The following is a 144,179-nucleotide window of genomic DNA, read 5'->3' as shown; positions in this document are numbered from 1 at the left end:
TATGAGGTCCATTTAGGACAGGGACTGTGTCCAATCTTCAATATTGCACCTTCCTCAGTGCTTAATTCAGTGATTTTCACGTATTAAATACTTAACAAACACCACAATTTATCATTATTATTATTACTGTTACTATCAAAGAGATAGAGAAAGCAGGTATTTAATCCCCATTTTACAGATGAGGAAACTGAGGCCCAGTGAAGTGAAGTGATTGCCCAAGGTCACACAGCAGGCAAGTAGCCGATCTGGGATTAGAACTCAGGTCCTCTGACACCTAGGCCCTTGCTCTTTCCACTGTGCAATGCTGCTTCTCCTGGGGTTTCCCTGAGGTCTGGTGCCAATTTGTTTTTTCTGAAGTTCCAGCACCATTTTGACTATAACCCGCTCCTTTAGGAGATTATAAAGTCTGACCCCTCTTCTTCGGGAATAATTTTAAAGCATTTGACTTTGGCTTTGACCTTAGCTGAGCTGGATGAAGCCAGTAGGACAGGTGTACCCCATATTGTGGGTTTGGAAATGAATGCTGTTGTCAAGGCCCCTGAAATGCTTCCTCTCAGCAAGGTTAGGTACCGAGAAGACTTTCTAGACAACGGAACAGTCAGGCATTTCCCCCCAGGTTCCGAGGTGCTGCCGTTTCGGTGACACAGTGATGACGATGATGACGATGAAGGTATTTGTTAAACGCTAACTACGTGTCAAAAACTGTTCTAAATGTTGTGGTAGAGACAAGCCAAATGGGTTGGACACAGTCCCTGTGTCACACAGAGCTTACAGTCTTAATCTCCATTTTACAGATGAGATAACTGAGGCACAGGAAAGTGAAGTTACTTGGCCAGGGTCACGCAGCAGATATGGAGTGGGGTCAGCATTAGAACTCGGGTCCTTCTGATTTCCAGACCCACGCTCTTTCCATGAGGCAGTGCTGCTTCTCTGAGTCACAGTGTCACAAAATCACATGCTCTCTACTGCCTGGCTCCAGCTCGGCCGCTTCGGCCACAGGTGATACTGGCCTCAGCTGTAGTGGTATGTTAGCTCTTAGCAGTGGTATTGATTGAATACTTACTATATGCAGAGCCCCATGTCAATTGTTTGGGTGAAATCAAAATCACCCCATCAGAAATGGTCACCTGTCTCACAGGGGGCTCATAATCTTGATGAGGGAGAGCACACACAGAAGAAAGAATAAATTATAGAAAACAAATTTTAGACCAAGGCAGCATCAAAAAATTCACAGACATAACTCTGCGCTTTGGAAGATAGAGACTCCTGATGTTCTTCCCACTTGAGGTTGTAGTCCCTGTTTCCAAATGTGTCTAGCTTGCCAAAATTCTACATTTCTGTAGGCCAGTGTTGACCTCCAACTTCTCAGTTCAATGCAATCTCTTTTAGGCTAAGTGCTTGTCTTGGTTCCTTACCGCATCTGGATCCTTAAAGTTGGGCTAAAGGTGTTTTCTTTCTGCCAAAATATCAGCTCAAAAACACCCAGACATGGTTATGAACTGGATGGAAATAGATGAAGTTTTTTTTTTAATGTTATTTGTGCTTACTATGTGTCAAGGACCGTACTAAGCATTGGGGTAGATACAAACTAATCAGATTAGACAAGGTCAGTGTCCCACAGTGGGGCTCCCTGTTTTAATCCCCCCTCTTACAGATGAGATAACTGAGGCACAGAGAAGTTAAGTGACTTGCTCAAGGTCACACAACTTGTAGGTGGAGCTGGGATTAGAACTCAGGTCTTCTGAGCCTATCAGTCTTGTCTATATCACCACTGACCTCTTACCCACATCCTGCCTCTGGCCTGGATTGTCCTCCCTCTTCATAATTGACCAACAATTACTCTTCCCACCTTCAAAACCTCACTGAAGGCACATCTCCTCCAAGAGGCCTTCCCTGACAAAGTCCTCATTTCCTTTTCTTCCACTCTTTTCTATGTCTCCCTGATTTACTCCCTTTATTCACCCCCCTCACATCCCCACAACACGTCTGTAATTTATTCATATTAATACCTGTCTCCCCCTCTAGACTGTAAGCTCGTTGTGGGCAGGGAATGTGTCTGTTTTACTGTACTCTCCCAAGTGCTTAGTACAGTGCTCTGCACACTTTAAGTGCTCAACAAGTACAGTTGAGTAATTGATTCTACTTCTCCTGAGCACTGCATTTAACAGGCTTTGTTTTAATAACCTGTTTCTTAGTCTAGTGGAAGTTATTTTTCACCTCCCACAATAATTCTGGTTTGTAGGACAGAATATTTCTTTTGTACCATAATAAGTGATTTTAGGATGCTAGTACTTTGGGTTTCTAGTATTATATCCAAGACTCTTAGCAGAATCATAGGTAAATGCTCAGTGGCCTCTTTTTCAGCTAATGAATTTAGGGATTAAATACAAAATGAAAAAAATGACAGAGTTGGAAAAAAATACTGACTTGGGTCAAGGATACCATAGTTTTAAGAGAAAATCCTCTAGAATCTGTGGTGCATGATTCATCTAAAGTACTGAAGAGTCTTCCTTCCTCCCATTCGTCTATGTGATCTCAATCCAGTCGCCTTGATGAAGCCTGACATTTTAAAAGTTTAGACCTGTGTCAGATAAACTGTGCATTGATTTTTCTGTGTAAGGTCTTTTACCCGTATTAAGAGCTAGATTTCAGCACTTTGATTTACAATATTAATGAGATAATTTCTAGTAGACTGTACAGAAAAAAAAATAGTCTTCACTTTCCTCCTACTAGACAGTAGTTCATAATTTCTTCTTGTTTCTTTAAAAGACCTTCATGCTTTAGACAAAGCTGCATATTGAAAGCTCAGCTAATTGCCCGGATGTCTCAAGGTCAACTACACGCATTAGGTTTTGAGTATGAGGATTTGGAGTGGAAGCGTGAAAAGGAATATTTCATTCAGAGAAATAGGTTTGGAAATAGGCCTAAATAGTATTCCAGTAATTTAGATCACTTGACAGAATTACTTAGGTAAACGGAAAAGGTCAGGCGGCTTTGTGGATATCGGGGCTACAGAGTAAACCTTAATTACAATTTAAACATCCTCTAAAGAAATGGTGGATGAATCTTGACCTATCACCTCTCCCTGGTTGCACAAAATATGATTTTTTTAAACAAAAACTGTGGTTAGTCATGACCCTATGAGCTTGTGGAGAAGAATCCTGACTGAATTCTTGCTTGTGCATGCAATATGAAATGTAATCGGGCCTGTGATCATTTCCATTGATTGTTCGGTAGCTCTGAAATTGTTCCCTATTCTGCCTTATTTGAGAGGATGGGACATATTTTCTTGGAACAGAAACTACATCCCTTGGTTCTCCAGAGACAAATCAACCTTCGTACCTCATTTAGGAAAGGGAAAATTGAATGTTTTCAGGCTAATTTCTTTGAAATTTTATGGAAGTTCTAAGATAGTCAATATCCTCAAAATAAAGGTTGACTTCTCTGAAGATCAGTAGTTCTTTCATTCATTCAATCGTATTTACTGAGCACTTACTATGTGCAGAGCACTGTACTAAATGCTTGGAATGTACAATTCAGCAACAGATAGAGACAATCCTTACGTAATAACGGACTCACGGCCATTTGTATGTCTCTGGGAAACATTGTGTCAGTAATTTGGGAGGAAGATAGAAAGTTTCCAGAGACTGAACACACTATAAGCCTATCCACTGAAAAAAGAGTACTTCTAGGGTCAACTGTAAATTCTAGAAATAACATCAATTATAAATATGAAGGGATATTCGCAGAACTTCAGTTGATTTACAGACTTGTCTTTTCCGTGCAGAAAGCTGTTTTGAAAAGTACATCCCTCCCTGTGGCAAGAAGCTATTTAAGTCCGGAAAAGGCTGCTCATTTGACATACTTTTGCATTTCCATTGCTTAAAATGATGAAAATTTTCTCTAGCAATGCTGTAGTAGTAAAGTATTTATTGAACCCCTCCTAAGTGCAATGCCCCGTACTATGTGTTTGGGAAAGGAGAACAGAAGCCCAAGACACAATCCCTAGTTCCAAGGAGCTTATACACATAACCTAAGCTAGTACATCACTGAATGAAACCCATTCATACATTTTCACTTCTTGACATTGTTGCTAATAGGGTGCCCTCTTAATATTTAATAAATAGATTTCAAAATCAGAATTACTCTATTTCAGCATCCCTGCAGTGGCCCCGAGGAAAGACTTTCAGATTTCTTTTAATTTTATATTTCCTAAGTAGATTTTTTTCCCCTTAGAATGTTTATTCAGTTGATTAAGCCAGCGATGTAACCTGTCTGGATGCTTTAAAATCCACTCTGTAATGGAATTATGTTGAAAAAATTAAATTAGAGATAGACAAGTAAGCATTGAATAAATATTTAGATCGTTAAAATAATGAAGGCCCAACGGCAAAAAGACATACAAACATGCATTTAGAGAATTTCATTAATGCCACTTAGGAAGCTAATGGAGGATTGGGAATAATATGACCCACATGCCAATTGTGAAAATGAATAAAGGAACTGAACCAAGGGAAGTGGAATGTTTTCCATGGTTGCAGTTATTTTTGATTGACTAAAGCGAATTCAAGCTTATAAAAATAGTTGAGAGAGGATAAGTGGAAAACCAAAACACTCCTAACTGCCGGAAAATTTAAAACTCTCACTAGACTTTAGGATCGAGCTATTTGCTGACATAGTGCATCGAGAAGGAAAAGCATTATTTTTTTGACATTTAATTAAACCTAGATTCTGCCCTTTCTCTTTTGGACACTTTCCAGGGAAAAGTGGAAGATCCCACAGTGCTCCCTAACATGAAGAGGGGAAGACCATAGTGATCTGCTCATTATCCTCTTGAATGACAATGCAACTTAATGAGATGTGGGCTAACATTTCCTTCTAGCATCAGAACAGGATATAATATGAATGAGTCAAGCCATATTTGTTTACATCAATGTCTCTCTCTCCCTCTAGACTAAGCTCGTTGTGGGCAAGGAATGTGTCTATCAACCCCAATTTTATTGTACTCTCCCAAGTGCTTAGTAGAGTGCTCAGCACACAGTAAGCACTCAATAAACACCATTGATGATGATGATGAAGGTCTCTCAGAATCAGTGTTGTTCTCTCGTCTCCTCTCGCCTGTCTCTCAAATTTTTGTTAGCTTGGGCCTGCGGCAAAAACCCAGCTTAGCTCTAAAGGTTCCTCTCTGGCTGGTGTAGGCAAATAAGATGGGAGAAGCTGTTTTGACATTCAAGCTAAAACGCCCTGGGCCCTACCCAGGTAGTTTTGTTTAAAGCTGGAATGAATGTGCCGGTATGAATTTCAATATGCCAAAATGAGGAAATGGAGACACTCCACAGAGGTGTAGGTTCAATCACTTTGGCACAACCTGAGCATGGTTATCTAGGTGTTTACAGTAAAAGGAGAAACAAACAAACAAATTAAACCCAGAAAACAAAATTCACCTGCTCTCAGTAGAACAAGAAGCAGCGTGGCTCAGTGGAAAGAGCCCGGGCTTGGAAGTCAGAGGTCATGGGTCCGAATGCCAGCTCCTCCACTCATTCATTCATTCAATCGTATTTATTGAGTGCTTACTGTGTGCAGAGCACTGTACTAAGTACTTGGAAAGTACAATTCGACAACAGGGACAATTCCTCCCCAGCAACGGGCTCACAGTCTAGAAGGGGGGAGATAGGCAACAAAATAAAACAAAACAAGTAGAGAGGTACTAATAGCATCAATATATATAATAGAATTATAGATATATACACACCAATAAGAAAATAGAATAATAAAATGATAAATATGTACATATGTGCACAAGTGCTGTGGGGCAGGGAGGGGGTAGAGAAGTGGGAGGGAATAGGGGTGAGTGGGAGGGGAGGAGTAGCAAAGGGAAAGGGGGGCTCAGCCTGGGAAGGCCTCCTGGAGGAGGTGACCTCTCTGTAGGGCTTTGAAGGGGGGAAGAGAAGTAGTTTGGCAGACGTGAGGAGGGAAGGCATTCCAGGCCAGAGGTAGGCATGGACCAGGGGTCGACGGCAGGACAAGAGAGAATGCGGCACAGTGAGGAGGTTAGCGGCAAAGGAGTGGAGTGTGCGGGCTGGGCTCTAGAAGGAGAGAAGGGAGATGATGTAGGAGGGGGCAAGTTGATAGCTTTGAAGCCAGATGTGAGGAATTTTTGCTTGTTAAAGAGGTGGATAGGCAACCACTGGAGATTATTGAGGAGGGAGATGACATGCCCAGAGCATTTCTGTAGAAAGAAAATTTGGGCAGCAGAGTGAAGTATAGACTGAAGTGGAGAGAGACAGGAAGTTGGAAGATCAGAACGAAGGCTTATGCAGTAATCCAGTCAGGATATGATGAGTGCTTGTACTAACAAGGTAACGATTTGGATGGAGAGGAAAGGGCAGATCTTGTAATGTTGTGAAGGTGAGATCGGCAGGTTTTGGTGATGGATTGGATAAGTGGGGTCAATGAGAGAATGGAGTCAAGGATGACACCGAGGTTGTGAGACAAGAAGGATGATAGTGCTGCCTACAGTGATGGGGAAGTCAGGGAGAGGACAGGGTTTGGGAGAGAAGATAAGGAGCTAAGTCTTGGAACCAGTGAATTTTAGTTGGCGGCAGGACATCCAGTTGGAGATGCCCTGAAGGCAGGAGGAGATACGAGCCTGGAGGGAGGGAGAGAGAGCGGGGAGATTTGGGTGGATTTTCCTCACTTACCTCATCTGTAAGACCGTGACCCCCATGGGGGACATGGGCTGTATCCATTGATTATCTTGAACTTACCCCAGCACTTAGTACTGTGCCTGGAAGATAGAAAGCCCTTAACAATACCATTTAGAAAATGAAAAAAAATACTTTTTACCAGTGGCCATTTAAATGGTACTAAGGGCAGGAAAATGATAGCGTGTCCCCATAGGTGAATCTCAAGGGGACAGATTAGTGGAAACACATTCAAGAACACATTACAGGCCTGGACAATTTGTTCTATGTAAATATTACAGTTTTACTCCTAAAACGTAGTGACATATTCAGGACACATAGGCAGAGAAAACCTACGAAGTAGAAAGTGGTGTCTGACTTTTTCAGCTACTTCTTATTCGTTGAGGACTGGAACATAAATCATTCTTATACTCCCAATGGGAGATGTAATATATTTGATAAAAATGTTGAAATATTTTTCACATAGAATCCCTCTGGCATTAATTATTTGTTGAGAAGTAGAATTCAACCTATAGGTAGGTGTCGGAAAGTGGCGGGAGTATCAGAAATATAGTGAAAATTAGCACTATATTCATGAGGTTCTGTTGCATTAACACTGAGGGCTGGGAAACTCAACCTTCCTATCAGGCTAATTGGTAGTAAAAAAAGGAAGATGGAGAAACTGTCAATTACCATGAATTGAGCTGTGCATCGTACAGTAGCGTGATCTTACCAAACCCGACTCAGAAGTATTTTTAGTTTTAGCATAAGGCTTAATCCCTTTATTACATAAGTGTTCTCCTAAAGGAAGTTTTTTTTCAAAAATAAAGATTTAAGCAGATTCACTACAGGAAGCTCAACTCTGCAGTCAAGCCCAGTCTCATGGATAGACAGCTCTGGGTTTAAATTGCTTACGTTCCTCAAGGAGCTGACTCTATTGAACTGAATGTTGTCTTTCGTGACCTTTTCTGGGTTCCTGCCTACTGCCTGATTCTACTAAAATTCCTTGGATTTGGATCCAGGATTATCGGAGAACCAGGTTCTCTTAGAGTGGGTGGAACCTATCTCCAGAGTCTTGCAGAGTCAATCTGTTTCTTGTCTAACTGGACTCTGCAAGACTCTGGAGATAGTTCCCAGACAGGTGTCCTTCTTCCTCTCTCCTCTTCCATTTTCTTCTCCTTCCCCCTCTTTGTCCTCTTCCTCCCATATGAGTTTTCATCACTTCTTGGAAGTGGCTATTTTAGCCCCAAAGATCATTATCATTATTCACCCTGTGTGAGCACTGTATTAGGTGTTGGGGAGAGTAACACGAAAGTAGATGTGATCCCTTTTCTTGAAGGAACTTGCAGTGTAATGGCAAGGGACATACATATTTGGAATGGGACTACATAGGAAAAAAAGCTCATAGTGATAACAAAAGCAAGCAAAATTTGAATATACATAAGTGGAATGAATACCTCAGCATGCATGTAAATCAATAGTATTAATTGATTATCTACTGTGTGCAAAATACTGAGTTTGGGAGAGTACAGTGGAGGTTAAAAAAAATGAATCCTGCACTCAAGGAGCTTTCAATCTAAAAGGGAAAAGAGGAAGAGAAACTACAACTAGTTATAGAATTTAAGTGGGGAATGATGGTTATGAGAATAAATAGTAAATTGATACGTTCATAGGAGGCGTGGGTGGTTGTAAAGTAGAAAGGTTTAAGTGGCTGTTTAGAATGATATTGTGGAGAAGGAAATTAGTTTGGGTTCCCTCCTGGAAGTGGTGGAATTTCAGAAGGATTTTGAATTTCGGTAGAATTGCGTTTTGGTGAATTTAAAGACGGGGAGGGTTCTAGGCAGGGAGAAGTTGTTCTCTGCAGGAGGAGACTCAAGAGCAAGAGCCTGGATGTGAGAGAGGTAAGAGTAAGGGGCCAGAGGTTGAAGAGGGGAGATCAGGAATGAGTGAGAAGGTGATTTTGAAGAAGCAAAGAGCAGGATCAGGAGAGAAGCAGGTGAAGAAAGCAGACATGCAAGAAGAGAAGAGTGGCTTCTGAAGCTGGTGGTCGGAAGCTTTTGGTTGGTGCAGAAGCTCTTGGGTAGCTATTAGAAGTGCTTGCTATGCCTCACTCCCTCTTCTCAGCACTGGGATGGAAACAATTTAATCAGTTGGGACACATTGGCTGATGCTCAAGTTTGTACTTTATATCAACTGATAGAACCTAGTATCATCCTTCAGCCAACGGAGATTGGTTTTCAACACCACTTTATTATTTTTGGAATCGGCACAGTTGTTCTGGAGAATATATACAGCTGCTATAAAGAATAACTCTAAAATACTTAAAAATCCCCACACAAATAGACCCATAGTGTTTGGCTCCAGTTGCACCCTGGTGAATAATCTTTTCAAAATTTTAATAACCGATCTTCACAGGGTAAATTTGTCAGTTTACAGTCTTAATATCTGACCTATTTTTCTTTACTCACTTCTTTGGCTGTCAGACAATTCTCTAAAAACCAAAAACAGTGCAATTCTTTTTACCTGAAAATTGGAGAGGAAAAAAATTGAAAGTAGTAAAGTTCCACAGTATGCTCTCATTTTCCTAAGAAGATTGTTTGAAATATTTTACAGTTGAGCATATACTATGGCAGGATAATACTCAAGAAAATTTCAGGAGACATTGTGCTACTCTCACTATTTATAAAACATTTAAGAACTTAAAAGAGGCAAAATAGGTGTGTGTATGTGGCCGAAATGACCAATTTGTGACCCACAGTCCTGACCACATTGTGCACACAAAAAGGCCATCTTTTGTAGTGTTGTCATGGTTAATGTTTGCAGTGCCCACTGCTGTTTCTCTTTTGACTCCTTGTCGCTTATGGCTTGAAAAGTGACTCCTTTCTTGATAGCAGTATAGTCAGGCTAATGTCTGAGCTGGGATCTGGCTTTGTCCAAAGCTTTGCCCTAATCTATCCGGAAAATCTTTTCTCTGCCCTCCTGGCTTTCGAGTTCCTAATTTCAGCTCTCCAAACATCAGCTGTCTGGGTATCCGGCTGTTGCTCATTCTCTTCTTGGGTTCCACCCACTGCAGCTATATTGAGGAGGACATAGCTTTGAAGTTAGGAGACTCACTCTGTCCCAGAATTTTTTCTGGGACAAACTGCCATTATAACCATTTGACAGTCTCCCAAAGAGTATGATGGCCTTTCTTGATTTGATGTTTTATTTACGTGTATATGAGTGGGCACTGGTCCTTGTGCTGTCGATAACTGAATTCTAGGACAAGTTTTAGCTCAGTGTTACCTCTATGTATTTTGGGTATAGGGCTTCCCTGGTGCACACTGATTCATCACTTAATTTTTCTTTAGACTTATCACCACCAGCCCATAACATCTGGCTGATTCAGTGAAGTAGTTTACAACTATTTGCTTTTCTTCTTGGGTGTGGGCCTCTAGAGCATTTTCTCCTTCACAATAATTCTTGAATGACTGTCTCTAGGACTTTAGATTATGCTGAAAGTCTGAGTTGGAAGAATTTCCCAGAGGTTCAAAAATCTATTCTAACATCTGCATCCAGAACTCTTGTTTACATCCACCAGCATGCCTGCATAAAGAAATCATCGCAAAAGAATATGAAAAATATCACAGGTGTTGAGTGAGAAGCAAAGTAACTTAAAGCCTTTCAACCGGTAGTAAGGCATATTTGCTGGCTTAAAAAAAATCACATTTTATATAGAAACCATGGCACCTTTTATGCACCTTGATTGTCTCCTATTTTGGGTTCCCAAAGCATCACTGCCTTATAATATCTCAAATTCTGAGATATCTCTAACTCAAAGTCAAGTAGTATTTTCAACCTTCAGAATTGTTTTATTTAACTATGAATCCAGATTTAAGGATGAAAAGTGTCACCTGATACATTTCCTGGTGTGGATGACAGCATGCTTATAAGAATGATAATAATACCAAGCACTTACTAAACACTTAGTATTTACCATGGTAAAGCAGTTGCTAAAACCTTTCCCCCAAGAGACCACACTGAAAAACTGGCCAGACCTTATAACATATTCCAGTGACAAAGGAATCCTTGAAGAAATCTCTTTCTGGTTACTGTGGGATTCAGTTCTAAATCAAGGCTTCCAGGGTCTCACTGTGATACCTTAAATTTTCTCAGATCCCTTAAGAAAGACCTGGCAACACCTCTTCTTCACATGAGACATATGACTTAGCTATTCTCGTCAGTTCTTTATCAATTCCCAAATGCTGCCACATTCCTGAAAGGAGTTTACAAGTTGTGTGTCATTTCTGGCTAATCGCTGCAGTCTTTCAGCTGTGTTTTCCCATTAGGTTGGAAGCCTCTGGGGGGCAAGGCCCACACCATTTATTTCTAATAAATTTCTGTAAGGCCTGAGTAAAACCATTGATAGCATGATTAATGTCCTACTGAACAGAAGCAGGATATGATTATCTTCAATTCTCTTATTACATTTCGGGAGAGAGTTCTTTGGTCATCAAGGATTTGATTTCTGTCTTCTTCAAATTCCCTTCTCTGTCCCAGAGGGTCTCCTTTGATTTCCCTCACACATCAAAGCACTTCTTACATCTCTCACAACCTGTAGCCCAGAATTCTGTTCTGGGAATCGTACTGCCCAGGATCAATGAGCTGCTGGAAGATTAGCAGTCTGGACCTTTTCTGGTTTTCCCAAGTTTTCTACTCTTATGCCATTTCTTCCTGCCACAGTCTGAAAATGGATTTTTTAAATCACTGGTTTTTCTCAATATTCTCATTTATTGTAAGTAGCTGGAAAACAGTGAAACCTAATGGAAAAAGCATCATAATAATAATGTTGGTATTTGTTAAGCGCTTACTAGGTGCAGAGCTCTGTTCTAAGTGCTGGGGTAGATACAGGGTAATCAGGTTGTCCCACGTGAGGCTCACAGTCTTAATCCCCATTCTACAGATGAAGTAACTGAGGCACAGAGAAGTTAAGGGACTTGCTCACAGTCACACAGCTGACAAATTTGGATGAGAAGCAGCATGGCCTAGTGGCAGGAGCCTGGGCTTGGAAGTCAGAGGACGTGGGTTCTAATTCCGCTTCCGCCACTAGTCTGCTGTGTGACCTTGGGCAAGTCACTTCACTTCTCTGGGCCTGTTACCTCATCTGTAAATGGGGATTAAGACTGTGAGCCCTGTGTGGGACAATCTGATTACCTTGTATTTACCCCAGCACTTAGAACAGTGCTTGGCACATAGTAAGTGCTTAACAAATACTATAGTTATTATTCAAGTACTGACTCTTCCAGCTGTATAACCTTGCATGGGTCATTTCTGCCTCTTGGTCCTTTTATAGAAAATGGGGATAAAATACTTGTTCTCCTTCCCCCTTAAACTATGAGTCACTGGGGTTTTCTTGTATCTATTCCAGTGAGGAGCGGTGTTTGGTATCTTCTTGTTGTCTTATGCCGTTGAGTTGTGTCTGACCTATGGTGACGCCATAGACACATCTCTGCCAGAACGCCCCACCTCCATCTGCAGTCATTCTGGTAGTGGATCCATAGAGTTTTCTTGATAAAAATATGGCAGTGGTTTTCCATTGCCTCTTTCCACACAATAAACCTGAGTCTCCACCCTTGACTCTCTCCCATGCCGCTGCTGCCTAGCACAGGTGAGTTTTGACTTGTAGTAGATTACCTTCCCCTCATTAGCCACTGCCCAGGCTAAAAATGGAATGGATAGGCCTTTGCTTGACTCTCCCTCCCATCATCGAGACTGTTAGAGTATTGGAAACTCTCCAGGTGCAACCCTGAGAGGTGGTTTGGTATCTACTAAGTGCCTAATAAGCAGTTGTTTTTGTTGTTGTTCCTCTGCCTCCTCCTCCTCCTCCTCCTCCTTAATATCAATATGTCTTCATATTTACCAGGAAATATATCAGGTGATACTCTTCATCCTTTCAATCTGGATTCATATTTTAATAAAATTAGTCTTCAAGATTAAAAATACTAGTTGACTCAGAGTTAGAGAAATATCTCAGGATTTGAGAGATTTATAAGGGCAGTGATATTTTGGAATGTGGATCACGAGGAGAGAAAAGAGGTGCGTAACAAAATGAGGGATCGAAGCATAGCAAGTTACAGAAAAAAATCCATGAACACTAAAGCATGATTGTACCTTTGCCAGGGAAGGAAAAAATTAAGATTGCATTGAATAATGTTGGTGATATTTCTAGGCTGACCTAGAACAGTTCCCGTATTCTACAGAATGGCTGTAAATGTGTTACCTTTTTAATGCCGTAATTTCCCAAACGGTTATCAACCACATGCTGTATTCCAGCCCCTTATTTACCATTATGACTCTCTCTCCTGGAGAATAGATCTTTTTTGTAGAAATGTCTCGGTTCCTCTCCATGAGAGTTCAATAAATACTTGTTGACTGAGTGATAAGATGCAGTTTGGGGTAGTGTTGTTGGGCATTAATCATTGAGTACAGATGCCGAACAAAAGACTAATAACTATATAAGGAGCAATACAGAGGAATTCCTCATAGTGCTATATCAGAGCTACTATCCCATCATTCCTATTTTTCCCGAAGGGTCCCATCCTTTTGAAAATGCATTTTGAATGATCACCTCTGGAGTCTCTGCTCGACTGACATCAGCATATAAATAACAAATTCAAAGTGTTAGGCGGGGGAATGGGGTTCCTCTGCAGGGTTCAACATTCCACAGCAAGTGTGCCGTTGAACCAATTCGGCTTGACAGATCTAGAAACTTTTCCTCTGGTGAGTAAAGGGTAAAGCGAAAAAGGAAGATCTATTTTCATGCAGGAGATAAGAGAGTGAGCAATCGGTTGTTCTCCCCTACTGATCTGTATGCTCAGAAGAGCGGCTTTCTTTTGAGAGAGAGTCTCAGCGTGAGGTTGGAATGGGAAGACACAGCGATCATAGAGAGCAATTTCGGCAGGATGATTCCTCCCAAAGAAATCCCTGACAAGACTCCAAGAGGGGCCTCTAGGCTGAACGCAGTGATGAATGGGCCTTAGATCAGTGGTCACGTGGAGGATGATGAACTGATGATGACAATAATATTTAAACAGATACTGTGTGTACTGAGCATTTTACTAAGCGCTATCCCACAAGGGGCTCACGGTCTGAGGGGGAGGGAGACCGGGTATTGAATACCTATTTTTCAGAAGAGAAAACTGAGGCCCATCAACTTTAAGTGACTTGCCCAAGGTCATACAGCAATTGCCAATCACTGAGCATTTATTGTGCAGAGCACTGTACTGAGAGCCTGGGAGAGTATAATACAATAGAGAAGTAGTGTCACCTAGTGGATAGAGCAGGGGCCTGGGACTTAGACAGACCTGGGTTCTAATACCGCCTCCATCACATGTGTGATCTTGGGCAAGTCACTTAACTTATTTGTGTCTCGGTTCCCTCATCTGTAAAATGGGCTTAGGGAAAATAGACAGCGAGCTGTCGTGGGTGCCCCTTTGTGGGAATCTTATAATTGCCTTGAGCTTGACATCCTCTGCCCTCCTAATCGCCTTTGCCCATGAACTAGTCTAAACAGCTTGATCAACCCTGGGGTAGGCAGATTGGAAATTGATGAGGCCCAAGTGACATATTGATGCTTCTCCCCCACAACTGAATTTTGGGCCCTTTTGATAGTTTATGATGATGGTATTTGCTAAACGCTTAACTATGTGCCAGGCACTGTACTAAGCACTGGGGTTGATACAAGCCAATCGGGTTGGACCCAGTCCCTGTCCCACATGGGGTTCGCAGTCTCAATCCCCATTTTACAGATGAGGTAACTGTGGCCCAGAGAAGTGAAGTGACTTGCCCCAGGTCACACAGCAGACAGTGGCTGAGCTGGGATTAGAACCCATGACCTTCTGACTCCCAGGGTCATGCTCTATCCACTACGCCGTGCTGATAGTTGTCTTGCTGAATCTCCATGACACCACTGCGGTCTACCCCATAGAAAATCCTGGCTAAATTATAATGGCAGTCCTGATACCCTCGGCCTGGTGCAAACATCTCCTAAACTCCGCTGTAACTGATGAGAATAATGTACACATTTTTATACCAAACAAGAAGTAATTGGGCAAAAGATAGGCTGTTAGCTCATATTTATAATTTGGAAGGCATTTTTATTCATCAACAATTACATCGATGGCTATAGCTGTTCGCATTATATAGTGTCTCTGTAATTATGCAAAGAAGAGACACCAGCTAACAATTGAAGAGTCTCATGCAATTAAAATAATTGTCTCAAATTTCATCCATTTACAGCAGACACACTGGAAATTATTAATGGCAGCAGTAAAAGAATGATAGAAAACCAAATTGGATTTCACCTGCCCCACTAATTTGATTTGGGCCAAATTCCACTCTAGATTAAAGATAGATGAGAAGACATGGAAGAAGAGTCATTTGCATGAATTATGGAGCCAGTCAAGATTGAGTAAACTAATGGATGTTGCTAACTAGAGAAAATGAGGAGTGGAATCACTATTTCATGAAAGACCCATTATGAGGAGAAGATTCTGAGAAGGTTAAAAGAGGCTTGCCGACCACTAGTGCTTCACTCACAGCATCTCAGAAAATTGATTTTACGTGACAATTAAAATTTGTAGTGCGTCTCGGGCTCAGATCTGTTCTAATAAGACAGTGATGGCCGGGTTTGGATCACCTTCAAAGGCGAGATTATCCGTGACTAACTCAAAATGGGATATTTGCCTGACTGCGTCTTTTACTCCATCAGGGCGGTCTTACTTTAAAAGGTGACTCTTTGTGGCATTTACAATTTGTTCATAGATAGTTTCATGTATGAAGAGGACAGATATGAATATGATGAGGCTTTGAGCTCACTGTGGGCAGGGAATGGCTCTGTTGTTGTAGTGTACTCTCCCAAGTGCTTGCCTTCAGTAAATACTACTGAATGCATGAATGATGAACTTGCAGAATTGTAGGATCCATGTTTAGATTAAGGGCAAATAACAATCAGTGTGGAAGTTGGTGTCCGTGGGTATGCTCTTGATAAAGATGGAGATGGAGCCGTCTGAGAAAAATTTGCATGGGATTATTTTCAAATGCAGCAATCTTATCAGCAGGGAAAAATCACGATGTATCAGGTAAGCCTGGACTAGCATTTACCTTTATAATGGAGCAATCATCCTGGAGAGGTGATTTCTAGGCATTTTTCTTTAGTTGAAGGGGTGCAGCCCTCTGCCTGTGAGTACAGTCTGCTTTTCTCTCCCCCCCAGGAGAATTAAAAAAAAGGCATACTGTTTTGGTTTACAAAACATTCTGGCAAAATTTCCAAAGAAATTTAAATCAATTAGAAGTGCTAAGGAAACTGGTTTTGATGACTTAGATTTTATTCAAACATTAAATTGTAAGCATTCATGAAAACGAATCCCCTAGCCAAATCTGCACAGAGTGCTGTTTTTTTTATTTTATTTTATTTTGACCATGATTTTCCACAGGAATGACCCATTTCTGATCTAAAGTCTGTCAGGGTTAAAACAGTGGACCAGAGTAGGTCTTCCTCCTGCGTATGAGGATAGTGATTTTGAAGCTACGAACAACCGGTCTGGCTTCTGACACTGACCTAGGAACCCTGTTATTAGCTCTCCTACTCAAATGGACTGACTGCATTTTAGAGTTTTCTGTCCATCTTCAGTCCTGCCCCCTTATCCATTTGCCAGCCTGAGACACTCAAAATGAATTAGGGCACTGATGAATTGCTTTTGTTATATAAAGGAAAAAAGGAAGTCTCCTAGGACAGCTATTTGGTTTACATTCCTCTCAGAAGCACTACTTGCAATATTTGGATAACCTGGTGAAGTGGATGGATTTTGGGGAAAAGAATTATCCCCTAAGAACAAAATAAAACTGCTTTCCCCCCAGATCAATCAGTTATATTTATTGGGCATTTACTATTTGTAGGATATTCTGCTACGGCTTAGTACTGTATAAAAGAGTTCATTCGTTCAGTTGTATTTATTGAGTGATTACTGTGTTCAGAGCACTGTACTGTGGGCTTGGAAAGTACAATTCAGTGACAAATAGAAACAATCCCTGCCCACAATGGGCTCACAGTCTAGAAGGGGGAAGACAGACATCAGAACAAGTAAATGGGCATGAATAGCATCAATATGAATAGTATTAAAGGTTTATACACATCATTAATAAAATAAATAGAATTATATTTATGTACATATATATACACAAGTGCTGTGGGGCAGGGTGGGGGTAGAGCAGAGGGAGTGAGTAGGAACAATGGGGAGGCGAGGGATGGTGTAAATTGGTGATTTCGATCCCTACCCATAGGAGCTTGCCATCTAGTTGGGGAGACACACATTGAAATACATTATAAATAAGGGAAGCTACAGAGTAAAAGGACATATATATGTGTGTGTGTGTGTGTGTGTGTATTATATATATATATATGTATATTAGTGCTGTGGGAAGGGAGTCAGTGAGGCCAGGGGGACTATTAATGTGCAATTAAATGCATAGGTGACACAGAAGGAAGGGGGATTAAGGTGAGAAGATGCAAAGTAAACCACGGAAGACTGAGTTTGTGACCATGTGGGCAGCATAAGAAAAGTTGAGTTCTGCATTGCACATTTTCCTTGTTGCCAGATTTTGCAAGTAGACAACCCTCACATTATAGAAGTGGGTGAACTTTATCAGGTCCAGTGTTTCTTTCTCCAAAGCACTGTTGATCAATCTCGCCTCAGAGTTAATGTTTTCAAGGGCTAAAGAGGCCCATCAATACCCTACGGTCTGAGCCTGTCACTGGGCAGGAATTGTCTCTATCTGTTGACGAATTGTACATTCCGAGCGCTTAGTACAGTGCTCTACACATAGTAAGCGCTCAATAAATACTATTGAATGAATGAATGAATGAATGGTAACGCCCTGCTCTAACCCCAGCCAAACTCTCAATAGCTACTTCCTCCTAGAGGTATTCTCCGATTAATCCTCCCACAATCCCAATCATGCCTTTCCTTCAGCTGCCTCAGGACTCTCACGAACTTATTCATTCAATCGTATTTATTGAGTGCTTACTGCATGCAAAGCACTGTGCTAAGCGTTTGGGAGAGAGTACAATATAACAATAAACAGTCACATTCCCTGCTTATTGATTTATATATTGGTTGCTCTTTTATTTATTTGTGTTTACTAATCTCTATAGTCACATTCTTTTAATAATTGTACACCATATTTACTCACATACTTGACTCCACCACATAACTCCACTCCCGCAAATACGAGGAAATAAATCATTTGTTTTTGTTTGTTTGTGTGTGTGTATCTCACACTGGTAATTGTAAGCAGTGTAAGGGTGGGAAGGGGGAAAAGGTCAGAGCACAGAATGCCAAAGAGGAGTTTATTCTTTAAAGTATGTGCACTGTGGGATAGGGAGAGGGGAAAGGTCAGGTCACAGTAATGCTGAAGAGGCAGGTTCATGCTGGAGAAGGCCAATTTCTTTTTTATAAAGGGCACCAATGGCAAGTTTTTTTCTTTGTGAAGGATTTAGAAGGTGAGTGTCTTCTTTATAAAGGATGCATTTGATGAGTTTATTCTTCATAAAGGACACAGAAGGCAGGTTTCTTCTTTATAAAGGAGTCAGGCTGAGATAGGAAGTGAAAAAAGGAGGGGGAGGTCACAATCATTTATTGAGGGCCTATTATATGCAATAGGCAGGAGAGAGGCATTGAGGAAGAGGCACAGTGTTAAATGACCTCTTACCTTCCTCATCCTTCTCCCCACCTTTTTCTCATTTTTTCTTTCCTTGTCTTTTTTTCCCTTGTTCCCCTTATTACTATAAATCAATAGTATTTATTGAGTGCCTCCCATGTGCAGAGCACTGTACTAAGCATATGTATCCATGTAATATCCCTTTCCCTGTTTTGCAGTTAAAAAAAATTGGGCAAAAAGTCAGGAAATTATGCAAGTAAAAATGGAATTGATGATATAGTAGTCTTTAGAGTAGTCTATAGAGAAGCAGCGTGGCTCAGTGGAAAGGACCTGGGCTTGGGAGTCAGAGATCATGGGTTTGAATCCCGGCTCTGCCACTTGTCAGCTGTGTGACTTTGGGCAAGTCACTTGACTTCTCTGTACCTCATTTACCTCATCTGTAAAATGGGGATTAAGACTGTGAGCCCCACGTGGGACAACCTGATTACCCTGTATCTACCCCAGTGCTTAGAACAGTGCTCTGCACATAGTAAGCGCTTAACAAATACCAGTCTTCATTGAGTAGGAGACAAATACATCCTGTGATAATTCAACTGATTTGAAGTTCACTTGGCATTTGATGTAGTCTAGCTCCTCCATACATAAAGAGAACCACAGGGAACAGAGTGATGAGAGGGCCACAGGGAAGCCCGGATTGTTCAGGGGGAATTACGGAGTGACCCTCCCAAGTTCTCTGTGGTTTGTACAGTTATAGGCAAGTAAGGTATCCCTCGAGGCGCTTCCATGGTGCTCTTCCCAACAATACCACCCACCTGGGAGAGATCATCATTCCTATCTCTTGCTCTGTTTGATCTACATTATTGTGGAAGGCCTATATCCCTGAGGGAGGAGCTTTTGTCTGCCTTGAAACCACTGGCCTGAGAAAAATAGTATGGAAATAGGGAATGTGAAGCTACTGCTGGAGAACAGAACAGAGAAGCTGGATTTCCTCCCAGAAACACTTTCTTGCCAGAACTCAAAATTAGCTTTACTCTGAGTTCTGCAGTAATGTGCATACTGAATGAGAAACATTGTGATCCAGTGGATGCAGAAAGAATCTGGGAGTCGGAAGGACCTTGGTTCTAATCCCGGCTCCCCAACTTGTCTGTTGTGTGACCTTGGGCACATCACTTCACTTCTCTGTGCCTCAGTTATCTGTAAAACGGGGATTCAAACTGTGAGCCACATGTGGGACATGGACTGTGTTCAGCTTGATTACCTTGTGTCTACCCCAGAGCTTAGAACAGTGCCTGGCATATATTAAGCACTTAAGAAATACTATTAAAAAAAAATGCAATGGGCCCTATTCCCCAATATCAGTTCCAGAAGGATAACACAGCATTTATGGTTTCTCTCCCTTTACCTCCTCCCACACTAGAGAGAAGAGAGAATCTTTCTCTACTTCATTCCATAGCCTCTGCCTCCAGCTGGGGTTATAAGATTAAAAAACATAATAGCTTTTCACCTACATAAATTTATACAGTACGTAGGTTTTTTCCATTAACTTCCTTGCCACATGTATCCTCACTCACCACTCCATCCAGAGCGTGGCTTCAAAGTGCCATGGATTCAGGCCCCCTCCTTCGAAGTTATAAATCTTATATTTCCCTGCAGAGTAACTGGACGTGGGCTGAGGACGGATGGGGAGGTTGCGTTTGTATCCTATCAAGATATGGGCAGGGATTGTCTTTCTTTGTTGCTGAATTGTACTTTCCAAGCTCTTAGTACAGTGTTCTGCACATAGTAAGTGCTCAATACATATGATTGAATGAATCGAATGAATGAATTACAAGATCCATAGGTCTTCATTTAGCTATTTCAGGTATCAGTTACTCACATTAGCCTTTAAGCCCTTCAATGGGCAGGGATGGTCTCTATCTGTTGCCAAATTGTCCATTCCAAGCGCTTAGTCCAGTGCTCTGCACATAGTAAGCGCTCAATAAATACTTTTGAATGAATGAATAAAGTCAAGTGGTGAAAATTAGACATCAAACTGGAATAGACTAAATTGAGCTACATGCCATAGTATTCATGCACTAATTTATACCTGAACTGTGCCTTTTCCTATTTAGGCCGTTTGGCCTAATGGAAAGAGCCCGAGCCTGGGAGTTAGAGGACCTGGGTTCTAATCCCACCTCTGCCACTTGTCTGCTGTGTGACCTTGGGTAAGTCACTTAACTACTTTGTCCCTCAGTTCTCTCACCTGTAAAAGGGGCATTAAGACGGTGTTAGAGAGGGACTGTGTCCAACCTAATTATCTCGTATCTATCTCGACGCTTACCACATAGGAAGTGCTTAACAAATACCTTAAAAAAATTGATTTACTCTGATCACTATAATTGCAAATATCTTTAGGTGAGCTTTCAGATTGGGAGGCCCCTGAGGGACAAAGTCTGCTTCTAATTATAACTCGTGTATTCTTTCCCAGCTTTGCACAGAGAAAGCACTTAAATACTATTGCTGTCACTGCTAACCCATTAGAATATAAGTTACTTGTAGGCAGGGTAGTTTTTACTTTTTGGTTTTGTACTTTCCGTTTCTGAGGTAAAGTGTATTGCACCCAGGTTGTACTCAATAAATACTTCTATAGTTTCAGATTCACTGGACCATTAGAAGGAGAGGCGAGGAGGAGAGGGTGAGGAGAGGAGGAGAGGGAGATGGAGAGAAAGAAAGGAGATCCTTAAATCATAGGAAGAAATTTGTCTTCCTCTTTTGCATGGTTTTCAGCTAAAGTGGAGCTGTCATCAGGAGAGTAAAGACTTTAAAAATGCTTTTGTTTTAATGGTGTCCATCAATGTGGGGGAGAAAGTAGAAGAATGGTTAATGCAGTCCTCATATTAGTATGAGGCAGTTCAAAATCTAAATGTTTCCTGACATCACAAACTGGTTACTGGACTACTAATGTCACCATTTCATACTGAAATGGTGCAGTAGAGGAAGAAAGCAATAATAAAAGACTCCGAACAAGGATAAGTAAAGCCGCATTTAGCTAAATGCAAACACGAGGACGTCCTGCTGATAAAACATTGTCAAAGTCATGTTTAACAGAAATGTTTATTGGTTAAATTTATTGTAATGGTGGAGCCTCTCCCACTCATGATATGAGCTACACTAATATTTCCCATTTTGAAAGTCATGCCATTTTCCCCTATTATAATTTGAAACTTGTAAATAAATAGGGAATTTGTGGAACAACCTTATTTCTTAAAATGAGCTAGTTATTCTAAACACTGCTTCATGCTGGGTTCATTAAATTCACACACCTGCAGCTAAATAGGATAACTAAAGCAGAAATTCAAATAAGCCCTCTAGCACAGAGGAAAAAAAAAAGCTGGATATCAAAAGCATCTTACCAAAATAGAATCAGGCCTACCTACCTGTGCCAGTTTTATAACTCTTGCTTTCCCACTAAACTTAGGGGGATCACAGAAGGGAGAACAGTCTCTCTCCATCCCATCCTAACTATGCTGGATGGAGTGGAGAATGCCCCAATACAATTGCTATGCGTTCACTGACAGAAAGGAAGAATAGAAAATCCAGACTAGGGTACTAAAACTCATGGAGGGATGAGAGGGGAGAAGGTGTTAGTCGAGCAATACCAAGACTAGGATTTCAGGGGAAAAGCCATTTTCTTTGTTCTCAGTGCACTTTGTAGAGCCTGGGGAGTTGTAGTTGGCCCATCTTGTACCTTAGTGCCAGGAGAAGTGCTGGCAAGAAGCTGGAGGTGAGGAAAAGGATCAGCTTCTGGCTTGTCTTCTGGCAGTCCCTGGGTTCCCGAGTCACAGATCCGCCCCTGGGCGGTGGTGGGGTGACCATCTTGCCATGCCTTTTCACTCTGCAAGGAGTGGTAGGCCATCCTCGACCCTTGCCAGTCTGTGGCATGGCATCATTGGGCGCATGTAAAGCCATGGGCTTGGGTGGGGAGTGGGGAGGCTATGGAGGGAAAGGATGCTTCAGTGCTGTTTAGCTATGGCTAGCCCATCTCTCTAACCCATGGGGACAGCGAGCTATTCAATGGCCTGGACACGGCCCAGGCACTGACCAGGCAGCAGGCCCGGACACTGAGGCCATGGACTCATAAAGACAGTGTCTGAGAGCCATCTTGTACTTCTCCTGAGGTGGGTCAGCCGTATGTAGCTCCTGGAGAGGCTGGAATTCTGCACTACCCTTCCCAGGTGATGGACCCTGTGGAGAGGCCTCTGGGTGCCTTTTCCTCTCCACCTCCCACTGCTTCCCCTTGAATGCCCTTTGTCTCTATCTTTCCTCTCTGTGTCCCCAAGGCACTTGGAGCACTGCACACCACATCTTAAAAAAGGCTTAGTAGACGTTAGGTGGGACATAACAGGGACCTAACAGAACATAACCTCATCTCGCTTCTTTCCTTCTACAATCCAGCCCACATACTTTGCTCCTCTTGTGCTAACCTTCTCACTGACCCCCGAGCTCACCCTTGACCCCTGGCCCACATCCTGCCTCTGGCGTGGAACACCCTCCCTCCTCAAATCCGACAGACACTCTCTCCCCCCGATCCTTCAAAGTCTTATTGAAAGCACAACTCCTCCGTGAGATCTTCCCAAATTAAGCCTCACTTTTCCTCCCCTCCTACTCCCTTCTGTGTCACCCTTTGCTCTCCCCCCAGCCTCCCACCCCTACAGCACTTATTTATATATCTGTAATTTTATTTATTTGTATTGTTGTCTGTCTCCCCCTGCTTGTAGACTGTGAGCTCATTGTGGGAAGGGAATGCCACTGTTTATTGGTGTATTGCACTTTCCCAAGTGCTTGGAATAGTGCTCTGCACACAGTAAATGCTTAATAAATACAAGTCAATGAATGAATTAGTGAATCAATGATAGAGAAGGGACACCAAGATGATCAGGAGAATTGGAGCAACTTCGGCATGAGAAGACACTGGACACCTGGAAATATAAAGGTGAAAGGAGATATAATTGTTTTTAATGGCATTTGTTAAGTGATTGTGCCAGGAACTGTTCTAAACGCTGAGGTATATACAAAGTAATCAGGTTGGAAGCAGTCCCTGTCCCACATGGGGCTCACAGTCTTAATCCCCATTTTACAGATGAGGGAACTGAGGTGCAGAGAAGTTAAATGACTTGGAACTGAGGCGCAGAGAAGTTGTGACTTAGCCGAAGTCACACAGCAGACAAGTGTGGAGCCAGAATTAGAACCCAGATCCTTCTGACTCTCAGGCCCATGCATGAAGAGTAGAGGCAGGGCAAACACAAAACTGTTCTAAACATAATCTCACTGCAGTCAGACAAGGGGTGCCTACTGATACTTGAAGGTGATAGGCCCAGAAGAAATTAAATGAAACGCTTCTGCACAGAGAGAGTGGAGAGTATAGGGTATTTGAGTAGCTTTTCTGGGGCAGGTTGGTGGTTGGAGTTCTCTCCATTCTGGTGGGGATAGGATGGGGAAGTATGAACAGCAAGTTCCTGTGAGGGTTGGTGGAATAAGTGGGGAAGAGGGGATCCGGTGGATGAAGAAAATCATAGTTACTTGGCAAACTGCTCTTTACAACTGGGAGAGTCTCATTAGCGTTGCTAAAGGCATGAGGGAGTCCATCCAATAGACACTTAAGCTACTCTTGTGGGGACACCGGTCTTTAAAAATTTGGGGAAGGGACCGGCACGGTATTTGAAAATGAAAAGAGTCCATTGCAGAGTGCACACTGTTGAGTTAGAAACAAAATCCAAAAAAAATGAACAAAATAATTTTTAAGTAATGTATGGATAAGAATTGCAACAACCTGCCTACCAATCTGCCTTGTTAGACAGTGATTGATGGGAAAGATGTTCCTTAAATGGAAAAAAGAGGGAGAACAACTTGACTAATACGATCCATAAAACCCAGTGTGGAATCTATTAGGGCTTGAAGACTTTTTACTAGTTCACAAAATGAAACAGATGTTCCACTGAACAGGAGTCAATAAAGAGAATATTTAAGATATGCAATTGCACTGATGCATCTGTGCCAGTTTTTCTGACCCAACAACTGCTCTACAGAATTGGAGGCAAAATATATTTTCCAAGCGCTCTCCTTAATGCCTACTGCCATTATTCATGGATTTCAAAAGGAAAAGGTATGGATACATATATATATATATATATATATATATATATATTACCTGGGAATCTTTTTGCCAAATTATTTCCAAGCATTGAAATTTGTATTCATGGGTTTGACATATGTATCTATGCATTATTTGACCGGGCAAAATATAGTAGGGAACTGACCAATAACCCAATTTTTTTGCCCAATGGAGAAAATAAATTATTTCCTAAATCATCAATTTTGTAAACCCCAAGGATTTGGATAAGTAGGGAGGCATTATGGCCTAGAGGAAAGAGCAAGGGACTGGAAGTCAGGATATCTGTGTTTTCTTCTGGCTCTGCCACTGGCTTGCTGTGTATATCACCTTAGGCTTCTTTGTGCCATTTCTTCATCTGATCAAAGGGGGACAAGATACCAGCTCTCTCTACCTCTTATATTATGGAGCCCATGTGGAACAGATACTGTAGTCCCATCTGATTGTGTGACATCTATACCAGCACTTAGCACATTCGGTGGCACTCATTTAATCATATCTACTGAGCGCTTACTGTGTGCAGAGCACTGTACTAGTAAGCATTTAATAAATACCATATTAACCTCTCACTCTCCACTTCACTCTGCCTCCAGTGATGCAGGCTAAGCCAATGAACATTCTGCAAAATGCTCGCTAAACTTTCTAAATGTCTCCTTTTTCTCTCTGTTATTTACTACAGTTTTCTAATTCTGTGCTACCCAAGTATTGTCTCCGCTCTGCTCAACTTTGTCCCTTCCCTTCTTCGACCATTGTTTGTCTCACTTTCACTGTGCCTCCATTCTGTTCTAATTGGTTTTGTGTTTTTATATCCCTCTATAAAATAGCAGTTGAATGACTGACCTACTGACTCAGTTCTTCTCCAACTTGAGTAGCGTAGTAGTTAGCATCAGCATCTGGGATACTACTAATAATAATGTTGGTATTTATTAAGCGCTTACTATGTGTAGAGCACTGTTCTAAGCACTGGGGGAGATGCAGGGTAATCAGGTTGTCCCATGTGAGGCTCACAGTCTTAATCCCCATTTTACAGATGAGAGAACTGAGGCACAGAGAGGTGAAGTGACTTGCCCACAGTCACACAGCTGACAAGCGGCAGAGCTGGGATTCAAACCCATGACCTCTGACTCCCAAGCCCATGCTCGTTCCACTGAGCCATGCTGCTTCTCTGATTCTATTATGATTGGGCCAGGGAAATGTCAGCTTCCAACACTGGAAATGTGCATACACTATCTGCACAGATAAGTGGAACCACCTTCCCTGAAAATGAAGTATTTTCTTAAAACAACAATTACCCAACTATTAAGAGAGACAATCTCGAAGCACTAGTTATCTCCCATCCTTACAGTGTATAGATGCTTTGTTTCCTGCAAACAGAAATTTAACTACCAGGAACCTGCCTTATTGGACCTTTAAACAATGACAAGTTCTACACGAACTGAACCAGAGGAACTGTTAGACATTTGTGTTTTCTAACTATGGTTTGAGATTCTAAATGAACTGTATAGTAATTTGGGTGCAATTTATTTCATGGGAAAAGAGCAGGTGCAAAAATTGTGCTTATAAAAACAGAGGAAATGTATGATATCAACATGATGTTATTCTGCATCTTGTACAGTAGTTTGGAAGATAAACTTTAACAACTGAAAAACACAAGTAAACAAGAAATGCTAAGTTCACACGGGTGGCCAGTGGGAGAATCAGAACTAGAACCCAGGCCAGGTGAAGAGTAGAATTCTAAGGCCAATGTTTTTAACCAGTAGACCATACTGTCTATCAATAATCATATTTTCTCTTCAGAAGTCCTCTGTAGAAAGGTGGTCCAGACATTGGTCTTTATTATATTCTCCCAAGCACTTAGTACAATGTCTGCACAAGCTGAGAGTTCAATAACTGCAATGGGTTGATTGATTTTGGGTGACAAAAGGACAAATGAGACCAGATTTCCCCTTTCCAGCCCAGGAGGACACAACCGTGATTTGGACTGACCTTCTCTGCTGGTTCTCCCCTTTAAAGACCAGTTGCTGTAGGAGAAAAGTTGCCTCATTTAGCAAAACAGACTGTAGAGATGTTCACACCATATGTGGAGGTGGAAGTGAGGTCAGAGGAATTAGGAAGCTTGTTCTTGTAGGGCCTATTTCCCGGAAACTACATTTCACACCCAGAGGCTAAGTGCCCACATTTCTCAGACTCCTTTGGGATGAGACCAAAACTGAGAAGCAGTGTGGCTTAGTGGAAAGAGCACAGGCCTTGGAGTCAGAAGGACCTGGGTTCTAATCCCCGCTCTGCCACATGTCTGCTGTGTGACCTTGGGTAAGTCGGTTAACTTCTCTGGCCTCAGTTCCGTCATCTATAAAATGGGGATTAAGACTGGGAGCCCCATGTGGGACAGGGCCTGTGTTCAACCTGATTATGTTGTAGCTCCCCCAGAGCTTAGAACAGGGCTTGGTACATAGTAAGTGCTTAACAAGTACCATTAGTATTATTGTTGTAATTATTATTCATTCAATCATATTCATTGAGCACTCGCTTACTGTGTGCAGAGCAGAGTACTAAGCGCTTGGAAAGTACATTTATTTTATCGTTATTAGGTGGGCCCCTGCCGTTTTCTGGTACTATTTTCTGGTACTTGCTCTGAGGGCCATTTCCAACTCCCTCACAAGTTAAAGAGTGAATACACGTATACCCCTCGATACAGCCGGAATGTGTTCCTTGAAAGCATGGCTGTTTAGTGAGTGGCTGCACTATGAGGTATGCATTCCTCTAGATGTATATATTATAAACTGTGATCAATTCCATAATCTATAGAAAATAATGTTAAGTTCCTTAGTGTGCTGTAAACTCTTACATTAATAATCACTAAACTATTGTTTAAGCTTTGTTAGAGTAATTCAAAGCTTAACGTCCACAGCATTAAGTAAACGAGTTCCAGCATGATTATGAGTCTGTGCAACAGACAATAGAAGTAGAAGCTTATTTTGCTGACTGTTAGTGTCCTTTCAGCTTTAGAGAAAAATGGATGAAATTTAGGTTGACCAAATCCTTCTGGTCCTCAAAAAGTGGATTACCTGCATCTACCCCAAGGCTTAGGACATGTTAATGTTTAATTGATGCCCCTATTAATAGAGGGATAGAGCATAGAGGGATCTTTCTTGCACATAGAGAAGGAATTATATTGAGATGGAAAGATCATTACATGTAAAAGTGCCTTCCACCATTGAGAGTGAGGGTCTTGGAATTCTAGAAAAATAGTCAAATGTGAAGGCCTGACTATAGGTCTATCCTGTGAGAAAATTGAAGTAATGAAAAATAACAGAGCACCCAAATCTGAGGGGATTCCTGCAAGATTAAGCAAAGTGAAGCCTTAGTGCTTCCACTGCAAGGTATATTCCAGTGGAACACTGAAGAAATGCTGCTGGAATCACTCGAAGGTGAGAGACGGATGTGGAAACACCTGGGGTGTCTCAGCTTCCAAACATGAAGACCATGACACTCCAGACAGGACAAGGATGGAGTATGTCAGGCAGAGGAGCAAGATAGGTCTGCATTGGCATGGCCTAGTGGATTGTGCACAAGCCTGGCAGTCAGAGGATCTGGGTTCTAATCCCCATTCTGCCACTTGCTTCAGTGCCCCAGTTTCCTCATCTGTAAAATGGTGGGGTTCAATACCTGGTCTCCCCTTGAGACTGTGAGCCCTGTGTGGGTCAGGAACTGTATTCAGCCTGCTTATCTTGTATCTACCCCATTGCTTAATACAGGGCTTGGCACAGAGTTTTTTAAAGCACTTACTGTTAGAATCATTATTATTATTATCATTGGAGGTGAATCACTGGCTTCTGAAATCTAGCTCATGTCTATAGGGAAGAGATGCTGATTCTTGGTTAAAACGGCCTTTCTTAGCCAACATATCCAATAACCAACCACCTGGGCTGCTTTTTCCATGTGGCCATTCTCCCCTTGGAAGACTACATCTTGGTTAAAATGGAGACCCAGCAGAGAAGGTCAGTCCAAATCATGGTAGTGTCCTCTTGGGCTGGAAAGGGGAAATCTGGTCTTATATGTCCTTTTGTCACCCAAGATCAATCAATCCATCAATCAATCAATGGACGTTATTGAGCTATTAATCTGTGCAGACACTATACTTCGTGCTTGGGAGAGTACAGTAGAGTTCATTCATCCATTCAATCGTATTTATTAAGCACTTATTATGTGCAGAGCACTCTACTAAGCTCGTGGAATGTACAATTCAGCAACAGAGACAATCCCTGCCCAACAACGGGGTCAAAGTCTGAGACTAGAATAAGTCGAAACATCCATGTGGCAGTTCAGCATTAAAACAAATTTCCAGCAGTATAAAGATTTGTAAATAAGTGCTATGGGGTGGGAGGAGGGGTAATACTTATCGGGTAAAAATCCTCACTCGTCAAGCAAAAACTCCTCAATATTGGCTTGAGAGCTGTCCATCACATTATCCCCTCCTACCGCACCTCCCTTCTCTGCTTTTCCATCCCAGCCCTCACAATCCACTCCTCTGGTGCTAATCTTTTCACTGGGCCTCGTCCCACCCGTTCCGCTGTCGACCCCTGGCCCACGTCCTACCTCCGGCCTGGAATGCCCTCTCCCCTCAAATCCTCCAAACTAGCACACTTCCTCCCTTCAAAGCCCTACTGAAAGCTCACCTCCTCCAGGAGGCCTTCCCAGATTGAACCTCCCTTTCACTCTGCTCCTCCTCCCCTCCCCATCTTCCCAACTTCCCAACTTCCCTTTGCTCTACCCCCATCCGCCCCACAGCACTTGTGTATATAGGTACGTAGTTATAATTATACTTCTATTCATTTTTATTAATGATGTGAATATATCTATAATTCTATTTATCTATATTGATGCTACTGATGCCTGTTTACTCGTTTTGATGTCTGTCTCCCCCCTTCTAGACTGTGAGCCCGTTGTGGGCAGGGATTATCTCTGTTGCTGAATTGTACTTCCCAAGCGCTTAATAATAATAATAATGTTGGTATTTGTTAAGCGCTTACTATATGCAGAGCAGTGCTCTAAGCACTGGGGTAGATACAGGGCAATCCGGTTGTCCCACATGAGGCTCACAGTTAATCCCCATTTTACAGATGAGGTAACTGAGGCACAGAGAGGTGAAGTGACTTGCCCACAGTCACACAGCTGACAAGTGGCGGAACTGGGATTCGAACTCGTGACCTATGACTCCCAAGCCCAGGCTCTTTCCACCGAGTCACGCTGTGCTCTGCACACAGTAAGCCCTCAATAAATGCAATTTGATGAGTGAATGAACTCAGGTGCATATTCAGTGCTATAGGGAGATAGAATGGGGAGATGTGAGATTAGTCTCATCTGTCAAATGGGGATTAACTGTGAGCCTCACGTGGGGCAACCTAATTACCCTGTATCTACCCCAGCACTTAGAACAGTGCTCTGCACATAGTAAACGCTTAACAAATACCAACATTATTATTAGTCAGGGAAGCTTCGCTGGAGTAGATGAATGATGTCGATACAGCATCACATTTTGTCGTGATCTCTGGCTCTAATGTAGGGCAGAGGTTTATAATTACTTTTATTTGTTCATAAACAAAGTTTTTAAGGGAGGTAAAAAAAAATAAGCTACTCATTTGATATCTTTGTCTTTCACAGGTAGATCTTTGCCCTCAGAATATTATTAGTGAACTTAAATAGACTTCTTGCCACATCCAGCTGGGAAGAAAGTTCTTCTATAGGAGGGCAACCGATGTTGAGTTCATTTAAACCTTTATTTCCCTGCACTTATACAGCTCTTCCATTAGGAAGACAGTAGGTGTGAGCCAATTTATTTTAAGTTGTTTTTAATTTAGCCTTTTTGACATTGTCCTCCAGAAAAATTATAATTTCATAAAGTGTTTTTGCACTGGCTCAGCTACGGCTTCTAGAGGAAAAAGCAAGAAACAGAAACTTGGAATAGGAACTTACACTTCTGCTTGTAGTCAGTTACTCAATTTAAGAAACTTATGGAAACTGGAAAGGGATATTCACTGACTTCCTTAGGAGAAAATCAGAGTCAGTTTCGGGCAATTGTTATTCTATTTAAAATGTTTACAACATTTATAAGAAAATATAACTTGTGATGTCAGGTTTTCATCTCAAGTGAGCTCCCATATAGATTGTAAACTCCTTATGGGCAGGGAGAGAGTCTCCCAGGGCTATTACACTATACTTTCCCAAGGGTTTACTGCAGTGCTTTGCACACGACAGGTGCTCAATCAGTAGCTCTGATTGATTGATTGATTGATTGAGTGATTGCATCCCCTGCCATCATGAATCTTCCCTTTAAATTTCAACTCAGGCTTCTGACCACTCTTCTCCTTCTTTTAGATATTTCAACTGTGAGAATAGTGCCAGGTAATGATAATAATGATAATGTTGATATTTATTAAGCTCTTACTATGTGCAGAGCACTGTTCTAAGCGCTGGGGGAGATACAGAGTAATCAGGTTGTCCCACATGAGGCTCACAGTCTTCATCCTCATTTTACAGATGAGGAAACTGAGGCACAGAGAAGTTAAGTGACTTGCCCACAGTCACACAGCTGACAAGTGGCAGAGCTGGGATTCGAACCCATGACCTCTGACTCCAAAGCCCGGGCTCTTGCCACTGAGCCACGCTGCTCCTCTGACTTCAGGTAACTGCAGGACAATCTTATCTCAGTCTTGGACTGAATCCTATGATAACATTGCTCTTTCTTATTGTTGTCCCCAAAATGTGTTTTTAAAATATCCCTAGAGTGTCTGGGGTCCACTGCTTGTGACCTCTGCCTTAGAGTTTCAAATTAGTAGCCACTCCCAAGTATGATTTGGGGAAACCAGTAACCTTTGTAGATAACACATTTGTCAAGTCCTTTAAGTTCATTCTCTGTAGTGAATTTCACAAGATTCAAAAAGGTGAACGATGTAGTAATTAACGTCTTCCCTTTTGCGGCACGGGCACGTTAAGTTTGAAATGTTAGTGCACCTTCAAGTGATGCAACAAAAGAAATACTTCTTTCCCTTAGGGTGATTCAATTTTTTGTTTCTGCATCCACAGCAGGTCTTTATTTCAAACAAAAAACACAAAAGTCCTTCTAATTTCTCAGAAAATGTGGAATTGCCTCAGAGCGAAAACGGGAAGATGCTTTCCCTTATTCTATTTGTCACCACATTCAATCACTGAAGCAGAAATGCTTAGAAATAACTGACTGGAAATATGAAGGAAGCCAATAGCTGTAGAGTATTTTAATCAAAAGATTGCATAATGTCCTCATGCTTCATATTTTATTGAGTTTAGCCTGAGCAGACGCATGAAGATATCATAGATTATGTCAGAACGAATGTCCACATTTTCTGGGCCACAGTGGACATAAAATGAATATAGGTAATATATTTGGTATTTAAAGAATTTTGTGACTGGCTTAAGAAGGCAAGAAAGAGCTAAGTGAGAGAATTAAAACAACAATTGCTATGCAAGTCTGAAATAGAAGAGGTTACAATTACTGATTAGAAGAAATATTATCTCACCTTCTTTGAACTTTGCTATTTAATTAGAACAGAGACCGGAGAGTATAGTGACACTCTACCTCCCCAGTTGTGAAAGACTGTAGTAGATAAGATTATTGAAGCAAAAATAAGGCAGTTAAATGCTTAGGAAAGGAACTTTCCTGCCACATGGGAGTATAACTCTTCCCCATAATCAGTGAAATATAGGAAAGAAGACAGTATTGACTGACTAGACGGGAGACAACTAACCACTTGCCTGCTACCCTTCTGTGAGTAGTTTGTTTTATAAAATAACTCCCCCTCCAGCTCCCTATTTCCTGTCAGTTGGAGACCAGACAGGTTCTGAACCAGTAATCTCCAGGCTCACGGAGACTATATTTCCCACAATATAATGTAGGACAGGGGGCAGGGAGTCTGAGGGCAGGGGGAGTGGCAGGGGAAAGGAGATAGACACAGAGAGATGTGAAGAAAGGAAGAGAGAGGAAACCACACGGAGAAAAAAGGGTGGAGGCAAAAGCCACTCAGCAGTTTTAAGATAATTGATATTGATTCATTTTTCTGCTTGGGTTTATTATTATTTAGATCTACTCAACTATTTTATATTTCTCGATTCATGCCTCTTAATCTTTCCCATTAGATGGAAATCAACTTGAGGTCAGGGATCATTAATTTGTCTTTGCTATGCATCTGTCCCGGTATCAAATACAGTGAGCATACTGAGGACCCAATATATAATGAAAAGGTGATAACAAAGAGAAGGCTTAATGATGAAGCCTCACATCACCAATGATGGATGAATCTTGATCCATCAAATCCATCCAACCTACCTGTGGCCTCTCTGGCCCTGACCTCTCATTGACTCTACAGTCCTACATTGCCTTTTGCCTCCAAGCCATTTCTGCCTGGATGTCCTGCCTCCAGCTCAAATTTCATGGATCCACTCAACTTTCTCCCTAAACCAACTCCTCCTCTTACATTTTCCAACATTCTCTCCTCCTTCCCAGAAGCTTGCGACTTGGATCTCATCCTGGAGATCCTGCTTGGTTCTTCCATTATTATCATCGGTCAGTGGAAAGAGCCCGGGTTTGGGAGTCAGAGGTCATGGGTTCGAATCCAGGCTCTGCCACTTGTCAGCTGTGTGACTCTGGGCAAGTCACTTAACTTCTCTGTGCCTCAGTTTCCTCATCTGTAAAATGGGGATTAAGACTGTGAGCCTCACGTGGGACAACCTGATTACCCTGTATCTACCCCAGCGCTTAGAACAGTGCTCTGCACATAGTAAGTGCTTAACCAATACCAACATTATTATTATTAAGCACTTACTAGTTATTCTAAATGCTGGGTTAAATTCAAATTAATAAGGTCGGCTACAGTTCCTGTGCCGTGTGAGGCTCACAGTCAAAGAAGGAGGGAGAAGAGGCATTGAATCTCCATTTTACAGATGAGGAAACTGAGGCACAAAGTTAAGTTACTTGGCCAAGGTCTAGTAACTGTCAGGACTGGCATTATAACCCTTTGACTCCCGGGCCCGTGCTGTTTCCACTAGGTCATGCTGCTCTATAGGGAACAACAATGAAGAAGTGGGGGAAGAGTGGGCTGGAGTGCTTTGATGACCTCAGTCACCAAGCCCTAAAATCCAACCTCTCAGCTGTCTCTTCCCTCTGCAGTCCGACTTTCCCAGCATGTGGGGTACTCCTTGGGAGAAACCGTTCTCTCTGCAGGAGTGAGACTGAAATAGGAGAGAAAACACGTATAAGCAGTGGATGTGATCTGGTATTTCAGTGACTGGCCCCCGCCCTTTGCCTCACTTTCTGGAACTCACAACACAAGGTAGAAATCTTAGATCAAATCCCAAGCGAGAAGGATCCTGCACCCTAGCGAGAGGGGACCTTCCTTATATGAAGCCACCTTCTCCGCTCCACCCAAGCAACTGATGAAGTAATTATCTGATTATGCCATCTATTTCAGTGCCTACCATGTTGTAAACACTGTTCTAAGCACTGGGGGTAGATACAAGTTAATCAGGTCAGACACAGTCCCTGTCCATGGGCTAAATAGGATTGAGAACAGGTATTGACTCCCCATTTTATAGATCAGGAAAGTGAGGGATGAAGAAGTTAGTTGACTGACTCAAAATCACACAACAGGCAAGTGGCATAGGTGGGTTCTAATTAGGGATTAGAACCTAGGTCCCCTGACTCCCAGTCCCATGTTCTTTCCACTAGGCCACACCGCTTCTTGACAACTACCACCCAAAGGGCTCCTGGGTCTGAGAACAAGTGTAAAGGAATCGCAAAACGCCACTTGTCCTGTTTCATCCCAGCCGCTCACATTCCAGCTGGGGCAGTGGAGACAGCCAGCGAGTAGATTGTCAGGGATCCAGCACACTGTGAAGTAGATGCAAGATTTTAATATACACAATCTTTGTATGGCCACAGTGAGCACAACCTAGTGCCTGTAGACCAGTAGCACCTTAGACCAGTAGGCGACTGCTAGGAAATCTGCCATGGACTTTGCTGACCACGTGACTCAGCCATTTGTTGGATTTCTGCTGCGCCTTCCCATAAAGGGAGATGGCCTAGGTGGCTTTTCAATAAACTTCAGCACTAATGGCGTAGCCGCTGCTGGATCTTTCCTACTTCTGACTGTGTCACCTACCCCTACTGTGAGGCAGACCTCATAGGGAGATGGGAGTATAGGAGTGACAGACTCTTAGACTTCCTCAGATCTTTTAACACTGGTCTAATGTATATCAGCAGTCAGAAGGTCAGGCTAATACTGGGCACAATCAGGAAGGAGAAGCAAGCAAAACTTACCGTTGTCCCCATTTAAGATCTCTGTATGGCTTCATTTAAAGTACTGTAAATGGCAGTTCTGGTCATCAGATCCTAAGAAAACTACACTACATCTGGAGAAGGGTAACAAAGGTGATCAGAGAGGTGAAACATCTTTCCGATGATTAAAGATTAAAAGGGTTAGGAGCCTTCAGTTTAGAACGATGAGCTGAAAGGGGATATGATTTAAGCCTGCAAAACCATGAAGTGTGGTCACGGCATATGTAGAATTGTTGATCACTAAATCCTACGATTCCAGGATGAGGGCTCAGCCAGTGAAACCTGAAGTTGGCAGGTTTAAAACAGCCTAAAGGGAATATTCATTTGCACCTTGGATGGTGAGAATATGAAATTTGCTTGGGAAATTGTGAAAGTTGGAAATATCAATAGGTTGAAGAGGTGTTTGGCTAAATTCATGATTGAGTGGTCCATAGCTGTGCCCCAAAGGGAAAGCTTGAGAAAAACTGGGGAAAAGTTAGGTTATGTTAAAGGGTGTATACCTATTAGGATGGGTTTCAAGGAAGTTTCTCCAAACATACTTTTTCCATGGTTGGAGACAATATAGTAAGCTGCGTGGGCCTCAGGTCTGACCCAGTAATGATATGGGGTATGTTCTTCTGTACAGTAAATGTGTGCACATGTAAACAGTCCCTGCATCCTTCTCCCCCAACAGACACAGACACACACACACAGAGCATTCTTCCAGCCAAGATTATACAGCTACTCTCACCACCTCTGTTAGTTCCATGGTCTCTTTGGGCCATGTCTGCTGTGAGCAGAAGGAGCGAACTCTGGGTAAAGTACAAATAAGGGACAAGCCAGAAGGTCTTGCTTTTTTCTTTACAAATCCTCAAATGATTGGAGAATGCAAACATGGCTAGATCATGACAATCTATCCGGGGTCAGCTGACATGACTATCTGGGCCTAGAGGGTTTCCTCTTTGCCTTTCCCTTGCCATCTTTCTTACCACCTGCTACCCCTCTGACCCCTGCCTTTTCTTCCACCTTGTGCCAGCAAACTTGGATCCTGTTGAGAGCGTGACTGCTCTTTAAAAAAAATTGTTAGAGAGAAAAGGATGGGGCAAAAGAGCCAGCAGGAGTTCCATTCCCTATATGTGGATTTGCTCCACTCTGGTTGTGGGTAAGAAGGCACTCCAGGCAACTGGAAAGAAGCTAGATTTAGAGTAACTGCAAAAAGCAGTCGATGGATTAAAAATTATTTTGCAAGGTTTTTTTCTAAATGGCCACTTGTTACAATTCTGGGGTTTTCTAGAACTGAAGAACTCTACCTGAGAGTTTCTATTGAGGATGGCCATGAGTGCTCCCGGATTAATTATGCAGACACAGGGAAAGGACTTGGAGGCCTTCTTTCTTCTGAGGGGGTGAACTGGAAAAGGTGGGTTCACATACCTGAAGGGGTAGTTTTTCTGAGGGTGTAAAGAAAGCACACCAGTCTAATGAACTGGCTCAAGATCAGTAATTTTGCTATCAGTGAAATTTATAAAGGGCTAATCAATCAATCAGTGGTATTTACTTATTTTTAATTTTTAATGGCATTTGCTAATAATAATAGTGCTCTTTGTTAAGCGCTTACTATGTGCAAAGCACTGTTCTAAGCTCTGGGGGGGATACAAGGTGATCAGGTTGTCCCACATGAGGCTCACAGTTTTAATCCCCATTTTACAGATGATGTCACTGAGGCACTGAGAGTGAAGTGACCTGCCCAAAGTCACCCAGTTGACAAGTGGCGGAGCAGGGATTAGAACACACGACCCCTGACTCCCAAGCCCGGGCTCTTTCCATTGAGCCACACAGCTTCTCTAAGTGCATCCTTTGTGCCAGGCACTGTATTAACCACTGGGGTAGCTACAAGCTAATCAGATTGGACCCAGTCCACGTCCCACATGGGGTTTTACAGTCTTAATCCCCATTATACAGATGAGGTTACTGAGGCACAGGGAAGTTAAGTAATTGGCCCAAAGGTCAAACAGCAGACATGTTACAGAGTTAGGATTAGAACCCATGTCCCTCTGCCTCCCGGGGTCATGCTCTATCCACTACACCACACTGCTTCTCTTTGCGCTGCCTGTGAGCAGAGAATTGTACTAACAGTTGGAAAAATACAATATGACACAGGTGGTAAATGTGATCCCTTAATTTGGTCTTGCTGAATCCCTGCCTGGATTTTCTAAAAAAAATAACCAAATTGTATTTCTGGCTGCTTTACTTAAAGGCTATGTAGCTGCTGTGAAGTTGGGAATGATATATGAAATGATAAATATTTCCAGGCAGTACTTTGCTATCACTGCTTTTCACTCTAAAGATTCAAAATATCAACTCCACCAGAGGCTTGGGAACGGAAGAGAACTAAAAGCAACCCCCTACGGAGATGCATATCCCTGTTTCTGTACACCAAAATGGGTTTGTGTATGCATGCAGCTATTTTATTTCTTCTTGGGACTAAAGATTGCCTGTGTAGACAAGCCAGTAAGCGAGCTGGGTCTAGGTAATTATAACATTCTGATTATATACATTAAAGAGGTCAGTAGCTAATAAGAATAACTGGACCCAGCATAACTCTATCAACACCTGTTTTCATTTGAAAGATCAAACATAATGAAGATAATTAAATCAATATTTGAATCATGGACGGTATAGACATAATGAAATTAGGGAATGACAATTTAATGACTCATTGCCTGAGGTTCAATACAACTGACTAGGTGTGTCTATTTCCTAAGTGTTAAACCTCCACCTTTTTCTTAATATTCACTTTATGTGAGAAAAGGATGTCTTTGAATCACAATTAATTTTTTTGAGGAAATAAAATTTGGAGAATGAAAAAGATTATAGTTTGATTCTGTGTATACAAGATTTGAACTGACATTGAAATTGCTCTTTAAGACTAACCCTTGGCATTTCATTATAATGAATTTTGTTTTGTAATCTACATAAAAATTTAGCAGTATTAGTAATTTTTACAATAACTACTTTTTTCAATGAAAATGACTTGTGTGCTTGTATGAAATGTTCCATAATGTTAAAACAGCCAAGTAACTGAAATGAGTGAAAGTAGAGCAAGTCTTTTCATTTGAAAATATACCTTTTCTGCTGATTCAAATTTTCTTCTGAGTCAATTGAGCTGCTTTACAATGAATTACATATTGAACCATATTCTCCCAGTGTGTTAGCTACTCTCTGGGGGGAAGTTAAACCTGTTTGAAAGCTGCAATAACTCATTCTGACCATTGGGTCTCCATTTAAGATACTGACACTTTATCTGTGTTAAGTGTTTCAGGGCAGCAATGAGAGTGCGATGCATAAACAGGACTTCATGTCTACTGGGAATGGGATATATTCCAACAGGGAGGACAGTGCAGGCATTCCAAACGTGCAGTATGGCCTAGTGGATAGAGCAAGGGCCTGGGAGACAGAAGGAACTGGCTTCTAATCCCAGCTCCACCACCTGTCTGCTCTGTGACCTAGGCTGAATCGCTTCACTTCTCCGTGCCTCAGTTACCTCGTCTGCAAAATGGAGATTAAGACTGTCAGCTCCCTTTGGGACATGGACTTTGTCCAACTTGATTAGCTTGTATCTCTTCTAGGGCTTATGCAGTACAGTAGCACAAAGGAAGCACTTAACAAATACCATAAAAAAACCCACAAAAAAAATGCAGTTGAACACGGTTTTAAAAAAAGAGGGATAGTAGAAGATTGTCGGTGGCCACAGGCAGAACGGCCTAGTGTCCAGATTAAAGGAGTAGGAGGACAAGAATTGCTTTGAATGAGTTAGGGATTTGGAGAAGGTCAAGATGCTAAAATTCAGATTTGAAAGCAGTGGTAAGTGCATTGACAAGGCAAAGATCTATATTTCTATAGATGTGGAATTAAATGTCTTTGCATTAGTGTTTCCAGCTTCACCCACTCACAGTGATAAAGATTTCACCAACAGTAGTAAGATCGTCGACCACATTGGACAGGCTGTAGTCTGTCGTATGCTCTCAGTTCTTCCATAACACATTTTCCTTGGGCATTTGGAATAGGCTGCTCTTAGGGAGTTAGGAAGCGTTCTTCCATCAAAGATGGTTATGACCCTAGAAGAAATTGCTCTGCACATTTATATAATAACAGGCAAGATGTGCTTACTAAACTCTGAGTTTTCCTTAGTTCTGGGCACGGCAAGATGTAACGTAATGTATAGGAGAATTGATGGTATAGCAGTACTAAAGCATGATGAATCTGTGGTGTGGAAGTCATTTTTGAAGTGATTCTCAGAGTCTTTTCTTATTCATTCAATCGTATTTATTAAGCACATACTATGTGCAGAGCACTGTACTAAGCGCTTGGAATGTACAGATAGAGGCAATCTCTGCCCAACAATGGGCTCAGAGTCTAAAAGGGGGAGACAGACAACAAAACAAAACAAGTAGTCAGGCATCAGTACCATCAAGATAAATAGAATCATAGATCTATTAATAAAATCATTAATAAAATCAATAGAGTAATAAATGATATATACAAATATACACAAGTACTGTGGGGAAGGGAAGGAGGTAGAGCAGAGGGAGGGAGTAGAGGAAATGAGGAGGAGAGGAGGGGCGGAGGGAAAGGGAGGGCTCAGTCTGGAAAGGCTTCCTGGAGGGTCTTTTCTTATATAAGATTAACACTTTAGATAGTCACTCCATCAGCTCCCTGCTACAGAACTTAGGTACAGATCTTTAAACTTGGTTAAATTAATTGTATTTATTGAGCGCTTATTGTATTTATTGAATGCACTGTACTAGGCACTTGGGAAAGTGCAATATAACAGAGTTGGAAAACGTGTTCCCTGCCCACAGAGAGCTTACAGTCAGTGGGGAGATTGACATTTATATAAATAAATTACAGATATGTACAAAAGTGCCGAGAGGCTGAGGGAGCCTAAGTGAATCTGATCCTAAGTGAAGCGGTGTGATTATCCACACTCACCCCAAATCAAAAGATAGACCTACTAAAGGAGCTACATGAATGCCTGATTTCCTGGGGGTTAGTTATTTTTGGTAGTCACTCATCTGTTATCTTTATCTTACAATCTCAGGAGAAGAAAGGAGGTTTTTAAGATTTCCTTAAGTGCCTTATGCAAGAAAACCGAATGTCAAAGAGGGATCAGGAGGAAAAGTGGGCATCTTTGAAAATTTTGATTTGGGGATGATGGAAAAGGAAAGAGAAAGATTTAGGCAGGGAGATGCCAACATAAGATACTCAGTGGGGAGAGGAAAGGCTTTCATTTAAAAATGCAGAAGGTTTGATGTAGAAGTAGCCTGGTACAAACAAGCAATTTGGCTACTGCCTATGATCAATGCCATTTCTGAAGCTACAGGATAAATTGGGTGGACTTGAATATCCTGCTGCGATTCCAGTGCTCCTGCTGTTCAACATCTCCGGCAGTGAAGCTCCAGCAATTCTTCTTACATTCTCGTTTACATGTTTGCTGGTACGTTTGATCGGTGGCTCTCGGGCACGGAGTCAATTGATTGAAAATATTGCACAGACTAAGGTTGTGTCTCAGGACGGTTGCTCTCTGAGTCATTGGTTCTGCTTTCTGCCCCTTTAGACCCTTTGGAGCAAATTTGGTTATTTTCTATTACATATAAAGCATTTAACATTTAACGTTGATTTAAATGTTATTTTAAATGACGATAAAAAATACATTGGAACTGAATGTATTGAGTTTAGAACCAAAAGATGGAGGCGGTAAGTTTGCCTTTAACTCGAAAGGGGTCCATGTTTGGGGGTGCGATTTGCGTAAGAGGAGTTTGGTTGGAAGTTGGATTTGTGGAAACATCCTATCAAATCTACCAGTCCCTAGGAGAAGGGATTGAATTTTGCCCCAACATGACACTGCCTCCCTTTGCCAGTCCTAGTGGATAGAGCACGAGCCTGGGAGTTAGAACCTGGGTTCTTCCCCAGCTCTGCCACTTGTCGGCTGTGTGACCTTAGGCAAGTCACTTCACTTCGTCAGTGCCTCAGTTACTTCATCTGAAAAATGGAGATTAAGACTGTGAGCCCTATGTGGGATAGGGACGGTGTCCAACCTCATTAGCTTGTGTCTTATCCCAGTGCTTAGTACAGTGCCTGGCAATTATAATTATTAAGCAAGCAGCATGGCCTAATGGAGAGAGTAGGGGCCTGGGAGTCAGGACCTGAGTTCTAATTCCAGTTCTGCTCTGTATCTGCTGTGTGACCTTTGGCAAGGCGTGTAACTTCTCTGAGCCTCAGTTACCTCACCTGTAAAATGGGGATTAAAAGTGTTAGCCCCATGTGGGACAGGGACTGTGTCCAACCTTGTTAGCTTGTATCTACCCCAGTATTTAGTTCAGTGCCTGGTACATAGTAAGCACCTAAATGCCATTAAAAAGAAAAAAAAAACTGATGGCGGCCTGGTGCCCATCCCCAGACAGTGGCCACAGCGCTCCCCAGTTTGGGGTCGCCCCTGCCTTGGATCGCTTGGATTTTATTCTTTGTTGTTTTTTAAATAAAGAAAACAAGCAGGAGGCTTCTTGTTTTCTCTCCCCCGCCCACTCTGGGGCTGGGGCCAGAGGGAGCCTTCCTGCTTTGCCCACTCGGAGCTGGGTTGACAAATGAGAAGGTGGACCATGGTTTCCCGCCTGTGCCCGCCGCAGGGGTGGCGCAAACCCTCCTGAGGAGCAGGGACAGTGGAAGACCATACAAGTATGGCGGTCCCCCTGGCTACGTGCCCTCGGTCAGCAGGGAGTTCCTTCCCCCAAGCTTCACGGAGGGTCCCGCCTCCCTCTTTCCCTGCCCCGTTCCTAGTTGGAAGATCAGGGGACCTCGTAATTCCAACTAGGAAGATAGCTTGTTTATGACATCACTGTGCCGTAGGATAAAATCCACCAATCAGATCACCGAGGAACCCTTCCGCGATGTTCCTTGTAGACGGAGAAGGGATTTTGTTCATTTCTTCAGACCATGATTTGAATCACTCATGTTAATTGACTCGTCTGCTCTGGTTCCTTTTAGCACAGGTATTGTTTGAGGCTCACATTTTGGGGAATTCTGAAATAGAGGATGTATGCTGGCATATGTTGATTATTACCCCGTTTTGTCTCTCCTTAGAACAAATGTTTGAGAATCCTGTTGATCTTGTCCATTTGCAAGAATCCCTGAATAATAATAACAACTGTGGTTTTAAGTGCTTATCATGTGCCAAACATGGCATGGAGTGCTGAGGTAAAGACAATCAGACCAGACACAGTCCTTGAGCCCCATGGGGCTGAATTTCTAAGTAGGAGGGAGAACAGATATCGAATCTCCGTTTTGTGGAGGAGGAAACTGAGGCACAGAGAAGTTAAATTACTTGCTCACGTTCACACAGCAAGTGGCAGAGATGGGCTTAGAATCCAGGTCCTCTGACTCACAGCCCATGATCTGTCTACCGTGCCCCACTATTTCTCTGAATTTATCCATACCCACCAAGTAGGTGGTGGTGGTGCTAGTGATGATGATGTTTTGCCACTTGTGCAAGATTGAATCCTACCAAGTCATTTGTTTCAGCCATCAAACTTTAAAGAAGTTATGATTTGACAGTTGAGTAGATTCACATAGTTTTCTTCTCTGTCTCCAGCCAATAAAAAATAATGCAGGTGTTTCCTTTTCTTTTCCCCTAACAGACTTTGCGAAACATTTTATGGAGCTCAAAAATGTATTATGGGTTCTGTCTTCATTCTCTGATAAGAGTACAGCTCAATAGAGAGACTGAATTAGCGATTTAGATAAGGGCATTTTGAAAGGGCTGTTTTATAAGGATAAGTACTTGTTTTCCTGTTATATTGCAAATCAAATACACAACAAATTAAAGGCAAGAACATGGTAACTTGGCCTACATTTCTTATACTGTTGCTCCAACCATGTTCTACTTAATGCATTCAGCAATGTCCTAGATATCAATTTTAAAATTTCAGAAAAGATGCTCCTCAAATCTTTACATTCATCTTCTTAAAAGTATTTTAGTTTGAATTCTTTAAAAATGCCAAGTTTCCCCTTCTTTCTTTCTTTGGAACTTTTAACAAAATCTTGTCCAAACTAGGGGACAGAGCCTGTTGGTTTGAAGACAGTCCAAATTAGCCTTACCACTCAGTAGTGCTCTAGTGTTAATAAGACCCGGATTGGGAGCATTTGAAATGGCAACAAAAAAACAACTTAAGATAGAAAAACTGATTTTTTTAATTCCTTTCCTTAGTACAGATTGCTCAAGCTAAAACTTACATTTTTTTTATTAGTCCCAGGAGAATTTACATCACTTATTAACTTATTGAGCTGTTCTCTTTCTGAATTTTACTTGTTATTTTTAGAGCTTATTAAGGAATATTTTGACACTCTGGGATCACATTAGAGCAATTTATGTCATTTGCTGTACATTTGTGAAGTCAATTATCCTGAAGCAAAGAACTAGGAAATGCCCTTAAAATAAGCTAGAGTGGTTACTTAATAGAGGTTTCAATCTCTCAGTGGAATTTATTGAGCACTTTACTGTGTAATAATAATAATAATAATGTTGGTATTTGTTAAGCGCTTACTATGTGCAGAGCACTGTTCTAAGCGCTGGGGTAGACACAGGGGAATCAGATTGTCCCACATGGGGCTCACAGTCTCAATCCCCATTTTACAGATGAGGGAACTGAGGCACAGAGAAGTTAAGTGACTTGCCCACAGTCACACAGCTGACAAATGGCGGAGCTGGGATTCGAACTCATGAGCCCTGACTCCAAAGCCCGTGCTCTTTCCACTGTGCCACGCTGCTTCTCTACGTGTACAGAGCACTATGCACTATTTGGGAACATGCGGTACAATAGAGTTAGTAGCCATGATCCTTGCCCACAAGGAGCTTAGAGTCTAGAGTTAAAACATCAAAAGTATCAAATGCAGCGTGGCGCAGTGGAAAGAGCACGGGCTTTGGAGTCAGGGCTCATGAGTTCGAATCCCAGCTCTGCCACTTGTCAGCTGTGTGACTGTGGGCAAGTCACTTAACTTCTCTGTGCCTCAGTTCCCTCATCTGTAAAATGGGGATTAAGACTGTGAGCCCCACGTGGGACAACCTGATTCCCCTGTGTTTACCCCAGCGCTTAGAACAGTGCTCTGTACATAGTAAGCGCTTAACAAATACCAACATTATTAAATGCTTTGTTTCTTTAATGTTTTCACAGAAGCAGCATGGCCTGATGGATAGAACATGGGGCTTGGAGTCAGAAGAACCTGGTTCTAATCCTGGCTTTTCCCCTTGTCTTCTCTGTGGTCTTGAGCAACTCACTTCCTTTCTCTGTGCCTCAGTTACCCTATCTGTAAACAAGGATTAAGGCTGTGAGCCACATGTGGAGCAAGGACTGTATCCTACCCAATTTGCTTGTACTACCTCAGCACTTAGAATAGTGCTTGAGACATAGTAGGTGCTTAAAAAATACCACAACTATTCTTATTACAATAATAATATAGTATAGTAATAATATAATAGTATTGTGTATTAATAATAATAATGTAGGGACTAATCTGCTGCTCACCTCCATTATCTTTTTGCCTAGTGATCACCTTGGATTCTCAATAAAAATGCATTTTAAACCTCTTTGAACATTCTTTAAATATTCATAGATCAACAAAATCCCATTAATCAAAGGACAACAATAGGATATAATTCAGCATGGAGAGAAAGGAAAGTGTGTGGAAGCTACAGAGTCTTCATAGAGAACAGTGGTTTGCTATTTCCCAAGTTGCCAGGGTTAACAGGGTTTAAATATATGCCAAGTTGGAGCAGAAAATCACACTCCAGTGATGGCGGTTAGCACTGCTAATGGCAACCCAGGACCTATATGGATGATGTTTTTTGTTTTGTTTTTTTTTCTGTGTGTTGGAAGACATCTTATTGGGAATATAAAGGAAATGTATAAACTACTAAGAATGCATGTCTTCAGACTGTTGGGTCACAGCCCGTCCCCTGAGGAAGAGTGTGATTTAAAACCATCCCTTCAGGAGTATGGTTGAAAGCTGTTGCAAGTGAGGCAAGCAGAAAACTACATTTCCTAGGAAGCAAAGGGGCAGACTGCCTCCTTTTCCAGCAGCCATTGTGGCTTTCTGGAAATAGTAACAATAATAATAATAATAATGTTGGCATTTGTTAAGCGCTTATTATTTGCAGAGCACTGTTGTAATTGCTGGGGTAGATACAGGGTAATCAGTTTGTCCCACGTGAGGCTCACAGTCTTCATCCCCATTTGACAGATGAGGTAACTGAGGCTCAGAGAAATTAAGTGATTTGCCCACAGTCACACAGCTGACAAGCGGCAGAGCGGGGATTCGAACCCATGACCTCTGACTCCCAAGCCCGTGCTCTTTCCACGCTGCTTCACTGAGCATGAAGAGTTTATAGTGGAAAGTGAAGAGATAAACACTGGAAAGAGTTTAACTTCACTGTTAGGGTGGAGTCTACACCCCTTTTGGGAATAGAGCTAAATCCTGATTAGGAGTTGTGAAAACCTCAAAGTTTCTTTCTGGTTCTGCCTACTTCAGTGTTCTGATTCTGCTGGGAGTTCATTCTCGCTAGGCTTACCAGTCGACCTAAAATCACCAGGTGAGTGTTTCATTTATTACCTACTAACCAATACTTGTGGTAGGTTGGTTTAGGGACAGAAGGACTTACAAGCAAAAATTGTAAAGAAAAAGGTACCGTGTGTTTGCTCCGGGATCTACCTCAGGACATGAGCCTCTATATCTCCTTGTGTGCGTACCACCTTATGTGTGCAGTCTGAATGTGTTTGTGCAGTATCCTCTTGAATCTCCTCTTGCATCCTTTTCAATTGTATTTTTGATTAAACTTTAATTGTTGACCATCATTACATCAGGGAAAATATTTCACCCAGCTTCACCAAAATGTTGGTAGAGCTTCCCATCAGATTTGGGCCAGATTATTTACCCCACTTATGCATTCTGAATGTCCTAGGTGGAAGAAGTAGGCAGTCTGCCCCTTTGCTTCCTAGAAAATGTAGTTTTCTCCTTGTCTCTCTTGCAACAGCTTTCAACCTTACTCCTGAAGGGATGGTTTGAAATCACACTCTCCCTCAGGGACGGGCTGTGACCCAACAACCTGAAGACATGCATTCTTAGTAATCTCTCTTTATTCAGGATAAAGCAAAAAAGTACCCAGTCTCACAAATCATGGGCTCTAACACAGATCCACATTCTACTCCTGCCCCCACTTGGATGCCATGGACCATTATTTCCATAGCTACACAAGATTGCAGTGTAGTGTCCATTTTAAGAAGTGGCATGACCTAGTGAATAAAACATGGGCCTGGGAATCAGAAGGGCCTGGGTTCTAATCCTGGCTCTCCCACTTGTCTATTACTGACCTTGGGAAAGTCCTTAAACTAGGACAGGGAATGTGTCTGTTACACTGTTGTGTGGTACTCTCCCAAGTGCTTAGTACTGTGCTCTGCACACAATAAGCACTTAATAGATATGATTGAAGGATTGATTCCCTGGGCCTCAGTTACCTCATCAGTAAAACAGGGATTAAGACTGTGAATCCCATGTGTTGAATGGACTGTGTCCAATCTGATTAGCTTGTATCTTCCCCACTGCTTAGTGCAGTGTAAGAGCTTAACAAATACCATAAAAAATATATGTGGAGGGTGGGGAGAAAGAAGAGAGACTGTTTCAATTTCCCTATCCCCTGCCGCTATTAAAACAGTCACTTAAATCTTCTTATATCAATGGACCTAAGGTAAACTGTTCCCTCTCAGTGAAGGGTAAGAAGCTTACTATCTACAGTGCGAGACAGATATTTAAATTATGAAGAGGGGAAATAGACTCTCTCACACTGAAGAAACCCCAAAATATGACAGAACCAAGATATAAAAAAGGCCAAGCGATTGTCTCTATAATAACCTTTAGCATCTATCAAAGACTTCTCTGAAATCACAGTAGAATGCTGAAAGAAACAGCAAAATGGATTGAAAAAGCAGAGAAAGAGGAGAGACAAAGACATGAAATGAGACTGCAGGTTCTTTGAGGGTTGGGAAGTTGCATGTTATTTCCAATGTACTGTCCCGAGCACAGTAAGCTTACTGTGGGCAGGGAACGTGTCAACCAGCTGTTATATCGTACTCTTCCAAGCACTTAGTACACTGCTCTGCACACAGTAAGAGCTTGATGAATATGATTTATCAATTGATTAGCATTCAAGGAGGTAAACAGTGCATACTGCTGATTGATTTAGAGGAAAAAACAGGAGGGATGCCCAAGGTAGGTGAGGATCCTGAAATGAAGCACTCAAAGAGCAAAGATTGAGGGAGCATGCCAAACAAGGAGGACAGGAAATGAAATCTGAGGGAGAAAGCAGAGCATCTCAAACATATGGGTAGAGCCAAGGGGAGAAACCTCAACTGAAAAGTGCAGAGAAATCCACCAAGTTAAGACAGAAGCAGAGGGAGAAAGGAACAAGATGAGAGCGTGCCACCAACGTATGGGAAAGAAGCTGTGCCTGAGAAAGGACTTGGAATTGAAATCAATCAATGGTATTCATCGAGTGCTCTCTGTTGAGTACGTACAGAGTTTCTACAGAGTTAATAGACACATTCCTGAAAGGTGACAGTCTACATAGGAAGAATAAAGCCCAAGACCCAGACAGGGAGGAGGAGAGAGGAAAAACAAAGCCAGAAAACTTACTGGATGAACAAACATAATTTAGAATCCCAACAAAAGGTAAACATGACCACCTAAGGAGGGAGAGAGAGGAACAGATAAATTTTAGCTTCCTTAGGAATTCTTTGAAAGTGTCAGCTAGTAAAATTTACATTTTTATCACTGAAGCGTAATGTTTGTATACTTTGGGCTGTGTACAAAACAGAATATTTTATCTCATTATAAAGTCATTCTTCTAGTCATTTGGGGGTCACTAAGCAACCCTGCACGGGAGGGTCAAATTAAAATAAATTACACTGAACCGAGTAGAAGGCAGGTAAGAACATGCTTTTGGGATTAGCTTAATTGTCGCATCCATATCCCTGTTTCCATCTGTGCAGATCTTCAACTTCCCTGCCCTATTTATAAAGCCGGTTAATTAAGGCAATTCATTGGGAAAGCCAGTACTGTCACATTATTAGGAAGAAGTCATCTTCAAAGATTTCTCAGTAGCAAAGTGTAAACATTAGCAAGCTCCAAATCCCTAAAGACCATCATCATATTCCATATGTGATGATTAGATCCTAAAGTCTTCCCAAAAGAATTGCCCACATTAGGAAGGACAACACAGTTTTATTTCAGTGACTTAGCCCAGGAGCAGCTTTGAAAAGAACATTTACGTCACAGAAAAGGTAGCATTAACTTCATAGAAAAATTCACACAGGATGATGTTTTCTTCTGTGCTTTAGGAGGGAAGACATTCCTGCTCATATTTGAGTAGCTTCTTAATTATTAATATCAAATAGTCTTTCAAGAGGAAGGAAAGAAAATAATAGACCTAGACAGTGGGTCTAGGGCATTAACTCTGCTGCTTTACTTTCAGGTAGAGCAAAATGAAAAATATTGATCTTTCAAAGCCGTAGTAGTGGAGTAAAGGTCAAGTATTGACCCTCTAGGTTTTGAACCAGCCTCTGTCCATAGATAGTTCTTTCCTGTAAACAGCTGTTGCTAGGAAATAATCCATTCAAAAACTACCCTTTATAATAAACCACCCATTCTGGAGGCAATAACTGTTCAGTGTTCAGTACAGTCTGCCTATATTATTGAAAGATCGCCTCTTGTTCTTTAGCGCTTCTGAATAATAAAAGGTATGAACACAGGCAAATATAAATATAATCAAATGAGAATAGCAAGAGTATTGCTTAGACTCTGAAATATCACAATAATAGTTTAAATGTCAGCAGGAGCATTTTCCATGTATTTCTGTATATTTCCATCTTTCTGCTGCTTGAGATTTTTTGTTTTGTTTTTTTGTTTTTCTTACTGTATTCATTAAGCACATATTATGTGCCAGGTACTGTACTAAGCGCTGGAGTAGGTACAAGGTAATCAGGTTGGACACAGTCCATGTTCCACATGGGGCTCACATTCTTAATCCCTATTTTATAGATGAGGTAACTGAGGGCTGGAGAAGTTTAGTGACCTGCCCCTGGTCACACATAAGCCAGAATTAGAACCCCGGTCCTTCTGACTCCCAGGCCTGTGGTCTATACGCTAGGCATGCTGCTTCTTCCACAGTTTACAGCCATGGCAAACCAACAAAAGTCACAAATCTTTAGACAACCAAAGTGCTGATTTTGCACATTAGTCCTATATTGGATATCAAAGTTGTGTCCTACAGGTCCAGTCTATGTAGTCGGACTTACTTCCAACTTCTTCTTTGAGGCAGTAAATTGCGATAATATGGGAATGGGAACACAATTTCATTTTACCTGAAAAATGAAACATAAAAGCGTGTTGTTTTGTATCTGTTGAGCTGAATTCTTTCAGGGGGTGAGATAGGCATTCTGAAAGCCCCTTTAGGCTACAGGGCACCGTTTAGTATATTACAACTAAATTGCGTCCTATTGAGGATAAAGAACCCCAAAGACTCCTACAAGTGTTCTCCTATTTGGTGGCGAGTAAGCATTTAGAAAAGATACCCTGCTGAGGAGTGATGGCACCTTAAAAGAACTAATTTCCCTTCCTTAGCCTCAATTCACGTCCCCTAAATTGGACATATAAAACACTGAAAACATCAGTTTGGGTTCTACTGGGATACCTATTCTAAACTGGCAAATAAAACAAAAAATTTAATGAGCCTAAAATGAATTATTGTCTCAGGGTCAATAAACAAGGAAATATCATGAATGCTTGTGTCCTGACACCTGGCTTTGAAAGTACTTCACTAATCTGCTTTTACCTTAAAATAGCTATTTAAAAATATCAATGCAAACCCTGACCTTAAAAAAAAAAAGTCTCCCCTATTTTTCGTACATTTCCTTTCAGACATTTCACTGAGCTATTACTGCAATTGAAACTCAAAACATAAATCCTCAATTTTACATATCCTTGGGGTTGTGAGCCAGATTTTACTTGAATCATTTTAGATGGCTCTAGAGGTGATGGGAAATGGGATATCATGGGTTCAATCAAAGGCCATATTACATCAATCACTAGCTTAGTTCCCCTTCCTCCTGCCTCACTTCTGTGGCCACTTTTATTATAAAGACCATCATTTATTGTTTGCTAAGCCCTAACTGTGGGCCCAGCTTCAAGACATAACTCAGGCTTTCTATCTTGAGAAATTGGTGTCTCTACTATCAAGTTCAATATATTTGTGCTAATATTTAACAAGGTGATCATCTATAATGCATAAAATTAATCAATACAAGTAATTGCACAGTCCTCTGCAAATTTGAAGTACTGCCTAATGCCTAATTGAATAATGAGGACAATCTGAAAGGGAGTGGATATGGTAAGCAATAGTCGTGTGAACGGTGCTAATTTCTACGTAACTATTATTTGGTAGTACTGTAGTTTGAAACGCTTGAGGTACTGAAAGAATTATATCTGAGACCAGATAGACAGCCTGACTTGGGCATATCATAAAACTACCAAGGAAACCTTCCTTCTCCCCAAAGAATTTTCAGTGGTATACTGAAAATTTAGTCACAAATAAAATGCACATTCATCATAGGTCATATTGATAGGTTGATAGTGAATTTGAATTGACTGTCCAATCAGCCATATTAATTGCACAACTTACTATGCACATGGGAGAGTATGATAATGATAATAATAATAACTGTGGTATTTTTTAAGTGCTTACTGTGTCTCGAGAACTGCGGTGTACCAAACATTGTTCTAAGTGCTAGGGTAGATACAAGATAATCAGATTGATGACCATCCCTGTAGCAGACAGGGCTAAAAGACTGAGTAGGAAAGAGAACAAGTATTGAATTCTCATCTTACAAATGAGAAAACTGAGGCACTGAGAAGCTAATTGTCCTGCCCAGGGCACATAACAGGCAAGTGGCAGAGTCAGGATTAGAACCCAGGTTCTCTGACTCCCAGCCCTGTGTTCTTTCCAATAGACCACACTGCTTCTCCATAAAGGTAATTAATTAATTAATGATGGCATTTATTAAGCATTTACTATGTGCAAAGCACTGTTCTTAGCGCTGCAGGGTGATCAGGTTGTCCCAAATGGGGCTCACGGTCTTAATCCCCATTTTCCAGATGAGGTAACTGAGATACAGAGAAGTGAAGTGACTTGCCCAAAGTCACACAGCTGACAAGTGATGGAGCTGGGATTTGAACCCATGACCTCTCACTCCCAAGCCCAGGCTCTTTCCACTGAGCCACACTGCTTCTCTAGTTAGCCAACATCATCCTGGCCTTTGAGGTTCTTAAAATCTAGGTGGGGGAGACAGAGACTAAAATAAATTACAAATAGAAGAAGTTATAATAGTACAGAGAGATATGTATATGAGGACTCTGATGGGGAGGGAAATGTAAGTACCTAAGTGCTTGCTTCGTGCTGAGGTGGCATTACAGGAATGTGAAGTGGGTGATTTGAAATTAATTACAGAAGGCCATCTGAAAGAGATATAATTGCCAACGAACCTTGCCATTAACTATGCTTGTTTGAATGCAACCTTCTCAGGAAGGATTTTGAAATGTGGATATTTATGCTGTATTCTTACTACAATTTGTTTTGCCAAAGTATTGTTTTTCTAACCTCATGTATGATTAACCTTACATGGCTAAACTGCGTTTTTTCTGAGACCAAAACCATTTTGAGTATCAGTCGAGAACCTTGTTAGAACTGATATCTTCTTTTATTTAACAAGAAAAATAGAGAATAAAATTTTCAGTTTCAACCTCTATTGAATTAGGAAATGGAGTTAAGGGTCCTGATAACAGCTGCAGATTGTAACCCCATCTCTAGACTATAAGCTCGTGGTGGACAGGGAACATGTTTACCAACTCTGTGGTTTTGTGCTCTCCCAAGGGCTTAGTACAGTGCTCTGCGCACAGTAAGCACTCGATAAATACCACTGATTGGTAGATTGCAGGGCATATAGGTAGAAGTCATCGCATGCACATAATTTTACCTTGTTCACCAAAATCCTCAAGTTAAACCCATTTCTCTCCATAATAAGGCAGTTTTATAAGATAGGGTTGAACATATCTATGAGAAATCTACTTGCTGTAATTGGTAATTTACTTAATGGGAACTGGTTAGAATTGCAGACAACTAAAATTCAGACATTGCTTTTATTCTCTTCAGTGACTGTAAGTCTCCTTGTTTTGATTTCTGCACAATTTTTAGACATATTGAGCCCCTTATGAAAGGAAACTAGGCAATTAAGGAAGAGGATTTGGTTTTTATTTAACAAGAGCAAGGGATGTGCAGTCGGAGCAACTAAAAGAAGATTTCGATCTTAGTAACTAAATTAAAGGTGCTGAATTTCATCCATAGCATCTGTGCTCCCCGCACTTTCTATTCCCCATCTTCAAAGTCTAATGGAAGAAAAGTGGGAACAGGAAGCTAGTGGATTTAAAAAAAATCAGATTTTAGTGTAAAGATCAAATATGGAATGTACAGTTACCACACTGGTAACTTTAGGGGTTCATATGTGTATGTACATTTTTTCTATAGGTCTATCTATGCCTCACCTGCTGGGATGATTACTCTACACTTCTTTAAATCCTTGTGAAGCATCAGTGGAGAAGTAATCCAGACAAAGTGAGCTGGGAAGAATTGTCAGGGAGCATTTCTTTTGGCAGTCATTCAGTCATTAATTCATTAAGTCGTATTCATTGAGCACTTACTGTGTGCCGAGCATTTCATTAAGTGGTTGGAAAGTACAATTCAGCAATAAAGAGAGACAATCCCTGCCCCCACCAAGCTTACAGTTTAGAAATGGGGAAGACAGCCAGTCTTGTTTGTTGTCTGCATAGTGATTGTTGTTTTCCCAAAGGACAGTAATTTTGAAAACAACATCAGTTGTTTATAGAGGCTCTTACTGGGTGGACCTGAAGTACAAGCGATCTCTTTTAGCTGCAGTTGGAAAGTTGGTTTTAAAAAAAAAAAAAGAAATCAGGCAAAGAAAGCTCTTATGGCAAATGGTGTTTTAGGGTTAACACTGAACTTTTGGAGGCCTTGTGTTTAGCCTCTTCTCTGTTATTAACATCAGATACACACTTCAGGAGAAAGCTGAAAGGAACCAGAGTGCATTAATCAAGCCAACATGAATACATTAATCAAGCAGATATTGTATTAAATCACCGAGATGGTCATAGAATGGAAATGAATTTCTCAGACATGATTATGTCAGTAAAAATATTGGCAGTGATAATTTTTTACAGGTCCAAATCCAGATTTTGCCCATGTGTGAGATACCTTTCTTCTATTGCCAATTTCTCCCCTCAGCGAAAGACTGAGAGGTACAAATGAGGAAAACGTGGCCATTTTAGCCTAATGATTATTCTAATAATAAACCCCTTACCACACACCAGAAATAAGGAGATGCAGTCTCAAATTAAACAAAGGTTTCATTACCAGATTTTCTTCTGGGCACCCAGTAAAACTCTCATGATCCCCATTAAAGAGAATTTTTTAAAAGAATGTATTGGAATCATGACGACAGGAGTGTAAGACCCAACCTCTGCCCTCGAGGAACTTACTAGAGAAGGGAAGGGACATAAAATTACCAAATGTAGGCATAAGAGCATAAAGAAGCAACTTATTCCTTACAAGTCTGCACAAGCTCTTCCTCAACAAATGGAAAAATTGCACGGAACTTCCAGGGTGCCTCATTCATTCATTCAATAGTATTTATTGAGCGCTTACTATACGAGCACTGTACTAAGCGCTTGGAATGTACAAATCCTCCACCATCTCCATCTTTGAGAAGGAGACCTGAGATGACTGTGAAAAATCTCACGGCTTTTCATTGCTGAAAAGATTTCAGCCAGAGTCCCTGAACAGGCTCCACGAGAACATAGGCAACTATGAATCGTATTGCCCCTTCAAATCCAAATTAAGTCCAATGAGATACGATCTTTGTAGTAGGAGATATACAGGGAAGATACGTAAGTGTGTATGAATCTCTTTAGACTGACCACCAGGATTGTCAAGCAGGCAAAAGGGACCATCAGAAGCCAATTCCTCTCAGCTCATGCCAGTACCATCCGAGAGCATCCAGCCAGTCTGTTCATCGGACCCTGGGTTAACCACTGGCTTAGCCACCGCTGTAGCTTGGCTGGTTTTTCAGATGTTCACTGAAATGGTGCTTAGGTGCACTTTGATGGGTTTCAGGAACTCTTCATTAATCAAGCAGATATTGTATTAAATCACTGAGATCATCGTAGAATGGAAATGAATTTCTCAGACAGGATTATGTCAGTGAAAATATTGGTAGTGATTATTCTGAAGCAGCCTGGCTCAGTGGAAAGAGCACGGGCTTGGGAGTCAGACGTCATGGATTCTAATCCTGGCTCCGCTGTGTGACTTTGGGCAAGTGACTTAACTTCTCTGGGCCTCAGTTACCTCATCTGTAAAATGGGGATGAAGACTGTGAGCCCCATGAGGGACAGCCTGATCACCTTGTATCCCCCCAGCGCTTAGAACAGTGCTTTGTACATAGTAAGCGCTTAACAAATACCAACATTATTATTATTTTGCCCACATATGAGATACCTTGTTTCTATTGCCAATTTCTCCCACTTTATCATGTAACCTTGAATGACTTAACTTCCTTGAGCCTCAGTTTCTTCATCTGTTAGGTGGGGATTAAACTACACATTCTCTTGTACTGTCCCAAACACTTAGTACAGCATGTGGCACATAATGCTTACCAAAAAATCACAGTCATCATTATTATTTTCAAAATAATGATATTTGTTAAGTACTTCTCAGGTGGCAAGTACTGTTCTAAACCCTAGAGTAGATACAAGGTTGGACACAGTCCCTGTGTCACGTGGGGCTCACAGTCTTAATCCCCACTTTGCAGATGAGGTAACTGAGGCACAGAGAAGTTAAGTGATTTGCCCAAGGTCACATAGCCGACAAGTGGCGGAGCTGGGATTTGAACTAAGGTCCTTCTGACTTCCAGGCCCATGGTCTCTCCAGTAGGCCATGGTTCTTCCCTAGGGTGAATCCCGATTGCTTCCTATAAGCACACCCACCCCATTCCTCCGAGAGGTATAGAAAATACAGTAGACAAAATGGGGTCAAAGATCCACCAGAACACCCTACTTTTTGAAAAGGTGAAATGGACATTTTAGAGAGGTACTACAAATCCATCTATTCATGCACCGAGGTGGGAGCGTGGTCCCAACAGAATAAACCACCCTCCAATTGTGCGGCATAGATAGGGTCCCTGTAATTTGTGGCACTGTTCTTGTTTGACTGATCTTTAAAGGAGGAAGAGGTTCTTAATCAGAAGTCGTGTGTTGAACCCAAGCTATTAACGTCGTCCATTATTTAGGCCCGGCAACGGTAATGATACCCGTGATCTTTCGCTGCTCGTTATTTTTCTGCTTGCTTAAACATAGCATGCATCTACACTGTCTTGTTGTCATCTTGTCACATCTATCTAGCTCCGCACAGCTGGTCTGAGTAAGTAGTTGGTGGGGGGAATCGTCAGTGAACTCCTCAGTCGTGGTAGCGACTCAGTAAGTGGCAATCTTGCCTCCGATTCCGAGTTGAACATCTCCCTGGACTCCGTCTAGTCAGGCAACTTACTGCCAGGGGGGCTAACGCTTTGAGAAACTCGTCGATGTCTGAACAGGTTGTTTGGACCGATCAGGCATTTGTGACATCCAGAGGAGTCTTATAATGGGCAAAAGTCTGAACCTGCTCTTTTTTCTGAATGGTATTTGTTAAGAATTAAGTGCTTACTAGGGGTCGAAGACTGTTCTAAGCGCTGGGGTAGTTACAAGTCAATCAGGTTGGACAAAGTCCCTGTCCCACCTGGGATTCACAGTCTCTTTTAGGAAGATGGAGTCCAGCTACGAATCAGAAGGACTTGAGTTCTAATCCCAGCTCCGCCGCTGGTCTGCTGTGTGACCTTGGACAAGTCACTTCACTTCTCTGTGTCAGTTACCTCATCTGTAAAATGGGAATTAAGGCTGGGAGCGTCATATGGGACATGGACTGAGCCCAGCCTGATCGGCTTGTAGCTGCCCCAGCACTTAGTACAGGGCCTGGCACTTAGCAAGTGCTTAACAAATACCGTGGCAAAAGATTAATGTGAATGCATCTGGAGGAATCAATCAACTATTCGTACTTATTGAACCATACCTTGTACAGAACACTCTCCTAAGCAGCCTTCGGAAGAACGGCCTTTCCTCTGAAGACAACGTGACCCTTACAGTAGTGGCTATACCTGTGTTGCTGTCCAGATGGACACCTCTCTGGACTAAAATTCATAGGTAGAGCATAAGGAGAGCCCTTTCCCACCCTCCAATCTATCATACTAACACTTCTCCTGGGAAAAAAAGCCCACCATTCTGCTTCACCATTCTGCTTGGGAATTACAATCAAGACCACAACAGCTCAAGTGCAAGGAGGGTCAGGGAACGTAAAATTAGATATAATTTAATTTTAAATTTGAAGCAGCATGGCCTAGTAGAAAGAGCCCAAGCCAGGGAGTCAGAGGACCTGGGTTCTAATCCTGCACCTGTTACTTGCTTGCTGTGTGATCTTGGGCCCGACACAACTTCTCTGTGCTTTAATGTAAAATGGGACTGCTGTTCTCCCTCCTATTTAGATAGCGGCCTCTGTGGGACAGGGGCTGTCTCTGAACCTGATAAACTTGTATCTACTCCAGTGCTTACTACGGTACTTGATATATAGTAAATGCTTAAGAAAAATGACAATTTGTTTCAAGGTTTGTTTCTGAAATTTGTTTCTGAAAATTTGAAAACCAGCATGATATATTTTGTAGTTGGGTTTTCGAATGCCAAAGCATCATCCCGGACAGAAGCAGTTGCAGATTGAAACAAGGTTATGTGTGGTAACCTTCTCTTTTTGGGAAATAAGGGGTGATTCATTGGCAACAATTCCAATACAAAAACTTCCATTGTTTGTTGTTTCTATCTCCTTCCAAAATATCTTAAGCTTTGGGCTGCCAAGCAACATTGACTGGATTCTTTATTTCACTGAAGTGTGAACTCTGTCCATGTTGCTGGGTGTTTTACTTCACTTTAAAGGGACAGAAACAGAATGGTCACTGCTCTTCCCTCTTCCCTTTCTCTCCTAGGCCTAAGGAAGTGTTCAGCGGTTAATCTAGAGTTCCCACACACTCCTTGCTTTCCCTTTACTGTCTTAAAAAGGGAGCAAATGTGACAGATGTGGCATTCAGACTGTCCTGTCCAAAAACAGGATTGAGATAATATCTGTCTCAAAGGTTATAGTTGAAGGGGCCTACCTACTCCCATCTTAGAGAAGCAGTGTGGCTCAGTGGAAAGAACACAGACTTGGGAGTGAGAGGTCATGGGTTCGAATCCCTGCTCTGCCACTTGTCAGCTATGTGACTGTGGGCAAGTCACTTCACTGTGCCTCAGTTCCCTCATCTGCAAAATGGGGATTAACTGTGAGCCTCACGTGGGACCCACCTGATTACTCTGTATTTCCCCCAGCACTTAGAAAAGTGCTCTGCACCTAGTAAGCGCTTAACAAATACCAACATTATTATTATTACTGTTATTATTATTTTCTCCTGAACCCAGGCAAAAAGACAAATTCATATCGAAACACCTGAAAGATTACTGATGCCTGATTAAACCCCATAACACTGGAACCCAAGAGCACACATTGAAGCTTGAAAGCAGGTTTGGACAAAGAAAATGCTTCTCCAAGAGGGAGGGAAGTGTTTAGGACCTGCTCTCCTAGGAGGCTGCTTCTCTATCCTAGAGAAGCAGTGTGGTCTAGTGGACAGAAACTGGGAGTCAGCTAACCTGGGTTTGAATCTCGGGATGACCATTTTCCTTCTGTGTGACCTTGGGCAAGTCACTTCGTGTCTCCAGGCCTCAAGTTAGCTCATCGGTGAAATGGGGATTAAGATTCTGAGCCCCACATGAGACCTGATTATCTTAGTACAATTCTTGGAGCATAGTAAGCACTTAACAAATACCACAATTATTAGGTGGCTTGTGCTGGATGAAATATCGGTTAACAAAGAGAAGCAGAATAGCCGAGTACAGAGATCATGGGCCTGGGAGTCAGAGAACCTGTATTCTTATCTTCACTCTGCATTTTCCTGCTGGGTGGCCTTGGGCAAGTCACTTCTCTCTGCCTTGGTCATCTGATCTGTAAAATGGGCATAAAATACCCATTCTTCCTCCCTTTTAGATTGTGATACTCATATGGGAGAGGGAATATGTTTGATCTGATTGTACTATTTTAACCCCAGCACTTAATCTATACTTGGCATACAGTAAGCGCTTATCAAACACCACAAATAATAAAAAAAGGTTTTGGATAAATTAATGAACAGAGATCCATAATGAATTACTAGAAAAAAAGTTAGGATGTAGAGGGACGTAATCAGGATATTAATAAGAAAAAACAGTTTAGGTGATTTAAGATTAGGATACCCAGAAAGCATGATTCATAATTTGTTTTAGGGTAATTAATGATCCCAGTGATATAAAACATACATTGGCATATTTTTGCCAATTGAGAATTAGGTTTTCTCCATTTTGAATAACAGTTGTGATACAGTCTATTCTTCACTCCACTGCCCGGCTCATCTTCCTGCAGAAACGACCTGGGCATGTCACTCCCCTTCTTAAACAACTCCAGTGGTTGCCTATCAACCTCCGCTCCAAACAAAAGCTCCTCAGTCTAGGCTACGAGGCTCTCCATCACCTTGCTCCTTCCTACCTCTCCTCCCTTCTCTCTTTCTACCGCCCACCCCGCACGCTCCGCTCCTCTGCCGCCCACCTCCTCACCGTCCCTCGGTCTCGCCTATCCCGCCGTCGACCCCTGGGCCACGTCCTCCCGCGGTCCTGGAACGCCCTCCCTCCTCACCTCCGCCAAACTGATTCTCTTCCCCTCTTCAAAACCCTATTTAAAACTCACCTCCTCCAAGAGGCCTTCCCAGACTGAACTCCTCTTCTCCCTCTACTCCCTCTACCACCCCCCTTTCACCTCTCCACAGCTAAACCCTCTTTTCCCCCTTTCCCTCTGCTCCTCCCCCTCTCCCTTCCCATCCCCTCAGCACTGTACTCGTCCGCTCAACTGTATATATTTCCATTACCCTATTTATTTTGTTAATGAAATGTACATCGCCTTGATTCTATTTAGTTGCCATTGTTTTTACGAGATGTTCTTCCCCTTGACTCTATTTATTGCCATTGTTCTTGTCTGTCCGTCTCCCCCGATTAGACTGTAAGCCATCAAACGGCAAGGACTGTCTCTATCTGTTGCCGACTTGTTCATTCCAAGCACATAGTAAGCGCTCAATAAATACTATTGAATGAATGAATACAGGAATCCCAATAACTTTCTGAATGTTTTACAGGTTAATCTTCGTACACCTTGAAGTAGAAAACCTGAGTAGTTCATTTTTGAAAAATGTTATTAAGTTATCAAAGTGCAATGCAAAAACTGTGCTATTTAGGGAAAGGCCAGATAAACCTGAAGCATGAGTTTCTGAATCTTGAAATGTCAAGATTCCAGAAAGCACACTAGTCAATAAAATGTTTTTTTAAAATGCTTACTGCTTGACTGATGGCTTTTGAAAGCATCTTCTACAAACTATCCCGGAAATGCAGTATAGTGGTCACTGATATACCTGTTGCTGAAAATACGTGCAAAAGGTTTTGTTAGAATTTCTGGAAATATTTGTCATGAGAGCGATAGTAACACCCTTCCGTCTCTGCATCTTTTCTAGAGTTGTGTAGAGGCAAAACTACCTGGCCTTTAAAGCCTCTACTATATTCAATTTTAACCTTATTCTGTGAAGATGAGTCACTGTGAGTCAGCTTTTCCTTCTGTTCTCCTTCCTTCTCATTTCGTATTTCTGCAAGGGTAAAAGAAGCATCCCGGGAGTGCAATTTGGCAACCCCTTTCATACCCCGCATAATGCCCGGGTTCCAATTCGTGAATCGAAATGATTCTACGGAGAAAGGAGGGTCACATAAGGAGTCATTGATCATGGGCGGCTGAAAAGTGAAAAACATTTCAGCAGTGATAAGAATCATCAACTATCTTAGATCTCCAATTAGGAAATAGCAAATAACAGGTAACAACATATAATTCTTAATCAAAAGCAGGGAAGAACGAGGACAGGGTGTATATACTCCACTTTGCAGGAGTTTAGCTATGGAGAATAGAAGAGAGATAGGGCAAGAGCTGGAGAGACAGATTTTTTTTTTTTAATAGGGAAACGAGAATGGGGAAAAAGATGAAGGGAACTAAATGATTACTCTCTGCCAAGCATTGTGCGACGAGCTGGGGTAGATTGAAGCTAATCAGCTCTGATACAATATTGGTTACTAAAGGGCTCACAATAGAAGAGAGAGAGAGAACAGATATTTTATCCACCATTTTACAGATAAAGAAACTGAGGCTAGGAGAAGCTACGAAATTGGCCCAGGGTTACACAACTGGCAGAGGGTCTAAGTTGGGACTAGAACCTGGTGTTCCCTTCCTCTTTCCATTACACCATTCATTCATTCATTCATTCATTCATTCATTCAATAGTATTTATTGAGCACTTACTGTGTGCAGAGCACTGTACTAAGCACTTGGAATGTACAATTCGGCAACAGATAGAGACAATCCCTGTCCATTGACGGGCTTACAGTTTAATCGGGGGAGACAGACGGACAAAAGCAAGACAAATTAATCTCAATAAATGGAATTAAGGGGATGGACACCTCATTAACAAAATAAATAAGGTAATAAAAATATATACAAATGAGCACAGTGCTGGAAATGTGAAGCCATATTAGTGCTATATCTGCTTTAGGTGTCCCCTCCCCCAAAGATCTGTTGACTTCCGTGACTCGGTTTTCCATTTTATTAAACATCTGTGATGGAGTGCTACTTTGCAAATTGAGTGACACCTTTAATTATTCTGCCAGTGAAATCATTTAGTTATATAAGGGGATTTCCAGGTGCAGGTAGGAGTGCAATCTTTATATTCAAAAGCTTATTATTTAATAGTTTATCAGTTATTGCTGATTCAGCAAAGCGGTTCTTCATTAGCAGGAATTCCGGTGATGTGTCATTTTCTTATGGTGAATATTTTTTAGGTGCATTTAGAAAGTCATCAAAGGACTTCCTTGTCTCTGAGGAGCCATCTACGCTTTCAGTGGTGGTCAGTTGTTTGCTGGTGAATTGTGAGACTGTCTAAGTTTCTTCTGCTGTTCATTTTAAGGATCTGGTATACCCGGGATCTCAGGATGTCTGCGTAGTTTGGGATAGTTTGGTCTTGACAACTCATCTCTTGCTGCACCTGTCTCTTACCTTGAACAACATGCCTAAACATGCCTCCAACAGATACCTCTTTTATCGGGATCTTAAAGAGCTCTATTCTGTCAGCAATTAATTCATTCATTCAATTGTATTTATGGAGCGCTTACTGGGTGCACAGCACTGTACTAAGCGCTTGGAAAGTGCAATTCAGCAACAGATAGAGACAACCCCTACCCAACAGCAGGCTCACAGTATAGGAGGGGGGAGACGGACAACAAAACAAAATAAATAATGCAATGTGCACTTTGCAGCGCGTATCTATAGTTGTCCTTCGTACTCAGAGAAGACACCGCTGAAGGTGAAATCAAGTGTTTGACTGCAAATACCAATATGGAACTCACAATCTCAGCCAAATTGTGCACACACATACCGGAGTCCCTTATTGCATTATCGTGTGTGATATTTGCAGGGCCCAGCGTAACCCGAAGCTCTCCACTGGGTTACTTTCATCGAACCAGCCTTGCGGTTGTTGGCTAATGATGTTCCCAGTCTGCCTCTGGAAGAGACGGTGTTTCTAGCCCACCTAATAATTTAGGCTTCTGTTAATTCCCTGTTTCACCCAGGAACCACCATCAACATCATATAGCCGAGCATGCTTAGCAACAATGAGGTCCTGGAACGGCAGTTAGCTTATCAGCATTAAAGCAATGCTCACAGCAGCCCGGCTCCGTTGGGTGGAAGTTGTGAGAAAAATGCTTGACAGCAGGATATCCAAGCAGTTACCGTATGATGAACTGAAATGAACACTTGCAGGCCAGGAGGGCAGAACAGACATTTAAAGACTGCTGCTTTTGATTGTATTGTTTCTGAATTGTTGTTTTGGCTGAGTTCACTCCATCAATTATTCCTCTGTGTCCGCTGTCAGTTTTCTTCCTTTAGAGTCTGAATTTCCTAGGGCCAGGCACTGTGGATAATAATGTTGGTATTTGTTAAGCGCTTACTATGTGCCGAGCACTGTTCTAAGCGGTGGGGTAGACAGAAGGGAATCAGGTTGTCCCACGTGGGCCTCACAGTCTTAATCCCCATTTTACAGATGAGGGAACTGAGGCACAGAGAAGTTAAGTGACTTGCCCACAGTCACACAGCCGACAAGTGGCAGAGCTGGGATTCGAACTCATGAGCCCTGACTCCAAAGCCCGTGCTCTTTCCACTGAGCCACGCTGCACATGCTAGGCACCAATGGCTGTAATAAATAATAATAATTCTCAGTGCTACAGATTTAAATTAAAATCAAGTGATTGAGTTATGGGTGGGATTATTGGGAGAAACTGCAGCAGGCAGGTAAATTTGGCGGGAAGCCATCTGAACAGAAATTCCCTCTAGAGTGTAAACTCATGGGAAGGGACCGTGTCTGCCAAGTCTGTGGTACGCTATTCTCCCAAGTGCTTAGTGAAGTGCTCTGCACACAGTAGAGTCTCAATCAGTATAATAATGTTGGTATTTGTTAAGCGCTTACTATGTGCAGAGCACTGTTCTAAGGGCTGGGGTAGATACAGGGTCATCAGGTTGCCCCACGTGAGGCTCACAGTCTTCATCCCCATTTTACAGATGAGGTAACTGAGGCCCAGAGAAGTTAAGTCACACAGCTGACAAGTGGCAGAGCCGGGATTCGAACCCATGACCTCTGACTATCAAGCCCGGGCTCTTGCCACTGAGCCACACTGCTTCTGAATATAATAGTATAATCAGTTGATTGAATTGCCCTCTTGAGCTATCCCTTCACGAAGCTTGGGTTTCCCAGAGTCAGGCTTCGCATACATCAAACCATCACTCGTTCATTCGATCATATTTATCACTTACTGTGTACAAAGGACTATATCAGGCAGTTGGGTGAGTACAATATAAAGATAAACAGAAACATTCCCTGCCCACAACTAGCTTACAGTCTAGAGGGGGAGAAAGACATTAATATGGATAAATTACAGATATGTACATAAGTGCTTTGGGGCTGAGGTGGGATTAGAGAAGCAGTGTGGCTCCGTGTCAAGAGCCGGGGTTTGAGAGTCAGAAGTCATGGGTTCTAATCCCGGCCCTGCCACTTGCCAGCTGTGTGACTTTGGGCAAGTCACTTCACTACTCTGTGCCTCAGTTACCTCATTTGGAAAATGGGGATTAAAAACTGTGAGCTCCACGTGGGACAACCTGATCATCTTGTATCCCCCCCAGTGCTTAAAACAGTGCTTTGCACATAGTAAGCACTTGGCAAATACCACCATTATTATTATGAATAAAGGGAGCAAGTCAGGGTGACACATACGGGAGTATCTGAGCAAATCACCTGAGCAAAGATTTATTTTGATGAGCATCCTATGTCAAATTAAGTGGCAGTCGGGCCCTTCCGTCTATTTCACATGTGCTCATGTAAATAAGACTTCAGCAGCAGTAGTGTCATGTTCAGAAACGCTGCTACAGATAGTGCGAGCTATCCATGTTTGAGATTTGATGTGGAGCGGTCTTCCCTTTGGCATTCTATTTATTTCTTTTGATGCTACTGATGCCTGTTTACTTTTTGTGATGATTATCTCCCCCCTTCTAGACTGTGAACCCATTGTGGGCAGGGATAGTCTCTATTTGTTGCTGAATTTTACTTTTCAAGCACTTAGTAGAGTGCTCTGCACACAATAAGCACTCAATGAATACAACTGAATGAATGGATAAATGAATTATGGGCCTACTGACAGGTTCTTTGGTGTGCTTGTGAACCTGTCTCTGTTTTCAGGTCCACTTTTAGTTTCCTGATCTCTATGAGACCTTCACTCAAGGAGCCTTTTCTGATCACTTGTCCGCCAGGCTGGTCTGCTGCAGTAGCCTCCCGATAGTTTGCCGCCATAGCGCTGCTTAAAACTGTGCTTCACTAGGTCTTTAAATTGCTTACCCTGCCCCCTGATTTGTGCGTGCTTCCGATCTATACACCAAATAACAGCAGTTTGGAATCTATCATTCTGTAAAATGTAACTCCTTGTGGGCAGAGATAAAGTCGACCAAATCTTAGTGCTTAGTGAAGTGCTTTGCACCCAGTAAATGCTCATTACTGAATGGTTGATCCATTTTCCTTAAATGTACTGCTAAGCAAAGCTTTGTTGCTGGGAGCATTACTACAATACTAATTAATCAACTAATTATATTTACTGAGCACTTGCTGTGTGCAGAGCACTGTAATAAGCACTTGGGAGTCAACACTGTCCAGGAGCGCATCAGTGAGGAACATGGCAACTCAGGTGCCTCTTCAGTTCTTTTCCATTGAAACTTCTTTACAGACAGTGAATAAATTGTTTATAACCCCTGCTTTTGTCCTGGGAACTTTGTGTGACCTGCAGTGGCATCCAAAGAATGTCAGGATGGGAGACGAGATCCTTTTAGACAGCAGTAAAAACCAGACCATCTGCTATGTCACAGACTGATGTATGTATAGAGTAGTGTTCCACCATGTGGAAATACTTTAAATCAGCTGATGTCAAGACAAATTGTGCTGGGCTCTTTACTTCACTTTAGGTGAGATGCGACACACACCTTTGAAATCAAAATTTCAAAGACATATGGCGGCGGAACATTTTACTCTACCTATGTGGAATCTCTATTCCTGGCATAGTTTTATGATTTATAAATGTATTGATGTGCATCAAAAAAAAAAAAAGGATGACAAATTCAAAACAGGAATAATATTTTGGCTATTTCATCTCATTCACTAAATGTTCTATAAGAGTGAGCTTCTCATCTTTTAACTAGAGTCACGGTCAGCATTTGCACCGTGCAAAAACCAACTTCTAGTCTCACTTCCATTTCCAATGACTATATCACTAAATGGATTCAAAGGGGAATGTCCTTTTGCATTTTCTCCATTTTCTCCTGGAAAGGACAATCTGGAACAGTAGGGGCCCACGCAATATTTTTCTTTTAAATATGTTTTCATCCAAAGAAAAACAAAAAACCTAGCTTTTTCAATGCATGGACAAAGAAAGCCCTTCTTTTGTTTTGGAAGCTTGGAAAAATGTTAGTTGTCACTAGACATATTTCTTCTTTGAATCTCCAGATCTATGGGTCAAATGCTTTCTCCACCTCTGGGGTCACATCATGCTTGTTTTCACTTGAATTCTGTAAACTGGACCTTCTGCCCCAAAACGGGTTCATAGACAAGGGGTTCAGACATCATCGTACCTGGCCTGTAGCAGAATTACCAACCTATACTCTGAAATGCTGCAAGTTCCTATTTTACATATAAAACAATTAGAGATCTCTTTGAAACATTCCTGGAGGATCAGATAAAGAAATTGTAATTAAAAAAGAAGCTCTGGCTGAACATTTAAATACATTTTCAAACATTATATTATGTAGGATCCCACCCTTTTTTTATCCAAACACAAACCCAACTACTTTTAAGGTCTGACACATTCTATCTTTTGGTTCTCAATTTATAGATTCTTGTGGGTGCATCCAATCTGTTTCAAATCTCACTCCTATTTTCTACCGGCTCATGAATATTTATGCTTAGATGACTCCGATTTTTGCTATTCTAATTCTTTTTCCCGGTGGTTTTCTGTGGTTATTCACCTGTGCAGGTTCCTCACCATTTCCCATTTATCTGGCTAGATGAGGTCTTGCCTAGAGTAGGGCTCCATGGGACACGTGGAACATAACTGAGTCAAAATGCTCTGATGTTTCCCTTATTTTCCAAGAGGACTAAGGATTCTATAGCAGACTCCCTTTTTATCTGAGTCTTTCCGGGGTCCCCGATGGAGTTGTCACAATGGTTAGGTTTTACTGTCATATCTTTTCCGCTCAGGCTCCCAAATGACCCATTCCTCTTTGAGATAAAAGTTTATTATAAGTGAAGTTCACCCACGGTTCTGCTCGATATAGAAAATGCCCAAAATTGCACAGATGCTATTCTAAAACCACTCCTTTTTTTCCCCTAAAGTAAGAGGATCTTTTGGACTCACATCTCAAGTGGCTGAGAAGAATCAGGGAACATTTTATAGGATTTCTTTTCTTCTTTTGGTAAGTTCTTCAGAAGTACAAATGCCAGTTATAAAAAAGAGTCAAAACAAAATTTCTCGGGAAAATAGAAAAGGTTTCACTAAAACCCACCCTTTCCTCTCCATCCAAACCACTATCACGTTAATACAAGCATTTATCCTATCCCGGTTTGCTTACCGTATCAACCTCCATGCTGACTTCCCTGCCTCCTGTCTCTCCCCACTCCAGTCCCTACTTCACTCAGCTGCCGGGATCATTTTTCTATAAAAACGTTCAGTCCATGTTTCCCTACTCCTCGAGAACCGCCAGTGGTTGCTCATCCACCTCCACGTCAAATAGAAACTCTGTATCATTGGCTTTAAAACACTCAACCTTGCCCCCTTCCAACTTTACCGTTCTCCCACTGAAACCCAGACCACACACTGCGTTATTCTGTTGTCAAACTGTTCACAGTACCTCAGTTTCATCTATCTCACTTCTCACCTCTCACCCCTGTCCTGCCTCAGGCCTGGAACACCCTCCCTTTTCATACCAACAGACAATTAATCTCCCACCTTTAAATCCTTCTTGAAGGCACATCTCTTCTAAGAGGCCTTCCCTGACTAAGCCTCCCCTTTCCCCTTCTTCCATCCCTTCTGTGTTGCACTTGGATTGCTTCCTTTATTCACCCCTCCATCAATACTTATATACATATCCATAAATTATTTACATTACTGTGTCTCCCCTTCTGCATTATAAGCTTATTGTGGATAGAGAACATGTCTACTAACTCTGTTATATTGTACTCTGCCCAGGGCTTAGTACAGTGCTTTGTACAAGGTAAGTGCTCAATAAATACGATGGATCGATTGATAAAAGACAGAGTGGTCCTGAGGATTACCTTTAACATTGGAAAAATCCTACCTGATTTTTTTTTCTGGCCATTGTGCTCTTCTTCCATCTCCCTTTTTTGGTGTCCTTCCCTTTTCTAAAACATAATAGCATTTCTAGGGCACAAGAGAAACTGCCCCTTTTGGGGTTTAAGATGTAGAACTGGATGCTTGAATGGGGAATATAAAGCACATATAAAGTGGGAATACTTCTCACATTTCACAGACGATAGAAAAGCAGCATGGCTTAGTAGAAAGAGCATGGGTTTGGGAGTCAGAGGACATGGGTTCTAATCCCTGCTCTGCCACTTGTCTGCTGTGTGACCTTGGGCAAGCCACTTAACTTCTCTGTGCCTCAGTTCCCTCATCTGTAAAATGGGGATTAAGACTGTGAGTCCCATGTGGGACAATCTGATTACCTTGTATCTACCCCAGCGCTTAGAACAGTGCTTGGCACATAGGAAGCACTTAACAAATACCATCATTATTATTGTTATTTTTATAAAAGGGAAAGTAATTGGCTCATTTACAGGTTAAAGAACGCTTCAAAAGGCTTCCAAACATCAGGACCAATATTTTCTCTGTTTCTTGATGTCCGCCTACCTGGACAGTTTGGAATCATGTGCTCATGGCTAGATTATGAGACAAAAGAAGCACATTTTAGATAAAGAACTTATTACTTCCGTATCAGTGATTGCCATTAATGAGGACTGTGGATAGAGACCTAAATTCCATTATCATAGGAACAGTACTCCTTTTGAGGACTAAGAATGGAATAATCAGTTATGGACTTGATCCAATGCAATCCAAATCAGTCTTTGCAGAAGCAAAATGAAATGCCATAAAATTTTTCTGACGGGAATTGAAAGTATGTCAGGATGTCATGGGCTGACAGACAAAAATACAGATCTGCCGAAATTTCAGTTTTTGTAATAGCAAATGGAGTAGGTTCCTCCTGTTTGTGTCCTCCTGCTTCTTTGCGATTCACCCAGAAATGTACCTATTATATTAACAATGAATAAATTATTCATTAATAATTTATATTATTAATAACAGTGATAATAATGGTTCTTGTTAAGCACTTACTATAAACCAAGCACAGTTCTAAGTGCTGGAGCAAGTACAAATTAATCAGGTTGGATACAGTTCCTGTCCCACATGGAGCCCACACTCTTAATCCCCATTTTATAGATGAGATAACTGAGACCTAGCTAAATTAAGTGACCTTCCCAAGGTCACAGAGCTGACTTGTGGTGGAGTTGGGATTAGAACCCAGGACCTTCTAACTCTCAGGCCCATGTTTTTTTCCCCTAAACCCTGCCACAGACATCTGCTGTTCAAGAGTCTGCTGTTCTGAGGCTCCTGAGAGCATCAGCTGAGTTGGAGGACTGTATTCCTGTCTGAATCATATCTCACTGTGGTGTTGGGTGAAATAGTAAGAAGTAACAACTAAGTGCATAGGTGACACAGAAGGGAGAGGAAGTGAGGGAAATGAGGGCTTAAGTGGGGAAGAGGCTGACGGCCATCTTGAAGTACTTGGGATTATCTGCCAGCCTAAATGCAACAAAAGAATGATCCTGTTGGTCAGGGGTGAAAATCGGAATGTTTCTAGCTCAAATAATTATGGTCTCTAGCAGCGCTTCCCAATTACCCTACACTTAAAGTCAGATGACCTCCACATGAGCAAGTCTTGTGGGTGATGCACTTTGGACCAAATTATCCAGCTATTTGCCGGCAAAGCAAATTATTTGGCCTAATTATTCAGGTTATTTGCAATTATCCACAGCCCTGGAAGCCCTGCCCCATCAACATGAGCAGTTTCTTTAAGTCCAGGAGATATTTTTCCTGACCATTCCAAAAGCAAATTGACTTCATAGTTAATTTATGGAGGTAGCAATGTATGTGTCCTTCACTTTCAAGTAATCCAATTGGACTTCTTATTAGGGATACCCAATGTATGTGCTAAACCCACACCTATTTGTCTTCCTACCAGTGGCAGGAGTAAAATGGAATAATGGACGCCCTTGTGTCAATAGAGTACAGTCCTCAAGGCTGTGGCTCAGTTAAGGTACGGGTTTAGTTAGTATAGGTGTAGTTACGTCATTGAGTCCACTGTGAAAGTACAAACCGGTGGATATTGAAAGCATTTTCTTTCAAGTGGTTGAGTCCGTAAGTTGCTTAATAAAGGATGACTCCCTGCTATTACTTACTAATTTTAATGCATTAACTGAATCCTACTAATGCCATCCTTTGAACTGTGAAACTGCTGTCTATTTCCCACGATCGAGAATGGCCTGTTTTAAATCCATTAAATGAAATTATGTATTATGGGGGCTAATTAATCATGCATACCCAGCAGTGGAAAATCAGGCATAGAAATGGGATATTGATCTTCAAGAGGGTTGATACTTGCGGTCATAATGGGATTAGGTATGTTTTGCGAGCAATGGTGACATAATTAACAGTAATAAACTCAGAGCTTGTAGTCAATTAAATCAGTTTCAAAGGAGGCTCCCACAAATAATTCCAGGAGCTCAAATGCATCTCTAAGAGCAAGATACAAGCCCCTTCATTCACCTGCATGGGCCAGTGGAGTGGATATATCAGTATCTCGTAAGATAGTTTTCTAAATGACTTCCAACTTGTTTTTATATCATTGTAGTATTGCTGTAACCATGATAATACCAGGAATTGTTTTAGGTGATCTTTCCTTGCGGTTACCCAGCTACTGCTTTTTGTACCACTGTTCTTTCCCTTCCCCTGTTAAAATGAATGGTGTCGTGAGCTTAAAAGAGTCCTTAGCTTTCCTATTCCCTAATACGTATTTCGGCGCGTCACTATATATGTATCACAATTATAATGGTGATAGCCCAGGTTTTATCATTTCCAAATAGCTGGACTTGAAAAAATGGTTATAAAATAGGAAGTGGTGCCTTATTCAATTTCTATTTTCCTAAAAAGAATTAGAGGCCACCTTGAAATCTTTAAAATCTAAGAAAATGAAACATATTTAATTGCTTAATTTATTTAATCTCTTAGCTTGGTTTATGTATTATAAACCTTGTGATTTCCAGTGCTGAACCACAGTTGTCTCAGTTCATTAATATCTACTCTGGCGGGACTAATCGTCGTTTAATGGCTTTTTAAAAATTAAAAATTGAAGAAGGGCTATTCAGTGATATAATGCTTCATTTTTCAAAGCACTTTACTGCTATTAGTACTTTGCTCCATGAATTGCCTGGGTGTTCCTTTAAAATTTCCGCTTAGCTGACATTAGCTGGAGTTGACTACACCCATGTCTCCTATTCAATCGTATTTATTGAGCACTTTCTGTGTGCAGAGCACTGTACGAAGTGCTTGGGAGAGTACAGTATAAGAGTAAACTGACACATTCCCTGCCCACAATGATCTTACAGTCTAGAGAGTTGCAGTATCGTGAAGAATTGAGAAACTAGTCCTAGTATTTAGTAAAAATCTGGATAAGATCATGGAAAGAACCATGTAATCTGAGTAATTCTGTTGGGCAATCTACATTGCCTGGGTTCATCAGGCAATTTTCATCTCTCTTGTCACTTAGGGCTGTGTTTAACGGCCTTCTGGGTAGAGATGGTAGGTGACACTGTTTCCACATCTGTCCAGTTTTCGACTAGAGAAAGAATGTAGAACCAGAGATTCAGTCAGGATACTTATCATTAACCAGGATGGAGATAAAGGGCCCATTTGACCTTGAATGTTGTCACCCTGGCAGAGACAGAAAGTTACTGAGCCACATGTTTCTGCTGGAATTTTATCAAAGTAGGAATCCATTTCTACCAACCCCCGCCCCCTCCCCCCCAACCAAAACCCTAATAATCGTCTGTGCCAGTGTTTTACTTCCTCGTAAAATTTCTGACTCCTATATACTTGCATAGAGCTCAGTTTTCATGATTCTGTTCTTTATAATTATAACTTTAAATGATCCCTGAATGGCTTAGTTCACGATAGAGCTGATAAAATTATTTTTAATGTTTGGGCACTTCTGAGCTAAGATGCCTGACTATAAAAAACAATCAACATGCGATATTTTTCTTTAATAGATTTTCAAGGTAGAATTAATGACCTGGGTTTCACCACTGATATCAATCCTCACAGGTGTTAGAAAGAAAATCAAAGGAAGACCACAAACACCACATTGAGTTCTACCTGGCTCTGTTTTCTGTGGTATTCAGTCTTCCATCTGTATGCATCGATTGTCTCTCTCTCACTCTCTCTTTGCTTCTCTCCCTCACTCTCCCACAGACTTGCGAACATCTGGAAAACGGCTATGCAGATATAGCAACAGGACTTTTGTTTCCACGTCCGATACCAGATCTTTGACGACTGCAGTTCTGTTCCTGCTTTGTAAGCTTAACTTCAATTGGAAAGTTTTGCCATTTAGTAGATACTATGCTTTTGTGGAAACAACTGATTGTAGAAGCTTCAGTAGAGAAATCAGACTTAACTCTTCTCCACTAAGTCCCAAACCAGTGAGAGGTTTAACACACTCTCGCCGGCCTCTGAGGCCGCTTAGCGTTTGTTCGGCTCCTGCTGACTATGGCTGACCAAGGGGCTTATCTTGCTCCCAAAAATTATAATAATAATTAACATGCTCTGAGACTGAGCTGATGGAGAAATTAGATCCTACTGGGCTAAGGGCCTATGACATGTGCTTGTCGGGCTCCCAGTGGGGGCACAGGCAGGATGCTCCATCATCTCTTCTGAGGCTTTGAGCTTGGTTGGGAAATTAACTCCCCGCGACTGGGCTCCAAGGCAGGGATCCATGGCAGGGTTTGACTTGTCTTGCTGGGTTGTCTCTGGGGCAAAGCATGGCTTAGTGGAAAGAGCAGGGGCTTGGGAGTCAGAGGTCTTGGGTTCTAATCCTAGCTCTGCCACTTGTCAGCTGTGTGGCTTTGGACAAGTCACTTAATTTTTCTGTGCCTCAGTTACCTCATCTGTAAAATCGGGATGATGATTGTGAGCCCCACGTGGGGCAACGTGATTACCTTTCATCTACCCCAGCACTAAGAACAGTGCTTGGCACCTAGTAAGGGCTTAACAAATACTATCATTATCATTATTATTATTAGAGTTGTGCTTTGACAGTGGTTAAAGTTGTAGCATATATCATATCTCCTGAACACTCCTAGGATTGAGCAGAGCATTTTGAGAAGTGACTGAGGTGCAAGATGAGGACTTCCCACTTTAGGAGCTATGGTTCTGGAATCTCTGCCACATCTGATCCCTGCCCGATAAAGCACAGGGCAGCTCAGATTTTGCTCAAAATGAAAGGGCCCCTTGAATCTTGTGCTTCTGAGATGGCTTCCAAGTGCTTAGCACCGTGCATTGCAATCAATAGGTACTCAGTGCATTCCATTCTTTCCTGCTGAATTTGCGGGTCAGGGACCACGTCTGTTGCATTTCCATAATTTCGGTGGGCTGTATTCTTCTGTGAATTAACATATCTTTCAGAACACGGTTTCCAGGAGCAATTATAAGCCTTGATCAGACTTGTGAGACTATTTTGGACGGTTTCTGGAAATACTGATTCACCATTGAAGAGGAATGCCTCAGGGAGCAAAGGAACCCTACTCAATCACAAAATTACTTCTGGTATGTGGAGGAAACCTTTGGGAGCGATTGCTCTTTTACCTCATTTTCTTTTAAATTTTACTTCTTGATTTCATTTGGGTCACATGTAAAAGCAATGAAAGCCCCTGAGAGAGAGTGCCCCGTGGTTTTGATGACCCAGCAAGATCAGGGGAAAGTATTTGGTTAGACATTTCAGAGTTTCAAAATCGCTTTAAAAGAAAAGTTTGTAGACCATCTTTCCTCTTTTTGAATGCCTCAGTGATCACAAACTGAATGGAAGGAGGCAACCAGCAAATTAAAGAAAATGAATGGTAAGACAATTCTTTTCAATAGCCACAGGGAAATTAGAAAAAGGAGTTTTGAGGGAAGAACACCTCAGCAATAAAAGAGGTCACGATTGCTGGAAGTTCTCCAAAGATAGAAGAATAAGGCCCAAGAATACAATCTTTATATCAAAGAGAACTATGAGGAAATGTCTGAATATCCTGCAACAAAACCAAATGGAAAAGCTACATGAAGGTGGGAAGAGGCCTAGGTCAACCTACCCTAGGAGAGATCTCTAGTGAATATTTGAGGGATAAAGTTTGAAAAGCAAATACAAGAAATGGGATGTAGTTTGTAGAAAAAGATTGTTTTACCTATATTGAATGTAAGAAGCAAGCAGATAGAATGCTTTTAATATTCTTGCTACTTTCACCTTCGTACCCCCACAAAAAAAAATCACAAGTAGCTATTCACTGGACCGAACAACCCCATGATGGTAGGACAGAGAGGCACACTAAAATGGTGAAGACTCTGCTAAATTGCATGTTCAAATGGGCAGCTCCCAGTTGTTGCATACTTAGCCGATAGGTTGAACTCATTGCTGGGCAAATGCAAATCAATTTTGTTTCTAAATAGCTGAGAAGGGGAAACGTAGGCCCAACTGCCGGGCATGCTTGGATAGGTCAACGCTGACAGTGTACATCCATTATCATGGCATGTTGCTGAAACATGTCATCTTGTAATCAGCTTTCAATTCAGCAGGTCCAAGATAAAAATGAACAAACTTGACTTGATCCCTTGAAGGAGTTTGAGGAGGTACCTGAACTATCTCTTCTTGCTTATGGGAATTGAGCAGTACAGGTCTGTTCTGCTTAGGCACTGGCTCGAGGAAGTGAAGTCGTAGTCTCAAGTTCATAAAGGGGTCATGGCCGAGGGTTGTTGGGGGAAAAACTGTCCATTCTCCTTGGTGGAATCACTGTTTCCCCACTCCAGAAACACCACTAGAATGTATGTTCCCTGGAGGCAGGATCACATCTTCTACCTTTACTGTATTCTCCCGAGAGCTTAGTAGAGTGCTCTGCACACAGAGGTGCTCAGTAAATACTAAGGATTGACTACTTTGTGGTTATATGAACTTCCAAGCCTTTAGAGATGAGTGTTCTGTCTACCCAGATGTTAGCAAAAATAAAGGAGTGAAAACTAGTGTTAGAAAGAAGATATTCTTAAAATAAAATTCTACCCAAACCATTCTGGGCAGTGTTACATATCGTATTTTTAAAATCTCCTTGATAGTCTAATCAGCATTCTTATCTGAAACGTTTCCATTCGGGTGTCAAAATACCACCCTCTCCATCCTTATCCCTTATTTGCTTCTGAACCCCTTTGCTCTTTTGAATCTCCAATTAGAATGAACTACAGATTTTGTGTTCGAGGCACCCATCACTGGTTTTGCTGCTTCATTTGTGAGAAACCCAATCCATGAATCCATCAAACCAACTGAGAACTTCAAATCTATAAATAACATTCTATAAATATAGTTAGGTAAATATGCTAATCAGGCAATTACTTTGAGCTGAAACAGTTTATGGAGAAAATTTCACAGACACCCTACTTTTCATATCATCAATCATTAGACTATAGTCTTTTATTTTCTTTTAATTCTGCAGGAATTTAGGAACAGATTTTACTTGGAAATTATGTTCATGTATTTCCTAAGAAATAGGGAAACTTTCTCAGAATTAAAAAATTACCTGTTGTACAGTAATGAATGGTTTATGGGGACAGTAGTGATCTTTTTATTATTTAGATGGGAGAGAATTAGTTTTCAAGGGCTTGAGGAAAGTGTTTCAAATTGTAAGATAAAACTGTCTGGAAGTTTTAGCCCTGAGCAGGGAAAACTTCCCCTAAAACAAACTCTCTTCAGTTCCCCGGCTACATGGCCAACATTTGCTTTTACACCTGTACCTCTAAAATTGGCATGTTGTTCCACACTGTGATCTTTCCAGAGCTCTGCACATAGTAAGTGTTCAATAAATAGGATTAAATGAATGAATGTGGCCGCCAATTAAGCTCACCCTCATCCCAACTCATCTCTCTCATTCCACCCATCTATTCAGTCTGTCTCTATATCCTGTCTGTTCTTCCTTGACAGTATTTCTGGAATCCATCTCTTCCCCTCCATCCAAACTGCTACCAGACTGATCCAAGCACTTATCATACCCTACTTGTTTTTAATGATATTGGGTAAGCGCTTACTGTGTGCCAGACACTGTACTACGTCCTGAGGTAGATACAAGCTAATCAAGTTGGACACAGTCCTCGTCCCACATAGGATTCACCGTACTAATCCCTATTTTGCAGATAAGGTAACCTAGGCCCAGAGAAGTTAAGTGACTTGCCCAGATTCACACAGCAGACCTTGACTGAATCTCTACTTCTACATCAGCCTTCTCACTGACCTCCCTGCTTCCTGTTTTTCCCCTCCCCAGTCCATAATTCACTTGGTTGTTCAGATCATTTTTCTAAAGAAACATTCAGTCATCATGTCCTCTCGCATCATTCATCATCATCAGTGGTATTTACTGAGCTCCTCCTGTGTGCAGAGCACTTACTAAGGACTCAAAAACCTCCCTTCAAAAACCTTCAATGGTTGCCAGTCCATCTCCGTAACAACCAGAAAGTTTTTGGCATCGGCTTAAGGACATTAAAGCAGCTCTCCCCCACCTACCTTCCCTCGCTGATCTCCTACTACAAGCCGACGTGCACACTTTGCTCCTCTAGCACCAACCTACATTCCATGCCTCCATCTTGTCTCCCCTGCCACTGACCTTTGCTGACCTCCTCATTCTCATTCCTTCTCTGCCCCTAGTTCTGAAAGGAGTCCCGGAAGGGAAACTGCTTCCTACAGACTTCTGCTTTCTTTCCCAGCGAAGATTATTTTTCCAAGATCTAGCGTTTGCCACGAAGTACTGCGATTCCTCGTAATGCAGATTCATTTTTCTGTCAATTGCAGTGTGGTACGTAATGGAATATCTGGAATGACATTCACTTAAGTACACATTCCTGAAAACAGTATTGAGAGATGGCATAGATCACCCACGTTACCTAAATTCCTTGAGGCTTGGAGAGATGGGCATTTCTCTAACTCGTGATGATGCAAGAAAAAATGGAGGTGGAATATTTAAATTAATTCAGAATAATGAAGCTCTCATCCTTATACACATTTTCAGTGCTTTGCCATTGGCCTGATGCATGACCTTAGGTAAGTCACTTGTGTATGCTTTAGTTTCTTCATCTGGAAAGTGGGGATTAAAAACCTGTTTTCCTTCTCATTTAGACTGTGAGCCCCATGTTGGACAGGGACTGTGTTTAATCTGATGAACTTATATCTACCCTAGCGCTTAGTATAATGACTAGTAGTAGGTCTTTAACAAGCACTGTTGTTATTATTATCATCATTGTTCTTTTTTTAAAGATTTTAGAGAAGCAGCATAGCTCAGTGGAAAGAGCTCGGGCTGGGGAGTCAGAGATCATGGGTTCAAATCCTGGCTCTTCCACTTGTCAGCTGTGTGACTTTGGACAAGTCACTTGACTTCTCTGAGCCTCAGTTCCCTCATCTGTAAAATGGGGATTAAGACTGTGAGCCCCACGTGGGACAACCCAATCACCAGCGCTTAGAACAGTGCTTTGCACATAGTAAGTGCTTAAATACCAACATTATTATTATTATATTTTGTGACATTGTTTTGAATTTCTATTGTCTTTATTAGTAATGTTTCATTGTTTATCCCAGTTCTGAGTATTAAGATCTCGATTCCTGGACTGATAATGCAATAACTGTAGCTTGCTGAGTATTTTAGGGAGAATTAAACTATCTCACTGTGAACATGTCCAGCAGGGCAATCTCAGAACAGCTTCATCTGCAAGACATAACAAATACTGTATTTCCAAATGTCTCTAACAAGTCTCTAGTAGTGTTCTAAGACATTCATTCACTAAAAATAAGTTGTCTGGATCGCCTCACTGCTATCATACACAGTAATTTATGTTTACCAGTAAGGAACAATCATCCCACTGAATTTACTGGGTATTTTAGCTATCAAGATGGCATCACTGTCAGCAGTCTGAAAGTTCAAACTGTGTATACAGCCCTATATCCAATTTGTAATTCAGTAGAAGGGGAGAAAGAAAATTCAGAATGACAGTAAATAGCCTGGACAGTTTTATCTCCTTGTGACATTGTGTGTTGTGGTAAAGCTTTGGAAATGGTAACAGCAGCTTTTCACTTTTGATTTGTATTTCGGTTTTACAGTAATAAAACTGAAAAGACATCCTAGAAAATGGGAATTAGAAGAAAGTGCAAAGTGTGATAAAAGCTCTCTCGGATTTCTCTGGCAGTGAGAGATAGAGTTTAAAGCATTCTAATTTCTAACAAGAAAAATAAAAAGGAAAAGCCAAAAAAAGGTAAATGGGTTTTATTCCTAATGCAATTAATTAGCAGTAACTAAAGCTCAGTTCCTCTTTGGAAAAATAAATCAGAAGCCCAACCTGAAAGATTAGATTAGATTTTACTCAGTGCATCTAAACTTAATCAATAATTGCCCATTTTTATATCTGGAAGGGATGAGAAAAGAAAAATAGAAATCAATAAAAGTGTTGAGCAGAGAAATTGTCAAATCATACTTTCTTTTCCACAGAGATGAGTACAGTTCCAGCCCTAGAAATACTAACATGGAGAGAAGGTTGTTGCTGGCTTATTTGGGACAATCCAGGACTTTTGAAAGCTTTCATGGCTGTTTTAGAAGAAAAAAAGATGCAGTTTCTAAGTCTCTCTCAGCTAACTTAATCAGTCTACTTTGCAACAAGCCAGCTGCTCTTGCTCACATAAAATAGTCAGACTTCTATATTGTACTGGAGCTTGCGCTGTCTATAATCCGTTTAGGTCCCACAACATTCTGGGATTTATAGCCCTGCTGTTCCAGAATTCTGGAGATTAATCCAACACTGCTTATCCCTATTTGCTCTCGTAGTTACCAGGAAAGAAGGGCGAGGAACACACGCATGAGAAAGTATATCAATATCCTAAATTTCAATAGAAATAAGTTGGTTGGCCTACATAGAAAGAATATCAATTCACTTCATTACCTATTAGATCTATCAGAGCAGCAGCGTGACCTCGTGAAAGAAGCCTGGGTCTGGGAGTCGGAAGGTGTGGGTTCTAACCCTGGCTTTGCCACTTGCCTGCTGTGTGGCTTTGGGCACGTCACTTCACTTCTCTGCACCTCAGTTTCCTCATCTGGAAAATGAGGATTCAATCCTACTCCATGAGCCCATGTGGGTCAGGGACTGTGCCCGACCTGATGGTCTTGTGTCTACCCCAACACTTAGAACTGTGCTTGGTACATAGGAAGTGGTTAATACATATCATTGTTATTATTTGTCCTGGGAAAGGCCCTCCTAGAATTGATCACGGATTGTGGCTAAGGCAGGTTGGATCCCAAACTGCTAAGTTACGGAAGGCTCTGGGGAACCCAGAAACGACATACTTCAGAGTAATCCGCTCTGTGATTACGGTATGAGAGGTAAAAAATTTAGGATGAAAAACAGAATAAAGATAATAATAGCATTAATTAAATCTTTACTGTACTGTACTATTATTATTATTATTAATCATATTTATTGGGCACATACTGTGTGTAAAGCACTGTACTGAGCGCTTGACTAAACACTGGGATAGATAAAAGATAATCAGGTTGGACACAGTCCCTTTCCTACATGGACCTCATAATCTAAGGGGGAAGGCAAGAAAATAATTTATTCCCCATTTTACAGGCGAGGAAACGGAGGCAGAGATAAATTAAATGACTTGCCTATGGTCACAGAGGAGGTAAGTGGTGGAGCAGAGAATAGAAGTAAGCTCCTCTGACTCCCAGGCACGTGGCTCTTTCCACTAGGCCATGATGCATTTTGCTCATTTTAATTCTGAGCACCTCAACAGGACTTCTGAGAAGATTTATAAACTATGGAGATCACTTTTTCTCCAACCAGATTTAGGCCATTGGAGTTCCCTGAAGTCTTTACCAGATCAGTGGAGACAGCTTTAAGATTATGAAATAGTTCTTTAAAAAGTTTATCAAATAAAAATAATTGACTACATTCCATGGTACCTATATTTTATTCCGGGTACAGAATGGGCAACTGTTACCCCGGCACTTTGGATTTACACCCTATATTCACACCACCCTCAGCTCCACAGCACTTATGTACATATATGTATTCATTTATTGATATTAATATCTGTCTCCCCCTCTAGACTGTAATCTTTGTGGGAAAGAAACATGTCTTCCAACTCTGTTAAATTGTACTCTCCCAAGTCTTAGCACAGAGCACAGTGCTCTGTGTACAGTAAGTGCTCAGTGGATATGATTAATTGCTTGAGTTCTCAAAGGAAGACTTTACCTGAGAAGACTGCACCGTAATTCAAAAGAGATATCAGTGGGAAGGGAACAGTTAAAAATCCATCAGCAGGAAACGCCAAGATATCTTCATCATGTGAAAGCAGAAGCTATCCTCAAGTATAATTTTCTCTATCATTTTTTAGAATGTGAAGGCATATAGATTTTTTTTCTGTTGGAATAGAAGACTCAATCAGGGGGAAATATCATTTTTCTAAATACCGTTCCTCAAATTTACCAAAGTTATATAATTGTTACTGCTATCTGTTACTGTGAACTCTACCCTTTGAAACCACAGCTTTTCTGTTCAGGCTCAACTGCAAAAGTCATAGGGGTCAGGAATAGAGAGGCTGTGAGGGTGTCTGAAATTCTTAATTTTCAGGATTTTAGAATTTGATGGTGGTGGGAGGAGCCGGGGTACCTCTCTCATCAACTACAGCGTGAGAGCCAGAGTGGCTATGTGGTTGCTAGTGTTTTCTAGGATAGCTTGTGATTTGGCAAAACAAGGCCTTCCCAGACTGAGCTCCTCTTCTCCCTCTACTCCCTCTACCACCCCCCCTTCACCTCTCCGCAGCTAAACCCTCTTTTCCCCCTTTCCCTCTGCTCCTCCCCCTCTCCCTACCCATCCCCTCAGCACTATACTCGTCCGCTCAACTGTATATATTTCCATTACCCTATTTGTTTTGTTAATGAATTGTACATTGCCTTGATTCTATTTAGTTGCCACTGTTTTTATGAGATGTTCTTCCCCTTATCTGTCCGTCTCCCCCGATTAGACTGTAAGCCCGTCAAACGGCAGGGACTGTCTCTGTTGCCGACTTGTTCATTCCAAGCGCTTAGTACAGTGCTCTGCACATAGTAAGCGCTCAATAAATACTATTGAATGAATGAATGAATGAACAAGCCCAAAAACTAATTATGAGAAAGTGAGATGAGTGCCAAGGATACTTACAGTCCATTTTGTACCCTTTCTTCAGAACAAACTGGGGGGGACGTGGTGGCTGGCAAGAATTTATTGTTCAGGGAGAAAATCTGAGAAAATGGCCACCTCCTGGATGGAATGAGAAAAAAATCATTTGCCCCTCTCCGCTCTCCTAAGATATCAGCACTTAGAACAGTGCATGGTACATAGTAAGCGCTTAACAAATCCCATCATTATTATTATATGCCTTTTTATGTGCCCAGTGGAGCTGACCCTGTGTGTCCCATAATCAATCAGTGATATTTATTGAGCACTTCCTATGTGCAGAGCACTGGACTAAGCACTTTGGAGAGTACAGTACAACAGAATTAGCAGAAACGTTCCCCATATTTTCCTTTTCAGCAAGCCATGAACTTATAGGTGACCTTCACTATCAGTGGTGTTTTCTTCGAATGCAAAGGACAACCATACGTATAAATTATGCCCCAAGATTTCACATTAATACACTCTGGAGATTAAAACCCAGGCTAAAATTGGAAAAAAAAAATAGTTTGGTCCAAAGAGGCATATTGGTGGAGGTTTAGACTTAGTATTTAAGATTTGATTTTAAAATTGGAATTAGGGTAGTCACACTGTTGTGTGTTGTGCTGTGGAAGAGATGATGGTGGGTGGTAGCTATGGATAAGGTGGTCTACCTATGGGTAAGGATGTTCCTGAAAAACTGGAGATCTGTTTCTCCTCGGCGGTGCTTAAAAGATGTTATGGGGTCCATAGTGTTTTGGGAATGACCTCTTGGATTCGAATCTGCCTGAAGCCTCTGCTGAAGCCCCTTCCTTCCGCCCCTTTCCTTCCCTTCTGTCTGCTGCTGTAGCCCCTCAACTCTTCTCTGCTCTATCACCTATATTTGAGTCTGTGCTTCCCTTCGACTTGCAAGGGGTTGCTCTGATTTTCCTGCTTGCCTCTGCCTCCTTTCAGGACACCAATCAGCAGCCGAGCGGAATCCCGTTGTCATCATTTCCTCTGATGTGTCCTTCCAGAAGTGCTCGGTGGCCGTGAGCGTGGCATGAAGGCTGGTGAGTTGACTGCATTGGCAATCTCGTCCGTCATCTGATGGTCTGAGAAGGTCTCATAAAATGACAATGGGAAAATGATTCTCGAAGCTGTATACAACATCACTGGTAGGTTGAGATTCCCAGGCACTAGACTGTAAGGTCCTTAAGGGCGAGAATCCCGGCTCTGCCGCTTGCCGGCTGTGTGACTTTGGGCAAGTCGCTTAACTTCTCTGTGCCTCAGTTCCCTCATCATGGATTGAAACAATGAGCCCACCGTTGGGCAACTTGATCCCTTGTATCCCTCCCAGCACTTAGAACAGTGCGTTGCACATAGTAAGTGCTTAATAAATACCACCAATAAGAATCATGTCTACCAATTGTAGTGTCCTCTCTCAAGCATTTAGTACAGTGTTCTGCACAAAGTAAGCTCTAAATGAATACCATTGATTAATCAGTTGAAGGTGAGATCGAGCATCACGGCAGAGTGGGTAGAGTAGGGGCCTGGGAGTCAGAAGGTCACAGGTCCCGGTTCTGCCACTTGTCTGCTATGTGGCCTTGGGCAAGTCACTTCACTTCTCTGTACCTCAGTTACCTCATGTGTAAAATGGAGATAGAGACTGGGAACCCCATGTGGGCCAGGGGCTGGGTCCAAACCAGTGTGCTTGTATCCACTTAGTACAGTGTTGTCTGGCACATAGTAAGCACTTTACATATACCATGTTATTAATTATTATTGTAATTAGTATTAATAACCACAGCTTTATAGGTCTCCAGTTGGGTATGTCTCACTGAGGCCAGACTATGCCTAAAGTTCTCTTTGTCAACGGTGTTTGCTTTAGCAGTAGGACTCACTGACAAACATTAAGTTCTGTGTCATGGATGAGAATCTGCTATTTATTTTTAGGACTGCTTGATAGCAGGCTAGTAAATAGCCTCTCAGTTCTCTTCATATTTACTGTCAATCCTGTCTCCGTGCTGAGCCCCAATCCTAACCTTGTTCAAAACGTTTCCGTAACTTTTCTCCTAACTCTCACATGTTTTTCAGGGATTGATTTTTGTCAGAGGTTGAAGCCAATTTTTGCAATTGCCCATGAAATATATTTGTCGATGCCTGACCATAAGTCGTTTGATGTTTGACTGAGCAAACACCTTAAATATCATCCCAAAAGACAGTCTCCCATAAGACAGTCTCCCATTGCACCGTTAACCCATTCCCAAGTCTAACTCGAGGCAACAATCTTAAGTCATTTCCTTAAGGTAATTTATCAGATCATGAATGGACTTGACTACAGAGCCCCCCTCAAGGAAATCCCAGAATAACAGCAAGAGAGGAGAGTGCACTCTATTCAATCTCAGCCCAGGATGCCTTACAACACTGGGCTCTCGAGGAATAAAAATAGTGGTTCTTACAAATCAGAATGCAAGAGCATTAAACAAAAGTGCAGTAATTAAGAAGTTTATTGACTGTCATCATCACTGGGAGAAAGCAACCATCTTAGACTGAGAGGAAATGTCGGTTTATCCTGAGCAAGTCTGTTAACCCAAATCCAACAGATTACTGTTCTCCAACAAAAAGAGACTGGAGAAAGCCACAAGTTATCAATATGATTTCAGAAGGCACCCCTGACTGTTGGAAGGGTAAAGGAAATTTGTGTTGAAAATGGAAGAATATGGAATGATTCGGTAATACTGTCCAGAAAAAAGATAAATAATTGTGTTATTTAAATGCTTACTTAACAAAAACAGAAGTACCATTAGCAAAATTATGGTTTAGAGTCGCCATGAATCAGAAATGACTTGACGGCATTTTGTAATAAGTTCTTAATAGAGAAGCAGCGTGGCCTAGTGAAAAGAGCACAGGCCTGGTGAATCAGAGAATCTGGAACCTAAACCTGGCTCTGCCACGTTGTCTCCTGTATGACTAGCCTAGACTAATATGGGCTAGTCATTTAACCTCTGTGGGCCTCAGTTATTTCGTTGTTAAAATGGGGATTAAATCCTACTCCCTCCTTCTTAGGCTGTGAACTCCAAGTGGGACAGGGACTGTGTCCAACCCGTCACAGACTTATATCTACCCCGAACTGTAGAGATTGACTCTATTCATTACCAAATTGTACTTTCCAAGTGTTTAGTACAGTGCTCTGCACACAGTAAGCGCTCAATAAATAAGATGAATGAATGAATGAATGTGAGCTGAGCAGCAGCATGGCTCAGTGGAACGAGCACGGACTTGGAAGTCAGAGGTCATGGGTTCTAATCCCGGCTCCGGCGCTTGTCAGCTGTGAACTTCTCTGTGCCTCAGTTCCCTCATCTGTAAAATGGGGATTAAGACTGGGAGCCCCACGTGGGACAACCTGATTACCTTGTATCTCCCCTAGTGCTTAGAACAGTGCTGGGCACACAGTAAGTGCTTAACAAATGCCAGCATCATCATCATCATCATCTACCCCAGAGCTTAGAACCGTGCTTGGCACTTAGTAAGTGCTTAACAAGAACCATAATTTCTATTATTATTGTCATCACTTTGCATCAAGCATTGAACTAAGCTCTGTGGTAGATTCAAGATAATCAAGTCCCACATGGGCCTCACAGTAGAGATAGGAGGACTGTGTACTGTGTGCAGAGCACTGTACTAAGTATTTAGGAGCATACAGTATAACGGAGTCGGTAGACACATTCCCTTTCCACAGTTGAGCTTACAGTCTAGAAAGGAGCCTACAGTTCAGAAACTATTGTAAGCAGTGTGGCCTAGGGGAAAAAGCTTGGGCCTGGGAGTCAGAGGACCCGGGTTCTAATTCTGACTCTGCTACATGCCTGCTGTGTGACCTTGGGCAAGTCTCTTTATTTCTCTGTGTCTCAGTCACCTCAGTCACCAAAAGGAGATTGCTCCTTTACCCTCCTATTTAGACCGTGAGCCCCATGGGGGACAGGGACTGTATCTAACCTGATTAACTTGTATTGGCCCCAGTGTTTAGAACAGTTCTTGGCACCTGGTAAATGCTTAACAAGTACTTGTCATTGTTATTATTACTATTATAATTATAACTATAGAATTGTATTTGAGGTATATATTTAGACCTGAACTGTACCGCAATCTTATCTGTCTCATCAGTGACCCCTTTCCCATGTCCTTCCTATGGACTGGAACTCCCTCCCCCTTTATATATGAAAGACCACCACTCTCTCCACCTTCAGACCTTCTTAAAATCACATCTCCTCCCAAAGACCTTCCCAAACTAAACTCTTACCTCCACTAGAGAAGCAGCGTGACTCAATGGAAAGAGCCCGGGCTTGGGAGTCAGGGGTTGTGGGTTCTAATCCCGGCTCTGCCACTTGACAGTTGTGTGACCTTGGGCAAATCACTTAACTTCTCTGTGCCTCTGTTCCCTCATCTGTACAATGGGAATGAAGACTGTGAGCTCCACGTGGGACAACCTCATTCCCTTGTATCTACCCCAGTGCTTAGAACAGTGCTCGGCACATAGTAAGCACTTAAAAAATACCAACATTATTATTATTATCTCTCTTCTGCATTGCTTATGTACTTGAGTTTGTACCCTTTAAGCTCTGGATATTCCCCTCACCCCCTGCTCCTCAGGGCTTATGGATATATCTGTAATTTATCATCATCAGCGATATTTATGGAGTGCTTATTGTATGCAGAGCACGGTACTTCCTGCTTGGGAGAGTACAGTGCAACAGAGTTGGTAGGCATGGTAAAGTCGGTAGAGTTTACATGGTAAAGTTGGTAGAGTTGGTAAATTTGCCCAGAGCACATTTATGTGACTGTCTGCCTTCCCCTCTAGATTGTAAGGTCCTTATGTTGTATTCTCCCAAGCACTTAATACAGTATAAGTGCCACAGTAAGTACCAGTAAATATTGATGGAATAATTGGCGATTGGTGCATTTTAGAAAATTACTCTTCTGGACTATGTAGATGAGAGAAGAATTTCCATCCGGATGTAGAATAGCACTGAAAAGTTTCACCGACGAATAAAGAGCACTACTGCTGGAATGGAGTTTTTGCTACCAAAGTATATGATGGGAGAATACTGATTATGAAGGTGCTGTAGTTAAAATTCATGACGAATTGAATATGAGCAGATAATATAACACTACGATCGTTAAGGGGAAATGCCGTATTCAGTGATATGAATAGGAGGATCACATGTAAAACAAGATAATAATTATTCTGCTCTATTTGACACTGATTAATCCTCAACAGAGATTGAAGAAAGTACAGAGGAGATCAGCCTGAAATGCTAAGAGGTTTGGAAAATAAACTGTGATGAAAACTTTAGAAAACTAGAGACAGCCTGAGGAAAAAGTTTACAGAAAAAAGCAGAGGGATGGTTATTTCATTAAAAAGGACTGACCAAACCAGAAGAGCAAATCATGCCGTAGGAAAATTGATTAAAGTGAACTTGTATCCGGAGAGGAGTAAGTAAGCAAGCACAAGAGCCAGAATTATTCACCCCTCCACACCCTTCCACATACACATTTAGGCATCATCTAACCACTTAGGCAATCAATCAATTATTCAATCTATCTGTAGTAATAATTAAGCCCTTACTGTGTACAGAGCACTGTATTAATTGCTTGGGAGACATAATGGAGTTGGTAAACATGATCTCTCCCCACAAGGATCTTAAACTCACCCTGCCCCTCCTCACCACCTCCCATTGCATTTATGTACCTAAATTGATATTCTACTATTGCTTCCCCAGACCGTACATCATTTTAGTGTCCATCTACCCAAGTAAACTATAAAACCCTCAATGTCAGAGATTGGCAGATTATTATCTCTATTATAATCTCCCAAACTGTATTTGTCAAGTGCTCACTATGTGCCAAGCACTTTACTAAGCACTAGAGTGGATAGAAGATAAGTCCCACTTGTGGATCACAATCTAAGGAGGAGGGAGAACAGGTATTGAATCCCCGTTTTGCAGATGAGGGTACTGAAGGATAGAAAAGTTAAGTGACTTGTCCAAGGTCACACAGCAGGTGAGTGGTGGAGCCACGACTGGGACCTAGGTCTTCCGCCTCACAGGCCCTTGCTCTTTCCACTAGGCCATGCTGTTTCCCAAGTGCTTAAAAAAGCGACTCAGTTACCTCATCTGTTAAATTGGGGTAAAGGCTGTCGGCCCTCTATGGGAACAGGGACTGTGTTCAACGCAATTATCTTTTAAGCACTTAACAAATATAAGAAAACCACCAGCAACAAGAACAAAAAAATATTGTTTTGCACAGAAAATCACTCAAATACTGTTGATTGATTGATAATGGCAGGTCAGTGGCATTTGACCTTCCGATGATAATAGCATTCCATCCTTTAAATCTTTTCCCTTCCAGAGCCTAATGGGCTAGGCCTCTCAGTCCATATCAGAAATGGACCAGATTTAGGGATTCTGCAGTTTGTAAATTGATTCATTGATGATGGTATTTTTTAAGCGCTTACTATGTTCCAAGCACTGTTCTAAGCGCTAGGGTAGATACGAGGTAATCAGGTTGTCCCACGTGGGGCTCACAGTCTTAATCCCCATTTTACAGATGAGGTAACTGAGGCACAGAGAAGTTAGGTGGCTTGACCCAGGTCACACAGCAGACAAGTGGTGGAGCCGAATTAGAATCCACGTCCTCTGACTCCTAAGCCCGTGCTCTTTCCACCAAGCCAAGCTGCTTGTAAAGAACCCAAGGGGTAATGGTTGGGCCTGTGGTTTAGGTGTGACTCAGAGCAATTAGTCCAAGACCTTCTAAATCCAGCCTTAGCCTCGTAGGCGTGGATCTAGATTGTCAAGATAGCCCATGTCCTGAATTCTCCCATCTGTGGATCATTCGGACCAGGAATAAACAAGGCCTTAAGCTGAACGAGGCTCCCTATTGAAGGGGGAAAATTCCTTCTCTCCTTGATTAGGGTGGGTTGTCTTGGCAGGAAGGTTAACAGAACCTGCAAGGAAAAACTGGCCGGGCTCTGGAGACCACGACCACCCCTGTCAAGGGGAGCAATAATTCCATCCATTCCTCATGGCTTTGCAAGCCTCAAATGCCCAGGGCAGAGACACCTATTTATAGGCTGTGTGACAGCTTCAGGCAGCCTAGGATTTATTTATAGCATGGAAATTCTCCCGGTGAAGGCTGGTCTGGGCCTCCCTCCCTGACCCTCTCAGAGTGTCTGAGTAGTGCTCATAACTGATACTCTCCATATATCCCAGAGAGACTCACACTTTTGAAAAGAGGAAAGGCAGATGATGATGAGAACATAATTAGAATCGATAATCCTTGTCATGCATTCTGTAGATATTTTCAAGGTGAAGATTGGTCTCATCTCTCAAGAACGAGTTAACAATAATGAAATAAATCCTGCAACTAAGTCGATGGGTATACTAAATGACCCACATGAGGTCTTTTCTAGCCAGATAGTCCTGTGATTCATTAGAATATGTTAAGAAGTTTTCACCAGCCCATAATTCTCCCCTATTAATCCCCATATATTGTTAAATCTATTCTTAAGGTCAGACTTTCTTATCCCCGTTACCTTCTCAGCCTCTCTTGTTAAAGATCAGAATTATGTTGCCTCACCTCACTTCATTAATTTCTTCTCTCTCGACGGAGCTCTTAAACCCTCTGTGCCCAGGCATGGATTCTCTTCAGACTTTTATGTGCATCGGCCCTAGACCGGTGAAAATCTCCAAGGGCTTAAGTTAAAAGCCCGTTGACAACATTCCAGGATTTGACGATATTCACCAATAAATCTTGAAAGGCCTGAGAAGGAATATTTTTGCATTGAGCATTTTTAATTCCCAGGATCTCTCTTTTACAGGGTGAGGTTGCTTCTTCCAAAGCAGTTTAAATGCCTTTTTTTCTTAGATGTCACAATGGATAGTATGTCATATTTGTCATTGACTAATTCTAATAGGGACCAGGATAAGTAAATACCACAAAAGAGTAAAGCTGATTCATCTATAATATTGGCACAAATTATTAGCAAATGAGTTTCGAAGAATTGATAGGATCCAAAGGAATTATGAAAATCATGGGGATTACTCATAAGAATAATAATAGTGATAATAATAATGGTGGTATTTGTTAAGTGCTTACTATGTGCAAAGCACTGTTCTAAGCTCTGGGGGGGGGGGATACAAGGTGATCAGGTTGTCCCACGTGGGGCTCACAGTCTTAATCCCCATTTTAAAGATGAGGTTACTGAGGCACAGAGAAGTTAAGTGACTTGCCCAAAGTCACACAGCTGCCAAGCGGTGGAGCCGGGATCAGAACCCATGACCTCTGACTCCCAAGCACGGGCTCTTTCCACTGAGCCACGCTGCTTGTAGTGTTTTTTAAATACTTATTTTGGGACACACCCTATACTAAGTGCAGAGGTAGATTCAAAATAATTAGGGCAGACACAGTTCCTGTCCCACCTGGGGCTCCTTACCCTAAGAGGGGAAGGGGAACAAGTATGTAATCCCCATTTTACTTGTCTTTATTTATATAACAATGATATTAAATACATAATGGGAGAAATGGCTATAAAATCTGCATTAAACTAGATCAGTTATAATATTTATTCTTCTCTCCTCCAGTGATTTTCATAAGTAGTCAACTCAGCTCAGCAATTTGCATGTTACTGACTTTTAACATCCTGAGTGGCAAATTCTTGGAAGCTCATATCTGTTTAAGGACATGGTACCAGATTTTCTTGGGTAGAGATTTTAAGAAGTGTTTCTCCAAAAACCGGCCTGTAACAGGATAGGTCCTTCTTTCGGAGCAGAATTTTTTACAGTAGAAAAATCCAGTTTTGAGTTCTGGTCATAAACTTCATGGGAAACATGGAATGATCAGCAAAAAAAATAAGGTCGTTTTCTTTGGAAAAAGGAACTGGTTTTGTGGTCACAAAGCATTGGTCCTCTGAGATTGACCGGGGAACTTTAACAAAGGGATTTTTAACTTTTCCACTCTCTCCTCCCCAGGCCCTGATCCCTTCTTCAGCTGCTACACTGGGGCTCCAGGGCAGTCCCTGAAATGAAATTCCACATGAAATGCCATTTTTTTCAAATGAAAGGTTGTTGTCAAATCCTAAATATATTTTACATCTGGATGAATTGTCTCTTTTTCCCATCCTGCTAATGAGCAACTATTCATAAAGCTGCTATTCTTAAGGCAGGCATTTGATTTGAGTAGGTATGGATAATAAATTACTTTTATAACCATCCTCTGAAACCCTACAGGGTACTGAAGGCAGATTTTTTTTCTAGAACACTTGAGAAGTAAAAGACACGGGAACATATATTTTTCATTTGAAATTATAAATCAGTTGTGATTTTTTTCTAAAAGAAAATATCAGAAGTGGTTTTCATTTTTATTTTCTATTATTCACTTCTTTCATTACAATTACTAATTTTCTTGTATTGATATTTTGCATGGTGTTTATAAGTCCTCCCGTGGATGACTCAAATGTTAAGTGAGCTGGATGCTTAGGTAGTAGATTATTTTAGTTTTCATCATCATTTTTAATTCATTCCCCTCTCATCACACAGAGTGCTTTTCTTAGGTTGCTGTTTTATATGAAGTTTAGAAAGGTTCTAATATGGATAACAAGCCCAGAATTTTCTAAATTCACACTGTAAGTTAAGTTGAACAAATTTAAGCTACTTAGACATTTTGAACGCACTGCAGTTTCTCAACAATCTCAGTCCCTAATTTACAGATGGTGTCAATTTAATCGATGAAATAGACGGCAAGAAATGGGGAAAGTGGGATTTTTAAGGAGGGAGTTAAAAGTCTGAAACAGCCGGTGTGGGCAATGAGCTTGGGAACTTATTACATGGTGATACCCATGCTGCATCTAAAAAGGCCTTCTGAGCACAGAAGCATTTTAACATACTGAAAATATTAATTTTCATTTTTTCCAATGGAGAAAGCCTGCAAGTAGATTAAACCCAAGCATGCAGCGTATTGCAGAGGAAATTCAGAGTGAATCAAATCCGTACTGAAGCTCAACGACTTCCTAATTGCAGATTTGATCATAGAAAGGAGACCAAACTATCCACTCCAAGAAAAGATACTAGCCAGGTAAGCAATAATTAAACCAAAAATCAGAAGAAAACACGCAACCTTTGGCATTGTAGGGAATGTACTATGATTTTGATGCTACTGATGAGTATTTACTTGTTCTGTTGTCTGTCTCTCCCTTCTAGACTGTGAGCCCGTTGTTGGGCAAGGATTGTCTCTATCTGTTGCCCAACTGTACATTCCAAGCGCTTAGTACAGTGCTCTGCACACAGTGAGCACTCAATAAATATGACTGGATGAATGAAACCAAACTGTAGGGTATAGTAGTAATATTCCACTTGCATTTTCATGAACTTTTCCAATATTTTCTTGTAAGACTTCAGAATTAGTAGATTTTAAAATGTATCCTTCATCAGCCCATTTTGACGATTATTTTAAAGGGTTTTAATAAGTTTATGGTTCTTATAAGAAGGGAGATAATAGTTAATTACTTTTCTCTGTTGCAACTGTTTCATGGTCTTCATGAAAATAAATTAGTTCTTCTTTCTGTGGGTGTGTTATCAATAAGCACGGGGGATTCCTGATTACAGGGAGGGTGGCTAGGAGCAGAGAAATGAAGATCATAGAACCGAGATTATAAACTTGAAACCTCCCTAGTGTATTGACAGGTAAAATATTTACATTTTTCCACTCTTTTAACCCTTGGAGGGGGTGCTTTTTCTAATATTTAGTTAGCCCTGGCTGCTACTAGTAAAGTTTCAATTATTTCGTTTTTCCACACTACCTCCGGTAGAAAATGCTGGAAAAATTTTTACTGCACAGATATTGACCTAGAAAGAAAACGCATTGCTTATTTCCCCTGAAACCCTTTTTTTCTTTCTCCCTTGGCATTTCTTTCTTTTTGCTGGGTTGGTGATTAGGTTACTTTGCAAATCATTAATTTAAGATTCATAAGAAACAGGAAGGAATGGTTGAGTGGAGGACAGCTTTGAATTGTCCCCAAATGCTTACCTTCAGTGAGGTCACCGGTGACAGGCCTCTGATCTGAAAACAGGTTGCCATATTCCCACCGAGGCTGAGTGCCATAGTGTCCATTTGAAAATACAATTAGGAATCTGGCTGATGTCTGAACAGGCAGATGGTTCAAAGGCAAGGCAGCCAAAAGAATCCGACCAGAGAAAAAGCAGTGGTGAAATTATAAAACTGTTTTGAAGTACATTTTGAAGAAAACGTCAACCTCGTCTAATATTTACACACACAAAACACACTGTGAAATCCCTAGGAATCACCCGTATTATAATCTAGCAGTCAATCCGTAGCATCTATTGAGTGCTTACTCTGTGCAGAGCACTCTTCTGTACTGAGCACTTGTGAAAACTCAACAGAATCTCAACAAGGCTCTTCCACATCAGAAAGTTGTTCTGAGGTGGGAGAAGACATTTTTCTCTTTTCTGTTTCGAGGTCACCGGAACGAACTTACACTTAAGACTAGACCCATGTTGAAGGGATTTGATTTACTCTAAAACGGTAAAAGCAGTAAACAGTAATGAAAAGAATGCCCTTTGAAGGATGATAGTGAGGTATTGAGCCCTTGTGGAATACTCTTTCTGTCAAGTAAACCTATAGAAGATGGCTTGGATCTGTTGCATTTTACTCAAGAGATGATGGTAGTGGTGGGTTGTTTTGTTTTGTTTGCCCATAATCAGTCCTTGAAATCCATCAGGTCAGGCAGCATCGATAGCATCTATTTGTTCTATATATCAAGACCGACCATGGCCAAGAGAGCAATCTTGCTTATAGTTTTTCAGTTCAATCTTGGTCCCTCTAGATGAATCAGTCAATGCTTGCTGTGTCGGGAGCACTGTGTTAAATGCTGGAGAGAGCACAATACAGCTGATAGGCGATAATAATTATGGTGGTATTTGTTAAGCCCTGACTGTGTGCCAGGCACTGTTCTAAGTACTGGGATGGATACAAGCAAATTAGGGTAGGCCTAGTCTCTGTCCCACCTGGGGCTCAGAGTCTCAATTCCCGTTTTACAAGTGAGGTAACTGAGGCACGGAGAACTGAACTTGCCCAAGGTCACAGAGCAGGCTTGTGGTGGAGCTAAAATTAGAACCCATGACCTTCTGACTGCCAGGCCAGGGCTCTCTCCACTATGCCATGCTGCTTCTGATCACTGCTCTCAAGGGGCTTTCAATCTAGTGGGAGAGACAGACAGCAAAAGAAATTGGAGTTAGGGGAAGCAGCAGAAAATAAGAATATGGACATATGTACAGTGGAGACGGGGTGAAGAGCGAAGTGCTAGTGGATGTGAACGGAGGTATATGGGTGACACAGGGAGGAGAACAACATCTAGGCATCTTGGAATCCAGTGGTGCTATAGTGTTGGGGTGAGAACATAGGGAAGGAGGGTTCCACTTGCGTGATTGGGCATTTTAACTGGGCAAGAACATTGCAAACGTTCCTCTTCCTCACCTCCCACCCTCAACAAAACAGCAAGCATTGTGGTCATCTCTCCTGATCCAACAGCGCTCGTAACCACCACTCCGGCAACATGCTACCCTTGGCTAGGAGAAGGGAAAGCAGAAGGAAAGCCAGGGCTCATGAATGAATTGAGCAGGAGAGAAACAATCAAAACAGCAATAGGAGGCCGGAGTGAATGGAGGTGAATGAGCGAACATACACAGGAAAAGAAAGGAGTAGCCTGTTATTGTGAATAAATTGCTGAGGCACTGGCTCCCTCATTCACCTCCAGAGAATGTTTATGCAGCTTAACGCAGGCCCACAAACCGATTTTCCCCAGTCTATCCATAAGAGCCAGGAAGATGACTAAATCTAGCCTTCAACAACATTCATTTCCTTTTCTGAGTTTTCGTCCCCTTAAACCGGTCATAAAAAAACTTGTGTGCCAATGGGCCTGCAGTATTCAGTCACCTTTTCACATTTGGCTAGCATTTCAGCATTTTATGCAATCTTATAACGGCAGTAATGAGCGTGTTTCCAAAGGGTTTGTCTTCCCAAGCATTCGAATGGCTCTTTGACACTGCCAAAGTTATTCAGAAAAAATTGCCCTTTGACAGTTGTTGAAAAATAAGTAACAATGCACTTTTAAAATTATTGGCTAGAGCACGAGCCTGGGGGTCAGAAGGTTGTGGGTGCTAATCCCGGCTCTGCCACTTGTCTGCTGTGTGACCTTGGGCAAGTCACTTCACTTCTCTGAGCCTCAGTTTCCTCATCTGTAAAATGAGGATGAAGACTCTGAGCCCCATGTGGGACAAAGATTATGTCCAACCCGATTTGCTTGTATCAACCCTAGCGCTTAATACAGTGCCTGGCACAAAGTAAGCGCTTAACAAATACCACAATTATTATTACTAGTATTATTACATGGTGTTTTTTTTTAAATTTTACAATTTTTGTGTGTGTGTGTGTTGCTTCCATCTCTTAAAACTGAAGTCCCTTGCATCCCATCCTCAGCAATGATTATTATTGCTCTTATTATTATTAACACTAATAATGATGATAGCATTTAAGTGCTTACTATGTGTCAAGCACTCTTCTAACTCCTGGGTAAATACAAACTAATAAGGTTGGACACAGTCCCTGTTCCACATGAGACTCACAGTCTTAATCCCCATTTTACAGATGAGGTAACTGAGGCACAGAGAGATTAAGTGACTTGCCCGAGGTCACAGAGCAGACAAGTGGCAGAGCCGGGATTAGAACAGTAATAATAGCAATAGTAGTCATTTTTTAAGTGCTTACTATATGTCAACTATTATTCCAGGTGCTGAGGTAAATACAGATGAATCAGGTCAGAAACAGTCCCTGTTCTACATGGGGCTCCCAGTCTAGGGAAGGGAGAACAGGTATTTCATCCCCATTTTCCAGTTGAGGAACTTGAGGCACCGAGAAGTTAAGTGACTTGCCCAGGGTCTCATCTATCAGGAATATGTTGCCTCATTGGCTTGTGTGAGTGAAATCTGGCAGAGAAAATCGCCTCCACTCTTTCCCAGTACTCACTGCAGTGTTCTGCACCACAGCGAAAAGTGTAATGATGGTCAACAGGGATGAGTTGGCATCAGGAAAGCTTTCTCTAATCTACTTCCTGGCAGTTTTACTCAAAAAAACCCATGGCTACCTTGGGTATTGTTGTGTTAACTCATCCATAAAAGGACATCAGAATCAACAACTACTTTCAAATTCCTAAAGCATATTTTTTGATTCTTATCCACTAGAAGCCTTTGGATTTTGTTGTCTCAGGTTAAATGGAGAAATAACAAGGCAGAAAGGCATATGTTTAAAATTTGTAAATACTTTGTAGCCACGTTCGAAGTTTGGGTTCTCCAGCACTTATGTTTTCAATAGTTCCACTATCTCTTAGAAAACCTGAATGATTTGATTTTGCTCTTCACACGACAGACAACACAACACTTAAAAATTAAGATTCCAACAGGTCTTGATGAGCTTCCTGAAGAAAACCCTGTTCAGTGTAATTGTACTTATTCTACCATTCATATAGTGGGTTACAGCAATGATTTTTTTGTTCCACCATCCATATAGAAATCTACAAATCATTGTCTCTGTAGAGGATTGGGCTCAGTGAGAGAAGAGAAACATTACACTGAAAAGTCGTTGACTCTGAAGTTTGGTGATTATTGTTTATCAGTGTCAACCAAATGACTAAGGTACATATGTATTCAGTATGAAATGATTTACTTATAAATTTCATTACGCCCCTACTGAGGACCAAGGATTGGGCAGATCCATCATAATCTAGCCAAGCACAGGCCCTATTCCAGACAGGACTTACATTCTGAAGTAAGAACAGATATACTCCTTTTATAGATGAGGAAACTGAGGCACTGGGAACTTAGATTGCTTGCTCACAACAGTCTAATGGCAGAGTGCCTGTCCTCTCCCTGACTTTTCCATCACTGTGGACGGCGCTACCATCCTTCCCGTCTCACAAGTCCGCAACCTTGGTGTCATCCATGACTTGGCTCTCTCATTCACCCCACACATCCAATCCGTCACCAAAACCTGCCGGTCTCACCTTCACAACATTGCCAAGATCCCCCCATTTCCTCTCCTTCCAAACCGTTATCTCGTTAGTACAATCATTCATCCTATCCCGACTGGATGACTGCATCAGCCTTCTTTCTGACCTTCCATCCTCCTCCCTCTCCCCACTTCAGTCTATACTTCACTCTACTGTCCAGTTTACCTTTCTACAGAAATGCTCCGGGCATGTCACCCCCCTCCTCAAAAATTGTCAGTGCTTCCCTATCAACTTTCGTATCTAACAAAAACTCCTCACTCTTGGCTTCAATGCTCTCCATAATAATATAATTATAATGATAGTATTTGTTAAGTGCTTACTATGTGCCAAGCACTGTTCTAAGCGCTGGGGGGGATACAAGGTAATCAGGTTGTCCCACGTGGGGCTCACAGTCTTAATCCCAACTTTACAGATGAGGGAACTGAGGCACAGAGAAGTGAAGCAACTTGCCCAAAGTCACACAGCTGACAAGTGGTGGGGCTGGAATTAGAACCCATGACCTCTGACTCCCAAGCCCGGGCTCTTTCCACTGAGCCATGCTGCTTCTCTATCACCTTGTCCCCTCTTACCTCACCTCCCTTCTCTCCTTCTACAGCCCAGCCCACACACTCTGCTCCTCTGCCGCTCACCTCCTCACTGGGCCTCGTTCTCGCCTGTCCCACTTTCAACTCCTGGTCCACATCCTACTTTTGGCCTGGAATGCCCTCCTTCCTCACATCTGCCAAACTAGCTCTCTTCCCTTCTTTAAAGCCCTACTGAGCGCTCACTTCCTCCAGGAGGCCTTCCCAGACTGAGCCCTCCCTTTCCCTCTTCCCCTCCTCCCCTCCCCGCTGCCCCGACTCCCTCCGTCTGCTCTACCCACCTCTCCACCCCACAGCACTTGTGTATATATGTACACATTTATTATACCATTTATTTTATTACTGCTGTGTATATATCTATAATTCTATTTATTTATATTGTTGCTATTGATGCCTGTCTACTTGTTTTGTTTCATTTTGTTGTCTGTCTCCCACCTTCTAGACTGCAAGCCCGTTGTTTGGTAGGGATTGTCTCGATCTGTTGCCGAACTATACTTTTCAAGCGCTTAGTACAGAGCTCTGCACACAGTAAGCGCTCAATAAATATGATTGAATGATTGAATGAATGAATGAATGAAATCAGGTTTTCTGGGTTTGTCCCAGAGTCTTTTCAGTAGGCCATGATGCCTTCCTGGGTAGTTAAGTAATAACTGTGGTACGGGTTAAGCACTTACTATGTGCCAAGCGCTGTTCTAAGTCTTGATTACAAATTCTTACAGATTGTTCTATTGGACAAATTTCAGTTGAGGTAATGATAGGAATCATAAATCAATTAAATCTATTTTATTGAGCACCTACCATATGCAGATCTCTCTATAAATCTCATGGGGGAATTAGTAGACATAATCCCTGCTCTGTGAATAGAATAGAATTACTTTTATTGTTCTGAATCTGAATCTTTTATGTTCTTTAAGCACAACGGAGCTTAATTTGAAAGTGGAGGAAAGTTGACTTGGGAGAATCGAACTAAATGGAAAAGGCAGGTCTGCCCTTAGGTGACAAATGAATGACATAGCTATTTGAGATTCCTTTCACTCTTGTGAGTGTAGGAAAAAGCATTTGTAAGTCATTTATTATAGTCTCTGCTTCACCCTCTAAAATCCTTGAGAGCAGAATTAAGGGTTACTTATCAATCAATAAATGGTATTTATTAGAAAATAGAACATAACAGATGTGCCCCCAAATGCTTTCTACAGTGCCTTGCACAATGTAGGTTCTTTACAAAAACTATTGATTGATTGGAAATATATGTGTAATTGTAGTCAGTGGTGGTACTTATAGAACTGGCTGTTGTCTGGTGAATTTATGATGTGGGTAAACAAGATTAAATATTTCACTGAATTTATAGAGTATTTGCTCCCTCTTTGTTTCATTTGGTGCTGGGAAAACCCAGTCAGAGCAGCAGGGCATGACTAAAGTTTTTTCTTTTGAAATGGAACTATAAAGTCTTTCCACAGGTGTTATCCAAAGATTTAAAATGCTTTAAAGCATTTCCAAAGCTTCCATGGATTTATCCTTCTATTCATCTTTGAGATATTGAATCATAAGCAGCAATTTTCACTGTGCCCATGTTGCCATCTACAATGGCAAGGTGTCTAAATGCAAATTTGAAACAATTTTGATATCGTACACTGCGGTGGGTTCTCACCTCTCAAATTTACCTTTCAAACTGTGATTTTCTAGTTGATATAACTTTGCGGTGGCAAATAGTATTGTACCCTGTTTAGAGAGAATTTAAGCAGTGCACAGTTAAGGGAGTAATTGTACAGATTTCTGTCTTTTTTCAGTTATTGGATATTTTGATAATTTAGAAGAGAGGCTGTCCAAAAGACAAGAGGAGGAGGAGGGTTAGCAAATCCTTTAGGGGTAATAATAATAATTAATAATTATGGTATTTGTTAAGCACTTACTATGCGCAAGGTACTGTTTTAAGTGTGGGGGTAGATACAAGTTAATCACTGTATCTACCCTGTCCCTGTCCCACACGGGGCTCACAGTCTTAATCCCCATTTTACCGATGAGGTAACTGAGGCCCAGAGAAGTTGAGTGATTTACCCAAGGTCACACTACAGACATGTGGTGGAGCCAGGATTAGAACCCAGTCCTTCTGACTCCCAGTCCCGGGCTCTATCCACAAAGCCACACTGCTTCTCTTGGGGTAGTTTGGAGGAGATGCAGCCCCGAAAACAGCAATAGGGGCCCAAAATGTAAACTCTACATTTTTGCCAGGAACTGGTGGTGAGAGATTAATGGGGATCTGCTAAGAGATCTGCGAATCTGCTATTCATCTCTGTATCATTTGTTGGCCAGCTCAGCTCTGGGAAGATGTTCCATTTATGTGTAATATTTGTGGTATTTATGGGGTAGATACAATCTAAGTAGATCAGACACAGTCTCTGTCTCACATGAGGCTCACAGTTTGAGGGAGGGAGAACAGGAAGCAACATGGCTTAGAGGAAAGAGCCCGGGCTTGAGAGTCAGAGGTCATGGGTTCTAATTCTGGCTCCTCCCCTTTTCAGCTGTGTGGCTTCCGGCAAGTCATTTAACTTCTCTGGGCCTCAGTTACCTCATCTATAAAATGGGGATTAAGACTGTGATCCTCACGAGGGACAATCTGATTACTCTGTATCTACCCCAGCGCTTAGAACAGTGCTCTGCCCATAGTAAGCGCTTAACAAAGACCAACATCATTATTATTATTATTATCCCACTCTTGCTCAGAGACCACGTGGCCCACCATGCAAAATACTACTAGTTGGTACTTGTGATTAGTTGTGAAGGAAAAAATGATCCACGGAATATTCCAGAGCCTAAGAACCTGAGCTAGCCTATCCGCTTCTTTGGGGCAGGGATCTAGTTTACAACCTCCACTGCCTTCTCCAAAGGGCTTAATGAACTGCACTTCATGGAGTAGAGGCTCAATATGTGCAATCAATCAATCAATCAATGGTATTTTATAGCGCGCTCAATGTGAGTAGAGAACCGTACTAAGAGCTGGGGAGAATATAGGATTATAGAGTCAGTAGACACATTCCCTGTCTACATCGAGCTAACTGAGGGCATTCTCACCACCCAGGAGAAAAATGAATCATGCTACTTTGTTCAATTAATCAATCAATTGCATTTATTAAGTGCTTACCGTGTAGAGCACTGAACTAAATGCTTGGGAGAGTACAGTAAAACAGAGGTTTTAGACCTTTTCCCTTCCCACCATGAGGTCACCGTCTAGATAAATATCTTAAAAACGATCTACTAAAATTTAAGTTCAGAAGTAACATAGGCCAAGGAGGGACGTCACTGCTGTGGATAGGGAACATGTCTACCAACTCTCCTTTATTGTACTCGCCCAAGAACTTAATACAGTACTCTGAATATAGTAAGTGCTCAGTAAATACCACTGATTGATTGATGGCTCATCTACGGCCAGAATACTGGGCACGATCATACATTGGGCTGAACTAATAGTGACATTTACTCATTTACTACGTTTTCATTTTCTATAACTGAAATCAGACTTCTCATTTGAAGTAGACAGTGGTAGTGTGAGCCCCATGTGAGAGCGGGACTATGTCCAACCTGATTTGTTTGTTTCCACCCCAGCGCTTAGTACAGTACCTGGCACATAGCAAGCACTTAATAAATATTGTGATTATTATTATTACTACTTTCAACGGTAACTCCATAATGTGTCAAGGGTGTATTTTTTTTAATCTCATTTAGAATGGTGCACTGTTATTTAATTATGTGTTCATCTTCCTAGACTTCCTTCATAATAATAATAAAAATGTTGCTATTTGTTAAGCACTTACTATGTGCAGAGCACTGTTCTAAGTGTTGGTATACAGGGTAATCAGGTTGTCCCACATGAGGCTCACAGTCTTCATCCCCATTTTCTAGATGAGGTAACTGAGGCACAGAGAAGTGAAGTGACCTGCCCACAGTCACACAGCTGCCAAGTGGCAGAGCCGGGATTCAAACCCATGACCTGTGACTCCCAAGCCTGGGCTCTTTCCACTGAGCCACGCTGCTTCCCAGCTCCGCAAATATTACCCACACATCAATTTAGGGGTGAAACAGCCTGACAGAACTATGTGACCCAGCAATTCAGAGCATCTCTCACCTTCTGTGGACAGCGCAAGATACGAGTACAATGGAATTTGTTGCCACAGTTCCGCACTCGAGGAGTTTACAATCTAATAGGAGCTGATCAGTGGTAAAGGCCCGTGAGGAGCACCTTCCAGGGTGGACAGAAGTGAGGCTTCTCCACACAGTAAGCGCTCATTCAATACCTCTGACTGATCGATTGGCAGGCTTGGCAGGAATGTGCCGGCTACTCTGGGCAGCGATATCTGGAAGCAGTGTGGCTCAGTGGCAAGAGCCCGGGTTTGGGAGTCAGAGGACGTGGGTTCTCATCCCGGCTCTGCCACTTGTCTGCTGTGTGACTTTAGGCAAGTCATTTCATTTCTCTGTGCCTCAGTTATCTCATCTGTAAAATGGGGATTAAGACTCTGAGCCCCACATGGGACAACCTGATCGCTTTATATTCCCCCTAGCGCTTAGAACAGTGCTTTGCACATAGTAAGCGCTTAACAAATACCATTATTTTAGAGAAGCAGCGTGGCACAGTGGAAAGGGCACGGGCTTTGGAGTCAGAGGTCATGGGTTCGAATCCCAGCTCTGCCACTTGTCAGCTGTGTGACTGTGGGCAAGTCACTTCACTTCTCTGTGCCCCAGTTACCTCATCTGTAAAATGGGGATTAAGACTGTGAGCCCCACGTGGGACAACCTGATTCCCTTGTGTCTACCCCAGCGCTTAGAACAGTGCTCTGCACATAGTAAGCGCTGAACAAATACCAACATTATTATTATTATCTCAACTTCACCACTATAGTGTGGGCACTTTGTTCATAAATGAATTTGGTATGTTAATCCTTGCATCCCATCAATCAATGATATATAGCGAGCATTTACTATGTGCAGAGCACTCTACTAAGTGGGAGAATACGATGATCTTTGCTCTCATTCATTCAATATTCATTCAATAGTATTTATTGAGCACTTACTATGTGCAGAGCACTGTATTAAGCGCTTGGAGTGTACAAATTGGTAACTATCCCTGCCCTTTGACGGGCTTACACTCTAATCGGGGGAGACAGACAGACAAGAACAATGGCAATGAATAGAATCAAGGGGAAGAACATATCATTAAAACAATAGCAAATGAATAGAATCAGGGTGATGTACATCTCATTAACAAAATAAAATTTCATCTCTCAGTGAGATGAAAGTCCTGCACCCCTACCTAATAGCTCATTGAGCTCCTGAAATCTCTGTGACTGATCGGAGGCTCAGTCATGGTTTATGATGGGAAACTCACCAGCACCGGCCTCGTGAGCAGGGACCTGGTCTCGTCGGCAGATCAGGGGTCCAATACCAACCGTGCTTTTTGCGCAATCGAATAAGGTAGATTGACTAATGTAAGGACCATCTCTAACTCTGACTCTGGAACTCCCTCATTAAATTTAAAATGTTTTCTCACCCTAAGGAGGTCTTCCCCCTGACTAAATATGTCCTTTGACAGCACAGTCTTAAATACATGATTCAACTAACCTTATTTTTGGACCACAGTGTTGTCTGGCATGGTGAAAATAGTACATTGCTTAGGTAATAAAATCTTTGAGTTTGACACTTTTGTCCCCAAACTGTAACTTTTTCTTCTTTACAGTGAATAAAGAATGTGTCTGTTTCTGCAAGGTATTATTTAAAAAAGGGAATGCTGAATAGTATGCATCTGTTTCTTTGAAAAATGATCCCTCTTTGCCGTCGTTATACTTTCTGATTAGATTGAACATGACATGAATATTCATAACATTCATTTAACAAAGTACACCTTAACACATGTTGCTCTACCAAGTGATATATTATCTGTATTAATTGTTTAGATAGCTAATTAGAATTGATATATGTTGAAATAAGCTGATACATGTTATGGCTCGTACTGTTCAAGAAACTTATCTAATTTTGAAGCATAATTGAGTAGGAGTAAAATGAAATAGACACTTAATCACTTTGGTATCTTTGGTATTCTTCCCAGGATTGCTTGTTGCTATGCATCCGCAAGATCTGAAGTATCTGGAAATGAATCTGCCAGTTTCCTTCGTAGAGCTCAGAGTTCTCCCCTTGAGTGCACTGCTCGGCTCCTTGCGCTACGACGATTTCATTCCGATTGACTGTAGCTGCGGTGTTTCGTCCCTTCTCCTCTGAATTATTGAAACATTAAGTAGCAAATTTCCCAAGTGCACTATGGGCAGGTTGGATATCCTTTGAGTTCAATTCTCATTTTTGGCAATTAAATTAACATTGTATTGTGTGTGAGCATATCTCTAGTGTTCATACCAACTTTCTTCGCCACACAATTAGCCTTTTGATTGAATCAGGTCATTACACTATCCATAAGTAGAAGTCAATTTGCTCTTTATGAATTAGAAAATGTCGATTAACTTCAAAAGAAGGAATTCTGAGTCGATTTCTTAACTGGAAACATGCTTACTGAGGTGTTTGTCAAGAACATGTATCTTAGTCCAGGTATGATAATGAGAAGCCCAGACCAATTTGTTTTGGAAACAGATTCAATTCTCAGTCTCCCTTTTAACTGGAATCTGAGGGATGGAATAAATTCTCATGTTTGAATGCATTCTGACCTAAAATGTATTTTGAGTTTGTGAAGGGACCTTGCTGGCCAAATATAGAATTAAACCAGAATGCGGAGTTAAAAATAGGAGCATACTGCATCGGAGCTGAACCCAGAACAGTGAAGAAACCCTGAGATAAGGACAAAAGAAAATCTGATCTTCCCTGATGTCATATACTTTTCCCCATTAGACTGCAAGATTGCAGGGCACATGGTGCTGGGATCACCTTCTTGACTCATCTTCTAAATAGTGCATTCCAGGAAAAGTTCAACATGAAAAATCAGAGTTTATTTTTATTGTTAAAAGTTTCTTCTAAGTGGCTTTTAAAAGTTGCTTTCATGTGAAGTTTTTCAAAAGCCAGACATTTATTCAACGTTAGGGAACTCCCTAAATGTGTCTCTTCTGTACATAAGACATTTCAAAGTTGGTAGGTAAATGGATAGTGTTGTGTTTTCTGTATTGCTAGATTGTCTCAATGTTGTGTTTAGATTTTGGATGCCTTTAGGTCCGTTGTCCTGCCTTATGCTATCAAGTCATGGCCGATCCACAGCGACATCACGGACACATCTCTCCCAGAACGCTCCACCTCCGTCTGCAATTGTTCTGGTAGAGTATCCATAGAGTTTTCTTGTTAAAAATCCTGAAATGCTCTACCCTTGCCTCCTTCCGCACAGTAAACTTCATTCTCTGCCCTCGACGCTCTCCCGTGCTGCCGCTGCCCAGCACAGGGGAGACATGATTTGTAGTGGATGGCCATCCACTGGCTAGCCACTGTCCAAGCTAAGAATGGAATGGGTATTCCACTGCTTGACCCTCCCTCCCATAGCCGAGACTGATAGAGTACTGGAAACTCTCCAGGTGTGACCCTGAGAGGGTTTTGGGTCCTTTAATCTCTGGCTATTGTATTCCTTTATGACAGAGGACTCATTTAAATATAAGATGCTAATTATGAAACATAATATTACAGCCTGGACCACAGTTGAGGTGTTCCATGTCAGAGATACTTTGAGGATCATGGTGGATGAGGAAACAATCCACACTCGAATTGGGATCGGATGAGAATAATGGTGGAAAGTCCACTCATCAAGAGATACCTCTAAAGTGAGTGGTTTCTTTTTTTCCCCATCTTTTTTTCATGCTGGTTTTCCATTTCCTCATTATTTCCCCTCCTGCCTCTTTCCCTGCACACTTCATCTTCTCCCCCCAATCTTTTCTCTCCTTTTGGAACAAACCCCCAACATGCCCTTTCCTTCCTGAAAGGAGAACCCCTCTGCCCCCACCCTACCCACACCCTAACACCCCACCCCCCCAGCTCTTTCTGTCCTCTATCAATCCATCGATGAATGATATTTCTTGAGCATTTACTGTATGCAGAGCCCTGTACTAAGCACTTGGGAGGGATGGAGTCCCCCATGGACATGTCCACGACACGTATCCCCGTCCTTTCCCTCCAGCGTGGACAAACCTCTCAATGCCTATTGTCATTTCCCTCATATGCACACCTCTGCTCCAACAAGGTGATGATTTGGTTTCCAGAGGCTATGCCGCTGTATACCAAAGTAGATGGAATTCAGCTGGTATCCTCTCCATATTCCTAACAGCCTTTGGAAATGCAGTAGGTTTCTAAGTCTATGAGAATAATAAGCTTGAAGCTAATTCTCTATATGATTAAGATGGCTAGTTTAATGATGTTGTTAGATTATGAGCCCATCAAGGGACAGAGACTGTGTCTAATTCCTGACTTTGTATTCTCTCCAAGGGCTTAGTACAGTGCTCTTCACCCAGGAATCACTTCATAAAAACTACTACTACTGTTTAGGCACACCATCATTTAACTTGTTGATTAAGCTCACATCTCAGTCATACTTATTGAGTGCTTACTGTGTGCAAAGCACTACATGACGAGTAGTGCTTTCTTTGTCCATTCTTTTTTTTTTTGTCCACTGTTAGGCCACCAGAAAAAAATAATCATGCAGTTTTCCTTGTATTCAAGATGTTCATACTCTTGAATATAAAATGAAAGGCATGTGAAAAAATCAACTCTGCTACTTCAGGTTCTTCCATTTCAGATAGGATTTGACCCTTATAGAACCCAAAAGCCTTTTGACATTGTCTCATACCTGCATACAGTAAAAGGACCAATTAATTCTCATTTTTCAGAGTAGAAGTCTGTTTCTGACTGAAAATTAAAAGAGTGAATTTTGTTTGTGTGTCCCAAGGACCTATTTATAAACAGAATTAAAAAAAAATTAGAGGAAATGATTCCAACTTATCTGACTTTTCTCCAACCTTCAGTGTTTACATTATCTTGGGTTTTAAAGGGAAAAACTTGTTTGCTTTCTTTTTTGCACTAAGAAATGCATGAACAACTGTTTAAAAACTAGGCCTCCAAACCACAAAATATGTTTGGTTTTTCTGCAGCTTTTTCCTAACCCACTTATGTCAAAACAATCCAGATCAGCCTGGTTCCAAAGGCTGGTAATTTATGATAGATCAGCTTACGAAGTAAATATAATTAACTAAACATTTTAAGTACGTACAACTTGAGAATCTGTCCAAATTGAGCAGGTCTTGTTTTTTTTTTCCTATCTTTTTGATGTTTCTTGGTCATTTTCCATCTCTCATTAGTATTTCTTATGTGAGTTCAATAAGTCAATCATTTTAGTGAATGGGCATGAATTTTTCACTGCCATGATCTAAAATTAGAAGTCCAGAGTTTCATTTTGTTTTATTTCATTTACAGAGGAAAGGGTGGCAAAATTCCAAGTCATGGAAACTGGGAAGATGTGAAATGCTTTTTAACTGAAGGAATCATATATACTCTGATAGAAAGCGGTAAGTTGTGTATTATCGCCACGAAGTAGTTTCAGGATGGTGTAGAGAGGTGAAGTGCATTATTCAACCCAAGCAGTAACTAGAGTAGCTTTTTTCACTTTTTAATCAGACTGCAGTCCACAGAGAATGGTAATACATTTCCCCCCATATTCTCCACATTTGGGAGCCACAGTATACGGTTTTTCTAGATTGAAGGCCAAAGGATCCTGAAGTGGTAAATAATTTACTACAGGCATCAGAAAATGTGCTTTGGGCTTTTAAGGCAATGCCAAAATGGATAGCAACATTTTTGCTGCCAATGACAAATGTGTTTGATTTTGCCAAGGGCATGGGGCAGCCTCTGTCACTGAAGATTGCCATCAAATTGGGAAATATCAACTATTTCAGGCCTTTTCCACAGGAAGCATTGATCAATCAGTGGCAGTTACTGAGTGTTTACTTGGTGCAGAGTATGGTGCTAAGCTCTTGGAGAGAACAGTACAGATGTAGACACAATCCTTTGCCCTCAAGGAGCTTACATATAGAGTTTCCGCCCTGTCCACAATGAGTTTATAGTCTAGAGAGGGAGATGGACATTAATATACATTTATACATAAATTTCACATATGTGTAATTTTATTATATTTTATACATAAGTACTATTAGGCTGCAGGTGAAATGAGCATCAGGTACTTAAAGGGTACAGGTATTGTTTTCTGCTTAAGTGGAAAAAAGCAAGCATTACAGTTGATTTTTTTTTTTTTAAGGCCACAAAAGTTCCATTTTGGTAAATTGCTGTTTGTGGGTCTAATAGAGCATTCTTAAGCCCAGACACCATGACTTCTAGGTGAGTGCATAAAATTGACTCATGTCTAATTGATAGTCAATGATTAAAAGCTCCTTGAGACCAGAAATTGTACTTTTTCCACCTCTCTTTTAACCTACCATATGCTGTGCAGTCGGTAGATGCACAATAAATATTGTTGGTTTTGGATTCATTCTAAAGGAGTTTTAAAGAAAGGAAAAGCAAAGTTTGAGTCAAGTGGACAGTTGACAGTTTCCTAGTTGACAGTACCTGGAAACCTAAGAGGTATGTGGACACCTATTTGAATAAGGTAGGACACACAAAAAGGCACAACATGTTCTCCATTATTTGGACACTTCAGGCAAAAAGGGAGTTGTGAAAATAACTTATCAGTAAATGGCAGCTGGGTACCTGGCCTCAATATACCACAGCTATCTTTCCAGAAAATATCATCTTTTAATGGTCAAATAAAAAAGTCAGAGCAGAATCATTCACATATTCCTAACAATTTGTGCTTCGTTCTATGAAAATGAGAGTCCATTAACCTATACGGAAGCATTAATGTACTGTTATTTTTTTCCTAGGAGATGATTTGAAATAGTATTTAGCCACAGTTTGACCTTTAGAAAAGATTTATTCAGTGACTGTATTCATTTGCTCTTTTTACCGATGTGTGTACATGCATTGTTCTTCATTGATCTGAAAAGAAACAGAGGGACTAAAGCGAAATGCACAGGAGGCTTTTGAACCAATATATGGTTCCCGTCATGACTGGATGGGGAAAGTCCAAAAGACGATCTGAATGTTTCAAAGTTTTTTTTTCACTTTGGAAATTTCAGGTTTTGCTGTATTTTACCTGAGGTTTGATAACTGATATTTCATTTGTACTTCCTTTCAGTTTCCAATCAATTAATGTTTTTGTTTTGCTGTAGAATTTTCCTCCTAATAGACAGGTAAGTGTTTGTGATCTTGGATTTAGATTTTCTCTGACGATGATTAGAGACGAACACACATATATGTCCAGGAGTAGCTACATAAAGATTCACTTTTTGACTTCAACACTATATTAAGCAACACACAACAGTGTGTGTTATGCAGCAGTGTATTAAAAGTGACAGGAACAGTTTTGTGAGATAGAAACATGTAAGTTTCCAAAGTATCAGAAAATTAGGTTTGATATTAGCTTTTTGACAGTCCAACAACTGCTTTAACATGCAACTCTATTCTGTAATACAATCCATGGCATTAATTTATCTGTAACCTCCAAAGTCCACTCTTACTGTAGGAAAAAAAAAAGATTATTTATTTTGTTGAAACTCTCAAAAAAGGGTAGGAAGATGCAAAAACATGAATGGGATAGAAACAGTTTTGGTTTTTTTTCCTTTCTACTTTGCAAGTTTTCCTAGGTAAAAATAATAATGGTAATTGTGGTATTTAAGTGCTCATTAGTACTGAATAAAGTTCTGGGGAATATAGAGAAGCAACGTGGCTCACTGGAAAGAGCCCAGGCTTGGGAGTCAGAGGTCATGGGTTCGAATCCCTGCTCTGCCACTTCTCAGCTGTGTGACTTTGGGCAGGTCACTTCTCTTCTCGGTGCCTCAGTTAACTCATCTGTAAAATGGGGATTAACTGTGAGCCTCATGTCGGACAACCCGGTTACCCTGTATCTACTCCAGTGCTTAGAACAGTGCTCTGAACTTAGTAAGCGCTTAACAAATACCATTATTATTATTATAAAAAATTGGGATTAAGACTATGAGCCCCATGTGGGACAGAGACCGTGTCCAACCCAATTTGCTTGTACCTACCCCAGGGATTGGAACAGTGCTTGGCACAAAGTAAGTGCTTAACAAATACCACAATTATTAAGCACTTGTGTGTCAAGAACTGTTCTAAGTCCTGGGCTAGATTCAAGTAATCAGGGGCACCACATGAGACTCACAGTTTAAGTAGGAAGGAGAACAGGCATCAAGAATAATGCGAGCTCTTAAATTAAGCTCATTGTGGGCAGGGAATGTGTCTACCAACTGTTGTGTTGTATGCTCTCAAGTGCTCAGTACAGTGCTCTGCACACAGCAAATAATAAATACCATTGATTGATTAAAAACAATACTATAGATAACAGCAATAAGAAAATGTGTAAGCATGTGACAATGGTTCTTAAAGATTTTTATCTAACTGGAGGATAATGTGACACTGCAAAGCAATAAATCTAGACAAACATTCAGTATAAGATTTGTTTTTGTCCAAATGCTGCTGACTTTTTACTTACGGATGCATGTATTTCGAGGGTCGGGAGGAAGGAGTTGATTCTCCTCTTGGCTCATTCTTGGATTCTAGCTATAAGGGAGGTCTTATTTGCTGTAACATTGGGCTCCATATTAAAGGCTTGGCAACATACAACACAAGCATGTGCCACATTCCCAAGGTTCTTATTATAATAGAGGAAACAGATATGAAAACATTTACTAATGGGATAAGTAATCAGAACAAATAATTTGCACATATGAGCATAGAGATACTGAGAGAGGGTGGGCATAAATACACTCTACAAGTGCTATGGATGGCTAACTGTTCTGAAAACCAAATATAAATTTGAAAAAAAGAAAATATTCTGTAGTCGAGCAAATCCAACCTTAATGCTAAAGAAACATACAAATGTCCTGTGCAGTTAAAGCTCCTCGTGGTACTTATTCTATAATTTAACTAAGAGGAGTCCTGGTAAGTTTACAAAACTTCAGGGAGAGAATGGTAAAAAGGGATGGTTCTCGTACTGAATGTAATAGGTATAAAGGCCCTATAATTCATTTATAAAGGATTAGAAGGTATCTTGATTTAACCTTGTTGCTTTTAAAGTGTTTTGGTCATTTTCATACAAAATAATTGATCCTCTGGTTTCTCTGTCCTTGTCCCAATCATCCCAAAGTCACAGGAATATCCAGGAGGCTGCTCATTACTTGCAGGAAGCTTTAGAATGTAACTTAGAGTGACTTGATTCTGAAAATTTCTCTAGTCTAATGCAGCAGGCCTACTCATCCAGCTACTCAGAAGGGGTGGAGAGAAGCCAGCTCCCTATGGATAAAACATCATCATGGTCCAAACTTGAGGAAGTCACTGCCGTAGGTGAAATGAGTTGGGGAAAGGAGGAGGGAACGGGGGAGAATTCATTGCTCACAATCTGAACGGATTTTTTTCCTCGAGATTTTGCGCACTGATCAAAATGCCACAGTTACCACCAGGTTCTCAAGAAAAACAGAAAAGTTGTCTGAGACATCCTCTTGCTGGTAAGAGTCTATGCCAGGGTTCTTCTGAATGCATTCTACTGTCTTCTTTCCCCCTATCTCTCCTGTCCTTACATCATTTTTCACCCCCAGCATCTCTTTCACTTCCTATAACGTTTAACCCAAATGTGTTTACGTGAGGTGTGTCTGGATTGCTTTGGGAGCATATAAGCTTTTTCTCAGAAAGATTTGCAGTGTACAATTGTTACATTCAACCAAGAGTGAATAGTTTTCTAAATTACTATCAAGGAGGGATTTATGGACTTCTGAACTGTGTATATTTCTAAATCTATCTGCAGGACAGACCTCGTTACATTTTTCATATTTCCTCTTATGAGAATCAATATTTATGGTCCTAAAAGGCAAAGCAAATTTAGGTTTAACACATACAATGTACATAGATTCAGTTCTCCTATAATGTGAGGATTACATTTCCTGCAAAACCCTCCATTAAAGAGAACACAAAGTCTTAGTATCATCATGGCAGATACTGCCTGTATCACACTGTTTCCCAACAGGCTTGTGTTGTCAGAAGAACATTTCCTAATTCCCTAACAGCATTCCAGCCAAAACACGCAGTGAAAACACCACGGGAGGACAGTGCATTTAGTCAGGATTTTTCCAAGTTGGTAGAAGCAACTGAACACCTGGGGACAGAAGGTAAAGCAAATTTTTCACAGACAGGCACCTTCAAAGAAACCTTTGCATCGGTGCATAATTGCAGGGGAAGACTCCTGCATGGCCGTAACACTTCGTTACTTAGCACCCATTGGAGATTGTAATCATTTACTCCTTGCCAAAATCCTTGGTAAGGCTGGCTGATGTCATTCTTTCTATTTCACATACGGGAGGAGAAAACAAAACACTGAGCTGCTGGAATCGTCCAGTAGTGATCTCTGACTTGTGGGAGAAAGGAACTATAGATTTTCTCAGCTCCAGGCCTCCTATCCAGTTTGGCCCATACTAAACCAGAATGGAGGCCACTGAGAGTATCTTGTCCTGTTCCAGAGCTATGTCAGACACCCATCAGGGCTAGATGTTACTGGTTGCTTGTATAGCCTGTGTCAAATAATAATAATGTTGGTATTTGTGAAGCGCTTACTATGTGCAGAGCACTGTTCTAAGCGCTGGGGTAGATACAGGGTAATCAGGTTGTCCCACGTGAGGCTCAACAGTCTTCATCCCCATTTTACAGATAACTGAGGCCCAGAGAAGTTAAGTGACTTGCCCACAGTCACACAGCTGACAAGTGGCAGAGCCGGAATTTGACCCCATGACCTCTGACTCCCCAGCCCAGTCTGTTTCCACTGAGCCACGCTGCTTCCCATGTACATTCACTCTCTTGAACCCCATTAATTTTTCAACAAGCATAAAAAAGTCTAGTCCACTATTGCTCTATTACTCCTTGACATTAAAATCGGGGAAGTAGGAAATTTACCAAGAGCTGAGAATTCATTATTAATAACTTTTATGAGCATCTACAATGCAGAAGTTGCAGGTAGTCCTTACCCACAAAGAACTCATAATTTAGGGTGAAAAACAATGGCTACTTTCCTCCCCCACATCCTGCTCTCTCAGCTTTTTCCGACTAATTAATCTCACCCATCCCAGTTCTAATGAATTAGGTTCCTAGTGGGAACACGGTTGGTAGGAAAGGGAGAGTGGTGCGATATAAACCATTCACACCACAATCAATTTCTTCTCTCACCTTTCTTGGCCAGAAAATCTTCAGGACTGGATGGAAACTCATCTGTCGTTCACAATGGGAGACCGCATTATCATCAATCAGATGAATCAGACTGCATTATCTTGGGCGTTCCTCTGACTGTTTGGGAAGAGCGTGGAACCTAGAGTGTCAGACATGGTGAGTATTACACAGGTTTTCCTTAATGGAAGCCTTTGCAAGAATGCAATTTGCATTTTAGGAGAACTGTGGATTTAGGCTCCATCATTAGCACCAACTTGTACTTATCCACTTGGAGCTCACACCTATAAATTCTTTCAGCATCTGTCTCCCCTCCAAGATGATAAACTCCTTTAGGGCAGGATCATGTTTCCTAACATTTGTACTCTCCCAGTGGTCTTGAACAGTGCTCTGCACCCAGCTAGGCTGTGGACTGATTAATTCTGTGCAATTGATTCGGTTCCCACTCTACTGCCTCAGTGCTCTCCATAGGACCCATGCAGTTTTTGAAACAGTCTCAGTTTCTCCCAGGATTTAATTCATACCATTGGAGAAGCTGATTCAGTATTCTGTATTTCAGAAACAAACCTGACTTGCAGTAATCTATGCAGAGAGCCTTGTTTGGATTTAAAAAATCCATTTTAACTGCTTTGAAATCTTGATTATCCAGTGTTTAAGAAATACTGGGTATTTTGTAAAATTCTGTGTCCCAGGCCTGCTCCTATTGAACATTTATCCACTTCACTTGGTGGGGGGGGAGGAGAGAAACAAAAACATAATGGCATTATAATTTCCAAAGCAGCTCCTTTTGGAGAGATTTAAATAGAACAGTAGCATGAATGTTGGGATTACTGATCACTATCGTAATTTTCATAGATATCACGATGAAACTTTTTATACATATCTTATGAAACTATTTTGAAAGAGGCATCTACTATTTTTTTAAAAAAGGCTTAATAGCCTTTTATCCTGTAGGTAAATGCAGGGATTTTTCTCTTTAAGTTTTTAAAATAGTTATGCTTAAGTTTAAATATGTCTGCTTTCAGCCTTAGGAGGGAACAGCAGAACCAGTGTGTTACCTCTCCTCAGGGAGCTTTGAATTCACCAGACCCAACCCTGTTTGAGCGTTCCAAAAATTATGCAGCAAAGTGGGACGATGATGCAAGTAAATATACTTTTAAGGTTGGCTGTTGACATGACTTGGATAATCTTCCTGGAGGAGGTGGGATTTTAGGAGGTCTTTGAAGATGGGGACAGCTGATATACAGTGCTCTGCACACAGTAAGCCTCAATAAATGCCACTAATTGATTTAATATACCTACATCACTCCTCCTGTACACATCTAGAATGGTGCTACAACCATCCCGTCTTTAGAGAAAAACTGGGGAATACAAATGTCCCCTTGATGCCTGGCTAGACCGTGGACCTGGGAGTCAGAAAATCATGGATTTTAATACTGACTTCACCACTCATCTGCCGTGTGACCTTGGCAAGTCACTCAACTTCTCTGTGCCTGTTACCTCATCTGTAAAGTGGGGATTGAGATTATGAACCTCTCATGGACAAGGGACTGTGTCCAACCCGATTTGCTTGTATCCAGCCCAACGCTTAGTACTGTGCCTGGCACATAGTAAGCATTTAACAAATACCATAATTATTATTATCTCAGCCTTATGATGGACTTACAAAATTTGGAAAGATTGATTATCCCTGCTTTGAAGGTACTCTTGATGTTGGAGGAAAAACAAGTCAATCAGTGGCCTGTATTGGATGTGTACAAAGATCACTATATTAAGGAAGCACTTGGGAGAGTACAGTACATTCAAGTGGATAGATTTGATCCCTGACATCAAGGAGCTTTCAATCTAGTGGGGGAGACAGATATTAAAATAAATTACAGATAGGAGGACAGGCAGCAGAGTATAAGGGTATGTTCTCCCATGCTGTGGGGCTGGGGAAAATATATCAAAGTGCTTAGGGGACACAGAAGGAGTGAGACTAGGGAATATACAGTGACATAAACCAAGCACATTTGTTTATACAGGGATTAACACATGCACAGTGGTGGGTGACTGGTGTTATTAAGTCTAATAATGCCTCTTTAGCATCAAGTGATCACTTGCAAATAGTTTAAAGAGAAAGGAATGAGAGGTCTTGGAGACGATAATGAAATCAGAGGGGCCTCATGAGGGAATGAGCTTCCTGAGGAATTGGGTGTTTTAAGTAAGGCAAGCAAAGGGACCCAGATCTGAAACCTTTGGGAAAATCAATCAGTGGTATTTAGCACCTAACTGTGTGCAAAGGACTGTATTGATTGCTTCGGAAAGTACAGTGGAGTTGGTAGACAAGATTATTACTATTAATAGTATTAAATGTTTACTGTGTGCTAAGCACTGTTTCAAACTCTGGGTTAAATAGCAGTTAATCAGGTTGGACACAGTCCCTGTCCCAATAGGAGGAACAACAGGTATTAATCACCATTTTAGAGTTGAGGAAACAGAGGCACAGAGAAGTGAGTTGTCCAAGTCACAGCAAACAGTAGGCAGAGCTGGGATTAGAACCCGGGTCATCTGACTCCCAGGCCCATGCTCTTTCCACTGGGCCACACTGCTTCTCAGGGAGATTGCAGTCTACAGGACAGACAATCGCAGTTAGTGGATGAGAGGTGGAAAGGAACATTTGAAGAGGTAGGAGGAGGTTATTTGGTCATTGAAACTAATGTCAGATAATGTTTGCTGTAAAAAGAAGTAAACAATGGTGAGTGAGTCGAGTAGCTCAACGCAAGAGACTCATTACTTATTGGAAAGAGCATGGGCTTGGGAGTCACAGGACATGGGTTCTAATCCCTCTCTGTCACTTGTCTGTTGTGTGACCTTGGCCAAGTCACTTAACTTCTCTGTGCCTCAGTTACTTCATCTGTAAAATGGGGATTAAACGTGCAAGCCCCACGTGAGACAACCTGAATACCCTGTATCTACCCCAGTGCTTAGAACAGTGCTTGACACATGTAAGTGCTTAACAAATACCATAATTATTATTATCATTATTATTATCCCAGGACCTAACTACAGCATAAGTGCAAATAAGGGGGAAGAGGGCCGTTCTTAAGACACATCTGCTTACCTCGAAACATCGCAGAACCCAGGAGACTCTCAGCAGAGAGACCTCTGACCCCATCCACTGCTTCAGAGCCGTGGGGTTCAGCCCAGGGAGCTGAGGCAGTGGAAGGCCGAAGATGTAAAATAAGACTAAAATCTAAGTGAAAAGTAAAACTAAAATAAAACAGAGTGGGGTGGGGGCGGTCAAACTGAAAACTGAATGAATGGCCACTCGGTTCCAAAGAAAGAACTGCAGTAGGGTTGGAGCCAGGCCCTGTTTGCTAGAGGAGTGAGTGAGCTCTGATTGACTGAATCAGAAGATCAAATAGAGGTTTGGTTGGTGAGACAGAAAGGCAGAGGGATTCCCTGTACTAATGGAAATATAATATATCAAAGGCATGTAAAATAGTCCCACTCACTCTCATCTGAGACACTAGGGGTCCAGGGAGATGGGACTCCCTTCTGGCTTGACCCACCCACTTCTTGCCCTGCTTTATAAGTGACCTTTCATTCATTCAATCATATTCATTGAGTGCTTACTGTGCTCAGAGCAGTGTATTATACCCTGGGAAATTATAATACAGCAATAGAGACAATCCCTGCCCATAACGGGGTCACAGTCTAGAGTGGGGGGAGTCAGACATCAATACAAGTAAACAGGCATCAATATAAAATTATAGAATTATAGATATATACATAGTGCTGTAGGGCGGGGAGAGAAAAGGGAGTGAGTTGTGATGACATGGAACGGAGAGGGAGCTGAGGAAAAGCAGGGCTTCGTCTGGGACGGCCTCTAGACTTTTAGATTCTGGTCCGGGATTGGTCATGAAGGCTTCTTTGTTCAAAGGTGAGAATAAGGCATAAGAGGACACAATTATTTTCCCCCTTCTTTGCCTTACTAGTCCTTTACCAGTTGCAAAAGGGAAATTGAGTTTATTATGTCTCAGGTTCATATGCTTAGAGCGAAGCCTACAGAGGAGAGCAATCGATAATCAATGAGGATATTTTTCTTTGTATGTATGGGAGAAAGCAAGATCATAGGATATAAAAAACAGTGGTGTGGGAAAGGGTTATTTCTCTCTGACTATTTCCACATCACGGAAGCTGGAAACAAAAGATCTGTCGCTTCTGGATCGCCTCAGAGCAACTTTACAGCCAAACAGAGTTGACTGATCCATGCACCTTCTGAAAGATTAAGTCTAATAATGCTTCCTTAGTGACAATTGATCACTTGTAAGTAGTTTAAAGACAAGGGAACAAGAGGTTTTGGAGAAGATAATGAAATCAGAAAACTGACCTCGGGCTACAGGAGTTCTATTCCAAGGATTTAATAGAAAGAAAAGCACTCATTTTTTTTTTTCAGATTTCTTCAGAAATTTCAGCTAGTGGTTTGGAAGGCACTTTATAATCTTGTCCCATTTCAAAAGTGCCTGCTAGAGCTGTAATGAGTAGAGTTACCATACTTGCCTAAAGAGCCCTTTCTGTCTGGGTGTTTATACCACTGATTTACTAATTGAACCTTAGTTTCACCATTTTGAAAATCTCTCCCTTTTTTTAATTTACAGAGGCAGGAACCACCTTTTGGGAGGCCTTGGTCTAGAAAGAAAAGTATAGGTTTAACATACCCATTTTGCTTTTGAATGGACAGTTTTTGCTGAGGCAATTAATAACAACCACCATGATAATAATAGTGATATTTGTTAAGGGTTTACTATGTGCCAGACACTGTACTAAGCGCTGGGGTAGATATAAGTTAATCAGGTCAGATACAGCCCATGTCCCACGTGGAGATCACGCTATTAATTCCCATTTTACATAAGAGGTAACTGATGCATAGAGAAGTGAAATGACTTGCCCAAGGCCACACAGCAGACAAGTGGTGGAGCTGGGACTAGAATCCAGGCCTGTCCTCTATAATAATAATGTCGGTATTTGTTAAGCGCTTGCTATGTGCCGAGCACTGTTCTAAGTGCTGCAGTAGTTACAGGGTAATCAGGTTGTCCCACGTGAGGCTCACAGACTTAATCCCCATTTTACAGATGAGGTAACTGAGGCACCGGGAAGTCAAGTGACTTGCCCAAAGTCACACAGCCGACAGGTGGCGGAGCCAAGATTCGAACCCATGACCTCTGACTCCTAAGCCCGGGCTCTTTCCACTGAGCCACGCTGCTTCTCTATCTACTAGGTCATGCTGCTTCCCCACTGAACACCCACTAGGTGGAGAGGAATGCGAGAAGCAGTTGGGAAACTCAAAAAGAAGGCAAAAATCACAATTGGGCCAATCATTTAATTTCTTTGTGCCTCAGTTACCTCATCTGTAAAATGGGGATTAAATCCTACTCCTTCCTACTTAGACTGTGAGCCCCATGTTGGACAGGGACTGTGTCCAACCTGATTTACTTTTACCTACCCCCGCATTTAGCACAGTACTTAGCAGAAGTGAAAGGTGGGAGCTGGGGAGAGATGATAGAACATAGTGAAGTGGAAAGAACCTGGATTCTAACACCACTTCTGCTTCTGGTCTGCTCTGGGATCTTGAGCATATCACTTCAAGGAGTGGAGAAAGGGGAACTGAACGATGTTTTTGGAAGATGATGTGCTTAGTACAGTGCTGTGCATAAAGCCAGGGCTCAATAAATACCACTGACTGGGGAGCAGTGAAGACTAAAGGGAGGAGGAGAGACTAATTCAGTAATCTAATCATAGAATAATAATGTTGGTATTTGTTAAGCGCTTACTATGGGTAGAACACTGTTCTAAGCGCTGGGGTAGATACAGGGTAATCAGGTTGTCCCACGTGAGGCTCACAGTCTTAATCCCCATTTGACAGATGAGGTAACTGAGGCACAGAGGAGTGAAGTGACTTGCCCACAGTCACACAGCTGACAAGTGGCAGATCTGGGATTCGAACCCATGACCTCTGACTCCCAAGCCCGGGCTCTTTCCACTGAGCCACGCTGCTTCTCTGGAATCACAAGAGCTCAAATTCCCGTAGTCGCCTTTTGGGTGAAGAGGAAGGGCCAGGTATGGGTAGAAAAAAATGGCATTATAGACTGAATGTGAGAAATAAATGACAGTAAAGAGGAGTGGAAGATGCCCTAAATTTTGGAATTCTAGGCCAGAGAAAGATGGGCGTATTGTCAACAGATGGGGCAGTTAAGGTGTTCCATTTTAATAATTATCTCCTCCTAAAACTAACTTGTTTGGCACATACTAAGAGCCTAAGAGTGACAGATCAAGTATTTTTCAAGGTGGATCTGAAACACAGGCAGATAAAATGGGAGTAGATTTTGAGAGCCGATAGGAGATCTCTTGAGAGAGAAAGTACAGGAAAGGAGAAATTGTAGTAGTGGAGTGATGAAAGGCGAAGGAAGAAATTTGAGATCCAAGGTAGAGGAGAGGGGAATGAAGTGAGGCCTGCGCCTGGAAGTCAGAGGTCTTGGGTTTTAATCCCAGCTCCATCACTTACCTACCGTGTGAGCTGGGATAAGTCACTTCTCTATTTCTCAGTTCCCTCATCTGCAGAATTGGGGATTCAATACCTGTTTTCCCTGTTTTCATGGGACTGTGAGCCCCATGTGGGACCTGATTACCTTGTATATATATATCAACAATTAGTACAGTCCTTGCCATATAGTAAGTACTTAAAAAATACAATTCTTATTATTATGTGTTCTTGGAGGTGGGTGGGGCAGACACAGGAAATGGTTGAATTCGCCTAAAACTCCACATTGAGGCACTCACAGATGTGGCAGGATTCAGGACTTCCAGACATCAAAAAATACAGGGGCCATGTTTTTCCACCTGTGTTTTTTCTACCAGCACTTAGCATAATGCTCTGCGCAGAGCAAGTGCTCAATAATTTCAGCATGGCTCAGTGGAAAGAGCACGGGCTTTGGAGTCAGAGGTCATGGGTTTGAATCCCAGCTCTGCCACTTGTCAGCTGTGTGACTGTGGGCAAGTCACTTAACTTCTCTGTGCCTCAGTTACCTCTTCTGTAAAATGGGGATTAAGACTGTGAGCCCCACAGCTCCCCTGTGTCTACCCCAGCGCTTAGAACAGTGCTCTGCACATAGTAAGCGCTTAACAAATACCAACATTATTATTACTTTCAATCATTGGTATTTGTTAATAATGATAATAATAAATAATAAGGTATTTGATAGGTGCTTACTATGTGTCAACCACTGGGGTAGATACAAGTGAATCAGGTTGATTACAGTCCCTCTCCTAGGTGGGGCTCACATCTGACAGATGAGGTAACTGAGGCCCAAAGAAGTGAAGGACTTGCCCAAGGTCGCACAGCAGACAAGTGGCAGAGCGGGTCCTTCTGACTCCCAGGTCTGTGATCTATCCATGCACTACCGTGCACTTGTGATGTGCAGAGTGCTGCCAACTACTTGGGAGAGTGAAATAGAGCAGAATTAGACACCCCCCCAATGCCACTGTGGGTCAGTGGAAAGAGCCCGGGCTTGGGAGTCAGAGGTCGTGGGTTCTAATCCCGCCTCCGCCACTTGTCAGCTGTGTGACTTTGGACAAATCACTTCTCTGTGCCTCAGTTACCCCATTTGTAAAATGAAGATTAAGACTGTGAGCCCCACGTGGAACAACCTGATAACTCTGTATCTATCCCAGTGCTTAAAACAGTGCTTGGCACACGTAGTAAGAGCTTTACAAATACCACTATTATTGTTATTATTATTACAGCCTAGAGGGGAAAACAGACATTAATATAAGTAATTCATACTTATACAAAGATACGTGCATCAATGCGGTGAGGGTGGGGTGAACATCAAATGCCCAAAGGTCACAGATCTAAATGCATAGATGGCACAGAAGGGAGAGGGAGCCAGGAAAGAGAGGGCTTAATTGGGGAAGGCCTCTTGCAGGAAATGTGACCTTATTAGTGCTTTCAAGCTGGGGAGAGTGGTGGTGTGGTACACATGGAGGTGGAGGGAGTACGAGGGGAAGGAAACAGGAAAGGAGTCCACAGTGAGACAGACGAGATAAGGGCTCGGTGAGTAAGCTGGCACTACAGGAGGGAGGTATGTGGGCTGAGTAGATCAGTGAGGTCAGATAGATGGGTGAGTGATTACTACGCGTGGCTCAGTGGAAAGAGCCCGGGCTTGGGAGTCAGAGGTCATGGGTTTGAATCCCAGCTCTGCCACTTGGCAGCTGTGTGACTGTGGGCAAGTCACTTCACTTCTCTGTGCCTCAGTTACCTCATCTGGAAAATGGGGATCGACTGTGAGCCTCACGTGGGACAACCCGATTATCCTGTATCTACCCCAGCACTTAGAAGAGTCCTCTGCACACAGTAAGTGCTTAGCAAATGCCAACATTATTCCTACTAGAGAGAACTCAGCCCGCCAAGCAATAGACCATAAAGGATTGTCACACAATGTAGGACCCTTGAGGTGATCCCAGTAGCATCCACGGGACCGGAATGAATTCATTTCCCTTTGGAATTTCATGCAAGCATTGTGTTCATTCCCCTTCTGTTAGAGATAGATCTTTCTCTACCTTTTAACTCTAAGCAAAGCATTTGTATTTTCAGGTAGATGGGTTAGGCCTGTGTAGTGAATTCACCTGGGACATGAACTTTCTCTACACCAATAACTTATGCTTTAAAAGTGTTGAGATGAAATACTAAGCTCATACTCCCCTGTTGACATCCATCACCGAAAATCAGGGTTTATAACTCACCTGCCATAAACACAAAAAAGAATGCAGTCTATTTATTTACAATCTGCACTTTCTTTGCATCTTTACACAATCTCTCGCTACTCTCAAGAGGCTTCAACTGGGCAAAGTCACAAGGTTGGTTATTTCTTGTACATTTTACTTAGGACTGTAATTGCAGAAATGGGTTAGCGTATTTGAATGGAGAAAAATGGACCTAAATGTGTTGTGGCTATGACAAGGGCCATAAACTTCTGTGGAGATGTTCTGTGTTTTTATACTATCTTTGCTGTAGCATTCCAAAGGAATAGTCTCAGGAACAGAACCCCCCAGAAGTATCTATGCTAGCAGTAAAATGGAATGGAAAAATATGCTTAATTATGATGAGGATTGGGATTCATTTTGAGTTAATCCCAATCCTCATCATAATTAATGTATATCTCCTAGTGTTATTTTTATAGAGACTTTTTGGTGAATATGCAGACTGCGTATCGATTCATCTACGTCTACATCGATAGATGTTTAAGCAGCAGACATACAGAGAGCTGAATGCCAAGTCTGGGGAACCTCTCTGTGGGCAAGAGACGTGTCTACCAACTCTGTCGTATTGTACTTCCCCGCGTACTTAGTACAGTGCTCTACACAAAGGAAGGGCTCAATAAAAACCATTGAGAGATTGAAGCTTTATGAAAATCATGATTCCCACAATAAGGGTCTTTGTATACTCAAGAGTCTCGTACCATGTTGACACAAAGTGGGTCACACCCAGCCTGACCTAATTCCCTTCTACCTACCCCAGCACTTAAAACAGTGTTTGACATTTAGTACCAGTCTTGACTATGGGGGGGAGAGTCAAGCAGAAGTAAAGCCATTCCATTCCTAGCTTGGGCAGTGGGTCGCGAGTGGCAGGCAACCGGCTACAAGTCAAAACTCCCCCGTGCTGGGCAGCAGCGGCACTGGAGAGAGTCGAGGGTGGAGACTCGGGTTAACTGCGCAGAAGGAGGCCGTGGTAAACTGTTTCTGGATTTTTACCAAGAAAACTCTAAGGATCCACTACTGGAACAATTGCAGATGGAGGTGGGGCGTCCTGGGAGAGATGTGGCCATGGTGCCGCTATGGGTCGGACATGACTTGGCAACATAAGACAAGCACTTAAATGCCGTAAGAAATTCATTTTAGAAATGACAAGTAATACAATAGCCAGCTAGGAAAGGACTGATTCTAGGCTTGTGACAGAGAGCAACCAGTCCACCGCTCATAGTATATGTCTTTAATCCTCACCCACGAAGCACTTAGTACCAAAGTACTCATATTTCCCCTCCCAGCTCTCTCAGAACTTAGGTACATTACTTTACTCTTATATACATATTTATCTATCACCCCTTCTAGTCTGATTTCCTGCGTGTGGGGATGGTGTCTTCTTCCTCTATTGTACTGTGCTCTATCAAGTCCTAAGTAGGGTACTCTGCACACGGTAAGTACTCGATAAAAAACATTGATTGATAGGAAAAGAGGCCCTGTATTACATCTCTTTCGTAATCTCCTTCCTGTCAAAATATTCTAAAGTGCCCTTAGTCCCCTCTTCGATGCAGAGATTCAGGGGCCAAAAAGACGAGACTTAGTCCTATTTTTTTTTTTTGGCTATTAATAGTGGGAGTTCATTTTACTCACTTGAAGATGGAAATGAGCAGAAGCCTACACTTCCTAAAAGCAGCCCTCGGATACATCTTGCAGGATCTGTGCTTTATACACATTCCCATAAATGAGATTTAAAAAAAATAATTTCTCATCCATCTAATTACTGCACCACTCACATTAGGGCACTCAAAAGATGATACTTGATGTTGATGATATCTTATTGAGGTACAAATAGGTTTTGGTATGCGGTACAGAGAAATTGCAAATGATGTTGAGGCTTTTTACAGAGGCAAAAGGATGTTAACATGCCGATACACAAGAATGGAGAAATGGGCATACTTCTGGTCAGAAATCTGCATTCAGAAGCAGATTCAATAAGATAATAATTTTGGTATTTGTTAAGTGCTTACTATGTGCTGAGCACTGTTCTAAGCGCTGGGGTAGATACAGGGTAATCAGGTTGTCCCACGTGAGGCTCACAGTTAATCCCCATTTTACAGATGAGGTAACTGAGGCCCAGAGAAGTTAAGTGACTTGCCCACAGTCACACAGTGACAAGTGGCAGAACCGGCATTCAAACTCATGACCTCTGACTCCCAAGTCTCTGACTCCTTCCACTGAGCCACGCTGCTTCTCTGAAATAAGAAGAAATAAGATCTCCTCAGAAATAAGAAGATCTTATTTCTGCCCTCATTCGTATGCCATCCCCACCCCTTGCCCAAATGAGTTTGATTCTTCCCAGTTCTCAGTATGTTAGTTGTGTTACAAGAACCAAGAAAGGGTGGCTAACCCTTTAGATTATGCAGGAACATTTTGATTGTTACTGCTGAAAGACCTTATGCATTTTGTTCTAGCTACTTCATCGTGATATATTTGTGCTACCACTTGTTAAAATCTTGTGCTTCCTCCTGATCACTGTTTTCATGAATAACTTCTGCCTGCTAGTTATACCCTATTAGATTAAAAGCTCCCAGAGGACAGGGACTCTGTTGTATGCTTCTGGAATTATACTCTGCACATAAAAGGTCCTCAGCACACATCAGTGAATGATTGACCTATTCTGCTTGATTCCTTGTTAGGTATCTGGAAGTACACCAAAAACTCATCTCCTACATATGAATGCAACATGCATTATTTCTTGGCTGGGTCAGAGGCACGTTATACATAGAGTAAGGCCAAAGAGAAGTGGAAAGTTGGAAATTACCCTAATGAGTTAATTCAGACCAAATGAAAACCGTTTTGGGGTCAAAATTACCCAGATCTATCCACATGAGGCATATTATCCAGAGAAATTACCATCTGATATTATGCAGATAGCCTACAGACAGTAAATATGCCCTTCCTGCAGAAACATCCTATGTGGACCTTAGCCAAAGTTAACAGGCAGACAAAGGGGATAAAAAATGGGAAGCAGCATGGACTAATGGATAGAACATTGAAACGGGGGTCAGAAGAACCTGGGTTCTATTCCCCACTCTGCTACTTGTCTGTTGTGTGATCTTGGGTAAATCACTTTCCTTCTCTGTGTCTCAGTTACCTCATCTGTAAAATGGAGATTAAGACTGTAAGCCCCATGTGGGACATGACTATGTCCAACCCGATTCCCTTGTATCCACCCCAGTGCTTAATACAGTGCCTGGCACATAGTAAGTGCTTAATAAATGCCATAAAACAAAGCAAAATTAAAAAAAAACAGGCTAAAAACCTCTTCTATGGCTCTATGATATAGACTTGGGCATCTGGGAATACAATCAATGGTATTTAGTGAGTGCATACTATGTGCAGAGCACTGTACTAAGAACTTGGGAGAATACAACAGAATTAACAGATACATTGCCTGCCCGTAAAAAGCTTACAGTCTAGAGTACAATTCAGGACCACTCAGGAATAAATAAGTGGAAGCTTAGTGAGTCTTCCTATGCACCTAGGGAGAGCCTTAGCACTGACTAAGTGCTACGGGGGTAGATAGAAACTAATCAGTTCGAATGGAGTCCCCATCTCACATAGGGATCACAATCTTAATCCCCATTTTACAGATGAGGGAACTGAGGTACAGAGAAATTAAGTGACTTGCCCATGGTCACACAGCAGACAAGTGGCAAAGTTGGGATTAGAACCCAGATCCTCCTGCCTGCTAGGTCCGTGATGTATCCACTAGGCCATGCTGCTTCTCAATCCTGACTCTCTTAATTCTGTATTTTCCTCGCTCTACTTCAAAATAGTCTCTCTTTCTAGGACCCATTCCCCATTTACCTCTGCCTCTCAGGCCCTCTCGATTTATCCTTATTAATCACACTTCCTGTCCAACCTCATTAGTCAGTGGTATTTACTGAGTGCTTACAATGCGCAGAACATTGTATTAAGCATTTGGGAGAAATACAATAGAGGAAGTAGACATCATCCCTGCCCTTATGAGGTCTACTATCTAGTAAATACCACCCAGTTTTAGGGATAGAGGATTAACATATCTGAGTCTGGAAAGTGAGGAGAAAATGGCAGCTAATAGGGACACGTCTGGTTTACAGAACTTCCTAGTTCATCCTGCTTCAAAATGGTACAGCATATCGTCCTTGTACCACCAGACTAAGGCTCTTTAAAATTCTGCAAAATCAAAATGTAAAAAGTGACATTTGTAGTATTCTATAAATCAGGAAGGTCTTCATCTCTTAATTAAAAAGTATCCATTCAGGTGTGTCTGCAGTACTGAGATTCATTAACAACTTAGCCTGTGGTATTAGGATAGTAAAATCATGACATGAAGGCTGGATTGAACTCATGGTTCTTTAAGTATTGCTTTAGGCCATGAAGGGATTGTGAAATCCTGATGCTTTGGGGGATGTAAATATTTCATTTCCTTAAGTTAATAAAATGAGACACAGTTCAGAATGCAGATATTTAGGACCTGCGTCTGCCCCCGCTAACTGAATGAAAAATCCCTCTTTGCATTGTCTGTACCACATCAACCACATTCAGTTAGTCCTGAGTTTAGCAGCCCGTGAGATTGTAAGACTAGTATTTTACATCTCATGAAAACAAAAAAAACAAAACAAAATAGCCAGGAGAGAATGGTTGCTGGGTTTGTATGTTCATATTGCTTTAATAGTTAGCAATAAATAATAATAATAATAATGTTGGCATTTGTTAAGCACTTACTATGTGCAGAGTACTGTTCTAAGCGCTGGGGTAGATACAGGGTAATCAGGTGGTCCCAAGTTAGGCTCACAGTCTTAATCCCCATTTTCCATATTAGGTGACTGGGCAAAGAGAAGTTAAGTGACTTGCCCACAGTCACATAGCTGACAAGTGGCAGAGCAGGAATTCGAACCCATGACCTCTGACTCCCAAGCCCGGGCTCTTCCCACTGAGCCACACTGCTTCTCAAAAGTCCAAATCTTGGTTTGGGAAATACCGAATGACCTGCAAGATCTCAGAGATTCTACAACCCTAGTGTGAATGACCTCGCAAAGACATTTGTAACAATTTGGAATATGGCATGGTGCCTATTTTCCCAGTAGAGCAGGTATTTGGTCATAATCGAGAAAGGATTTAATGATCCTGATTCGTCCTATCGACAGATTTGTGTGAAACTGCGGTAAGCTGCAACTACGCAGTCAGTTACTCGATCAGTTAGCTGAATAGATGAAGGTCTTGGTACGATGCCATGTGAATATACTGATGGAATTTAATGAGGCTGATTCTTCCCTTCAAACTCAGAAATCTATGACCCATCCTGTGTAGGGTAGCCAAGCTAACTGTAGAGTCGGCTACTGAGACCCACTCTGAGGCAGGTCATAGACGGAGAAGAATCCATCCTTCTACCTGCTCAGATAGATTCCAGCTCTGCTACGGCCCTATTCCTGTGTATTCCTTGGGCCAGTGGACCTGATCTCTGGAACTGCCTGACTGGGACAAAGGGAGATGAATCTGCCTCCAAGGAATGTTTATTCATTCAACCATATTTACTGAGCGCTTACTGTGTGCAGAGCACTGTACTAAGTACTTGGGAAAGTACAACAGTAAGCAGACACAGTCCCTGCCCACAAGCTTACAGTCGAGAGGACGAGCTTAGCCTCCCCGGTCCAAGCTTGATAATCAAATCAAGGTAGGAAATGCACATATTCCATTCCCGTTTTATGGATGAGGTCGGTAAGGCCCAGTGATGCCAGATAGCTTGCTCAAGGTCGCATAGCTCTTAGCAATTACATCTCTGAAAGATTAATTAATTCATTCAATATATTTATTGAGCGCTGACTATGTGCAGAGTACTGTACTAAGCGTTACCTTTACCTCAGTGGTGCTGGAGGGATTCAGGAACACGTGTCTAACCTCTATCTTCACTTGATTTAGTTACTGATGAATCAGAATAATATTCCTCCTCCATTCAATCAACTGTATTTATTAAGCACTTACTGTGTTCAGATCACTGTAATAATAATAATGTTGGTATTTGTTAAGCGCTTACTATGTGCAGAGCACTGTTCTAAGCACTGGGGTAGATATAGGGTAATCAGGTTGTCCCATGTGAGGCTCACAGTCTTCATCCCCATTTTACAGACGAGGTAACTGAGGCACAGGGAAGTTAAGTGACTTGCCCACAGTCACACAACTGACAAGTGGCAGAGCCGGGAGTCGAACCCATGACCTCTGACTCCGAAGCCCAGGCTCCTTCCACTGCGCCACGCTACTTCCCCTGTACTAAGCTCTGGGGAGAGTACCATATGAAAACAAACAGGCACATTCCCTACCCACAGTGAGCTTACTGTCTAGATGAGGAGACAGAAATTCATATAAATCATAAATTACAGATCTGTACATAAGTGCTGCGGGACTGGAACGGGGGATAAATAAAGGGAGCAAGTCAAGGTGACACAGAGGGGAGTGGGAGATGAGGACAGGAGGGTTTAGTCAGGTGAAGGCCTCTTGGAGAAGATGTACCTTTAATAAGGCTTTGGAAGCATTTAGGATGTAGGATTGTTGGATTTAGGAGGGAGAGCGTTCCAGGCCAGAGGCAGGGTGTCGGTGAGGGTTCAGTGGTGAGATAGACTAGATCGAGGTACAGTGAGAAGGTGAGCATTAGAGGAGCCAAGTATGTGGACTGCATTGTAGTAGGAGAGTAGCGAGGTGAGGTAGGAGGGGGCAAGGTGACCGAACGCTCAATTTCTCAAAACCTGAAGAGGAAAACTGACTCTACCGTAGGTAGCAAGATGAAACAATTTGGGGGGTAAAAGGGATAGAGGATTGCCTCAGTTTTCCGATATGAAAAAGTTGCATTTCTAAAACCAGCTTAATTACTTTTCTCTGAGCACTTGTGTGATGTCGAAAGCATAAGGTTAGAATAATCTGTAAGAACAATTATTTGCCCTTGCTAAATAGGCTTTGGTGTGATCTATTAAATACCATTTGCATTATTACCAACAGAAGAGCATACCAATTCCCTCTGCAATCCACATGTTTCTATGTGTGATGCTCTTTGAAGTGATTAAGAATCACACACACACACACACACACACACACACAGAAGAAACCCTTGAGAACCGATTCTGAGCCCCCTTTCTCTCTCTATCCTTTTGAACACACCCCCTCCACCTCTTCTGCCCACCTGTCCTTGGGGGTACACATAAGGACATACCTTTAGCATCACCCTGTGCATAATACAAGATTCAGGAGAACTAAAACTTAAGCTAAAATCCAAAAACATTCAAACTACAGCCCAACATTTTTACTAATTCTTCTATTAAGTTAGTATTGCTTTCTTTCTCCTCTCAGTCATATTTATTGAGAACTTACTGTGTGCAGAGCACTGTACTAAGTGCTCGGGAGAGGACAGTATAGCAGAGCTGGTAGACAGGTGCCCTGCCCACAATGAGCTTACAGACTAGAACTTATTACAACAATAATAATTTTTGTTAAATGCTTATTATGTGCTAGGCACTGTACTAAGTGCTGGGATCAGTACAGGCAAATAGCATTGGGCAGAGTCCCTGTCTCACGTGGGGCTCACAGTCTCAATCCGCCTCAGTTTCCTCGTGTAAAACAGGGATTCAATACTTGTTTTCCCTCATACTTAGACTGTGAGCCCTACGTGAGACAGGGAATGTGTCTGACCTGATTGACTTGTACCTACCCCAGCACTTAGGACAGTGCTTGACACAAAGTAAGAGCTTAAGAAATACTATAATCATCAGTCATCATCATCATAGGAACGTAAGTGCCGTTTGGGGCGGGGATAAGCATCAGATTGCTTAAAGGCGATCAGCAAGAGATCCTCTTAAAGGGATCGATCTTTTCTGGAGACATAGGTATCTTGGGGAGGGAGATCATGGATGGAACCTCAGAGAGAACATTTTGACTGGAAATCAGATAAGGTGAATTAGGTATGTACGATGTCAATTATGGTTTGTTTTGTTGAGTTTGGAGTTATCCTTCTAATACAGACTGACTACTTGGAAAATGTTACTGGAGACAAGAAAGGGAATGGGTTAGGCATTGAATCCCTAAATGGAGCTCTTTATCCCTCTCAGGGTCACATCTGGAGAGTTTCCAATCCTCTACCTGTCTTGGCTAGGAGGGAGAGACAGGCAGAGGCCTACCCATTCCAATCTTAGCTTGGGCAGTGGCCAGCAAGTAGAAGGCCATCGGCTACAGGTCAAAACTCACCCGTGCCGGGCAGCGGCGGTTTGGGAGAGAGTCGAGGGCGGAGACTCGAGTTGATTGCGTGGAAGGCGGAAATGGTAAACCAATTCCATATTTTTACCAAGAAAGCTCTGTGGATACACCACCAGAATGATTGCAGATGGAGAGCTGGGAGCTCTGAATCAGAAAACGACTCAACCGCATAAAACGACAAAAGAGTTCTTCAATCAGTAAAATGTATGGGACACAGATGTATGTTCAATGCACTGTTCTGTCCGGGAGAATACCACAAAATGCCCTCCCTCAACAAGGGACAAGAGTGGGGTGGCCTGCGATTTTCATAGGACTTTAAGTTAGGAATTGAGGAACGCAGCATGGCTTAATGGAAATCGCCCGGCCTTGGGAGTCAGAGGTCATGGGTTTGAATCCCGGCTCTGCCACTTGTCAGCTGTGTGACTTTGGGCAAGTCACAACTTTTCTGTGCCTCGGTTCCCTCATCTGTAAAACGGGGATGAAGACTGTGAGTCCCACATGGGACACCTGATCACCTTGTATCCCCCAGCGCTTAGAACAGTGCATGGCACATAGTAAGCGCTTAACAAATAGCATTATTATTATTATTATATCCTATCCCAGGCAGAACCTGGGCTTGATTTGACTTTTTAGGAGTGGTGATGGTTTGCTCCGAGTCGATCAGACTTTCTCGCCCAGTGATACAGACTGCGAGATGACCGGTAAGAGTAACGGAGACCAGCTGTGAGACTTCATGTATCTAGAAGTCTAATATATAATTGGATGAGAGAGCATAGCAGGTGGTCTTGACTAAGACCTAAGAATGCCTGGGAGGGGGAGGCCTTTCCACATTTTCTTGCAAACCAGAGTTAAAGAAAAGCCATAGAGAGCTAGCATTTAGGGAAAGGCAAGTAAACAAACAAGTAGTGGTAAATCCCAAAGTTAGCCATGATAAGTGAACCGGCTTGATGGAAAACTTTGTTTCCCTAAGAGGAGGAAATACCCCGCCCTGCCACCTAAAGTCTGAACCCTTTTAAAGTATCCTTAATCGGCTGGGTTTGAGGCTCGTAATCTGCATCCACTCATATCCCTACTTCTCGGAGAAGGTAGTTTAGGGGGAAAAAAAAAGTCTTCCTCTCAAAACACTTTCATCCCCAAGGAATTCTGAAGCCTGAGGTATGCTCCTCAGCCCAATACCACGATAAACTCCTCTGTCCCACTGGAAAGAGAGCTTTTGTGATAAATTTGCTGGGCAGAAGAAGATAATCTGAAAATACCCCGTGTGTCAAATATGACATTTACACAGTCATTGCATTTGAAGCTACTGTTCAAGATAAGCTAGGCCAGCTTTTAAAAAAGGGATGAGCTGCTTCTATGACATGGCAGGAAAAATTCCGTGGAAACAAACCAGCCTCTCTGTTATGACAGTGTGTGGCATTTACTAATAGAGTGATATCTGCAGTAAGTAGTTGCTGAGGTTAGCAACATGCGAGTTCTGGCCATGAGCAGGCAGGGATGTTCAGCAATTTATCGGTGAATTAAGCGAGTTAAAAAGGACTGGAGATCAATCCCAACTGTCTCCAATGTTACTGGGGACTGATAGGATTGATTTGGGGTTGACTACTAGAAATAAGGCATGGCCCCTAAAAGAGGTCTTACAATATTTCCATTTGATTCTAATTTCCTACCCTGAGAAGAAATCTGTTTTATTTTTGAGAAAAAAAATTTCTTGTTAGATCATATATTGCATATGATCCATATTTACAATAAATATATATTATATGTAATCCATGTAATATACATTATACTTCAGTAATTGCAAATATTTATATATATACACATATATCAATAAATGGTATTTGAGCACTTCCTGTGGGTACAGCATTGGGGAGTACAATACAAAACAGTAGGTATAGGTAAAATCTTCTCACAAAGATTTTATAACAGTTTATATACAAATATATATAAGTCCTGCTTCGTTTGCTTTTATTTGATTTTTTTGTGTATGGTGTTTGTTAAGTGCTTGCAATATGTATCAGGCACTGTACTAAGCACTGGGGTAGGTACAAGCTAATGAGATTGGACATAGTTCCTGTCCTACATTGGGCTCCCAGTCATAATCCCCATTTTACAGATGAGGACCCTGAGGCATAGTATATATTTTTATATACACAAATATATAAAAGGCCAGCTGGTGGTCCAGTGGAAAAAGCTTGAGTTCTAGTCCTGGTTTCGAACACCACAAAGAGTGTTCTGCCAGGTGGACGGATTCAGCTGAAATCTCATGTGGGTGGCAAGACTGCAACTGGCTACCAAGGAAACCACTTGCTGGGTTAGGGCACAAGAACATCAGCATTATCCAGTGGTAACCTTGGACGTAAATGGGTCTCGCATGTAAAAATAAGCACACGCACACACAAAAGAGGGAAGACAAAAAAGCTTTGAGTGCGATTCATGATGTGTTGTGCCCCTCGCCTGCCTACTCACCGATTGTATTCTGTGCTCTAGCGTGAACACAACTGGCCTGAAAAACAGCGGGTGAGTGGTCCCATGCAAATCTATCCATTCCCGCACAAAAATACGTGGACCTGAAGCCTCGGCACCGAGACTAATCTATTGCTCTCTAAAAGGCAACACCGCTTCATCAGAAATGGTGGAATTAACTAAGATTATACCCACCTATCTCTGCTTATAAATTCAATTCCTAGATAATGCCTTAGTCTATCATTCTTATCTATCTAAACACTTCAAGGGGGTTGTTGCTCAATGTTATATATCTCCAAACCTAAATATGATTTTCTGTTCATGGCAAAATCAATTACTTTGGTCAAGTGGTATTTTACAGCAGCTTTCTAAATTTCAACTGATCTAAAGAGTGACAGACTAGTTTTAAGTCGTGGTTTGATAGGTGTGCTTTCATTAACGATGACAAGCCTTAAGAATGTTTGAATTAATCCATAGCTGACATTCTTTTTCTCAGATAGGTGAGAAGGTGGACAAGCTCACTGGGTGGGAGAGCTTTCAAAGATTTTGAGCAAATGGAAGAGATGGAGTCAGACGATTTTCCAATGCAAAAAACAGTATACTCTGAGTAGACAAGCATAATATCAGGAAATAATAATAATAATAATCATGATATTTGTTAAGTGTTTCCTGACGAGCGCTGTTCTAAGCACTAGGGTAGTTACAGGGTAATCAGGTTGTCGCACATGGGGCTCACAGTCTTAATCCCCATTTTACTGATGAGGGAACCGAGGCACAGAGAAATGAAGTGACTTGCCCAAAGTCACACAGCTGACAAGTGGCGGAGCCAGGATTAGAACCACGACCTCTGACTCCTAAGCCCGGGCTCTTTCCACTGAGCCACACTGCTTCTCATCCAATCATCCAAATAACTACGATTGGAACAGAATAGAACATAGTATAATCCAAAAGGTTGTAACCCCTGGAGGGGAGAGTTCATATCTACTTTATTGTACTCTCTCAATAATAGAGTGCTCGGCATGGATTAACTTCTCAATAAATACCATTGATTGTTGCCACACTGTGTGAGCTCCTGGAAAACTCTCCCCGCCATTTTGTCTCCCTGAGAGGCACCAAAAGATCTTCATATGAACAATGTACTTTTCTCACCTTTGTTAAAATACTGGCCCTGAGATACCACACTTGGAACACTGAGGCATGGTATATATTTTTAAGCACTTACTAGGTTAAGCACTTCTTATGCGCTAAGCATTATTCTTACAAAGTTCTGGGCTAGATGCAAGGTAATCAGGGCGGGCACAGTCTAAATAGGAGGGAGAACAGCTATTGATTCCTTATTTTACAGATGAGGAAACAAGGCTACAGAAGTTAAGTGACTTGTCCAAGCTCACGGCAGGGAAATAGTGGAGGTGGAATTAGAACTCAGGTCTTAAGACTCCCAGGCATGTGGTCTATCCACTAGGTCATGCCGCTTCCCTAATCATATCTCCAATTGTCAGGCATGGTTAACAGTAATAATAATAATGGTGTTTTTTAAGTGCTTACTATGTGCCAGGCACTGTTCTAAGTGCTGGGATGGATACAAGCAAATAGGGTTGGACACAGTCCCTGTCCCATGTAGGGATCATTCTCATTCCCCATTTTGCAGATGCAGTAACTGAGGCACAGATAATTATTATTATTCATTCATTCAATCGTATTTATTGAGCACTTAGTGTGGGCAGAGCGCTCTACTAAGAGCTTGGAAAGGGCATTTCGGCAACAACTTGAGACAATGCCTACCCAACAGCGGCTCACAGTCTAGAACTGGGGAGACAGATAACAAAACAAAATAAAATAATAATTATTATTATTATGGTATTTGTTAAGCGCTGGGTGCCAAGCACTGTTCTAAGCACCGGGGTAGATACAAGGTAATCAGGTTGTCCCACGTGGGGCTCACAGTCTTAATCCCCATTTTAGAGATGAGGGAACTGAGGCACAGAGAATAATAATAATGTTGGTATTTGTTAAGCACTTACTATGTGCAGGGCACCGTTCTAAGCGCTGGGGGAGATACAGGGTAATCAGGTTGTCCCATGTGAGGCTCACAGTCTTCATCCCCATTTGACAGATGAGGTAACTAAGGCCCAGAGAAGTGATGCCCACAGTGACACAGCTGACAAGTGGCAGAACCAGGACTGACTCCCAAGCCCGGGCTCTTGCCACTGAGCCATCATGCATTAAGTGACTTGTCCAAAGTCACACAGCAGACAAGTGGCAGAGTCAGGATTAGAACCTGCATCTTCTAACTCCCAAGCCTGTGCTCTTTCCACTAAGGCACACAGAGTCAGGATTAGAACCCATGGCTTTTGGACTCCCAGGCCCATGCTCTCTCCCCTACGTCATGCTGCTTTTCATTGCTTCTCTGACTCTGGAGCAAGGCTTTAAATTGATATAAAGTTTCTGGCTCCAGTAAATGAATATATCCCTCAATGCAGAGTTTAGAAATTTACCCATTCAGTGCCCTCTGAGAATCTTCAACCTGTGATTGCTATTGCCTGAGAGGCTGTTGACCTAGAGAGTTCTCAATTTTAATTAAGATATTTTAATTGCCCCCTTCCCTCAAACACAGCAGTTGACAAAAAGGCATCGGGTCCGTGGTGACCATCGTCAGCCTTCCCTAGCTGCTACCCTGTATTCAGCATTCATCTCTACTGCTGGGAACTTCTACAGGTGAATTATTGCAATTCTGCACACACCGTATGTGACGGGTCATAGACTCTTTTATGAATGTAATTGCTAGGGATTTATTTAAGCAATGTTTTCTGCCAGGGCCCACTTTGTCATCTTGGTTGTTATGCGGAGAGGGTGAGACTGAGACACGGGAAAAAGTAAATTTTATACTGAAAATTGATTTTCCTAAGAGTCGAATTCTGAGATTATCAAATAAACAGATCGATAATGTGAACTATATTCACAGCGTATGCACTCTATTGGAACAATTTGGCTCTCTGAACAAAGTTTCAAAGTCCTACAGCGGTGTTTGGCAGGAGAACTAAATTCGCTTCTCTGCAATGGTTTGATGAAAGACTTTCTCTCTGCTGTGTAATCAATTTGATGATAAATTATTTGAATAGATTTAGAATACCAGGTAGATTTCCCCCCCTCATTGATAAGGGTCTGCGGCTGAAGAAATGAAGCCGTATTTTAAAGTTTATACTTGATTCTATTTACTGCCATCTTGATTCTATTCATTGCCATTGTTCTTGTCTGTCCGTCTCCCCCGATTAGACTGTAAGCCCGTCAAAGGGCAGGGACTGTCTCTATCTGTTACCAATTTATATATTCCAAGTGCTTAGTACAGTGCTCTGCACATAGTAAGCGCTCAGTAAATACTATTGAATGAATGATGTGTATAAACTATAGGGACTGATATCCTTATCATAGGGTAAATTCCAGCATCAGTATAAAAACAAAGAAAGTTATTGCAATCTTTAGAACCATCCTTCCATCTAATTTAGCATATTTATTGGTAGATAGGATGGAAGATGGATTTACTGATGTCCTACACAGCTGCATATTGGAGATTACGAGCATATTCATTCATTTGTTCATTCAATAGTATTTACTGAGCGCTTACTATGTGCAGAGCACTGTACTAAGCGCTTGGAATGTACAATTCGGCAACAGATAGAGACAATCCCTGCCAACTGACGGACTCACAGTCCAATCAGGGGAGACGGACAAAAAACAAGACAACTTAATCATGATAAATAGAATCAAGGGGATATGAATGTACATGTTTCTGATATTGATTCAATGTATTTAATTACGAATTAAAAACCTTGGGCGGTAATACACATGCAAATAATTAACCAATAGCATTGACTGGGCACTTACTTAAGGAAGAGCAGTGTGCTAAGCAGAAGCAAAAGATACGGTCCCTGTCCTCGAGATGCCATCAACCCCACTGGGGAGCAAGAGGTGTATTATTAATTCACAGATAGTGAGAATAGGAGGAAGTTCCAGGAGACAACTGGAAGTACATGGAGATACAAAAGTGGATATATAAATGAGTGAATAAATGAATGGTAAAAATGAATGGTAAATAGACGATCTCATAAAAATGAGAGAGCATGCACATATATATATCCCTTATATATATACACTATACATATACATATATATGTGTGTGTGTGTGTGTATATGTGTGTGTGTGTGTGTGGGGATAGATAGATATTGATAGATAAAAGTAGCTTTGGGTTGAGGTATGGGCAACTGTTCACCCATAACACTGTCTGCTATAGGACCTTGGGCAAGTCATTTCATTTCTCTGGGCCTCAGTTGCCTTATCTGTAAAATGGGGATTGGGACTCTGAGTCCCATGTGGGACAGGGACTGTGTTCAACGGGATTGCTTTGTATCTACTTCAGTGCTTGGTGCAATGCCTGGCACATAGTAAGCACTTAACAAATACCATTTAAAAAAAAACCACACCAAACCTGTTGGTGAGCTAAAGTTGGGCACCTGAAACAAAGAGAAACAGTGGGGCCTAGTGGATGGACTTGGGCCTGGGAGTCAGCAGACACATAGAGAAGCAACGTGGCTCAGTGGAAAGAGCCCGGGCTTGGGAGTCAGAGGTCATGGGTTCTAATCCCAACTCTGCCACTTGTCAATTGTGTGACCCTGGGCAAGTCACTTAACTTCTCTGTGTCTCAGTTACCTCATCTGTAAAATGGGGATGAAGACCATGAGCCCTAAGTGGGACAATCTGATTACCTTGTATCTACCCCAGCGATTAGAACAGTGCATGGCACATAGTAAGCTCTTAAATAGCAACAATATTTTTAAGCGCTATGTGCTCTGCACATAGTAAGCGCCTAATAAATACTATTGAATGAACATAGCAGAGCTGGGATTAGAACTCTCATCCTCTATGTGACCTTGGGTAAGTTGCTTAACTTCTCTGTGCCTCAGTTTCCTCATAGGGTAAATGGGGAGAAGAGTGCGAGCCCTATGTGGGACAGGGACGTATCCAACCTCATTAGCTTGTACCTACCCCAGCTCTTGGTATAGTGCTTGACACAAAATAAGCGCTTAACAAATACCATCAATATTATTATGTTCTTTTGCAGTTTTTAAGCAACGGGTACCTTAATTGGCCTGCTCAGACATGCTATGCTTCCTTCAGCTATAAAGTGGCTAATATTGTGGTCCACCGACTTGATATTTTAGTTTGGGATCTCGTACCATCAGGAGTGGGTATTCTTATTTTGATTTTTCACACTCAAGCTCTGTAGTCTGTGGCTGTGGAATATTTTCCCTACTAGGACAGCTCAGCGGCAGATGCGGAGATAACCCCATCTGTTTCTATCAAGCTGTGGTATGCATTGAGCGATCACTGTGTGCAGAACACTGCATCATGCTCTTGCGAAAATACAGTATAATCAAGTTGGTAGATGCAATTCCCTCCCCACAGGGAGCTTACACTCTATAGGAGAAGACAGACAATAAAATAGATAAGGGAAATAGTAGAGTATAGGAATATTTACGTTGGGATTGTGCGGGCTGGGGTGGAGAGCAAAGTTTTCCACACACACACTGCTGTTGAGTGGAACACATTTCTGGCCCGATTTGTTGGAATCCTCTCTAATTCAACTCAGGGGAGCTGAGCCTTCTGTAAATACATAGGCCAACTTGACTAGAGAAAGGGACCTGGCCAATACAGGTGATCTTCAAACTGACAATTTGGGGAAAGTGAAATGTCACATTTGCATCCATCAGGGTGTACAAGCTTCATTAATGGAAGAGCTGCAAACACAAAACAGTACAGCCGAGAGCCACAGGTCAAAGAAAGTTCTTTCAATGGGACAGGAAGAAGGGAATCAGGTTGGGGCAAGAGGTGGAAGTAAGTGGAGACGACTGGAGTGAGGCAGACACTGCAGCCCTTCCTGCCCAGGCCCCATCGGGTGGAGGAGAGCATCTCTGGCTCCCCAGGTCTGGAGCAGTGGCACAAAGCAACCCGCCTTTCTGGCAAAAAGTGAGCCCCAAAAGACAGCAAGTGAAGAAGAGTCTCATAATAATAATAATGTTGGTATTTGTTAAGTGCTTGCTATGTGCAAAGCACTGTTCTAAGCACTGGGGTAGATACAAGGTAATCAGGTTGTCCCAGGTGAGGCTCACAGTCGTCATCCCCATTTTACAGATGAGGTAACTGAGGCACAGAGAAGTTAAGTGACTTGCCCACAGTCACACAGCTGACAAGTGGCAGAGCTGGGATTCGAACCCATGACCTCTGACTCTCAAGCCCAGGCTCCTTCCACTGAGCCACGCTGCTTCTCACACAGCCTGGGAGTGGTCGCTTGGCCACCTCTGGCACATATGGACCTGATCCTTTCCTCTCGTACAGATTATTTGAGTGATTTGTCACTTTAGGTCTATTCCCTGAACAGAGCCCAGAATGCCAGCCCCTCAAGGCAGAGAAACACAGAATCCCAAAGTATTGACATCTGTAGAAGAATGGTAAAGAAGCGGCTCAAGTGCCTTAAATAGAAATCACTGTTCTGTAGATTATATTTCTGAGTGGAACACTCAGTGACTCATTGAAATCTCGATCATTTTTCTTAATGTACTTTTCCTCTGCGAGCTCCCCCTTCATTTTCTGAAGCCATAGATACGATCTACAGTGACCCTTTTCCTCTCATTTCCAAACAGTGAAGAGGCGTAACATCGATAAGTACGATTAATTACATCCTCCAGAAGGTCCCGGGACTGAAATCCTTGGGACGGCTACTCCTCCTGATTTTCTCCCCTTCCAGGCTGATGTTTCTTTGGCCTGGTCCTTTTTTTTTTTAATGGTATTTCTTAAGCACTTCCTATGTGCCAGGCATTGTACTAACCGCTGGGGTAGATTCAGCTAGTCATGTTGGACACGGTCCATGTCTCACGAGATGCTCATAGTCTTAACCCCCAATTTACAGATGATGCAAATGAGACAAGACATGCAAGGTGACCCACCCAAGGTCATACAGCAGACAAGTGGCAGAGCCGAGATTACAACCCTGGTCCTTTCTGATGCCCAGTCCCGTGCTCTATTAGGCCGCACTCCTTCCCCATGCTTGAACCAGTTAGATATCCACCTTTATACAGTTTCCAGATCATGCTTCCTAAATTTGTTCAAAAGAAAATCAAGATGGAAGGAATAAAAAGATTCCATCTGAAGCTTTCCCCTTCCTGTATTCGGTCCATCCGAAAAGGACAGTAAACGGCCGGGAACGAGATGATCTTTGCATTACTACTGCTGCTTTGTTTCCAGCTTTCTAGATGGAGGTAAATTTGATTGAATATCTTCCAGGGTAGCAATTAAGATGTTTTTAATTACCAGGATCACTCTCTCCATTTTTTGTTTAAGATGGATAGAAAATTTGCCCTTTCCAACCTTTCTCCTGCCTTTCTTGACATCTCCAAAGAAAATGCAGTGCCATTCGCCAATTCCTTTTGCATCTCTGCTCTGTCCTGGGTAAGTTCAGCTTTAGATCTTTAGGTCTGTACTGCTAAATGATCCTTCATTAGCATTCAACAGCAAATTGCTAAAGGCTTAGGACTATGGATTCCCTGATTCCTATGCCCTTCAGACCATCTTCAAGAGCCACAGTGGTACCCTGTTGGGATGCTGTGTAGTTCCCTGAAATGAAGAGAGAGGTGGTAGCATTTGCACTCTCCAGCTCTCTGCGTATAACATAATAATAATAATAATGATTGTATTTGTTAAGCGCTTACTATGTGACAAGCATTGTTCTAAGCCCTGGGGTAGATACAAGGTAATCAGGTTGTCCCAGGTGGGGCTCACAGTCATAATCCCCATTTTACAGATGAGTTAACTGAGACCCAGAGAAAGGAAGTGAAGTACCTGGGTCCCCCGATGAGCACAAAAGTTCCTCCAAACTCGAATAAAAAAAACTGTGGCTAGGGATGGGGGTGGGGGTCGGGGGAAACGGTGGTTTTACCTACATCATTATGTCCTCAAAGGGGTCAAACGAAGCACCTGAGCTACCTTACCAACTCCCCGTTAAATCTATCATCCTCCTTTTCCGGTCAGGATCAATCCTGTTGCAGAGAAACATGCAGTAAGTCTAAATTTCTGAGCAGAAACAGCTGAAGAGGGACTTTCAGGGCGGCAATAAGCCTGAGCCTGTCTTCTTCAATAACCGTCCGAGGAACAAGCTGTAGAACCCATTTCCCGTTCCTAGCTCTCCAGATTCCATTAGGGGTTTTTGAGTTGGAATCTTTGGTCCAAGTCCCTGAGGAAAGCTTCAGTGAAAATGAGAGTCGCTGCAATCTCTCTCCTTGTGGGAGTGCCATAAAACCTTTCTCCTTGTTCTCAGAGGAAGTCAAATGTGCTGCCCCAACAACCTTGCTCAATATGCCGAGGGTGTATGTCTGCATTTTCTTGAATGTAGACAGTTAAATTTAGTATTATTAATCCATTAAAGTGTTGTGATTGCAACATCCCCTGCAAGACATTTCATTCCGCTGACTCTACGATGCCTAACCTCCGCACAGAATCTATGGGACATGACAATAATGCACTTTTTAAAGGTAATGGGAATGGGTTAAATTATGTGCTCAATTCTCAGAACAATGATTGTCATGCCAATAGATTTATGTGGTGCCATTTTCCGTTCTCATTACCGTCTTTGTCATAAGAATGAAGTGGTAGAATTTTAATGTCTCATATATTCTGTCGATTATAAGATCCTGCAATACGGCTTTGACCTTTTCAGTGTTCCGTAATTTGATTGGCTAGTCATTGCATCCCTCTCCTGCTTTCTATCCGGCTAACCTGTAGGGAAGATGTAGAATGGCCAACCAATTAAAGTACCGAATATTGAAAAGGGCAGAGGGATACAATTGGAGTCTCGCTCCCCAGAATTTCCAGATGCTAACCTGGGAACTGTTTGACAAGAATGAGAAAGAAATTGAATCTTGGAGCAGCAAACCAAATTTCAGTTTTTAAAAAAAGTCTCTTCCTGTAAATCCCATAATTCTTTGAATTTTGGTGTGTGCCTATCATCCCCTTTCTTATGAACACTTCCGTCACTTATCAAATGGTAACTACTGCTTCTATATTATAAGGAAGCTGTTTTCTTTCTTTCTTTTTTTTTTTTTTTTACTTGGTAGTCACCTGCTTTCCCCTTTCTCTCATCTTGAATGTGTGTAGCAGAGCTGGAATTATAAGCTGGATTCTCTGACTCCCAGGCCCGGCCTCTATCTAGTAGGGCCTGCACCTGGGAAGCCACGTCTGGACTTAGAATGGGGTTGGGGAGAGTCAGGAACCCAACCAGACCCCAGCAGACTCCTCCTATGCCTAGTTTGGCCCAAAGAGGCAACTTTGTGGCCATGGATTGCCCTTCCTTGAGCCCAGAATTGAAATCTACTGCTCCTAGCCTTCCAATGCCTTCCAATCCCAGCATTTGCCAGTATGCGATATCACCTGTCTGAGGCTCGTTACCTGAGGGGGACAACTAACAATCACCTCCCCCACGGCAACGACCTGGCAGTCTTTTCTGACTGTAAATTGAGACTCCGTTATAATTCCTCTTCGTTTTCAGTCAGGGTGCATATTACAATTTAAAATAATCAAGAAACAAATGATCCCAAATGCCCAATAGATAACCTAACAGCATCTAGTGGTCGACAAGACAGACTTGTAGTCGACAGCAAGAGCTGAACCTAGCTATAAATTCTTTATCTGTAACAACCAGATAAGCACTCAATAAGAAAACATCAATTTCTCAGCCTTCACTCTTGCCTGTTTTACGTCTCCCATTGAGACTGTCTGGGCCTGAGATATTGACAATACATTTGTGTACATCCATCTCTTCCTTTTTCCAGTCTGCCCCTTCTTATTGTTCTCTTGGCATGGCCTAGTGGAGAGAGCACGGGCCTGGGAGTCAGAAGGTCATGGGTTCTAATCTCCGCACGCCACCTGTCTGCTCCGTGACCTTGGGCAAGTCACTTATCCTCTCTGTGCCTTAATTACCTCATCTGTAAAATGGAGATTAAGACTAGGAGCTCTGTGTGGGACAGGGAGTGTGTCCACCCCAGTTATCTTGGATTCATTCATTCAGTAGTATTTATTGAGCATGTACTGTGTCCAACACACTGTACTAAGCACTTGGGGAAGTGTAATACAACAACAGATACATTCCCTCCCCACAGTGAGCTGACAGTCTAGAGAATCTACTCCGGTACTTAATTCAGTGCCTGGCACAGAGTGCTTAACAAATGTCATAATTATCATTATTAATATTAATAATAATTATTATAATTTCTCACCTAAGACTATAAATCTATTGTTGGAGGTCTCCTCTGACATGTGCATTGGATGAGAAGGTCGCAGCCAAAGAACATGGCTGTAAAGATGAATGAATTCCACGGAAATAGGTTTTCAATTTCCACTAGCCTGTAAATTCCTTGAGGAATCGCTTTTACTTAATCTGTTGGGCTCCATACAGAGTAAGTGCTCAAACCTCATCACAAATCAATACCGAGAATTGTCCGTTAGGTTGGTGTGCCGTCCTTCGTTTGCCTGATGGTGATTGAATCGTGCCGGCTAAACAAACAGGAGGAGCCCATGAATCCACTGTGGGGACCAGCATCTTCAAGCTGCCCAAATGGCCATGGAGCCTGTCCTGCTTTGTAATAATAATAATGATAGTGTTTGATAAACGCTTACTATGTGCCAAGCACCGTTCTAAGCACTGGGGTAGATACGAGGTAATCAAGTTGCCCCACATGGGGCTCACAGTCTTAATCCCCATTTTACAGATGAGGGAACTGAGGCACAGAGAAGTTAAATGACTTGCCCAAAGTTACACAGCTGATAGTGGCAGAGCTGGGATTAAAACCAATGATCTTCTGACTCCCAAGCCCGTGCTCTCTCCACTGAGCCATGCTGCTTCTCTGCTTGGTACAGAAGACCCCCGCCTCCAGCCCACTGCTGATTTGAGTGGCCTCATGGCAGTCCATCAAGGCCAGGGACGCAGGCTGTAGCCTCCACCCCCATTAACCTATATACTACAAATAGACGTTGTGGGGAACATCTATTTGACGGGAAATTTAGCACCATCTCTCTTCTCGGCAAAACTGTCCACTGGAATCCCATGTCTGTATTAAACAAAAACTCTCCACAGTCAACTTTCAGACTCTCCACCAACTCAGTTCACCTTACCTATCTGCTTTCTTTGCCCACTTCTCTCCAATTTTCTCCCTTCACTCCTCACAAGCCAAATTTACTGTTGGTCCTTGCTCTCTCCTCCCCTGCCTCAATCCCCTTACTCCTATTTCACTGAGTTGGAATTCCTTTCCTTCCCAAATCTGAAAGACCACACCCCTTTCCATGCTCCCAAGTCCCCTTAAAACAATCTTCTTCTTCCCACAAATCTTTCTCAGTTGATTCCCAGAACCCCAAATTTAAACCCACCAGCCAACCCTAGAGCTAGCAATAATTATTATAATTATGGTATTTGTTAAGCACTTACTATGTGTCATGCACTGTTCTAAACTCAGGCATTTATTCTCATCCACAGCCCATTTTTACATATGTATATGAACCTTTACATTCAATGATTCATTTTGATGGGGCTATTTTTAAGTCTCTTATCTCCTTTTAGAGGGGAAGCTCCTCATGGGCAGGAAAAATATCAGTTCTTTGTTTTGTACTTCCTCAAGTGCTTAGTACAGTGGATTGCACCCAACAGTCACACAAACACTATTACTGCTATTTCTACTATTACTGTGTAAATGGGGCTAGCACTGTTTCTGCTGTTAAGAAGCAGTGGGAACCTTACGTTTGCCTTGAGCAGGCATGTATGAGAACGTAGGCATTGGTGGGTCAATAGGCAGGCAAACATGAGGGGTTCGAGAAAGAGTTAGTCATTAGTCCTTATTCAGTGTTTTGACTAATGATCTAATTGATGGAAGACACAGCATAATCATTAGATTTGCACATTTGGGGTCCAGAGCTTGGGAATGAGAATAATAATGATATTTGTTAAGTGCTTACTATGTATCAAGCACTGTTCTAAGCACTGGGATAGATACAAGGTTATCAGGTTGTCCCACGTGGGGCTCACAGTCTTAATCCCCATTTTACAGATGAGGACACAGGCACAGAGAAGTTAAGTGACTTGTCCAAGTCACACAGCTGACAAGTGGCGGAGGTGGGATTAGAACCTACCACCTCTGACTCTCAAGCCCGTGCTCTTTCCACTGAGCCAAGAAGGGAGAAGCGGAAAAGCAGGGGTTAGAGCTTTGGAGCAGGGCAGCTTGTTGGAAAATAACATTATTCACCATTAACTCTGTCAGTCAGAAAATGCATTTTGTCCTCCTTGAGATTTCTAAAATTAATGATGTGTAGTACACACTGAAAAATAAACCAGCTATTTTGGAGCTTGATTTCCATATCAAACACTTGCATCATTTCGTTGTTATTGGTTTTTAATAGGAATGAAATTGACAGAATGATAGTCCCCCTGATAATATTTCAAGATTTCTCTCAAAGACTTCTATTTTTTCAGTGATCTTTTGGGCTACGTAGAGAGCACTCCCTCTTTCTTTGTAGAATTGAATGAACAGTGTACAGCGTGTACTTACAGAATTTCTCACTCTCTTGCATAATTTTTGCACCCCCAAAATGGGGGGGGGCTTTTTATCTGGGGTAAAGAATTAAATCTAGTAATACAAGGTAAGTACTTAAGTACTTCTCCCCATACCCATCTCCACAGCATTTATGTGGTTGCTTCCCTTATCTGTCATTTATTATAATGTCTGTCTCCCCCAGTTAGACTGTAAGGTCCTTGTGAACAGGGATGATGCCTACTGACTATATTGTTCTCTCCCATGCGCATGAGCTCAATAAATCTCTGACTGATTGATCAAAAAAGGGTAATCGAGACTTGTTTCTTTTACTGCACTCTCTCCAAGAGGAGCATATGAATTATACTCTCTCACCACCGGGCTTCTCCTCTTCCAGCCAGAAGTTCCCAGATCCCATTGAAGAAACTTCCTTCCCAACATGAATCTGCACCTATAGAACTTTCAAAAGTTTAGACCCTTCTCTTCTTACCCCACACTCGCTATTACCCATCTCAAAGAGAAAACTTGTCTGAACGTGGGCAGG

General features: G+C 41.8%; 3 long non-coding RNA genes across 5 annotated transcripts; all 3 read left to right on the top strand.

Annotated features, from left to right (window-relative positions):
- The first annotated feature begins 41,801 nt into the window (after positions 1-41,801).
- On the top strand, positions 41,802-102,560 carry LOC103164881. 3 transcript variants are annotated; one of them, XR_484374.3, is made up of 10 exons: positions 41,802-41,919; positions 45,452-45,512; positions 66,301-66,380; positions 71,507-71,608; positions 72,716-72,856; positions 76,113-76,361; positions 77,412-77,563; positions 81,452-81,549; positions 90,454-90,604; positions 102,285-102,560. It is a non-coding gene; the product is annotated as an uncharacterized LOC103164881 (long non-coding RNA). The 3 variants fall into 3 exon arrangements; XR_003763929.2 differs by having other exon boundaries at positions 90,450-90,604; XR_003763986.2 differs by lacking the exon at positions 90,454-90,604.
- Positions 102,561-103,149: 589 nt separating this feature from the next.
- On the top strand, positions 103,150-106,170 carry LOC120638237. The gene is made up of 3 exons (XR_005659795.1): positions 103,150-103,488; positions 103,850-103,983; positions 105,626-106,170. It is a non-coding gene; the product is annotated as an uncharacterized LOC120638237 (long non-coding RNA).
- A 2,380-nt stretch (positions 106,171-108,550) lies between these two features.
- Positions 108,551-112,697, top strand: LOC120638294. The gene is made up of 4 exons (XR_005659886.1): positions 108,551-109,624; positions 109,703-109,785; positions 111,504-111,646; positions 112,513-112,697. It is a non-coding gene; the product is annotated as an uncharacterized LOC120638294 (long non-coding RNA).
- Positions 112,698-144,179: the final 31,482 nt, after the last annotated feature.

Source organism: Ornithorhynchus anatinus, chromosome 1 (genome assembly GCF_004115215.2).
Source record: "Ornithorhynchus anatinus isolate Pmale09 chromosome 1, mOrnAna1.pri.v4, whole genome shotgun sequence".
In the NCBI taxonomy this organism is placed as follows: domain Eukaryota; kingdom Metazoa; phylum Chordata; class Mammalia; order Monotremata; family Ornithorhynchidae; genus Ornithorhynchus; species Ornithorhynchus anatinus.
This window is presented reverse-complemented; position numbering and strand designations above follow the sequence as displayed.